Raw genomic sequence first — 144179 nt, forward strand, 5'->3', positions numbered from 1 at the left:
AGACTTAGCCCTAAGACTTATCCCCAAGACATAACTCTAAGGCTTAACCCTAAGACTTAACCTTAAGGCTCAACCTTAAGACTTAACATTAAGACTTAATCCTGAGACTTAACCATAAGACTTATCCTCAAGATTGTACTCTAAGACTTAACCCTAAGACTTAAGATGAAGACTTAACCCTAAGACTCAATCTATGAGATGTAAACTTAAGACTTAATTAACCCTAAGGCTCAATCTATGAGATGTAAACTTAAGACTTAACCTTTAGGAATTAACCCTGACACTTAACCTTAAGGCTTAACCCTAAGACTTAAGCTTAAGGTTTAAACTTAAGACTTATCCCTAAGACATAAGCCTGAGACTTAACCCTAAGACTTAACCTCAAGTTTAACTTCAAAACTTAACCCTAAGACTGAATCCTAAGACACAACCTTACCACGTAACCCTGAGACTTAACCTTGAGACTTTACCTTGAAATTTAACCCTGGGATTTAACCCTAAGTCTTAATGCTAAGACTTAACTTTAAGATGTACCATTAAGACTTAACCTTAAAGCGTAACCTTAAGATTTACACTCAATACTTAACCCTAAGACTTAACCCTATGATTTAAACTTAAGGTTAAACCTTAAGACAAAACTTGAAGACTTAATTCAAAGACTTATCCCTAAGACTCAACACTGAGACGTAAACCTAAGATTTAAGAATTAACCCCAAGACTTAAGTCTAAGACTTAAACTTATGAATTAAACTTTAGACTTAACCCTAAGACTCAAGCCATAAGACTTCACCTTAAGACTTAACTCGAAGACTTAACCTTAAAATTTAACCCTAAGACTGAACCCTAAAATATAACTTTTAAGACTTAACAATAAGACTGAACATTAAGACACAACCTTACGACTTCTACCCTGAGACCTAACCTTGAGACTTAACACTGAGATTTAACCCTAAGACTTAACTTTAAGATGTAACATTCGGACTTAACCTTAAAACTTAACCCTAAGCCTCAACCTTAAGAAGTAACTTGAAGACTTAACCCTGAGAATGAACTCTAAGACTTCAACTTAATAATTAACGCTCAGATATAACCCTCAGACTTAAACTTAAGAAATAGCCCTAAGACTTAACCTTAATATTTAACTTGAAGATGTAACCTTAAGGCTTAACCCTAAACTTAACCCTAAGAGTTAACCTTAAGTGTTGACCTTACAGATTTAACCCTAAGAGTTAACCTTAGGACTTAAACGTTAAGACTTAACCCTAAGACTTATCCCCAAGACGTAACTCTAAAGAGTTAACCCTAAGACTTCAACTTGTGATTTAAACTTTAGACTGAACGCTAAGACTTAAAATTACGATTTAACATTAAGATTTAACCATAAGACTTAACCCTAAGACTTCAGGTTAAGTTTTAACCTTAAGACTCAACCCTGAGACTTAGTCGTGAAATTTATCCATAAGACTTATCCCTAAAACTGAAAACTGAGACCTAAACCTAAGATTTAACCTGAAGACTTAACCCTAAAACGTAGCCCTGAGACTTATCCTTGAGCTTTAACCTTGATACTTAATCCTGAGACTTAGCCCTAAGACTTATCCCCAAGGCATAACTCTAAGGCTTAACCCTAAGACTTAACCTTAAGGCTCAACCTTAAGACTTAACATTAAGACTTAACCCTGAGACTTAACCATAAGACTTATCCTCAAGATTGTACTCTAAGACTTAACCCTAAGACTTAAGATGAAGACTTAACCCTAAGACTCAATCTATGAGATGTAAACTTAAGACTTAATTAACCCTAAGGCTCAATCTATGAGATGTAAACTTAAGACTTAACCTTTAGGAATTAACCCTGACACTTAACCTTAAGGCTTAACCCTAAGACTTAAGCTTAAGGTTTAAACTTAAGACTTATCCCTAAGACATAAGCCTGAGACTTAACCCTAAGACTTAACCTCAAGTTTAACTTCAAAACTTAACCCTAAGACTGAATCCTAAGACACAACCTTACCACGTAACCCTGAGACTTAACCTTGAGACTTTGCCTTGAAATTTAACCCTGGGATTTAACCCTAAGTCTTAATGCTAAGACTTAACTTTAAGATGTACCATTAAGACTTAACCTTAAAGCGTAACCTTAAGATTTACACTCAATACTTAACCCTAAGACTTAACCCTATGATTTAAACTTAAGGTTAAACCTTAAGACAAAACTTGAAGACTTAATTCAAAGACTTATCCCTAAGACTCAACACTGAGACGTAAACCTAAGATTTAAGACTTAACCCTAAGACTTAGCCCCAAGACTTAAGTCTAAGACTTAAACTTATGAATTAAACTTTAGACTTAACCCTAAGACTCAAGCCATAAGACTTCACCTTAAGACTTAACCTGAAGACTTAACCTTAAAATTTAACCCTAAGACTGAACCCTAAAATATAACTTTTAAGACTTAACAATAAGACTGAACATTAAGACACAACCTTACGACTTCTACCCTGAGACCTAACCTTGAGACTTAACACTGAGATTTAACCCTAAGACTTAACTTTAAGATGTAACATTCGGACTTAACCTTAAAACTTAACCCTAAGCCTCAACCTTAAGAAGTAACTTGAAGACTTAACCCTGAGAATGAACTCTAAGACTTCAACTTAATAATTAACGCTCAGATATAACCCTCAGACTTAAACTTAAGAAATAACCCTAAGACTTAACCTTAATATTTAACTTGAAGATGTAACCTTAAGGCTTAACCCTAAACTTAACCCTAAGAGTTAACCTTAAGTGTTGACCTTACAGATTTAACCCTAAGAGTTAACCTTAGGACTGAAACGTTAAGACTTAACCCTAAGACTTATCCCCAAGACGTAACTCTAAAGAGTTAACCCTAAGACTTCAACTTGTGATTTAAACTTTAGACTGAACGCTAAGACTTAAAATTACGATTTAACATTAAGATTTAACCATAAGACTTAACCCTAAGACTTCAGGTTAAGTTTTAACCTTAAGACTCAACCCTGAGACTTAGTCGTGAAATTTATCCATAAGACTTATCCCTAAAACTGAAAACTGAGACTTAAACCTAAGATTTAACCTGAAGACTTAACCCTAAAACGTAGCCCTGAGACTTATCCTTGAGCTTTAACCTTGATACTTAATCCTGAGACTTAGCCCTAAGACTTATCCCCAAGACATAACTCTAAGGCTTAACCCTAAGACTTAACCTTAAGGCTCAACCTTAAGACTTAACATTAAGACTTAACCCTGAGACTTAACCATAAGACTTATCCTCAAGATTGTACTCTAAGACTTAACCCTAAGACTTAAGATGAAGACTTAACCCTAAGACTCAATCTATGAGATGTAAACTTAAGACTTAATTAACCCTAAGGCTCAATCTATGAGATGTAAACTTAAGACTTAACCTTTAGGAATTAACCCTGACACTTAACCTTAAGGCTTAACCCTAAGACTTAAGCTTAAGGTTTAAACTTAAGACTTATCCCTAAGACATAAGCCTGAGACTTAACCCTAAGACTTAACCTCAAGTTTAACTTCAAAACTTAACCCTAAGACTGAATCCTAAGACACAACCTTACCACGTAACCCTGAGACTTAACCTTGAGACTTTACCTTGAAATTTAACCCTGGGATTTAACCCTAAGTCTTAATGCTAAGACTTAACTTTAAGATGTACCATTAAGACTTAACCTTAAAGCGTAACCTTAAGATTTACACTCAATACTTAACCCTAAGACTTAACCCTATGATTTAAACTTAAGGTTAAACCTTAAGACAAAACTTGAAGACTTAATTCAAAGACTTATCCCTAAGACTCAACACTGAGACGTAAACCTAAGATTTAAGACTTAACCCCAAGACTTAAGTCTAAGACTTAAACTTATGAATTAAACTTTAGACTTAACCCTAAGACTCAAGCCATAAGACTTCACCTTAAGACTTAACCTGAAGACTTAACCTTAAAATTTAACCCTAAGACTGAACCCTAAAATATAACTTTTAAGACTTAACAATAAGCCTGAACATTAAGACACAACCTTACGACTTCTACCCTGAGACCTAACCTTGAGACTTAACACTGAGATTTAACCCTAAGACTTAACTTTAAGATGTAACATTCGGACTTAACCTTAAAACTTAACCCTAAGCCTCAACCTTAAGAAGTAACTTGAAGACTTAACCCTGAGAATGAACTCTAAGACTTCAACTTAATAATTAACGCTCAGATATAACCCTCAGACTTAAACTTAAGAAATAGCCCTAAGACTTAACCTTAATATTTAACTTGAAGATGTAACCTTAAGGCTTAACCCTAAACTTAACCCTAAGAGTTAACCTTAAGTGTTGACCTTACAGATTTAACCCTAAGAGTTAACCTTAGGACTGAAACGTTAAGACTTAACCCTAAGACTTATCCCCAAGACTTAACTCTAAAGAGTTAACCCTAAGACTTCAACTTGTGATTTAAACTTTAGACTGAACGCTAAGACTTAAAATTACGATTTAACATTAAGATTTAACCATAAGACTTAACCCTAAGACTTCAGGTTAAGTTTTAACCTTAAGACTCAACCCTGAGACTTAGTCGTGAAATTTATCCATAAGACTTATCCCTAAAACTGAAAACTGAGACTTAAACCTAAGATTTAACCTGAAGACTTAACCCTAAAACGTAGCCCTGAGACTTATCCTTGAGCTTTAACCTTGATACTTAATCCTGAGACTTAGCCCTAAGACTTATCCCCAAGACATAACTCTAAGGCTTAACCCTAAGACTTAACCTTAAGGCTCAACCTTAAGACTTAACATTAAGACTTAACCCTGAGACTTAACCATAAGACTTATCCTCAAGATTGTACTCTAAGACTTAACCCTAAGACTTAAGATGAAGACTTAACCCTAAGACTCAATCTATGAGATGTAAACTTAAGACTTAATTAACCCTAAGGCTCAATCTATGAGATGTAAACTTAAGACTTAACCTTTAGGAATTAACCCTGACACTTAACCTTAAGGCTTAACCCTAAGACTTAAGCTTAAGGTTTAAACTTAAGACTTATCCCTAAGACATAAGCCTGAGACTTAACCCTAAGACTTAACCTCAAGTTTAACTTCAAAACTTAACCCTAAGACTGAATCCTAAGACACAACCTTACCACGTAACCCTGAGACTTAACCTTGAGACTTTACCTTGAAATTTAACCCTGGGATTTAACCCTAAGTCTTAATGCTAAGACTTAACTTTAAGATGTACCATTAAGACTTAACCTTAAAGCGTAACCTTAAGATTTACACTCAATACTTAACCCTAAGACTTAACCCTATGATTTAAACTTAAGGTTAAACCTTAAGACAAAACTTGAAGACTTAATTCAAAGACTTATCCCTAAGACTCAACACTGAGACGTAAACCTAAGATTTAAGACTTAACCCTAAGACTTAGCCCCAAGACTTAAGTCTAAGACTTAAACTTATGAATTAAACTTTAGACTTAACCCTAAGACTCAAGCCATAAGACTTCACCTTAAGACTTAACTCGAAGACTTAACCTTAAAATTTAACCCTAAGACTGAACCCTAAAATATAACTTTTAAGACTTAACAATAAGACTGAACATTAAGACACAACCTTACGACTTCTACCCTGAGACCTAACCTTGAGACTTAACACTGAGATTTAACCCTAAGACTTAACTTTAAGATGTAACATTCGGACTTAACCTTAAAACTTAACCCTAAGCCTCAACCTTAAGAAGTAACTTGAAGACTTAACCCTGAGAATGAACTCTAAGACTTCAACTTAATAATTAACGCTCAGATATAACCCTCAGACTTAAACTTAAGAAATAACCCTAAGACTTAACCTTAATATTTAACTTGAAGATGTAACCTTAAGGCTTAACCCTAAACTTAACCCTAAGAGTTAACCTTAAGTGTTGACCTTACAGATTTAACCCTAAGAGTTAACCTTAGGACTGAAACGTTAAGACTTAACCCTAAGACTTATCCCCAAGACGTAACTCTAAAGAGTTAACCCTAAGACTTCAACTTGTGATTTAAACTTTAGACTGAACGCTAAGACTTAAAATTACGATTTAACATTAAGATTTAACCATAAGACTTAACCCTAAGACTTCAGGTTAAGTTTTAACCTTAAGACTCAACCCTGAGACTTAGTCGTGAAATTTATCCATAAGACTTATCCCTAAAACTGAAAACTGAGACTTAAACCTAAGATTTAACCTGAAGACTTAACCCTAAAACGTAGCCCTGAGACTTATCCTTGAGCTTTAACCTTGATACTTAATCCTGAGACTTAGCCCTAAGACTTATCCCCAAGACATAACTCTAAGGCTTAACCCTAAGACTTAACCTTAAGGCTCAACCTTAAGACTTAACATTAAGACTTAACCCTGAGACTTAACCATAAGACTTATCCTCAAGATTGTACTCTAAGACTTAACCCTAAGACTTAAGATGAAGACTTAACCCTAAGACTCAATCTATGAGATGTAAACTTAAGACTTAATTAACCCTAAGGCTCAATCTATGAGATGTAAACTTAAGACTTAACCTTTAGGAATTAACCCTGACACTTAACCTTAAGGCTTAACCCTAAGACTTAAGCTTAAGGTTTAAACTTAAGACTTATCCCTAAGACATAAGCCTGAGACTTAACCCTAAGACTTAACCTCAAGTTTAACTTCAAAACTTAACCCTAAGACTGAATCCTAAGACACAACCTTACCACGTAACCCTGAGACTTAACCTTGAGACTTTACCTTGAAATTTAACCCTGGGATTTAACCCTAAGTCTTAATGCTAAGACTTAACTTTAAGATGTACCATTAAGACTTAACCTTAAAGCGTAACCTTAAGATTTACACTCAATACTTAACCCTAAGACTTAACCCTATGATTTAAACTTAAGGTTAAACCTTAAGACAAAACTTGAAGACTTAATTCAAAGACTTATCCCTAAGACTCAACACTGAGACGTAAACCTAAGATTTAAGACTTAACCCCAAGACTTAAGTCTAAGACTTAAACTTATGAATTAAACTTTAGACTTAACCCTAAGACTCAAGCCATAAGACTTCACCTGAAGACTTAACCTTAAAATTTAACCCTAAGACTGAACCCTAAAATATAACTTTTAAGACTTAACAATAAGACTGAACATTAAGACACAACCTTACGACTTCTACCCTGAGACCTAACCTTGAGACTTAACACTGAGATTTAACCCTAAGACTTAACTTTAAGATGTAACATTCGGACTTAACCTTAAAACTTAACCCTAAGCCTCAACCTTAAGAAGTAACTTGAAGACTTAACCCTGAGAATGAACTCTAAGACTTCAACTTAATAATTAACGCTCAGATATAACCCTCAGACTTAAACTTAAGAAATAACCCTAAGACTTAACCTTAATATTTAACTTGAAGATGTAACCTTAAGGCTTAACCCTAAACTTAACCCTAAGAGTTAACCTTAAGTGTTGACCTTACAGATTTAACCCTAAGAGTTAACCTTAGGACTGAAACGTTAAGACTTAACCCTAAGACTTATCCCCAAGACGTAACTCTAAAGAGTTAACCCTAAGACTTCAACTTGTGATTTAAACTTTAGACTGAACGCTAAGACTTAAAATTACGATTTAACATTAAGATTTAACCATAAGACTTAACCCTAAGACTTCAGGTTAAGTTTTAACCTTAAGACTCAACCCTGAGACTTAGTCGTGAAATTTATCCATAAGACTTATCCCTAAAACTGAAAACTGAGACTTAAACCTAAGATTTAACCTGAAGACTTAACCCTAAAACGTAGCCCTGAGACTTATCCTTGAGCTTTAACCTTGATACTTAATCCTGAGACTTAGCCCTAAGACTTATCCCCAAGACATAACTCTAAGGCTTAACCCTAAGACTTAACCTTAAGGCTCAACCTTAAGACTTAACATTAAGACTTAACCCTGAGACTTAACCATAAGACTTATCCTCAAGATTGTACTCTAAGACTTAACCCTAAGACTTAAGATGAAGACTTAACCCTAAGACTCAATCTATGAGATGTAAACTTAAGACTTAATTAACCCTAAGGCTCAATCTATGAGATGTAAACTTAAGACTTAACCTTTAGGAATTAACCCTGACACTTAACCTTAAGGCTTAACCCTAAGACTTAAGCTTAAGGTTTAAACTTAAGACTTATCCCTAAGACATAAGCCTGAGACTTAACCCTAAGACTTAACCTCAAGTTTAACTTCAAAACTTAACCCTAAGACTGAATCCTAAGACACAACCTTACCACGTAACCCTGAGACTTAACCTTGAGACTTTGCCTTGAAATTTAACCCTGGGATATAACCCTAAGTCTTAATGCTAAGACTTAACTTTAAGATGTACCATTAAGACTTAACCTTAAAGCGTAACCTTAAGATTTACACTCAATACTTAACCCTAAGACTTAACCCTATGATTTAAACTTAAGGTTAAACCTTAAGACAAAACTTGAAGACTTAATTCAAAGACTTATCCCTAAGACTCAACACTGAGACTTAAACCTAAGATTTAAGACTTAACCCTAAGACTTAGCCCCAAGACTTAAGTCTAAGACTTAAACTTATGAATTAAACTTTAGACTTAACCCTAAGACTCAAGCCATAAGACTTCACCTTAAGACTTAACTCGAAGACTTAACCTTAAAATTTAACCCTAAGACTGAACCCTAAAATATAACTTTTAAGACTTAACAATAAGCCTGAACATTAAGACACAACCTTACGACTTCTACCCTGAGACCTAACCTTGAGACTTAACACTGAGATTTAACCCTAAGACTTAACTTTAAGATGTAACATTCGGACTTAACCTTAAAACTTAACCCTAAGCCTCAACCTTAAGAAGTAACTTGAAGACTTAACCCTGAGAATGAACTCTAAGACTTCAACTTAATAATTAACGCTCAGATATAACCCTCAGACTTAAACTTAAGAAATAACCCTAAGACTTAACCTTAATATTTAACTTGAAGATGTAACCTTAAGGCTTAACCCTAAACTTAACCCTAAGAGTTAACCTTAAGTGTTGACCTTACAGATTTAACCCTAAGAGTTAACCTTAGGACTGAAACGTTAAGACTTAACCCTAAGACTTATCCCCAAGACGTAACTCTAAAGAGTTAACCCTAAGACTTCAACTTGTGATTTAAACTTTAGACTGAACGCTAAGACTTAAAATTACGATTTAACATTAAGATTTAACCATAAGACTTAACCCTAAGACTTCAGGTTAAGTTTTAACCTTAAGACTCAACCCTGAGACTTAGTCGTGAAATTTATCCATAAGACTTATCCCTAAAACTGAAAACTGAGACTTAAACCTAAGATTTAACCTGAAGACTTAACCCTAAAACGTAGCCCTGAGACTTATCCTTGAGCTTTAACCTTGATACTTAATCCTGAGACTTAGCCCTAAGACTTATCCCCAAGACATAACTCTAAGGCTTAACCCTAAGACTTAACCTTAAGGCTCAACCTTAAGACTTAACATTAAGACTTAACCCTGAGACTTAACCATAAGACTTATCCTCAAGATTGTACTCTAAGACTTAACCCTAAGACTTAAGATGAAGACTTAACCCTAAGACTCAATCTATGAGATGTAAACTTAAGACTTAATTAACCCTAAGGCTCAATCTATGAGATGTAAACTTAAGACTTAACCTTTAGGAATTAACCCTGACACTTAACCTTAAGGCTTAACCCTAAGACTTAAGCTTAAGGTTTAAACTTAAGACTTATCCCTAAGACATAATCCTGAGACTTAACCCTAAGACTTAACCTCAAGTTTAACTTCAAAACTTAACCCTAAGACTGAATCCTAAGACACAACCTTACCACGTAACCCTGAGACTTAACCTTGAGACTTTACCTTGAAATTTAACCCTGGGATTTAACCCTAAGTCTTAATGCTAAGACTTAACTTTAAGATGTACCATTAAGACTTAACCTTAAAGCGTAACCTTAAGATTTACACTCAATACTTAACCCTAAGACTTAACCCTATGATTTAAACTTAAGGTTAAACCTTAAGACAAAACTTGAAGACTTAATTCAAAGACTTATCCCTAAGACTCAACACTGAGACGTAAACCTAAGATTTAAGACTTAACCCCAAGACTTAAGTCTAAGACTTAAACTTATGAATTAAACTTTAGACTTAACCCTAAGACTCAAGCCATAAGACTTCACCTGAAGACTTAACCTTAAAATTTAACCCTAAGACTGAACCCTAAAATATAACTTTTAAGACTTAACAATAAGACTGAACATTAAGACACAACCTTACGACTTCTACCCTGAGACCTAACCTTGAGACTTAACACTGAGATTTAACCCTAAGACTTAACTTTAAGATGTAACATTCGGACTTAACCTTAAAACTTAACCCTAAGCCTCAACCTTAAGAAGTAACTTGAAGACTTAACCCTGAGAATGAACTCTAAGACTTCAACTTAATAATTAACGCTCAGATATAACCCTCAGACTTAAACTTAAGAAATAGCCCTAAGACTTAACCTTAATATTTAACTTGAAGATGTAACCTTAAGGCTTAACCCTAAACTTAACCCTAAGAGTTAACCTTAAGTGTTGACCTTACAGATTTAACCCTAAGAGTTAACCTTAGGACTTAAACGTTAAGACTTAACCCTAAGACTTATCCCCAAGACTTAACTCTAAAGAGTTAACCCTAAGACTTCAACTTGTGATTTAAACTTTAGACTGAACGCTAAGACTTAAAATTACGATTTAACATTAAGATTTAACCATAAGACTTAACCCTAAAACTTCAGGTTAAGTTTTAACCTTAAGACTCAACCCTGAGACTTAGTCGTGAAATTTATCCATAAGACTTATCCCTAAAACTGAAAACTGAGACTTAAACCTAAGATTTAACCTGAAGACTTAACCCTAAAACGTAGCCCTGAGACTTATCCTTGAGCTTTAACCTTGATACTTAATCCTGAGACTTAGCCCTAAGACTTATCCCCAAGGCATAACTCTAAGGCTTAACCCTAAGACTTAACCTTAAGGCTCAACCTTAAGACTTAACCCTGAGACTTAACCATAAAACTTATCCTCAAGATTGTACTCTAAGACTTAACCCTAAGACTTAAGATGAAGACTTAACCCTAAGACTCAATCTATGAGATGTAAACTTAAGACTTAATTAACCCTAAGGCTCAATCTATGAGATGTAAACTTAAGACTTAACCTTTAGGAATTAACCCTGACACTTAACCTTAAGGCTTAACCCTAAGACTTAAGCTTAAGGTTTAAACTTAAGACTTATCCCTAAGACATAAGCCTGAGACTTAACCCTAAGACTTAACCTCAAGTTTAACTTCAAAACTTAACCCTAAGACTGAATCCTAAGACACAACTTGACCACGTAACCCTGAGACTTAACCTTGAGACTTTACCTTGAAATTTAACCCTGGGATTTAACCCTAAGTCTTAATGCTAAGACTTAACTTTAAGATGTACCATTAAGACTTAACCTTAAAGCGTAACCTTAAGATTTACACTCAATACTTAACCCTAAGACTTAACCCTATGATTTAAACTTAAGGTTAAACCTTAAGACAAAACTTGAAGACTTAATTCAAAGACTTATCCCTAAGACTCAACACTGAGACTTAAACCTAAGATTTAAGACTTAACCCTAAGACTTAGCCCCAAGACTTAAGTCTAAGACTTAAACTTATGAATTAAACTTTAGACTTAACCCTAAGACTCAAGCCATAAGACTTCACCTTAAGACTTAACCTGAAGACTTAACCTTAAAATTTAACCCTAAGACTGAACCCTAAAATATAACTTTTAAGACTTAACAATAAGCCTGAACATTAAGACACAACCTTACGACTTCTACCCTGAGACCTAACCTTGAGACTTAACACTGAGATTTAACCCTAAGACTTAACTTTAAGATGTAACATTCGGACGTAACCTTAAAACTTAACCCTAAGCCTCAACCTTAAGAAGTAACTTGAAGACTTAACCCTGAGAATGAACTCTAAGACTTCAACTTAATAATTAACGCTCAGATATAACCCTCAGACTTAAACTTAAGAAATAGCCCTAAGACTTAACCTTAATATTTAACTTTAAGATGTAACCTTAAGGCTTAACCCTAAACTTAACCCTAAGAGTTAACCTTAAGTGTTGACCTTACAGATTTAACCCTAAGAGTTAACCTTAGGATTTAAACGTTAAGACTTAACCCTAAGACTTATCCCCAAGACGTAACTCTAAAGAGTTAACCCTAAGACTTCAACTTGTGATTTAAACTTTAGACTGAACGCTAAGACTTAAAATTACGATTTAACATTAAGATTTAACCATAAGACTTAACCCTAAGACTTCAGGTTAAGCTTTAACCTTAAGACTCAACCCTGAGACTTAGTCGTGAAATTTATCCATAAGACTTATCCCTAAAACTGAAAACTGAGACTTAAACCTAAGATTTAACCTGAAGACTTAACCCTAAAAGGTAGCCCTGAGACTTATCCTTGAGCTTTAACCTTGATACTTAATCCTGAGACTTAGCCCTAAGACTTATCCCCAAGACATAACTCTAAGGCTTAACCCTAAGACTTAACCTTAAGGCTCAACCTTAAGACTTAACATTAAGACTTAACCCTGAGACTTAACCATAAGACTTATCCTCAAGATTGTACTCTAAGACTTAACCCTAAGACTTAAGATGCAGACTTAACCCTAAGACTCAATCTATGAGATGTAAACTTAAGACTTAATTAACCCCAAGACTCAATCTATGAGATGTAAACTTAAGACTTAACCTTTAGGAATTAACCCTGACACTTAACCTTATGGCTTAACCCTAAGACTTAAGCTTAAGGTTTAAACTTAAGACTTATCCCTAAGACATAAGCCTGAGACTTAACCCTAAGACTTAACCTCAATTTAACTTCAAAACTTAACCCTAAGACTGAATCCTAAGACACAACCTTACCACGTAACCCTGAGACTTAACCTTGAGACTTTACCTTGAAATTTAACCCTGGGATTTAACCCTAAGTCTTAATGCTAAGACTTAACTTTAAGATGTACCATTAAGACTTAACCTTAAAGCGTAACCTTAAGATTTACACTCAATACTTAACCCTAAGACTTAACCCTATGACTTAAACTTAAGGTTAAACCTTAAGACAAAACTTGAAGACTTAATTCAAAGACTTATCCCTAAGACTCAACACTGAGACTTAAACCTAAGATTTAAGACTTAACCCTAAGACTTAGCCCCAAGACTTAAGTCTAAGACTTAAACTTATGAATTAAACTTTAGACTTAACCCTAAGACTCAAGCCATAAGACTTCACCTTAAGACTTAACCCTAAGACTTAACCTTAACATTTAACCCTAAGACTGAACCCTAAAATATAACTTTTAAGACTTAACAATAAGCCTGAACATTAAGACACAACCTTACGACTTCTACCCTGAGACCTAACCTTGAGACTTAACACTGAGATTTAACCCTAAGACTTAACTTTAAGATGTAACATTCGGACTTAACCTTAAAACTTAACCCTAAGCCTCAACCTTAAGAAGTAACTTGAAGACTTAACCCTGAGAATAAACTCTAAGACTTCAACTTAATAATTAACGCTCAGATATAACCCTCAGACTTAAACTTAAGAAATAGCCCTAAGACTTAACCTTAATATTTAACTTGAAGATGTAACCTTAAGGCTTAACCCTAAACTTAACCCTAAGAGTTAACCTTAAGTGTTGACCTTACAGATTTAACCCTAAGAGTTAACCTTAGGACTTAAATTTTAAGACTTAACCCTAAGACTTATCCCCAAGACTTAACTCTAAAGAGTTAACACTAAGACTTAACCTTAAGACATATCGTACAACTTAACCTTAAGTTTTAACCCTAAGACTTAAATTTAAGACTTAATCTTAAGACTTAACCCTTAGACTTAAACCTAATACTTAATCTTAGAGACTTAACCCTTAGACTTAACCTTAAGACTTAACGCTAACACTTATAATTAAGACTTGAGCTTAAGACTTAACCTTGTGACTCAACCTTAAAAACCGAACCTGAGACTTAACCCCATAGACTTAACATTAAGACATAACCTTAAGACTTAACCGTAAGAGTTAACTCTTAAGATTAACCTTTATTCTTAACCTTAAAACTTAACCCTAAGACTGAACTCTAAGACTTAAGCCTTACACTTAAACTTAAAACTTTATCTTAAGTCTTTACCCTAAGGCTTAACCCTAAGACTTCATCCTATCTTAACTTAAGACTTAACCTTAAGACTTACCCCTGAGACTTAAACTTAAGACTTAACCCTGAGACTTAAAGATTTTAACACTTAGAATTGACCCTAGGTCTTAAATTTAAGACTTCACATTAAGACTTAACCTTAAAACTTAACCCTGAGACCTAACCCTAAGACTTAACATTAAGACTTAACCTTAAGACTTAACCTAAAGATTTAACCTTAATAATCAACCCTTAGACTCAACCTTAATACTCAACATTAAGAGTTAACCCTTAAGAAGTAACCCTAGGACTTAACCCTGAAACTTAACCTTAAAACTTTAACACTAAAATTTAAGACTTAACCTTAAGACTTAACCCTGAGATTTAACCTTGTAAGATTTAACCCCAGGACTTAAATTTTAGACTTCACCCGAAGACTTAACCCTAAAAGTTAACCTTAAGACTGAACCCAAAGACACAACCCTGATACTTAATTTAAGACTTCACCTTAAAACTTACCCCTAAGACTTAACCCTGAGACTTAATCTTAAAGATTTTAACCCTAATAATTAACACTAGGTCTTAAATTTAAGACTTAACCCTAAGACTTAAACATAAGACTTAACCCTAAGACATAACCCTGAGACTTAACCCTAAGACTGAACCCTAAGACTTAACCTTTAAAGATTTTAACCCTAAGAATTAACCCTGAGATTAACCTTGAGACTTAACCTTAAGACTTATCCCCAAGACTTAAAATTAAGACTTAAACTTATGACTTAACCATAAGACCTAACCCTGAGATTAAATCTTAAGACTTTAACCCTAAGACTTAATACTTAACCGTAAGACAAAACCCTAAGACTTAACCCTAAGACATAAACCTAAGACGTAAACTTAAAGACGTAACTATAAGTCTTATCCTTAAGACTTAACCCTAAGACATAACTCTAAGACTTAATCTTAAGTCTTAACCCTAAAACTTAACCCTAAGACTTAACCCTAAGATTTAACCATAAGACTTCACCTTAAGACTTAACCCTAAGACATAACCCTGAGACTTAACATTGAAACTTAGCCTTGAAACTTAACCCTGAGACTTAACCCTAAGAATTATCCCCAAGACTTAACCCTAAGACTTAAACTACAGACTTAACCTTTAAGACCTAATCCTGACTCATATTCAACCTTAAGTCTTAACCCTGAGATTAACCTTGAGACTTAAACCTGAGATTAAGCCGTAAGACTTTAACCCTAAGTCTTAAACTTAAGACTTTAACTTAAGACTTAACCCTGAGATTTAATCTTAAAACTTTAACCCTAGGACTTAACCCTAAAACTTAACCCTGTGTTCCCCTGTAGGACAAGGCCTCAAGGACAGGAGTCCAAGTACTGATAGCCTGATGAATAGAGACTTGTTAGAACTTGCAGGGTACAAGCCCTGGGAGCCAAGGAACAAGCTAACTGCAGACCCCTGAGCCGTTACAGCTGAGGAGGCAGCCAGGCGGACAGAGAAACAAGTAGCCAGATAAGGGAACGGATGGCGCCGATATGTAACTTTGTTAATCAAGAAAGCCGCCTGGAAAGAAACCTCCTAATTTGGGAATAGAAATTGTTGCTATGTCAAGGTAAACTAATAAGTTCCTATTGTTTTAACGGTGTGCCTTAAATATCAACCAATCCGTGTTTTTTACGCTTAAGATTTAACCAATCGGTGTGTAATATGTAGAAGGTAGACATGTATACAAGTGTGAGAAAATCACTAATAAACCGACAACTTGCTTGCATCAAGCTGCGTCCTGTCTCTTCATTTGCCGCACTTCACCTTAAAATTTAAACCTAAGCCTGAACCCTAAGACTTGACCTTAAGACTTAACCTTAAAACTTTACCTTAAGACTTAACCCTAAGACATAACCTTGAGTCTTAACCCTAAGACTTAACTCTAAGACTGAACCTTAAGACTAAACCTTAAGACATATCCCTGAGGCTTAACATTGAGCCTTATACTTGAGACTTCACCCTAAGACTTAACCCTGAGATTTAATCTTAAGACTTTAACCTTAAGACATAACCCTAAGACTTAACCCTGTCTTAACCTTAAAACTTAACCCTAGGGCTTCACCCTAAAACTTAACCCTAAGACTTAAACCTTAAGATTTAACCTTAAGTCTTAACCCTAAGACATATGCCCTATAGAATAGTTTTTGTATTTGATGGGTTTTATATAAATATTGCACTGATGACATGAATGAGAGTGGTATAAAAACAGGAACGGTCCAATACACGAGGGCTGAGAAATGAAGATGCAGACAAGTGAAGTGGTTGGGGTTGGATTTATATGAAGCTTCTACAGAGGGGAAAAAATAGTTTCTTGTTGGAAGAAGGGTTCGCTGGGGTCAAGAAGATGCTCAATATGAGTTATGCATCTTGCTCAACTTTATTAGTTTCTAACACTACTTATATAGAACCGATACACATGCACATTCGTAAAGCAGAAATATAATTGGTTAGTAGTCTCTAAATGCGCGCGGTTCTCACACCCCTAATTATCATGACTAAAATAAGCATTCTATCCATGTAGCTAATTGTGTTGCTGTGCTTCAGCCTTGTAGTTTGTTACTCCCTATTTTCCCATACCGCTCCCTCTCTTTCTTGGCCCTGCACCTGCTTTCCCAGCAGCTGTAGCTTGTTACAGCCACGGCCTGTTGGCACAACATAATTACTTGGTCTCAGGATTCAAGAATAGCTCAAGGCTACCTTTCTTGTTAACTTCAGCACAGCAACTTCAGCACAGTTCTGATTACAGGCCAATTCTAATACCAGGCCTGGATTGTGCAGATCTTCAGAGATTCTAAGGCCACGCTTCTGCAGCCATTCTTCTACAGTTTCTCTTTTAGTTGCTATCTAGATTGAAGAGTATTAGTAATGTCCAGCTGTTGATTTCTGTATGTGTTTTGAGGATTCTGAGGGGCCTGCCTGTTCCTCAAAGTTCATGTCAGACAGTGACCTTAAGCTTTCCCTTCTCTTTTATGATATGTAGCCACGCTCCAGCAGTACTGTCAATCATTTTAATCTGTGACTTGCTTTGTATTCTTACTACCAAAATAACAGGCTCCTTTTGAAGATCGTGTGTGTGTGTGTGTGTATATATATATATATGAGCTATCCAGAATTTTGTAAACCTAATCTATCAGTATAAAGGCAGTTGTTATTCTAAAACGAGCTCAGTAAGAAGACTACAAGAGGATGTGATTCAACATACTCTTAAAGTGTATCTCAAAAGAGCTTTCAGATATTTGTATTCATTTAATTGTATTTGTATAGTGAAGAAACAGAACAAAGAACAATCTAATACGAAGTCCTGTCTTCAGTCACCAGAGTAATATTTGCAGTCATACTATGGCTCTTAGATCACAACAGATTTCTTTGGGTTTTGTTAGAAAAAAATACCTGATTGCAGTGTGTGCTTGTGTATTGTTCAAGGAAGAACAATACCTGAGCCTTTTTTATGTGTTAGGAAACAGAAATCCTCATGAACAGCTGCTGATAGTTGAAGGTGCTCAGCTGAGAAAGATGACAAGAGGTTCATCATCTGCGCAGATGCCTGCTGGTGGCAGGCAAAATTTCATACCTTTGGGTTCAATCTAAAGACGGGCCTAATTGTATAATAAAATAAGTTAAAGGCGTATTTCATGTTCTTAGAACTTTCTTCATGCTAATTTAACTGTTTCTTTAGGGCATGGTTGGACAACTGCAGCAGGAGCTTGCTGATGCACCTAAAAAGCAATCTATGCCAGAAGCTTCACTTGAAGTTACTACACGCTACCACAGTGACCTGGAGAGAGACAAGCTGCACTTGCAAAAGGAGTTGGAAAAAAAGTTGAAAACTAAGGTACTTAATGTCTGTAACTATATGAAGAAATCTGACTGTAGCTGCTGAAAGTAGGAGCAAATGTTGTACTTTTGCACCACGTTTTGCAGTGTTCTTACGAAAACTGAAGTATAGAGGGAACCAGAGGAGCTTTGCAGGAAAGCTGTAGGGTGATTTTGTGTGTGTGTGTGCATGTCATCTTATCCCCCAAAGTTGTAACCTCATCCTGTCACTTCTAGAGTATTCCTTCTTCCCACCAGCTCCAGCTGCTGTTCTTGGTTATGGTTCCTAAGGTGTGTTTTACACTCCACATCAACCTTGGCCATAGGTCTTGGATGGGTGGAGGAGAGCTTAGGCCTGTTTCTGTGTGAGTTACTGCATTCTCCTGCGCTCTTGTCTTTTCCGGCCACCTTGCTTTTTCTTCTGCCACTGTTGCTTTCACAGATGCAGAAGCAGAACATGCTGGCTCTGACATCCAAGGACTTGCACAGCACGTGGGAGGAGCACTTGAAGTCACGATCCCACCTTGGAAGAGCACATTGCTCATCTTGACGAGGAAAAGGCTGAACTGCTGGAACAGGTGAGCCCAGAAAATTCTCTGGGCACCGAGCCAATACCCAGGAGAACCACATGCACCTTCTGGTCAGGTTCTTACATACTCATTGTTTTCTGTTATCCCTGCCATTCAGGCTGCGAGTACCTTATCGTTTGGGGGTCACGGAGGAAGCAAATAAAAGCTAGATGGGTATCTTTGTGTAAGTTCTGGAGTGGCTCTGTTGGGAAGAGTTCCCAGTTACTCCCTCTCGGAAGAGAGGGGAGTAACGCAACCATCACTTGGAACAACTCTATGAAGTTGGCCTTGCCCAAGGTCACCCCCTGAAGCCTGTCTCAGGCTCAGGAGTTGAGCAGGAGGCAGTTGGGGGTTTGCTTTTTGGAATGGTGTCTTTGCTTCCCAGGGCACAATGCAGTGTGAGGTGATGCAGAAAAAATGAATGCAGTAACTAATTGCTTACTAGTAGCTGACTCAGTCCGTCTTTCCTGGTCTTGGAGACCCAGAAGCAGAGTTCCCAGAAGTGCTTTTGAGGTTGCTCTGGGTGATAGATTCTAGTTTTTAGTTTTGCATCCTTTCTGGCTAATAATAAACAAATAGTGCCCGTTGTGCCCGTAATACTATATCCACAGGACCCATCAGCACCCTCTTATCTTCAAAGCCTGAAACTGAATTTCAGCCCAGCCAGCTACCAAGTCCCTGCCAACTAAAACTGGGTAATCACGGGGGGGAGGGTAATACCATTCTGAAACATTTAATATTGCACAGGAACTGTAGAGTCTCCTGGTCTTGGCTGGGGAGTGACCTGTAATAAACCCAAGTTTTTGTGGCTGAGCATGCATGCACTTGAAAAAACACTGGAGAAGAAATACTTCCTCCTGGAAAGAGCAGAGATGGATTGTGTTTACTGTGTATTGCCACCTTGTAAATAAAATCCTGCCTTTCTTCTAATGTCTGGAAGAAAACAAATACACTCAATTAAAAAATGCATTTTGCTCTCCATTCCCCCATTAAATGGTCAGACTGATTACAGAGGTACTCTTCAAATGGCTGCTGCTCATAGCCATTTCCCAAAACTCATAGAATTCAGGTTTTGCAACCTGAATTTACTTGGATGTGTTTTCAGCAAAAGTCTTTTTTCAGTCTTTAAAAAAAAAAAAATATTATTATAATTATTATAGTTCTTCCTTCTAGAGATCACGTCTGCAATAACGGAATGCTGCTAATACACTGAGGATCAGCTAAGGAAAGTGACTGTACATCAGCCACTTTGGTCGGCGAGAACACTGCCAGAGCGAACAGGCTTGATAAAGCTGTGAAGGCTCATTCCAGAAAGGAAAATGAAGGTTCTAGGAGCTGTACCATTATTAGCGATGAAGAAAAAGAAGGTGTTTCAAAGGGCTGAATCTCCTCCCTAAAAAGTGGTACTAGATTCCTGTCCTGTTGTAATCAGTATTTTCAGCGCTAATCACAGTGAAGTGTGTCCCTCTCTCTGATTGAGGTTTTCTTTGCCATCTCTCCCATGTTTCACAAACTCATTGGCAAGAGGCAGTTTCTAATAGGAAGTAGTGTGCTGGCAAGGTGTTCCATGAGTCAAACCATCTAGGGTATACTGGCCTGTGACATCACCCCAAAACCATATGGTACTTATAGTAAGGTTTCACCACGCTGAACTACTTAGTGCCATCACCGCAGCAGTACAATACGGAGGATGGTTCCCAACTTATCTATACCAAAGGCACGACCTGTCTTTTGATTTCTGGACCACGTTTCCATACCCTCAGTGCGCGTTTGTGTTCTTTTGTGGCAGTGCCAGCTCAGCCACATTTACTGGAAAGTAACTTTCTGACCCTGTCCTGGCAAGGCAGGTAACTAGATGATGCCTACAGGCCCCCCCCGCCCCCCTCCCGCTATATTAACCCTTGCTGTTCGTTCCTTTGGCATCCATTTGCCCAGGGCTAACGATGGCACACAAGCAGGACTGCTCAACAAACTAGGAGGCGAATTGCTCGCAGAGCTGATTTGGCCATAACTCCCTGACGAGATGCCCTTGCCCTGAACGACAAGCGCTTTCCCAGTTTGAGCCATTTTCTTTTAAAACCAACTAGACCGAGCCCCCCAGCGTGCTCGCAGCGCGGGCCCCGCCGGGGCCAGCGGGGAGCTGCTGCTGCCCGGTACGCCGGCACCCCCCCGGGCTTCCCGACAGCGGCCCGAGTGCTCTGCGGGGGGCGCAGCGCCGCCGCCACCCGCCGGGCCTCTCGCTGCCCCCGGCCCCGCTCGGCAGCGCCGCGGCCGGGCACCGCGCGGGAGCCGCCGGGCACCGCGGGGCAGGAAGTGACGTCACTCGCGCTGGACACGCGCCGGAGCAGACCCCGCCCCCGCCAGCAGAGCCCGCGCTGAGGGAGGCGCTGTCCGCCGCTGCCGCGCTGAGGAGCAGCCTGTGCGCTCGGCTTCCCGCCCTCTGGTGGTTCGCTCTGTAGACAGCCGTACCGGGCCGCTGCCCGGGGCCCCGATCCCCCGTCCCTGCCCCGGGGGCCCCCCGATCCCCCGATGCCCAGCCCCGGGACCCCCGATCCCCCGGCCCTGCCCGGGGCCTGCCGCAGCCCGCCGCGTGCCTCCCGCCGTCTCTTCCCTGAGGCGGGACCGTGCCGCGGGATGAAGAGGTTTTTCGGGTTCGGGAGGAAGAAGAAGGGGCGGCCGGCAGCGGCCGGCAGCTCCGCCAAGCCCTTCCCCACCGGTGCCTACGAGCTCCGGCTGAAGGACCTGGGCAAGCTGCACCGTGCGGCCGCCCGCGGCGACCTGGGTCAGGTGCGGCAGAGACTGAAGAAATACGGCATCGACGAGCGGGACACGGCGGAGCGGTAAGCGGCGGGGGGCAGCAGCGCCGGGCGGTGCTGGGGCGGGGTGTGGGGGGGTTGCGGGCAGCGCCGGCACCCGCAGGTGCAGCTGCAGCCACCGGCAGCTCAAGGGCGCTGGGAGCCAACAGCAGCATCGCTGCGGGGAGCCTCAGCCTGGGCGGGGAGCCAGGGCTGTGCTGCCAGGAGCCCTTGGAGTCGGCCGAGCATCCCCCGTCTTGTCCCGGTCTTGCCCCGGCCCCCTCCGTGCCCTCGTTCCCGGGGGTGTTGCCTTGCCTGGGGGCGCAGGAGCGGCAGGGGGCCGGCAGCAGCCTGGCCAGGGCGGGTTGCAGAAGGAGCCTCAGGGCCATTCTCCAGGCAGGCTTGGAAGGCAGAGTGCATGCACCTCGGAGGCCTCAGCGTGTGGGGTTAGTAGTTGAGCTGAGCAAGCTGCACTGCATCAGCTGGGAGTAAAAGAGGGGTAAGCACTGCGTTTAGGAAAGGGTAAATGTGGTGTGTATTGGTGCTGTGTGGACGGTTGCCCGATGTGCCTCTTGTGACTGTGATGTTGCAGCCAAAGCAACATCAGTCTGATTTTAGGTGGCAGTTACTTTGCTGTTTGCTCTGTGGCCTTGGTACAGCTAATTAGTGCCTTGGATTGGAAAATCTGGGCAGTGCCATGCAGAGGAAGCTGCTGCTTCTGGCAGGTGTTAGGATGTGTGCTTTTGAGTCGAGCACAGCAAGTACTTGGCAGTTGTATCTTAGGGAGAAGCCGTGGGCTGCAGCATAGCTCCTCATGATCCACCGTAAGCCTAAGGGAATCAGCTGAAGGTTTTGGGTCTTGTATGTGTTGAGCTGTTAATGCCTTTTCTGAAAAGACTCTGAGTCAAAACATCCATGACATTCAGAGGAGATGCTGGTTTAATCAGAGTACTTCAGCATCCTGGGCTGTCTTTTCTGAAGACTGGACTTTTGCCAGCCAGCTAGCTTATTGCCCTGAAAACACCTGGAACTGTCTAGATTTGTAGGAAAAGCAATGAAGAATGCAGTCCGTCAGCACGTGGGCTGTGTGCCTGAGTGTTGCCAGCCAGTATTAGTTTATGCAGCTGGAGGGTGGGTGATGCTGGCTAAGGTGGCTCGAGTGCACTTTTGTGCATACTTAAGCTGCCAGAGTCAAGGTGCTCGATGGCATTTATGGAAATAGTTCTGAAAGTCTCTCTCTTTTTCTTCTTACTGCCTTCCCATTCACTGTGGCTGATTCAGTCATCAGTCAGTCACCAGCTCTTAGCAGACCCTGGTATGAAATTGAGCTAGTTTTTGTGTTTCAAGCTCATCTTGTCTAGAAAGCTTTGTTTCCTCTGGAAAGGTTTCCTTCTGTGTGCCAGGCTATTGTCAGTGTTATAACAGGACAAATAAAGTCACAAACGGTAAAAAAAAACAAGCCAGGGCCGGGGGGGGGGGGGGGGGGGGGGGGGAGGGGAGAAAAGGCAGTGTACTATGATGAGCACTGTGGTGGTTTTGCCATGATAATGCCCAGTGCTGAAAAGCTGCTGAAAAGCGCGGCTGAGAGCAATTCAGTGGACAGAGCCTGCCTGCTTGCTGCAGCCACTGCCCTCTGTACCAGCCATGGGGGTTGCAAGGCCACCTGTGCCCTCTTAGTGCTTGTGGGTGTGATGTGTGTTGTGAGTGACCACTGGATACAGCTGCATTTCAGGGCTTCATCGTGTTGGAAGACTTGATATCATTGGAAGTAGAGGTGAAGAATAGGAAATAATGCAAAGTAACGGCAAAAATGTGTGCATTGGTTGTATGACTATCTCAGGTTTGCTCCTCAGGATTTCCAAAAGCAAAATCTTGCACCAGGAACATGGCAAGTATCACACATACAAGTTCCTTCCATAAAGTGGGTCCTGTAGCCCATAAGACCTCCCGAAAGTGTGCTTGATGCAGCATCAGTTAGGAGCAGGCAGCTTTCAGAGGTGGTCTAGCAAAACCTTCAGCCTCACTGACAGAGACGGGCAAAAGTCAGCACAGAGTTGGAAGCACTGCAGGCACAATGCCAGCTAGTCATGGATCCTGGATCAGAGCTCATCGCTAAGGGAGATTTACCCTGTCAGCTGCCTGTCAGACTGAACTCCAGCGCTTTCATTGCTTGGCTTGTAGCTGCTGGGTTGTCGGCTCAAGGGCCATTCAAAGTGCATACTGCCAACCTGCTGTTTCCCAGTGGGGTTGCTTCGTGGCTGCTCAGCATCAGCAGTTCTCTTCTACTCTGTAGGTGATCAGCGTAGCAGCAGCAGGAGCAGGAACAGAATCTGGGCAGTGTCCCCAGGGTTGGGTGGCAAAAGAAGTTCGGTGTTACTGGAGGCCTCTTGCAGGGACAGGCAACCCTGAACACCGGTGTTCTCTGCCAGCCTGTTCCCTGAGTGGATCTTCTGTGGAGCACAGCAGGCCTTGCTCCAAGCAGAGCCGTCTCCTGTTGACAGACTGAGAGGCTTGGTTGAGGAGGACAGCAACAAGTCCACAAGTTTTCTGAAGGCTTTTCTGTTTGCAGAGCTGATAGTGACTACTTCACGTCTGTCATGCTTCCTAGTGGTTGGTAGTAGCAGCTTTCAGATGATTGTGGACTCCTTCATAACCAGTCCTGGTTAGCTTTCAGATAATCTCAGCCAGTCATTTCTTCAGAGATGAAGGATCCTGCATGTTTACATGGGAATTTCTCAAAAGTGGTGGTAGTTGCTCTTGAGCTACTCCTCTGTCAGTGCTCCAGTCTGTTCCCTGTCTGTAGCAAGACATTACAAGTGCTTTGAAGTTTTATGTATTTCTCTCATCCTCATCTTTGTTGCAGTGGAGGAGGCTTGTCAGCTGCCCTGTAACAAGTATCTGTGTTACAGATTACTGTGTTTCTGCATCACCTGCCACTGCATTTGTGTACCTCTCCCTTTCCATTCCCCCGTAGCCAGGGAGCTGTTGTGCTTCTGCCTCAGCAAGGTTGGTTGAGCTTTCCTAAATACAAGAAGGACCTACCCACAGTGATGTGGTTCAGAGCCAGTGCTGGTGTTCCCCTCAGTTCTTGAGGAACTGTGGGATTGTTACTGCATCACCTTCAAGGGAGGAAGGTCCCAGCTGTTTTCTAGCTTGTCTTCTGCTCTGTTGGGACAGGTGTCCTGCAGAGCAGCAGGTGCTTTGCCTTTGCACAGCGTGAAGCTTGTGCTGATTTGTGCCTCTGACTTAGGGGGAAACACATGCAAGGACTTTCTGGGCAATTTCTTTCAATATAAGTAGGCTGGTTAATTGACATCAGACCCAAGATGTTCTGTGGTTTGAAGGAGTCCTTTTCTTTCTGGCAAGGCTTTAACTTGAAGAAAAGAGTTTCATTTTCTTATGCTGGTCATGTATTATGGAAACACAGTATTCCCTCCCTGGAGAGGACTTCCTCTGTAGTAGGCTTATTATGACTATTGTAGTTATACATATCTGAAGGATCAGGTATTACTTTCCTGTACTCAGGATTACAGTGTTCTGTCTGGTTTGCTGCATGTTATGGGGGGCACTTTGGTGCAAGTGAGTACTTGGTTTTGTTGCAGTAGTAAGCAAGCTAGAGAAAAAGCAGAAATTCTTGAAGTGCAGGGAAACGCTAATACTCTTTATATAAAGCCCATCTACATCTCTGATACTTCTGGCACATGAATAATTACAGAACTTAGAGGGTTGCTTGCCATAGTTCTCAGATTCCCAAACTTTGGTCTTTTTTGCTGCACTACAGGTGTAGTCCTGCTGGAGGCAGTGACCAACACCTGGGCACAGGAATCTGTGCAGATTAAGTTCTAGAGTGAAGGAAATGGCACCTTACTAAGCAGATGCTGCGGAGGGGTTTTGCTGGCCAGTCTCGGGTGTTTGGTGCGCAACTGCTGTTACTGGTAACGGAATGAGAAATCATTTCTTAAGCTTGCTTTGTGCAAAGTGAAACTTGTGGTCATATCAATTTATCAGAGCCTGAAATTATTTCTCTAGTTGTCTGTTTGTGCTAATTTAATATGTTTAATTTTTAGGACACCTCTGCATCTTGCTTCTGCGAATGGCCATGTGAATGTTGTTACATATCTCGTAGAAAACAAGTGTAAACTAAATCTTACTGACAGTGATAACAGATCGCCGCTGATGAAGGTATTTGGAATATGTTATGCTCTTTCAAGTGGGGCTTGCCAACTAAATGAGAGGTGGCTGGTAGGATTCTTTACACAGCTCAGCGTAGAAGCATGCATCTGGTAATCAGCGTGGAATAGGCATATGTTAGCTCAGCTTTGTAGGTGCTCTTATTTTCCAGCATTGGGAAGCTGGGGCAATTGTAACAGAGTGCTGGCAGTTCTTCCTTTTTTGCGTGTTGTTCCCAGGCAGTACAGTGCCAGCAAGAAGAATGTGTAGCTATTCTGCTAAAGCACGGTGCCAACCCACATCTGGCAGATGCTGACGGCAACACTGCCCTTCACCTTGCTGTCCGATCTCCTAATACAGCTGTAGTGGGGCTGTTACTTGAGCATAATGCCAATATTGATGCTCGGAATAAGGTAAATTTTTGTATTTGTTGAAGAAGTTCTTTCAAAAAGTTGTACTAGTATTTCTCTTGTAGGGTTGTTTTTTTTACTTTTATTTTTAAATGTATTTATCTGTCCTTTCAGGAGGGAAACACTCCGCTTATTCTTGCTATCTCTGAACGTCATGAAGATATAGCAGAGTTTCTTCTGCAGAGAGGAGCTGATGTGCATGCTCGAGATCACTGTGAAAGGTGAGTGGTTTGTCAAAACTCTGCATGGGTCTCTTCAGTATTCTTTAGGTTGGATTAATCGGAGGCCTGAGAATGAGCTCTGAAAAAAAAAACAACCCAGGGAGCCACATAGCAGCTATTTCTGTGTGACTTGTGAAAGAACATCTGCACTTGGCTGTTGTCATACCTCGGTGGGTGCTTTCCTCATTGAGGATTACAAGAAGGCATTGTCTGTGGTGGCCCTTCTGGCAGGAAACATGCTGTTAACTCAGCAGCACTGCCTCGGTTTGAAAAGACATCTCCTGCATAGTGGCATAGTTTGTATGTGAGTGTTGTCTATGTGGAAGCTTTGTCTGAAGATTGAACGTTTGGTTGTTTTGACTCCCTCTTGCATTTTATGGTTGCTGTTAATATTTAATGAAAACTGCGTTTTCTTTTGCTCATTCAGTAATGAGGACAGTAGTTTTTGAGAGCAAATAGGAATAAAAATAATTACAGTGTCTGTGTCAAATGATCTACTTCATAACATATTTTTGGTGTTTCAGAACCCCACTTATGACTGCAGCATCTAGTGGACAGCTTAATTTAATAAAAGTTCTTCTTCGATATGGTGCTGATCTTTTCCATAAAGACACTAATGGATGGACAGCTGAGGATTATGCTGTTATTCATGGATATTCTAGGTAAATTTTTGACTTTATTGTTAGAATAGGTTGTCAGTTGTCAGTGTGGCTTTTGAATGTTTTCAGTAATAGCAGCACGGTTTAATGGTGTGTTGAAAGCTGTCCTGAAGCTGTGCTCAGTGGCGTCTTCTGATACATATCGTTCCCTGTGTCTAGTATTAATCTGGATGTTGAAGAAAATTTCCGCCCTGAATCGTCTGTAGATTTTAAGTTTTGACGCTAAGCTTGCACCTGCCCAATACAAACTCTAAAACATGTCTGTATCCTACAGTTACCCAGAGGTAGAACGTGGCAAACTGAAATGCATGTCAGTCCTCTCCTCAGACCAGCACCATTGTCCTTACTGACTTCCACTACAATGAGCAGGAACTACCAGCCTTTTGTTTCAGAGATCTAACATATCCCTTTTGTTAAAGTCTTAAGCAGTTTCACCCCTCTTATGGATAGCTTTGTACCTGTGCGTATCCCTTCTCTAAGGTGGTTATGTGTGCTTAACAGCTAAGCTGAAAATACTGTGCCGAGCGGGAGCTAATAGCTTCGTAGGTGTGGATATGCACCTCTAGAGTGAACATGACTGTAGTGAATATTGAAGTAGGTAGTAGTCGTGCAGTAAGTTCTGTGTGTATTACTCTCAGTGAATGCATACAAGTATATGAATTCATATGGCTGTGAATACGTGTAGGGTGGATAAGTGGCTGTTAACTGTTCTATTAAACTGTATAAGCAAGTATGTGGTTGTTTTTACCAAATATGTTTCTTCTCTTTCCCTATATAGTCTTTGTAAACAACTGGTGGAATACGCATTCTGGGGAGACAGAGACGAAGGTGGTGCACAAGGCGACACAGTACCTGGCATTCCTCACCGGGCCAGAGCTGCTGGCTTGACGTTGGGTGCACCTGCTGTGGACAGAGGAGGTAGGATCTTTAATCACGCAGGAGCTCACGAGGAAAATCACTGTGGCCTTTTCTTTAGGGGGTTTGTGTTGTCAGCGCTCACTGTGTTTGCCGTTGACTTTAGTGGAGGCATCAGGTGGGGTAGCGCAAGAAGCTTTGTGAATATGCTGACTTGTTGCTGGTTGGAGGTGCTTCTTGTCAGGGGTGAAGGCAGCTGCGGTTTGTGTGCTACGGGCCCACTTACCGGGCTGTTGCGTTCTGCCTGCCAGATTGCCCATCTGTATAGGTTTTCATACAGAGAGAGAAGGGGGACAGGGAAGGAACTAGGTGAGAGTGGTTTTGGTTTTGGGGTGTGTACTTGTACCTGTAGATGGCCATTCAGATTGTGAAAATGAATTGCAAAAGCAGTAGGTTCGTCCTGAGTAGTTGTTCATCTTCCTGTAGCTGGGAAGCAACAGATGAGTTAGCAGGACCGTACATGTCTTGTTGATTTCCACTGAGTTTGTGCGGTGGTGTTTTAATATTAATAGTTTCACCTGCACTAAGCTGCCTTTAGTGAGTTGTCTTATTTCTCAGCATCAGTTACGATTGTTGCTGTGTAGGTGCTGTAGAGACATACTTAGGAAAAATTGTCTTGGAAAAGTCACTTTGTTAGAAACAATAATGCAACTTCTGTGTGTACTGTATCTTCATGGACATAGTTTGATTCTAGTAAAAATAAAAACCACTTCTACTTCCAGTAATTTTATGAAATAAACATTAAAAAGTCCATATTAACTTGTGATCCAGAAAAACAATTGAATTGCCTTGTTATCAAAAAATTAGCTCCTTCAGTGAGTTCATTTTAAATTAAAAAAACCAACTCCTTAATTTTTAAGATCCAGTCTATGCTTACGAGCTCATATAGCCCTAGAGGAATCTTAGAAAACTAATCTTTTAATATAGTACAAGACAGTTTGATCTTTACCTCTCAGGCCCTACAGTGGGAAGTTCTATCCTTTCTGGTTTTTTTAAGGGTGTTACATCAGAACTTTGTGGCAAATGGGCAGCAGACAGTGTTCAAACACAGTTTATTACTCCTTTTTTAAATATGTCATGAAATATGAGCAAAACATGGGATATTTTTTCCGAATTCACTTTTCCCAGATAGGGGAGTTTAATTTAGAGCCAAACTTTGTTCCTTTGACTTGGAATAGTTGCTTTGATCTAGTCAGAGATTTGTAAAGTTTCTTGATAGATTGAAGGAAGATGTAGAGGGTTTTTTTTTTTTATTTATTTTGTTTTTGGAAAGCGCATGGTACAGGTAGTTTAATCAAGAAAATGTTGCTTTTACCCAAACAGCACTCTGTGGCTGCCTCCTGTGCACGTAGATAATTGCTGTGGTACCACATTGTGATGACTGACAGGCCTGGGTTATGTTAAAGTATGTGGCTTGAAGAATAATACTGTTGTATATTCATTTTGGAATCACACCCTCAGGGAAATATGGCTTCTTGAACCAAGTAATTTGCTCGGTTCCTTGAAAACAGTAATACTACTAGCATAAGTCAACAATGTTACGGGAAATCCTCACTTGAAGAGGCCTAGTAAGTGTGAAGAGCATATTTATGTGGGTTAAGGACTTGGGAGGAGAAAGAGTGCGCTGTGGTCTCAGACTGTTTATAGTAGGGCTTGTTTTTCTTGAGTAGTACGAATCTTTTTCTCCTTGTGCTCAGTCTCCTAGAAAATGACCCCGGCCTGTTGAGTGAGAGGGATTAGTAGCATGCAGGGAACACTTGGTGGCATTGATTCTGCAGTCTCTTGCTTGCACACACAAAGCACAGGTCCTGCATCCTGAGTCCCTTTGATAGGCTGCAGTAAAAGCTTTGAAGCCCCTGTTAGAGGAGAAGCTAGACTGATCTTGAGACAACGCAGGAATACCCACTTTGAATTCTTTGTTTTAATCTTGCTCTTCATTCCTGTTTTTCTGGGATCTTCAATGTAGTCCTTATTCCTTTTGCACTTGTTGAACATTCTTCAAAATACTCGCTTCTAGTGAGCAAGTCGGTATATTTAAGAGGTTGGCTCATGCTTATTTGAGTGTTTACTTTTTGTCAGAACATGAACCTTTTCGTTGATTACAGACAGACTTGCAAAAACCTCCAAATGAATGGCTTCCACCTCTAGCATATCGAATTTGAAGCTGGAATTTCTTTGGCAAAAAGTAATTATGCATTTTTTCTAAAAGCGAAGGTTCAGATTTCTAGTATGTCTTCAGTGGCAGCTTTTTTTAGCTGCCACACTGCATATTGGTGTATTGTTCCTTCAGCGTTTCCCTGAGTCCCTACAGAAACCATTGGTTTTTCATCATAGAGCTCTTGGAAAAGAAACAAGTGCTTCAGTGTGTTTCACATTGCTTCTTCATTTCTCGATTTTTGTAAAAAGTGATACAGGAGATATAAATCAATCTTGAGGTCCTTTTTTTAACTCTTACATGTGTATTTTCGATAGGAGTCCTCTTGCCACATCCATTCCATGTATTTGTGGTAACATCAATATAAGCAGGACTCCCTGTTGCTCTGAGGCAAATGTTATGGCCTTGTCACAAAGACATTTGGGTTGGGTAGCTGCAATAACAGAACCACACCATTCATTGACATAAAATTTTACTAAGTAGGATGGGTAGAGCAGGTGCATGGTGATTTATATTCTAAAGCTTCTGTTCCACAACATAGACACGCGTACACACACAAGCACACATGCATGACACTCACACCAGTCAGTGCACCCGTTCTGGCCCAGTTGTGGCCTGCCCTATAGCCCTGGGGGAACAGGATATTCACTCTGACTGCTTGTCATGCCTGCGTTCTGGCTGGTGGCATAGCTTCTCTATGTGAACAGTTCAGCATGGTCAAATCAATATATGCAGGGCTTTTACCTTCAGACTGAGGTAGGAGGGGGCTGTGTTTGCTTCAGGCACCATCTGACACAACTGGCTAGCATATCTCCAAAGTTTGTTGGCACCTACAGATTTTTGGGATGCTTAGAGGGATTTTAAGTGTGCCGTATGTATAAAACACTCTACAAATACGAAGGAATTGCGTTGGCAGTCAGTGCTGGGCAAGGACCAGTCAAGCTGAGAGAAATTCAAAGTTGGCAGTACAGTAAACTGCCAAGAATCTGTTTCAGTGTTTCAAAATATTGGAATATAGGTATACTACAATGGAGCAAGTAAATTAAGTTACACTGTTTGACACTGTCCCTTAAGAGTAGAGTTCTGTAGGTTGTGATAGGTTTTGCTTCTACTTCTTGTAACTGTAGAGTAGGCTGATGGTCACAGTACATTCTCCCATTGCTACAGCTTTGTTAGTGTACTGGTTAGGTTTTCCAAATTTCTGGGAATTCACATTTATTCTGGTGTCCTTGTTTGGTCTGTCCTTGACACGCCTTTCCCTAAACGGATATAGGAATGCCACAATCTCCTAGCCAGACATCAAGAACAGGAAAACCAAAGAAAGGTATTCTATACAGTAGCATTTCAACTGTGAAACATGTTATGTGATGTACAAATACTAACACACCTGTGATGTTTATTATCTTGGAGGTCTCTATTCTGATGGTTTTGGTTTTATAAATCAGGTTTGAGAGCAGGGTTTGGGCGCTTTTTGTTTGCGTGTTTTGCACGGGTCCTTTACTACTGAATTGAGTGATTGCTTTGTGTCATTAGTGATAGTAAATAATATTATTTTAAAAAAAAAAGCTCTTCTGTTACTCCAAAATTAAAATGGACTTCAATTAAAGTAGAAATAAGTGATCCCCAGATACTGCTTTTCTAGATACCATTTCTACTGTAGGGCATCAAGATCTGTCTGAAAACTATCTCATAGACTTTCTCTCTTGCTTTCCAAAGAACAATGGGAACTGTTTTTGGTCATTGCTTAAAGTTACTATACATGGAAAGCAAAAGTTCAGGTAACTTACTCAACATGATATGCCCTTTGTTTTCTTTTCCTTTTAATGATTTTGTCCAAGACCTCGGTTTGGCTGTCATCATACAAATTTATGGAAGGCCACCAATCTCCTATTTATAAGCAAGTTCGTTTTGTGATGATAGTTAACAAGAACTAATTATCGAGGAATTGAGGAATGCTGAAATGGATACGATGTGGAGGTTCTATTTGTTGTTTTTTTTCCTTTCTGTCCTGGGAATTGAAGAGGCCTTTTATTTCATCTTAGTTGTTGGTAATTGAGAGGTTTTCGCACTCTTCAGGCTGGATTCCTAGAGTTCAGATTTCTTTAGTACATCAGTGGTGTGCTAGAGTGCGCTGTCGTTGAGTTTGCAACATGTGCATCTGGGCCACGCTGCCATTCGGAGGGATCTTGACAAGCTGGGTAAATGGACTGTCAGGCCTGTCTTAACAGAATTCAACAAGGGCAGATGCGAAGTCCTGCACATGGAAAGGAACAACCGTTTGCTACAGCAGGTGCTGGAGCTGCCTGGCTGGAGAGCTGCTTTGCTGGGAATAGCCAGAGGGTCTTGGCAGAAAGTGAGCTGAGAATGAGCCAGCAGGGTGCCCTGCCGGCTGAGAAGGTTAACGGTGTCCTGGGCTGTATGAAGAGCAGCATAGCCAGGGGACTGAGGAAGGGGATTGTACGCTGCTACCTGGCAGTCCCTGGGTTGTGTCCAGCTCCCTGGGTATAATTTTGAGGCCCCAGTGCAAGAGAGAGTGGTCTTTCATCCGTGAGCGAGTTCAGTGGAGGGCCATCAAACTTTGCCAGGAGCAGGACTACTTGCCTTTTGGGAAGAGACTGGGGGAACTGGGCTTGTTCAGTGTAGAGAGGAGATGACTTTGAAGGGGACCCAGTGGCAGCTTCTAGCACGTATAAGGAGAAGACAGAGACAGGTGCCTCCCAGTGGTGGGTGACAGGAAGCAAAGGTACAAGAGGCATAAATGGAAACAAGAGGATTTCTAATGGAATGTGGGCAGCTTCACCATGGTGAGAACAGTAAAACAGAGAGGTTGTGCAGTCTCCCTCCTTGAATGGTTCAAGATCAGAGTGGAAAAAGCCCTATGCAGCCTCATCTGACCTCAGAGCTGAGTCCGCTTTGAGGAGGCGGTTGGCTGAGAGACTTGCTGAGGTCCCTTGTGACCTGATTTATCCTGTGATCCTGTGTGCAAGTTGCTTTCTTAATTGATGAAAGCTTGGAGCGTAGTATAGATTGTCCTGGTTACGCCTGTCTTGCCTGTTGACTGTCCTTTTTGGTGCAGCATAGAGAACTGCTGGGGATTTTTCTGCCTGAGGATAGGCATTAGATCTTGGTTATGCTTTTTGATGTTTTTTACCTTTTCAGGATAACCTGTAAGTGGGTAGAGCACCAGCTAGTATAGTATATAAACCAGTAAAATCTCTGTCAACAGTGTGTGCTTGTGTGTGCAGTAGGAGTACTTCAGCAGTTCATTTATTTACTGTCTTGCTAAAGCACCAGTATTTTGTTAACTGTTTATTAACGTAGCATATTCATGCTATGCTGGGCTTTTTTTAGTTTAGAGATAGTTCTTAAACTTTTAGGTATAAAAGTTCAAAGGAGATATAACTCTAGTCTTTTTTGTTTTGTCAATTCAGTGTGACTTGAAAAAGCAGTTGTTTGGAAATGCATGCATTCATTCATGCTGTCTTACATAAAGTTGACTCCCCAAAGTTTCATTCTGCTATGACATGTAGAGTTGTCCAGGTTAAATGTTTGTATGTGCTGGTTGATTTTTGGCATGCCAAATCTAATTTCAACATGTCAATTAATGTTTGAACAGCAATAGACGACTTGTCGCAAGGAGACTCAATCAGGTAAGACTTTAAACATACCCAGCACATACCTGAGGAATGATTGGAGAGACACAGTACTCATTTTGCTTTACTTTTTAAGAAGCTTGGAGAAGGAGGGGAGCGATGTCAGTTGGCATGCTTCTGAGGAAGAACTCGATTTTTCTCCCAAGGTATGGTGTACTTACAGTAAATGTCCTGTAAAAATAAGTGATCTGAAGGCAAGTTTTCTGGGGGGTTGAAAGAAACTACAGTTCTAGCCAATATTGTTTTCTCCTTAGAAGCAGTCTCTGACCTGCCAGCCTTTTTTTGTGCTGTGAGTTTTTCGTAAAAGACCTGTAGCTGTGGCAGAGCATGCAGTAGATTTGTGGTTTGAGGCAAAAGAGCCATAGGCGACGAGATAAACCACCACAGTTTTGTTTGTTCTTGGTCATTTGAGTCAGATTTTCAGTTTATAAGTTACTGATATAACCTGTTCTGTTCTTCCCCAAACACTGTTAATGTTTCCTGTAGATTTCGTGATAGAATCCTAACTGATAACGGGCACTTTTTAATGAAGATGTACTGAAAGCCTTCATCACCTCGTTCTCCTTTCCTCCTCATCAGGTTACTCAAGAGTGCTCAGCGGATGAGTTACTCAAATGGGTCATCTTTTTTTCTTCTATTGAGATAGCATTCTGTGCTTGCACGTAATCTCACACTGCATGTTTTCCCTCTTTTTTTTTTTTTTTAATGCTTAGGCAGTATTCTTTTTGTCAGCTACAAGCTCTCAGGCCTGCTTTTTTTGCTAGTGTTCTGAAGAACTATTAACTTCTGCAGTGATGTCTGGAGCATCTGTTCTGTTGCTCTGGGATTCTGCAGCGATGAGGAACCGGTGTTCTAGTTCAACCTACTCTGCAATACTGGAGATGCAAGCATGTTTAGTTTTAACATGATTTCATTTTCTTGCACTGATTTAAATTATGCATTTTTTGGCATGTTTTTGAAATGTAAGGATATTCTGGTAAGTGTACTTGCAGGGACTAATTAATGCATTAAGTCTAGGGTTCTTAACAGTTACTTCCCTTGTGCACACTTGCAAGTAAGCATCCAGAAGCTGCGATCTTAAATATAACTGAATTTAGGGAAGTACTACAAATACTAAACCCAGATTTTTTAGAACTGCTATGCATGTAACCATAGTTGTGGAAACAATTTTCAGAAGGGTGCCTGCACGGTATTTTGGGGGTGAAATACTCACTGAATTGCATATGTGAGGAGTGTTTTTGTACTTAGAAGTACGGGATGGAGCCAGCACCTGACCATTATCAAAAGGACAGCCTGATTACATTTAGCGTTCAAGATTTGATGTGAACAAAAGATTTGTTGTTGTCGTTAGTGTTTTTTTTAAAAAAAGTAATCGTTTTTGGCTTCTTTATTTACAGAAGCTGCAGAAGCCAAACTTGACATTCTTAATGAATGTTTCCCAGCAGTTCAGGAAAAACAGTAAGCTATTTGGAAAAGATTGCATAGTATACTAATATATAAATAAGATGATTTGCTAAGTAGTTTTTTTAACATTTCTTTTCCTATAGTAAATGAGAAAAGTAGCATTTTGAAAACACAGCACTTGGTCACTTCAGAAAACATAAGTCATGTTGTTAAAATGAAGCTATTAATCCCCTCCTAAGCCTTTGTCCCTGGCCAAGTCCTTCCTCCATCCTGCCCATCCTTGACTTGGTTCCTTTTCCAGACGTTCCCAGATTACTCCATTAATCTGGTAACATGCCTGTTGCCATTTCCATAACTCCTTTTGTTGTTTTGACATAACTGCCATGTCTCCAAAGACGGTGAATAATGAAGTATCTTGCAAGTCGGTACCAAAGCAAACTGTCTTTCAAAATCTAAATAATTTGCAAGATAAACAAGAAAGTTGGAACAAGAAAAGCATGATTGGGGTGAAGTTTCACAGAAATGATGACTCCCTTTTTGCAGAATCTAAGATGACAAACTGGAAAAAAGAGACACCTCAGCTTCTCTCAGATAGTTGTGGTCTTAAGGAGAAAAAGTCAAGCTTCAGTAATGGCTTTGAAAGTGATAATAGTTCTTTGTCAGCAGGAAAAAACCCAAGGCTTGAAAGTCAAAGACCAAACTTTGACTTTCTTGAACATGTGGATGATGAAGATACAGAAGAAGAGCAATATGAAGTAGATAATAAAGTCTGTGAAGCACTGAAACAAGAAGGTGAAAACTTGTGCTTGAATAGGCATGAAGAAAATGTAAGAGCAGCATTTCACTCAAGCACCAAAGTAAGTTATATAAGGATGATTCAATCACAAAGGTATTTTCTAAGGGTAATAAAGGTAAGAACCAAAAGGTAAACTGGATTTCTGTTAATACTTCACGTATATCCATCTTTTGATCTTCCTTTTTTTATATTAGAAAATGCCTTTACTCCTAGCCAAAGCAGTTTCTTAGGTATAAGAATAGTGTTGGGCAGTATTTTCAATATTTTTTTTATTGGTTGCAGTGGTTTTGCAGGAAAACAAATAGGCAGTATAATTTTTCTGAAATAAATTCATTTTTTCTCAGTTGTATGTACAGTTTTTATCTGTCAAGATTTATTGCCATTTAGTAAAATACCTGGTGTGATGGCTGAAAGTGAGGAACCAAAAAGTTTGAGTAAGATTGAGAGCCGGAAGTTAGTGATTTTCCTGGAGCAAAGTAGAGGAAGAAGAGCGTGTTCCGGTACGATGTACTGAAATGAAAGCTAGAGTTAGGCTGACATGAAGAATTGCTTCTCCGGAGCTTTGCAGAACCAGGGGTGAGACTTAGGGCTAATGTCATTGCTGTCTACTCATAGAGTCCCATGGAAAAACTGAAGGCATTGTAAAACAAAGCTCAACAAAGTTTCCCTGTTGTCTTACACAGGAAAAGCATTTTTAAAGTTGTCGATGGATGGCTAAGAAGGTGCTTGTTTCTGCTATTTCCAGCTGTTTGGTCAATATCTTTTAGGAAAAATCACCTGAACGGGAAGAAGAGGAGAAGGAGCAGGAAAAGGAAAACACTGGTGAAGAGCTACGAACTGCAGTTGTTGAGGGTGTGAAAAACTCTATTTGTAATGATAGCCATCAAATCCACAGTGCTTCCAAAGACGACACTGGTGAGAGGAGTTAGTGAATACTGATCCCAGTTCTTCCTCTATAAATATTAATGCACAGTAAATGAACTGAAACGGTGATTGACTTCTGAAACAGTAAGTTTTTCCCTTGCCTGTGAACCTTAGTGAGCATTGGCAAGGAGGAAAGTAGCTTTTGTTCCTTTTCATTCATTCCTGAAGAACAAATTGTGGCCTTGGATTCCAAACGATGCTACATGGAGCAGGTGTCATTCTTGGTTTTGTTGCTGTGTTCTCCCTGAAGCGATCAGAACAAAACGCACAGTTGAAAAAGAGGAGGATTAGAGAGTCTTGGGTGTGACAGTAGTATTCCCCTTTCTGGCCGGTACTGTCAGACTGAAAAGTTGTGATTGCTCTTGGCTGAAGCCTGGGAAAGATTTGAGTCCATCTGAGAGAAAGCTGTTCTGTTCCAGTGCCTCACCTTGTCCAGTTTTAAAACGTAGAAAGTCTCTCCAGTGCCACGCTTGAGTGTGCTCGAAAGCATTGCCCTGTCAGTCAGGGCTGAGCACTCTGGTACTCACCTCAGGTCTTGGAGCAGGAGGAGAAGGCACACTTTCCACTGTGTGTCTCCAGAGAGTAGAGTGGTGTGGTAGATGTTACCAGAGCGTGTGTAGCTGCTGATCAAATGCTACAGAGCGGGCCTGGCAGAACCTGCTGTATTCCAGGTGTTGTGCCTATACATGCTCTTCTGTCTGTGCATTTTGCCATAAGCCTGCATTTGGCACAGTGTGAGTAGTCCTAGCTGAGGCTGGAACCAGCAGTTCCCCTCTGCTAGGACGGGTGCCCTCACTGGTCTCTAGCTCCTTTCCCGGTTTTTGTGTGCATGTCTCCACAAGAGCGAATCCTGAATCAGTTTTACCTAACGGACTAGCTTAAAAGAGAGAAATGAAGATAGTTTAATCTGGCCAGGAACCTACTGAGACTGAGCCTTGCGTGTGCCTAGTAGAGAAGAGATTCGGATGTTAGCCCCCTGAGATAGAGACAAGTTGTGTGTTTGGGGTGAGATTTTGGGCGGTGAGCCTCTCCTCTTTTTCAATGGCAAAGCTTAGGTGTCTACCTTCTGGGAAGGTGCAGGGTAAAAACTGCTAGTCAAGGAAGGTCTTTTCTGGTAGTGCTACAAAAGGAGCATTGTTTCTTGGTGATTTTAGCGTGAAGATGTGTCGGGTAGTGTTTCTATGGTACTTCTTGTACAGTGGATAGTGGTAGTCAGTGGAAAATTCTGGAGCTGTGGATTGGAGAGCAGGTGACCTAGAACACTATGCCACAGGGCTGCAGCATGCTGGAGCCTCTTCCTGAGCGTGACACAACCCCGTGTTCAGTGCTGCTTGTAGCTGTGTCAGCTGTTGTGCATAGCCATCTCCTGCTGGAGAGGAGGCAAGAGAGGTGGCGATCCAAAGGAAGTACCGTGGTATGTTGTGTGCTGGGTGTGAAGAAACCCTTGAATTCAACACTCACTGCTTAGTTTGTCCTCAGCAACAGAACCGCTGTGCATCTTTTGGGCGCAGGGGTGATGGGGAAAAGCAGAGTGAAATAGAAGGGCTCAGTGTCTCACCTCTTACTGCCTTTGTAGGTGCCCTGACTGCGGTGGGAGCAGAGGAAGAGGAAGGTGCTGAATCTCCCTGGGATTCTGAGGTATTTCCCGTGAAGGACACCGGGGTTCCCAGTGGGGCGGGGGTGGGGAGCGAGATCCAGAAGCACTCGGAGCTTGGGCCCTGCCGCGGCTGAGGCTTATTTCCCCTTCTCCTGGTTCTGCTGTATGTTTGTAACTGGGGGCCCTTGAAATACTTGTGCTGTGTGCTAGCTGTTCAGCGAGGCTTGGGGTGAAGGTAGGTCGAGCTAATGATTTGGGTCTCATGGCAGCTGGCCCTTGGAGTTGGGTTTCTGGTACAGTATTGCGGCAGTGAAGTTTCTTGCTGCTTAAAATAGTCTGAGCTCCTCACGGGGGCTGGCGGGATTGTTGCTTTTTCACCACACAACTCTATTCCGCTGACGTGTTCAGTGGTTGCCCTTAGGGTCTGCAGCCTAGATGATGAGCTGCTTTGGGAAAGAGCCTTTCTACCGTTTTGGCCCTTTTTGAGAGTAGCGTTCAACAGAAATACCACACGTGCTGGCTGTGTTTGCCCTTTTAGTTCTTCCTGTCTGTGGGAATGGGTTAGAAGAAAGCGGGCAGAGTCTGTAGCTTACGCCCTCTGACTTCTCTTGTGAGGAAGAAGGAACTCTTCCCCACCCGCTTCTTAAAAATACAAGGCTAAAACGCTGCTGGGTTGTTTTGGGTTTGTTTTTTTTTTGTAGCCTTGGTTTCTGTAAGCTTTGTCTTGCTTGTCTTTGTTCAGCCCAAAAAGTCTTTGTTCAGCCCTTGCAACTGGGAGTAGCAATGTGTTCGCTCCCCACTGCAGGACGTGTGCCTGGGGAACGTCAGCACAAATTTGAGTATCGGGTACCAGTTCAGTCCGAAAGTTGGGTCCCCCCCAGACCTGCAGTTACGGGTTGGCAACCCACAACTCGAGTTACCATGTTAATTCTCCCTTGCGGCTGTGCAGTTTGCCAGCGTGACAGACTAGTTTAGATGAGTTGTGAGGTTTTTGCCTAAGATCTGAAAACACACAAGTCTGCTGTGATTTTCCAATATACTGTGTCTTGACGTGCCCTTTCCAAGGGGCTGATCAAAGGCTTTTGTGATTCTGTGCTGTGCAAGTTGGCTTAGCAGGAACATTTTGCGTAGAAATGAGTTGAGAATTTGTACCGATGCTCACGCCCGTGTTTTATGCTCTACAGACGGATTCTGAAAGTCCGGAAGAAGGATCACCTGGTGTGTTGCTTCCAGCTGCAGACAGACACGGAGCGCGCTCACGGATTGTTTCAGGGGAGCGCCACACCGGTAACTTCCTGGTGGACTAAATGTTTGTCTGTAAACACGTACAGGCTGAAGTGAGCTTTTATCGATGTCTGCCTTAGGAATGCACTTACGGTGTGGGTGCGCGCTATAGCAATGAAGTGCTTAGTATTTGTTAATTAACACCAGCTGTCACGGCGCTTGCTGGCAAGTTGTAAAGGAAGTTACCTTGTTTGCGTTACGTGTGCCCTTTGGATGTGTTTGTATCTCTTTGGGTTCGGGTTCTTGTGGCATAGTGCTGAAAGTGTATGTGGTTTAGGGCTGACCTGTCTGAACACCTGGACATTCTTGGATGATAACGTAGCAGAAGAAAGCTATGATCTGGCCAAGCACTTTTCCCCCCGTCTTAATTTTTGATACCTTACTGTTACGCTTTGCCTAGGAGCTAAAACGTGACTGAAAGTTCAGGGTTTGTTGTGAAGGGCTTCTGCCTGTAGTTTGCGACGCTGTCTCTTGAGCATCTGGAGTGTAGAATGGCAGGGAAGTTTTGCTGTTGGCGTAGAACTCTCATCTGAAGGATTTCTCCTTTACTAAACGGTCAGTCCTGCTTGTAGTGTAAGTACAATAGAATAGCTGAAGAAGCGAATCCAGTTTTAGTTTAGTAAGCTGGAAGCAAAACTTTAAAAGCTCCTGGGAGCTTGTAAATCCCCTTGCTGAGTAGTTGTCGTGCTTTGTATGATTCTACTGAGAGAAGTTTAAAATCGGTGTAAAAAGGAGGTAAAAGGTGATTACGCTAATCTTTCTAAGGTTTTTCTATACTGCTAGACCACCAAGTTTACTGAAATCAAATGCTGTTTGCTTTTTAACCGTTTTTGTAAACATGAAAATAATGCTGTGGAGCCATTCTTAGTAACATTTCATGCACTTCTTTCATGAGAGGACTCAAACTGTAAGATGACTAAAGCAGAGGACTTGAGAAATATAGGTGGGCCAGTAGATTGTGTGGGTTTGTAAATGATTTCCATGTTGGACAAAAATTTTTTAAAAATTACATATTTGGAACTGTGCTATAAATGCAGATTACAACCAATTGTAATGGGTTGTTTTTTTTCCTTTCCACACAAGCTGGACCCGAACAACCTGATAAGAACTAGTTTGCTTCTACCTCATTGAATGATGTGTATGAGGTGTCTGTGTCTGCACCCACGTTTCCTCTGTCCCATCGATGGAAAGGAAAACACTCCTCAACATTAAACACTTGTAGGATAATCGCAGTCGTAGTGCTGCTGGACTGTTTTACGGTAGTTCGTTACAGCAGACCAGCTTTGGCTTTTGAAATAATCTTTGTAGAAGGCAGGGTTCAGCTCCTCAAAAGAAGTATTTTGATCTTGTTGTGCTAACAAGCATGTCCTTACTGCTTCCTATGGCTTGTCCTAGTTCTGTGAGTATTGTTTCTTAAATCCAAGGCGCACGATGGGAAGCGTGCATTGTCCATTTCTTGTATACTGATACAAATGCTGGATGTTGAAGTAGATTGAATGTTAAGTATCGCAGTCTCGATGGAATAAAGCTTGCGAGTAATACTTAGTTGTAGAAACTGCTGATGTTGAATGGAGTGAAAGGTGCCTTCAATTAAATGAAATAACACTTTCCAAAACATTTTTTACCTCCAGGCATTTTGGAGAACCCCGACAATTCCCAGGTAAGTATTTGTTCGTGTCAGACTGACTACTTGTCCTGCTCGTTAAATATTATGTAGTTACTTCAAGTCTGAATTTTTTTTTTCTTTTTTTTTTTTTTTTTTTTTTTTTTTTGTCATTGGATTGTCTTTCATAGCTGAAGACCCCTGAATCTGTTTTGGAAATGAATGAAACCTCTCCTAAAAAAATGCAGCAGAAATCAGGTAATGTTCACGGCATGTAGTTCTGGGTTTAGCTTTGTAATCTTTCTAGATGGGAGTATTTAATAAAGCATCTGATTGATTTGTTTTGCGGATCTGTTGGAGGAATTTGGTTTAGGACACGCAGAAGATATTGAAGGTGTTCATAACAATCTCTTTGTAGTGTTCTTTTATGAACAGACCCATTGTACTTGCAATTTTCTTTCTAATACGAAATGAATGGCTCTAGCAAGGCATCCCGGGAGCAGAAGGTGTACTGAAATAATCCTCGGTGTATGTGTTTGCTCCCTCCTCTAGTCTGCTGTTCAGCACTGTCCATACCCTTCCGTGATGTACGCTTCCTACACCGTACTTGCTGTCATCTCCCCTTTTCAGGCAGTCCTGAAGTCTGCTTTTCTTTCCGTGGCTCACACACCCCCCCCCTTCCTGATTGTCTTGGTCCTTTGAGCATGTGCTGTGGCTGATTCCAGGCTAGGGATCTGTAGGCTAGGCTGTCCAGGAGCTGCCCGTGAGCCACAAAGGGTAATTCTTGGGCTCGTGCCGTAGCTGTAGTTTTCAGGAAATATTACTTGCCTGGCTTTATCTCTACCTGCCTGGCAGTTGTTTTGAAACATGTACAAACACGTTCCTCTGAGGCTTCCCTCTCTTGTTTCATGGAAAATGACCAGCAGGCTCAGAGGCAGGGGAGGGAGGTGAGGAAGAGAGACAAGATGGGAGGAAATTAGTGTCAGCGTGTTGTCAGGAATTCTTTTTTCTTTGGAAACAAGGCTAAAGTTGAGGCAGCTAGCTGGTCGGCTATGTATTGGAGAGAGGATATGTAACCTTAATGGGTTTTTTTTGTTTCTTTGTTCTGAGGTTTATTGATTTGTATAGTTGATAATTTGTGTTGTATTTTGTATTAATCACACTTGTTAATCGGATGAGAAACAATTTGCCATTCAGGTTTTAGAGTTTCTACAACTGTCTATTGACAATATAAACCAGAGAGAGGTGAACAGATATGCAGAAAAGTAAGCGGACTTGGAACTATTTGTGTTCTATACTTAGAAGTTACAAGTTCTTTGGCATCTTTGCTTTAGGCGAAGAAAAAAACCAGTATTGTTGTTCTTTTGACAATAATAGAGATGAAACTTCTCTCTAGGAGATGTATCTTCCTCCTTCTCCTCTCGCTCTTCTCCCTCTCCTGTATTTGCAATGGGTAAGCAACAGGTCCTCTCTTGCCCTTTATTTTGCAGTGACAGTGTTCTGGTAAGACACACAAATACTTGTTAGAGGTTGTTCGGTTAAAACTTGAGTTTTGGTTATGTCTGTATTCCACGGTAATGTGAAGTGTAGCCCCACAACGGACCAGTATGTTACGATATTACAAACACAGAAAGGTTGCCTTTTCGTGGCTCATTTCATGTCGGCTGTTTTTCCTGTGTGGCTTTATTCACCTGCGTCATGCTGGTTTTTAGCCATATGTTACCTTGAAGGTCGGGTGCTAAGAAGTAGGTGTAGATGTAAAAATTTCTTTCTTTCAAACAGTTTATGTTTGGATTTGGGTTTAAGGAATTTAGGTTGCTTCAGCAAAGCATCATGATTCCTGCAGCGCAAATATTTCTGACTCTAAAAGGGTTGAAATGCCATCCTTGACAACTTGATTTCATAAATCTGGAGAACAGGTACAGTATCTTTCACAATTAAATGTTCAGTGAGAGCTGGAATTTCCCATCCTATTTACTTTGTTACTGTTGCATAGTAATACATCCTTAAAATCTATTTTTGAGGCAAAGTAGTGGTGTTCTCGTGTTTTCTGCATAGAAGAGTAGCTGCTGTCCACTGCAATCTGCCAAAAGTCATTATGTAAGACAATTTATGAGGAGGGAAGTCTCAGAATAGAGTGGAGAGGTGAGGACTAATTGGAAAGAACTAAGATGACCAGAAGTCATTTTTCAATGCTAGCTAGAGAGCAGACCAGAGTAAAAGGTGGGGGATTTGCATCTTTTTGTATGCGCTGCACTGCTGGCATCCGTTAATAAAAATGCATGGTAGCAATAAATGACAGGCAAAAATACTGGAATCTGGTTTACCCTGTGAATTTTTTATATACGTTTTTTTGAATGGTGGGCTCTTCAGAAGCCTTGGAGTAGGGTTCTGCCAGTGTTTTAACTAAGACTTTCTCCCTGTGCTAAAAGTGAAGAACTCTTGACAGTGAGGAGTCCTCCTCTTTCACAGTGTTGACAGAAGCCAATAGAAGCCAGTGTTGGCAGAAAATAGACTCGTGAATTACTGCTCCAAGGAAAGAAGAAATTTTACTTGCAACAGCTAATGGGAGAAGTCCTTATCTTTTTAGTTTATGTTTTTGAGTTATTTTTCCAGTGGTTGGAAAAATAATTAACTGACTAGGGTTACCGACACGATGAGAACTGGAATTTTGCAGATAGAAGAACACTGTAGCCTTTCATCTTTCCTGCTTCTTCCTTGTTCTGTACCCATCATACAGAAATGTCAAGATTGATTAAACCCTGTGGAAAAGGATTCTTAGGGGCTCCAATGTTGTTAAAATCTTACCTAAAAAGGGAGACTTCAGGCTCAAATAGCTGCTGCTGAACACTTTCCTGTTGACCGTGACGGGCAAGGCTGAAGAGGAGTTAAGGGTTGCTTTTCATTCTAGCAGCATGGCGCCTAATTTTGAAGTGACTGCACTCTGAAACAGAATCCAGAAGACGAAGACACCTACGTACTCTGAACAGAGAATGTGACTTGCATCCTTAGAAGGCCCGTACAAAACAAAACCCTGGGTGCTCGCAGGTCTGCTTTTATCCAGCTTTCAGGCAGATACAGTTGACCAGAAAAGCTGGTCATTCAGCCTGTGCTGTGCACAGGGGAGGTGTCACAGCTCTCCTGCATCCACATCTAAGTCTTATCTTCTAAGCAAAATTGTGGTGTCCATGTTACATGATGGGAGTGATGGCGCGTATCAAATTGCATGGTAGGAAGCTGCCTGCATTTTTCTGTTTGTGACCTGAGTGAACATTGGTGAAGTGACAGAAGAAGTCTGGTAAGCGTACCTTCATGGAAGGAGAGTAGGAGCAGCCCCGTCTGTCTGACCGACTGACCACCCGCTGCTGTACGTGGGTGGAGAGGCTTCTAGGAGTAGCACGTAGACAATGAAAGTTTGTAAAAGGAGTCGCCTACAGGAGAAAATGCCAAAAGCGAGGCTGGCCCTGTGATTCATCAATAGTAGACCCTTTTGTATTTTTATGATGTTCCGGATTTTCTTCCTGTCTTGCTCGCTTTTCTTGTGCGAAGAATGTTGCGTCCCTCTCTAGCAGCAAAGCTTTGTGCATAGCCATCTCCTGCTGGAGAGGAGGCAAGAGAGGTGGCGATCCAAAGGAAGTACCGTGGTATGTTGTGTGCTGGGTGTGAAGAAACCCTTGAATTCAACACTCACTGCTTAGTTTGTCCTCAGCAACAGAACCGCTGTGCATCTTTTGGGCGCAGGGGTGATGGGGAAAAGCAGAGTGAAATAGAAGGGCTCAGTGTCTCACCTCTTACTGCCTTTGTAGGTGCCCTGACTGCGGTGGGAGCAGAGGAAGAGGAAGGTGCTGAATCTCCCTGGGATTCTGAGGTATTTCCCGTGAAGGACACCGGGGTTCCCAGTGGGGCGGGGGTGGGGAGCGAGATCCAGAAGCACTCGGAGCTTGGGCCCTGCCGCGGCTGAGGCTTATTTCCCCTTCTCCTGGTTCTGCTGTATGTTTGTAACTGGGGGCCCTTGAAATACTTGTGCTGTGTGCTAGCTGTTCAGCGAGGCTTGGGGTGAAGGTAGGTCGAGCTAATGATTTGGGTCTCATGGCAGCTGGCCCTTGGAGTTGGGTTTCTGGTACAGTATTGCGGCAGTGAAGTTTCTTGCTGCTTAAAATAGTCTGAGCTCCTCACGGGGGCTGGCGGGATTGTTGCTTTTTCACCACACAACTCTATTCCGCTGACGTGTTCAGTGGTTGCCCTTAGGGTCTGCAGCCTAGATGATGAGCTGCTTTGGGAAAGAGCCTTTCTACCGTTTTGGCCCTTTTTGAGAGTAGCGTTCAACAGAAATACCACACGTGCTGGCTGTGTTTGCCCTTTTAGTTCTTCCTGTCTGTGGGAATGGGTTAGAAGAAAGCGGGCAGAGTCTGTAGCTTACGCCCTCTGACTTCTCTTGTGAGGAAGAAGGAACTCTTCCCCACCCGCTTCTTAAAAATACAAGGCTAAAACGCTGCTGGGTTGTTTTGGGTTTGTTTTTTTTTTGTAGCCTTGGTTTCTGTAAGCTTTGTCTTGCTTGTCTTTGTTCAGCCCAAAAAGTCTTTGTTCAGCCCTTGCAACTGGGAGTAGCAATGTGTTCGCTCCCCACTGCAGGACGTGTGCCTGGGGAACGTCAGCACAAATTTGAGTATCGGGTACCAGTTCAGTCCGAAAGTTGGGTCCCCCCCAGACCTGCAGTTACGGGTTGGCAACCCACAACTCGAGTTACCATGTTAATTCTCCCTTGCGGCTGTGCAGTTTGCCAGCGTGACAGACTAGTTTAGATGAGTTGTGAGGTTTTTGCCTAAGATCTGAAAACACACAAGTCTGCTGTGATTTTCCAATATACTGTGTCTTGACGTGCCCTTTCCAAGGGGCTGATCAAAGGCTTTTGTGATTCTGTGCTGTGCAAGTTGGCTTAGCAGGAACATTTTGCGTAGAAATGAGTTGAGAATTTGTACCGATGCTCACGCCCGTGTTTTATGCTCTACAGACGGATTCTGAAAGTCCGGAAGAAGGATCACCTGGTGTGTTGCTTCCAGCTGCAGACAGACACGGAGCGCGCTCACGGATTGTTTCAGGGGAGCGCCACACCGGTAACTTCCTGGTGGACTAAATGTTTGTCTGTAAACACGTACAGGCTGAAGTGAGCTTTTATCGATGTCTGCCTTAGGAATGCACTTACGGTGTGGGTGCGCGCTATAGCAATGAAGTGCTTAGTATTTGTTAATTAACACCAGCTGTCACGGCGCTTGCTGGCAAGTTGTAAAGGAAGTTACCTTGTTTGCGTTACGTGTGCCCTTTGGATGTGTTTGTATCTCTTTGGGTTCGGGTTCTTGTGGCATAGTGCTGAAAGTGTATGTGGTTTAGGGCTGACCTGTCTGAACACCTGGACATTCTTGGATGATAACGTAGCAGAAGAAAGCTATGATCTGGCCAAGCACTTTTCCCCCCGTCTTAATTTTTGATACCTTACTGTTACGCTTTGCCTAGGAGCTAAAACGTGACTGAAAGTTCAGGGTTTGTTGTGAAGGGCTTCTGCCTGTAGTTTGCGACGCTGTCTCTTGAGCATCTGGAGTGTAGAATGGCAGGGAAGTTTTGCTGTTGGCGTAGAACTCTCATCTGAAGGATTTCTCCTTTACTAAATGGTCAGTCCTGCACGTAGTATTTTTTTTTATTTTGTGTTAAGTTTTTTGTCACAAGTAGGATGATTCAGGATGCACTCTAGGTGTAAATAAGTAATATGAAGTCTTGATGGTTATAAAAATGTGTGGTTTTTCACTGCAGGTGAGAACTCGGGATCTACCTTTCATATGTCATCATCAGCTGAAAAAGAAGACATGAAAGATGGCATTGAATATTATGGTGTGCGGGTATGTAAACCCAAATATTTTGGATTGCAGTCTGATTCAGTAGGCTGTATTATACACTAAGGTAAAGAAAACTTACCAGTCAATGAATAATGCAGAAGGGACGTCCTGTAGGTGAAGGCTGTGTTTACCGTCTGAAATAAAGTTGGATACAGTCTTCTTATGGTGGGGTTAAATCCTTGTCACTATGTCAGATGCTTGTTGTTTTCAGTTGGTTTGCTTAAATTTTGAGCGGTGTTTCTCCTCTTGTGCACTGCTGAGAAACAGTGCCACCAAATGTGGGTTTTATTGCCTGTGCAAAATGCACGTTCAAGTGAAGAGGGAGATTTGTCTATAATGTGCTGATCTGTTTGATGAAACACGCCGGTCTTCCTCTTTGTAAGACAAAGATCAAAGAGAACACCTTGAAATATCGCGACCTTTCTGATGCTTCCCCAGCCTCTGCAAAATACGCTCTTGTTTGGCCACGTGAAGTGTTTGAAAAGGGTTTTCTCAGAGGGTATCCTAGAGGGGAATAAGGCAGGCGTCCTGCTTGTGGCTGGTGTGCGGGGCAGGGCTGCACAGCAGGGTCTGGCGTCCTCTGGAACGAACACCCGAAGGGACAGCGTAGCAAATGATTTCCACCCCACAGCCGGGCGTCACGAGAGAGGGACGTGCCTAATTCCAACAGGCAAAGCGCAGGACTTAAGCCTGTTGCAAGGTGGTAGTAGTTGGCCAGTGAGCTTGGGAAGGGGGAGGGTGAGACAGGTGGTGTCTGGCTGAGGTGCTCCTTCCCTCTTGTGAGCGGAGGGGTCTTTGCCGCGGGAGAACAGGGCCTGGCTGACGAGAGGAGCGTGAGGAGTGTGACAGTCTCAGCCCGCTGGGACACCAAGGCTGCAGGCCCTCTTCAGGAGGCACCACGAGGGAAAGGGGCGTGTGGGCAGGACTGTGACACGGGGCAGAAGCCGTCGGAGCTGTTGAGAAACAGAGCGTGGGGACAGGGACTTGAGGGGGCTGGGTAGGGTTAAGGCATGGTGCGGTTTTCCTGCGAGCTTGGGTTCCTGATTTCTGGGATGAGGGCAGGAGCAGGCAGGTTCCCCTAATAAATCCTTTCCTTTGCACCTTGGAGTGGAATTCATTATTTCTGAAGCTTGGGTGAAGAAATAATCCTCCCTTAGCCAGTTCTCCGTGTGGTGAACAGTAAGAAGCTTGTCATGTTCATTCTTGTTGGGTTAGCTTAGGTGGCCGGGGACTGTACAATGCCAGACGGTAGAGCGCGATGGAGGGAGGAGGGTAGGTGAGGAAAATGTTGGCAGTTTTAATGAAAAATGGTATTAAAGCAATAAACCGTGAAAAATAAACATGCTCTGTGACAAATGCCGGCAGTTACAGCAAGCAAGCAGGCTAAAAGGTAAAAGCAACCCTAATGCCTAGGCAAACCTAACCCAAGAAACCGCTGTCTCTGAGTCCTTCTCTTGTTAAGAAGATGGTGTGCAGTGAACCTTTCATTTAGTGTCCCTTGATTTTTTTAATGAAAATGGCTTTCAAAATGCCTTATTTCTATTATAGGATGAGTTTGCAACAGAAATTGCATAGATTAACTGTAGTAATTTTTCTTGATAATCTTTCTGTCTGTACCTGTTTACTTAAGGATAAATATATTTTAGAAACTACCAACTTGATAGAAAAAAACAGCACATGAAAATCACACTGGTAAGGCAGAAGTTTTACATCAGAAATTTCACAGCAGAAAATGAGGAATTGCACAGTGCTGACAAGCAGTTAAGTCCAAGACCTTGGAAAGAAAGATATGCAAGAATGTGGGTTGAAAATGAGAAAAGGGAATTGAAAACAAATTGTAAAAATGTTACAGCAGAGCTAAAGCAGCTGCTTGGTGAAATTAATGAAACTGGGAGAACTACTTCCCTTGTGGAAGAAATGTCAGAAGATGGCTTCAGTGCTGAATTGAAGAGTTCTCATGTTGTTTCATCTCATGCAACGGAATCAAGTAACAGCTTAGAAAGTAAAGTGAATTTGGAGATATTAAACTTATGCTAGGTGGAAAAGTACCCAAAATGGAAACTGTATTCCGAGTCTTGGTGTCCTTTCTGATCAAGATAACTGAAATGCAAACATGGAAGATACCTGGAGTACAGATGAAGAAGATTGCACAAACAATATCGATGATACAAAGATGCCTCTAGCAGAAGGAGAGAGAGAGAAAGAGAGAGAAAAAAATGCCTTCTATGGAAATGGAAGAGAATGAAACTGAAAGTAGTTGAAATGCAGTGGGAAGTCCTGAATACTCCCTGAGATACAGCTTTAAAACAAGTCTTTTGGATGACATTTCTAATATTATTCCTAAAATAAGACCAGTTTCTTCATGTGATGAAAATGCACTTTTTGTAACAGAGGAAACTTGGAAAAGACTCTGGATTTAGTGATGATTTTCCCAGGGACTGCTTTATTAACAACAAAATAGGAGAAACAGAAATGGAAAGTCTTTTTGCAAATGCTCAGCAATCATACGTCGTGCTGAAAAGGAATCTTGATGAAGAACTAAAACAAGATACGGGAAGATTTAAGGGTAGGGTAGGAATGCTGCAAATAGTATTCCTGGCTTTGGAGAAAGAGAAGGTACAGCTGCTAAAAGAGGTGGTTCACCTGCTACTCTTTATTCTTTAATCTCGCTCCGGATCAACGGTCCTGTTCACTTTAGCTATTCATCATTAAAGGAGGATGCTTCCTACAAATTGGGGTTTGTTCTAATTAAATTGGTGACTGGTGAATAAAGAGAGCAGTAGAGAGTTGTCTTTTTTCCCCATTTTTGGAAAACAGAATGCATTATTGTTCCAGTTTAACAATAGGTGGCACTTGGTTCCAGTGCAAGTAGTTATCTCTTCATTGCCATAAAAAGAAATCCAGGTTCTGATTCTGAATCAAAGAATGAAAATAGCTTCTGAACAGGGTCCTGACTAATAATTCATGTGCTGTGATATCTGCGTGGTGTGTCTTCATTGCCTTTCACTAAAATTCCTCTTTCCTGTGAAACCAGTTGTGTTTGTGGGTTTGGGATCTTTTTTTCTTTCCTCCCCTTGTTCGCAGTTCCACTTGATTTTTTTCTGGTGGTGTTACAACGAACATTGTGCAGTCCTCCTAACGCTTTGTCCATCAGTACTGTTTTCACTTTTTTCTTGTTCATGTTTTAAGAGACACTATTGTTTTCTTTCTAAGGGCTGTATTTTTGTTATGTCTTGCATCATGAGTGAATTCAAAGTACTTTCAATGGCATAATACACTTTGTAGTGTAGTTTTGTGAAAATGCTTCTCTATGAATTAAAAAAAAGATCATTTTATATTATTTCATGGGTAAACCCTGAATTAATCAATCTTGGATGTGGTGTTTCTGTCTTCTAGAAATACGTGAAGCTTAACTTTATTTTTATAGGTTAAGAAGGAAAAAAGCAAACAAAGATGTTCAAAAGTGCAGGCCGTGGCAAAACAGGAATGTGTGGATAAATTAAATAACATCACTAATCGGCAAATGAAACAAAAGATTACTGTAAGGAAGAATGACTGTTTGAAAATGGAGAATGAAAACACGATAGAAGAAAAAGACAAAAAGAGTTTTTCATCTGGGGAGAGCTCAAAATTGATTAAAATGCCAATGAAAGGGTAAGCTAAGGAAATAATCTCTAGCTCTTATTTGTAGTACTATGTAAGTGTCTTAGGTTTTCTGATACTGTGGTAGTTGAAGTAGTTTCCTTAGTGGTGAAAGCCATAGTGAGTAGTCCACTGCTTCTCAAAAAATGAAGAAAAATTCTTTTTAGACAAAACGAAGCGCACGATGGAGGTTCAAATTTATTGCCTGCTCTAAAAAAAGAAAAGGGGAAAACAAAAGAAAACGCCCACCTAAATTCCTGTGATTTCCATGTCAACACTGAGGTAAAATGCATCTTCAAAACCAGAACTGAAGACTGGAAAAAGCAGTTATTTTTGTAGGAAATGGCCACCTAGAAAAGAAAAGTAGGAACTTGGGGTTTGCTACTACTCCCTTTTCTAGGTGATTTTAGTGATCTCCGTGCAGTTGGTGTTTTCCTTTTCATTAAGTTAATGTGCCCTTTGTCGGGAGAGGGAAAAAGATGATATTACCAAACCAATCTCAAAAGTCTAAAGAAGGCACACGTATTTTTATGCAGACCTAAGCAGGAGCTTTTTCTGTCTGTCCTTCAAAGGAATCTCTGCTCTAGATGCTTTCTGTAACGTGGCTGTTGGATATAGTCCAGCTTAACCTGGATCCAGCTCAGATTCCACGTGTCCCCCTCACTCTAGGGGAAGGGTTTTAAATACTTGGGCATATTCCACGATCTTTACAGTCAAGTCTGTGATTTTATCATAGCTATTTTTTGTCTCGGTTGTTTCTGGACATCATCTTAAGTATGTCTGTTTCACAGAAATATTTTTTTATAAACCTACTCACTTGGTGTTTTGTTTTTTTTTTCTTTCTTTCTGTGTAATGCAGTAAAATTGCCCTGAATGCCAAAGGTGCAAAGGAAAGTAAAAGACAGCCTTCAAAGCAGAAGGCTCATCAGCAGATGAGCTCTTCCAGTGGCAATCATGGTCAAGTACCGGATGATAGCACTTCCAGTGAAACATCTGAGGATGAAGGAAGGTATGCATATAAGGAATGTTGAAAATAAAACTCACTTAATGATAAAAATTGGCCTGAGAGCTAGAGGCAAGTTTGGGGTTTTGTTGTGTGTTTAAGGTTTTTTGTAAACCTGATGCATATGAAGATTCTTGTTCTTTCGTGTGACCACCTGATGTGCTTTCTTGTTCTTTCTTGTTCTTTCCTGTGACTACCTGATGCGCTTTGTGTTGACAAACACTTCACTTCTGTTTAGAGTGCTTTTGAACATGCTGGCCAAGTCAACAATAAGGTCACGTGCACGAATTCTGATTAATTACATGAGTGTGTGTGCACAGGCATAGAAGTATTTCATGTGTTTAAAAAGGGTGAGGTATCTCAGTTTTTTCACTGCAGGTATCTCAGGATTTTTTGCCCTGCTCCCTGCTCCACCTTTTCTCTTGCAGCTGTGTACCCTCCTGACTTCTTGCCCACCCTGAACTTACTTGTGTGGGTTGTGGCAAAGTGAGAAAGAGAAGTTGTTGACACTGTTCAGCCCTAGCTAAAAATCTGGTGTGTTATCAACACTGTTTTGGTCAGAAATCTAACACACAGCCCTGTGTGGGCTGCTGTGAAGAAAATAAACTGCGTCCCAGCCAGACCCAGGACACCAGAGAATCCAAAATTACAGTTCTTTGACCTGTAGGAGAAGGATTCTCGGTACTGAAGAGAGCTAAACCCCTGGTATTAAACAGGGAATGCACGTAAGCGTATAGCTACATGTCTGTAGCTGTAAGATTTCTGTCACTTTGCGTGAAGTTTAGGGAACAGTTATTTCAACTATTTGCTTAATATCTTGCGGAAAAATTAGCCTTCCAGTAGACGTTAATAGCACACAATAATTGTTTCAGTCTTGAACTATATCTAGCAAAGTTACTATACCAGATTTTAGTTTAATTCAGTTCTGCAATTAAGTTTTCAAAGCAACTGTAGGTATTATTCGTAATGCAAAGTAAGCATTTCAGTACTGAAATATATTTCTTGTTTTCTAGACCTGCAGCAACAACCAGGAGTGAAAGGAACGAGGTACTGTAAAACTAGTTTCTTGATAAACAGTCTCTATCAGCTTTTAATCACTTAGGTGGGAGCAGTGTTTATGTAGTGATCAACCAGATGTACAAATTGCTGCTGGTATGCAGCTTGATTGTATTTGAGACAAATCTGTGGGCTGTGAAGGAGAGAATGAATCATTCCTGCATTTGTAATGGTCTGTAATACTGGACAGTGGAATTACAGAAAGTACTGTATTTTTTGTAGGTCAGCATACCAGTGGAAGTAACTGATGACCCTGGTTTAACTCACTCATCTGACCCACCTTCAGAGGATGTCCGGTTACAAGCTTCAACCTACAAGGAGACTATGCTGCTGTTGGAAGAGCTTAGTTTGGTTCATATGGGTATGTTTTCAAGTCTCTGCCTTCAGCTGTTACAAGTTCCCCTTAAAACATGATTTCTTTGTATGCACTCCAAAGTATTTTAATTTCATATTTTGATATAGTATCTCTTTGTGACTAGAGATTCCCCTCAAAAGCTGTGAAACTGTCACCTAACCTGAGATGTTGCCTGCATTGCCAGCCGATGTGCCTTACGTTATCATTGGTTCTCTGTCTAGTCAGAGCTGGAGAAGCAGTTTCTTGCAAAGTACAGTTCAGCTCCTTCTAATGCGGTCATCAAAAGTCAGCAAGAGCTTTTTCTTCTTTATATCCCCCTGATGTGGTTTAAGCCCAGCCACACCTAAACACCTAAGCACCACACAGCCACTCACTTGTTCCACCCCAGTGGGGTGGGGGAGAGCATCGGAAAGGGAAAAGTGAGAAAACTCATGGGTCGGCATGAAAACAGTTTAATAGCAAAAGCCACGCACGCAAGCAAAGCAAAGCAAGGAATTCATCCAGCACGTCCCATGGGCAGGCGGGTGTTCAGCCATCTCCAGGACAGCAGGGCTCCGTCACGCATAACAAATACTTGGGAAGACAAAGTGCCATCGCTCTGGATGTCCCTCCCTTCCTTCGTCCTCCCCCAGCTTTATATGCTGAGCATGATGCCGTGTGGCATGGCACGTCCCTTGGGTCAGCTGGGGTCAGCTGTCCCAGCTGTGTCCCGGCCCGGCTCCTTGCGTACCCCCAGCCTGCTGGCTGGTGGGGTGGGGTGAGGAGCAGAAAAGGCCTTGGCTCTGTGTGAGCGCTGCTGGGCCATAAGGAACACATCCCCGTGCTACCAACCCTGTTTGCGGCACAGCTGTAAAACATGGCCCCGTACCAGCGACTGTGAAGAAAATTAACACTATCCCAGCCACAACCAGCACACCCCTCAACAGCTAATGAGAAAGAGTACAGCAAAATAATGGCTTTGCTTAAAAATAATAAGTACATATATATAACAAATTTCAACTGTCATAAGATGCTTGCATATATGCACAAGGCATTATATAAACATAAGCATCACTTACTAGGGCTCTTAAACTATGCTAAAATTTCATTAGGCAAGTGTTAACCTTGGCCGAAGGCCAAACTCCCCGCCCAGTGCTGCCACTGCCCCTCATTGACGAAACGGGGTGAAAAAGCTTGTGGGTCAGTGTGAAGGCAGGGCTGTCACTTCCCAGTGACTGTCACTGGCAAAACAGACTCCACCGATTAAAATACATTTGGATAGTGAGAAACAAAGACCCAAAACCTGAGAAGGACACGTCGGCACCCCCCCTGCTCAAGCTCTGCTGCGCTCCTTCCCCGCCACCTCCCCAGGCAGCACGGGGAGGCTGCGGTCTGCAGTCAGGACGTAGCAGTTTCTCTCTGCTGCTCCTTCCTCGTCCCTTTTCCCTGCTCCAGTGTGAGTCCTCCCCCAGGCTGCAGTCCTTTGGGGAAAATCTCCTCCAGCCTGGGCCCTCCATGGGTCGCAGGTCCTTCGGGAAGGATCCGCCTGCTCTGGCACGGGGTCCTGCGCAGCACTGCGCTGTGGGTATCTGCTCCAGCATGGTTCTCTCAGGGGCTGCAGGGGAATCTCTGCTCTGGCACCTGGAGCAGCACCTCTCCCTCCTCCTTCGCTGACCTGGGTGTTCGTTTGCGGGGCTGGTTTTCACATGCTTTTCCCCTTCTCTGCCCGTGTGGTGGTTTCACCCTTTCCTACGTTTGTTTTTCCTGAGGAGCTGCCAGCACGGCTGAGAGGCTCAGCTGTGCCCTGCGGTGGGTCCATCGAAACCGTCCATGTCCAGCACGGGACGACCCCTGGCTCCTTCTCACAGGGACCTTCCCGCTACCGAGACCTGCCACCTGCACCTAATGCAGCAAAGCATTGAACAGCTTATACATTGGGCAGTATTTGTGCAGCTTTGTGTCTTTTCTGTCTCAAACCAGGTTCTGCTACTTTGCTGAAAATGCAAAACATACTTCTTGAATATGAACAGAGAATAGAACGTCAGAAAAATCAGTATAAAGCGCTCTCAAGAGAAGTAAGGAAATTGGAAGATGAAAGGGAGGAGTCACAGTTCAGAGCGGAGAAGACTCAAGATTTGAAATCCGTATTGGCTCACCAAGCAGCAGAATGGAAAAGTGATACCCAAAGCCTTAAGTATGTAAATTGTGGTCTGATAATGTATTATCTTGTCAGTGGTTTTGTTCCGAAAGACACTGATGGTGCAGGCAACAGGATGAGAAGTTTCCAGTCTTTTGGGTTTGGGTTTTTTGAATCCCGTGGGCCAGTTATGCTATGAAGTAGATAATGGGAGAGGGGAAAAACGTCCGGATACCAGCTCCATGTACAGTCTTCTGGATGTTGTTCTAACTTTGTTTTCTAGCAAGAAAAGAGCAAGAGAGTGTGTATGGGGAAATCAGATTTATAAGAGAGATTTGAGAGATGGTTGGGTGGTGTTGTTTTTTTTTTCATTTTGTCCTTGCGGCTTCAGTTGGCCTATAATACTAGGGTTTCTGGTTACTCCACCCAGTGCAAGTCAAACCAGAGCTTAGAGCATTTGTTTGCTTACCTGTTTGTTTGTTGGAAAGGTCAAGTTTGGGATTGCCCCTTTCCCCACACTCCTGAGCTAGACCCGGAGGTGTGAGGTTTCTCATCGCTGTTGACATCACGTCAGACAGGGGTGGCCAGCAGGCACCGTAGGCAGTTCAGCAAGGACAACTGCAGAGCCCTGGCCTGGGAGGGGAGATCTCCTTGTGGTGATCCCCGGTGGGACGGCGTGGCTGGGGAGCGGCCCAGGCAGAGAGCGAGCTCAGCAGGAGCCACCGTGAGCTGGCAGCTGGGGCGGCCCGCAGCGGCCTGGGCTGTATGGAGGGCAGCAGTGCCAGGGCCCTGGGGGCAGTGAGTGCCCACCCCTCCGCAGGGCTTGCTGAGCTGTGTCTCGAGCCCGGGGCCCGGTGTTTGGCCGCCCAGCCCAGGAGATCTTGCCCAGTCCGTGTGAGGTCGGCAGGGAGATGCCGGGCTGGCCCGGGGGCAGGAGCACCAGCCCTGTGAGGGGAGGCTGCGGGAGCTGGGCCTGGGGGAGTTGGGCCTCCCAGCGCGGGGGAGGGGGGTACGAGGAAGAGAGGCCGGTCCCAGCTTGGCCTGGGTTTGACTTCAGCAGGTGTTCAAAATCCTCAAACATCTGTCAAGTATAAAGAAGTAGTATTTTCATTCTAAGTGAATTCTCCAAGCAGCGTTAAATTTATACTTTCAAAAGTTACACTTTTTGCGAAATTACACTAGAAATTACATGTAAAGCTTTCTCCTTGCAATATGCGCCATTCAAATACAAATGTTTCTGTCAGTCTTTCAAGTGATTTTAGTGGTGGTTGATTCTTGTTTTGCGGAATTTCTAAAGCAGGCTTTCAATTGGCAGTTCTTCCCTTAGGTTGACACTTGATTTTTTTTATTTTTTTTTTTTTTGTCCACTATTGTGAGTATATGGGAAAAAATAGTCAAAATAATGATCAAACACAAAGCTGCTTTCTTGTTTGGGTACCGTGGGCACACCATGGTCCGTTTTCTACCATGTCAGTGCTCATTGCTGATTGTTTCAGTTGGTAAAGAAGCTGACCTTCCATAAGGCTTTCCTTGTAAGTCAGCTTCAAAATGAAATTGCTGTAGTTTCTCCCAGAGGTAGATCCAACTGAGGTTTAAAACTGTTTTTAATCGTATTCAGCTTAAACCCCATGCATTTCTGAATCTGGTTTTGAACACTGACATCCTTCTTGAGTAAACAGAAGCTGCTTGTTCTGTCTGTGGTCAGCAGTTGTTTTAGACTTACAGAAGGCTGCTGAAAAATTGTCGGGTCTGCCATAGGTAAGTGGCGTGCTGATTCACCAGTATTACTTCTGGTCACTGAATCCGTAATATGTAGGCAATGCTCAGTATACTAAGAAAATGTATACTAACCATAGTAAAAGTTTACGATGCTTTGATCTGATGAGACAACAAACTCCTTTTTCAACAAAACGGCTGTAATATGAAGATGGGTTTTTTTAATTTTATTATTATAGTGTGCACACTGGTGTGTGTTTCCCTATACAAACTTACAAATAATGGATAAATCACTCAAAGTTTTTTTTCTCTATCTTGTACAACTGATACCATGCACAACGGAATGAAGTTAGAATTCTTTAAAAAGTTGAAAAGTACAGTAAAAATATGAACTCTGAAAACATTTAACATTTTTTATGGTTTGAGTTGTCTCTGCAAGTTCATCATGTGGAATATCTACTTTTATATCAGTGCTTTTGTTTCTCAAATCCTCCGTTAAATCCCAGATGTTCTTTGAAACAACAAGAAGAAAAGAGGCTCAGAGTAGAAGTGCTGTGTGAGAAAATGAGAGAAGACCTCCGAAGGAAAGAAGATCAATATTGTAAAGAGATGGAGGAGAAACAGAAACTTGAGTTACACTCTAGGAATTTAGAAATGGAGTTAAGAACACTGAGAAAGCTCTTGAAACAGGTATATTAAATAATGAATTAAAGTCTTTGTCTTATTTTCTGCTTCTTTTCAATTGTATTCCAGTATGCCTAGAGAAGGAGGCGCTTTGTTCACGGAAGAGGCGTTGGATAACAATTGTCAGATTTTGAGAACAGTAGAGTACAGTTGGTTCACAATTGGGCTGTTCCTTTTTTTTTTTTTTTTTCCTTTGCAGTTTATTATTCCTTTTTTCTTTTTTCAAAATTGAGGTTTCATTTGTGTTTCAGGCAAAGCCTTACCTTTTTTTGAATTACTACAAAACATCCTGTATTTCGCCTTCTTAAATTTTCATAAGAAAATTTAAATTTATTTATTTATAGGTGGATTATCATAACGGTGGGGAATCAAAAATGTTTTCAAGTATGCAAGGGAGAATGGGAAGATGTATTGCTAGCTCTGTTTTTTCTTCAGATGCAAGCAGTTTTATTGTATTACTGTAGGTTGAAGAGGAACGTGATGAAACACAGAGACAGCTCTCTCAGGAAAAGAGGGCCAGAGCCCTTCAAGAAGGAATTTTGAACAACCACCTTGGGAGACAAATGGAACTAGAAGAAGGGACAAGAAGATCTATAGGAAAAAAATCAGAGGTAAGCAGATTTTTTTTTCTAATAATAAATTAAATTTCACCATGTTTGTTTTAAAGTCATAATAAATCTTACATAACTTTTTCTGTTTCTTGATGGTTTATTTACTGTTTACCAGTGTAACTTATCTGGGTAAATACCTTTCTTGTTTTCTCTTATGTCTAAAAGTTCTGGAAAGCAGCATCACTCCTGTATGTACCTGAATTACTTGTGCAAGTAGGAAACTAATAGAAGACACTGTTTACACCGTTTCTTAACCTATCTGTTATTTGTCATTTCACAGACATTTCGTCATCACTTTTTAGGCTTTCTAGCAGTGAAACACCTAGCTACCTATGGCAAGGTTGACCAGGAAGAAAGTTGTTTGACAGTGTTTGTGTTTCCATTGCTTTTTTTTTTTTTTTTTAAATTAGTTATTCCCTTATTGAACTTACTTCAAGTATGCCTTTCTTTTCCACCTCCACATAACTAAAATTTTATGATCGAATATCAGCAATGAATTCAACTCTCTGTAAGAGGTAGAGTAACTGGAGGAGAAAAAGCAATCATAAACACTGTATTAAAAAAGATCTTGAAAAGAGTTTACTGAATTTCCTAAAGAATGTGCAGTGCCTGGAAGCCTTTTTGTTCTTGGCTGTGCTGCCCAGTAAATGTAGGGTGAATGTGTTTAAGTGGAAAAAAGTTATACATACAATAAAGAGGAAATATACAGGACTATTGCATTCCGGGGGTGATTGAGTTTTATAGCTAACTTCCAGTAACACAAAAGGATAAGTGTTCAGAAGACATTTGAGAAGGAAAATACCCTTTCTGGCCTTGTGTTTACCAGATCTGTAGCACACCTAATTCAACCTTAAAGGCAGTATTATAAAGGCATGCACATACAAGAAAGCGCTGTCATTTTAAAAGCTTTGGTTGCTGGTTTAAGGGGGGAAAAAAACGTAACTGTATATTTGGGATGTTCATTTAGGTTTTAAGGATATGTTGCACTTCCGTTGTGTACGTACGTTGTACATGTGCATGGGTTCACAGAGTAGCTTATTGCCTGAAACTTCATCTTTGAAGTCATGCTTTAGTACTAGAAATGTTAAAATGCAGTTTATTGCTGCAGGTTTTTTGTAGATTCATTTCCCAATTGGCTCTTTATTCATGTTCCCTGTCCTTCAGGAATCCAGCACTGACAGAGAACAGGATCTGTTGTACAAGAATCAGTTACTACAAGATGAGATTGCTATGCTAAGGCTAGAACTCACTCAAGTAAGACTTAGGCACCAGGAGGAAGAAGGAAAATATTTAAAGGAAAATGAGACCTTGAAAGAAAAAAATGAAGCTCTCAAAAAGGAACTTAAACTGAACAAGGAAGCGTTAAGACAGATGTTTTTTCAGTTCAACACGGAGCTGGACTTACTAAAGACAGAATCTGCAGTGCTGACTTCCAAACTTGAGCAGACAAACAAAAGCAAAGACAGACTAGAGACAGAAATTGAATCATTTCGTTCCTCCCTGAACGCTGCAGTTCAAGAACTTGAACTTCATTTGTCATCAAAAAGCAATGCTGAACGAAGATTTCACAGAGAACGTGATGAATGCCTTTGCTTGCAAGTCGAGCTCCATCGTGACCTCTCTGGCGTGCAAGAAACCAACAAGAGCTTGTCTCTGCAGCTGTGTAAAGCTAAAAGCAAAGCTAATAGGCTAGAAAATGAGCTTCACCAGTTGAAGCAAATGCTCAGAGAAAAAGCTTTGCTTTTAGAAATGGCAAAAAAGAATTAAGTCAAGGCCAGTGTCGGGCAAAGGAATGTGATCATGCTCGACAACTTGAGAAAGATCCAGTAAGCAAACTTGTAATAAAACAGGAGTCCTTGCAGGAGCGATTGGCCCAGCTCCAGAGTGAAAACCTTTTTACTCCATCAGCAATGGGAAGAGATGCAGAACAAGAGGATCATGAAAGAAAAAATAGTGGATTATGTGCAGCACTGTTTTAATGACATTTTCAGCAAACTTAGAGCTGATACAGAAAAGCAAGTTTATCTAATAGAAGAGCGAAACAAGGATTTAAATGCCAAGTGCACTGATTTAAGGGAACAAGTCTTTAAATATGAGACTGACGTAGTAGAAAGACAGGTAAAGTATATGCGTAGAAAGAACAATTTAAAGTTTGTCCATTCTTGAAATTAGTTTGTTCCTACAGTGTATCCGGTGTAAGTTATATGCATGGGACCAAAGAATACTGATTTGTTCTGGTTTGTTATGTTTCTCTCGGAATTGCGGAAAGTTTTGGCAACGGGGATATTAGTCCTCAGATCTAAGCAGAGAACAGAAAAAAGGTATCCAAGTCTAAGCTTTGATCAAGAAAGGTGATTCTTCTCTAGAACTTTTTTTCATCTATTTTCCTTAGTCCATGTTATGCCCTATAGAATAGTCTTAAGTATTTGATGGTGTTGATGTAAGTATTGCACTGATGACATGAATGAGAGTGGTATAAAAGGAGGAACCATCCAATACACGAGGGCTGAGAAATGAAGGTACAGAGAAGTGAAGTGGTTGGGGATAGATTTATATGAAGCTTCTATAGAGGGGAAAAAATAGGTTCTCTGTAAGCTGCTATCAAGATTGAAGAGTATTAGTAATGTCCAGCTGTTGATTTCTGTATGTGTTTTGAGGGTTCTGAGGGGCCTACCTGTTCCTCAAAGTTCATGTCAGACGGTGACCTTAAGCTTTCCCTTTTATGATGTGTAGCCACACTCCAGCAGTACTGTCAATCATTGTAAACTGTGACTTGCTTTGTATTCTTACTACCAAAATAATGGGTTCCTTTTGAAGATCATGTGAGAGAGTGTGTGTATATGGATATAGCTATATATATATATGAGCTATGCAGATTTTTGTAAACCTAATCTATCAGTACTTCTAAAACGAGCTGAGTAAGAAGACTACAAGAGGATGTGATTCAACATACCCTTAAAGTGTATCTCAAAGGAGCTTTCAGATATTTGTATTCATTTAATTGTATTTGTATAGTGAAGAAACAGAAGAAAGAACAATCTAACACAAAGTCCTGCCTTCAGTCACCAGAGTAATATTTGCAGTCAAACTGTGGCTCTTAGATCACAACAGATTTCTTTGGGTTTTGTCAGGAAAAAAATACCTGATTGCAGTGTGTTCCTGTGTATTGTTCAAGGAAGAACGATACCTGAGCCTTTTTTATGTGTTAGGAAACAGAAATCCTCGTGAACAGCTGCTGATAGTCAAAGGTTCTCAGCTGAGAAAGATGGCGAGAGGTCATCATCCATGCAGATGCCTGCTGCTGGCAGGCAAAATTTCATACTTTTGGGTTCAATCTAGACAGGTCTAATTGTATAATAAAATAAGTTAAAGGCGTATTTCATGTTCTTAGAACTTTCTTCATGCTAATTTAACTGTTTTGTTAGGGCATGTTTGGACAACTGCAGCAGGAGCTTGCTGATGCACCTAAAAAGCAATCTATGCCAGAAGCTTCACTTGAAGTTACTACACGCTACCACAGTGACCTGGAGAGAGACAAGCTGCGCTTGCAAAAGGAGTTGGAAAGAAAGTTGAAAATTAAGGTACTTAATGTATTTAACTATATGAATAAATCTGAGTGTAGCTGTTGAAAGTAGGAGCGAATGTTGTCCTTTTGCACCACCTTTTGCAGTGTTCTTACGAAAACTGAAGTATAGAGGGAACCAGAGGAGCTTTGCAGGAAAGCTGTAGGGTGATTTTGTGTGTGTGTGTGCATGTCATCTTATCCCCCAAAGTTGTAACCTCATCCTGTCGCTTCTAGAGTATTCCTTCTTCCCACCAGCTCCAGCTGCTGTTCTTGGTTATGGTTCCTAAGGTGTGTTTTACACTCCACATCAACCTTGGCCATAGGTCTTGGATGGGTGGAGGAGAGCTTAGGCCTGTTTCTGTGTGAGTTACTGCATTCTCCTGCGCTCTTGTCTTTTCCGGCCACCTTACTTTTTCTTCTGCCACTGTTGCTTTCACAGACGCAGAAGCAGAACATGCTGGCTCTGACATCCAAGGACTTGCACAGCACGTGGGAGGAGCACTTGAAGTCAAGATCCCACCTTGAAGAGCGCGTTGCTCAGCCGGACGAGGAGAAGGCTGAACTGTTGCAACAGGTGAGCCCAGAAAATTCTCCGGGCACCGAGGCAATACCCAGGAGAACCACATGCACCTTCTGGTCAGGTTCTTACATATCATTGTTTTCTGTTATCCCTGCCATTCAGGCTGCGAGTACCTTATTGTTTGGGGGTCACGGAGGAAGCAAATAAAAGCTAGATGGGTATCTTTGTGTAAGCTCTGGAGTGGCTCTGTTGGGAAGAGTTCCCAGTGTGGTTTGCTATCAGTTGAGCACATTGAGCAAGGCCACAGTTCCCAGTTCTTCCTTGGATTTTGTGTGGTCATCTTCTGACCCCTTGGTTTCTAGGCAGGTTTAAAATGCTTGATGTTTCCAGTGCGTGTATGGAGGAGCTGCTGTATGTTTTCAGCATAGCGGGAGCTTAAAAGCCTTGCAGAAAAACATACTGAAGGAATGCTGGGTAAATGAACGAGTGCTTGGGAAACAAGCAGCGCCTGCCAGTTGCCAAGGGGCGGCCTTCCCCTTTTCTCCTTTTCTGTAGAGGGAAAATGGAAGTACAAAGTCAAAACAGCTGCCAGCTCTCCTCTGGTGTGGCTGAGAAAACACCAAGAGGAGGAAAACCAGCATGTGGCTAAGTAAATGCCCACACAGAAGAGGTGGATGTAATGGCCGAGGGGAATAAAATGTTGAAGAACTCCAAAAGATCAGATTCCTCCACAAGCCCCTGCCTGCTGGTTGGTGGAAGATCCCATGAAAGCTTTGGATGGATCGATGTTCTCCCATGAAGTGCATACCTACATAATCCCTACTATGAGCAGAGGCACTGCCAAAAGTGTTCTCCAGCATCTTTTCCACCTGTTATGTCTAGAAGAGGATGGCCTTTGCTTCAGGCGAGGGCATCTGTTTCTGTAGTTACATATTGGTCTGTTTGATGTGAAACCTGAAGGGATGGATGGAATAGCCTCGGGAATTCCGTCCCATGGCATTCTGTGGAACGTGGCTAACGGATAGAGACGTCCGGCAGCTTCTCTGTGGAGAGCGCTAGATGCACAGACTGTACGTAGGTATTTTTCCTGTGCTCTGTGTGTGCGATACATCTTTCTTTTCTCTTTTGAAAGTGCGAGAGTGAAAGAAAGGAAGTGAAGAAGCTGGTAGAGTTGAAACGCCCAGTTGAACTACGTCTGGCCCAAGAAATGAAAAGAAACCTCGATCTGCAGAAAGACTGTAAGAGGTACGGCTTTTTAGCGTGGTGAAGAGGTATCCCTGCGTAGGAGTCATGTTTTATTAAACTTTAGTGTAAAAATAGGTGTACCTAACTGTGAGCAGATGCCAGCCTCGTGTTAGTTCTTGCAAGGTACTTCTGTACACCAGCCCCTGGTTTTCAATAGCTGCCAAAACAACTGCAGATGCAGGTTGCCCTGCAGTTCTCCTGGGAAAAAGGGAGTCTTTCATTCCTCTTTTCAGGTGAAATCTGGACTCTCCAAGTGTATGTGGCACAGGAATACTGTTTTTTCCTGGTAATTCCTGGTGCGTCAAGTACATTAAAGATAAAGCAAGCTGTGTCTGTGCTGTTTACATGAGAGTATGTGAAAAAGTCCAGTTTTGTTTCTTTTTGCTTCATTGTTTTCATGACTAGTTTGCTGTGCAGGTTGAAGAGGCTGCTGAGCAGAGCTACGAAGGAACTAAGGGTGTATGAGGCGAGAGGGGGACTGTCCCAGCTTAATTTGCAGGGAGAAGTGAAGAAAATGGTCAATGAAATTGGCAGATTAAGAACAAAGGTGAGCTTTATTTTGTTTGGGTTATTGTGGTGGTTTTTCTTTTGTAACCTTTATTCTTTCTTTATACTTCTTTTCTTGTTGTTGATTTTGACTACTTTTTTCTTGGCTGTATTTCTGAAATTATTTGGCTGGTTTTTGATGTTCCTTCTATGGTCACAGTAGTAGGCGACTGTAATACTGATGTAGCTCTTAGGGGTAAAGATGGAAGTGTTACGTACACAGCAGTATCTGCGAGGGCGCATCAGGGGTAGGCTGTCCTGCAGAGGAAGGGCAAAGCAAGAGCCACAGCAAGGCTGGCAGGGTCTGTGACCACACAGGCCAGGGATCAGCCCCACAGGCCCTCACCAAGAAGAGCAGAAGAGTTCTGGGGACAGTTCTGGGGACAGTAAGCAGAGTCCTCCAAGAGTGCAGATCACCAGGCCGGTCCATAGGGATGGGCAGGTCTGCAGTCCTACTGGGACGTCACGTCCATGGGTGAGGGCCAGGGCTGAGAGCAGTGAAGGCCCAGCACAGGCCTGGCTGCAGCTTGAGGCCGTGGCAGCATCGTCGGGCTCCGACGGATGCATTCCCTCTCGGAAGAGAGGGGAGTAACGCCACCATCACTCGGAACAACTCTGTGCAGTTGGCCTTGCCCAAGGTCACCCCCTGAAGCCTGTCTCGGGCACGAGTTGAGCAGGAGGCAGGTGGGGGTTTGCTTTTCGGAATGGTGTCTTTGCTTCCCAGGGCACGATGCAGTGTGAGGTGATGCGGAAAAAACCCTGTAACTTGTTGCTTACTAGTAGCTGACTCAGTCCGTCTTCCCCTTGTCATGGAGACCCACAAATGCTTTTGAGGTTGCTCTGGCTGTTCGGTAGCATGGAACCTTTTAGCTGCTTCTCCGCTCATTACTGAGATAGCTGTGTTTCAAAGTTATGCTCCTTTTTAGAAGATATTATTGTAGAACGAGTCAACTGCCTTGACAGTGGCTCACTTGTAGTTCACAGGTTAGCAGCATATTTGTGTTCCTGTTGGAAGAGCTATTTTGAATGACAGGGAATGGAATTACGTTTGGGCAATTTTAAATAAGTGTAAAGTTTCTACGTATTTTAGAGACTTTCAAGTGTTGACTCTGGTGGTTTCCCCCTCTTTTTTAAAAATAAAAGATGATGGGATATCATGTTTTATGGTTAATAGGTATAGACGATGGATGTTTCTGGAGGGGGAAAGAAGGGGATAGAAGCTGTAGTTGACCATTGGGACCTATGGGAACTCTGATATTTCCTGGAAATCTTTTGAAAACAAACTGTAGCTTTGACCTAAAGAGACTGTCTTCTGCCACCAGTGCTGTAAAAGCGGTGTTCTGAACCACTATTTCCAGATCTGTTAGCGTAATGGAAGGAAAGGGTATCCGTTTCTTGCCTTGTCAGTTCTGTGACGAAGCTTTGACCGTGTGACAGCATGTGAGAGTTCCTCTGAAGCATGATACATGGGTTTTTTTCTGATGAAACCAGAATGTGGCTGTGATGTAACTGGGTATGGGTGTGTTTGATTTCCTATGATCGTATGAACATCTCGCAGCAGAATAGCCCTAGTGCTTTTCAGCCTAGCCCTGCGGGTGTAATGCTGCTGGTTTGGTACCTCTTGGTCTGTGACCCACTGCAGAACTGAGGAAGGATGGGAACCTGAGGAATGCTGTCAGAAATTATGTGAAAGCTGTTCTTGTTTTAAAAGAAGAGCCTGGTTTCACTTTTGTTTTAACACTGAATCAGCAGATGATAAATAGTCTTGATGGCCAACTCCTTTACCAATTTTCACAGATTTGACTAATTTTAGATCCCTCTGAGTTCCCTGTTTTTTTCCCCTTTCCTGTCTACAGGTTGATGAACTTTCCCAGCAGCTGGAGATAGAGTCTAAAAAAGGCATGCAGCTAGAAGCACAAAATCATGATTTGCGAGAGGAGTTGTCCACCATGCGTGGGAGCCATGAAAAACTGGAAAAGAGCAAAAGCCAGCTGAAAGAAGAGGTGGCTAATCTCAAACACCATATGGAGACTAACATGGTGGATCGCAGCCAAATAGAACAATACAAAAGAGAGGTGGAAGAGTGAGCTGAACAAGAAATAAGACAAAAACTGCAAGAAGTCAATCTGATTTTGCAGGTAAGTTAATTTCTTATGTGTGTCTGTTACAGACTTCTGTTTTGGTTGTCATTTTATAGGGGCGGGGGGTGGTGCCTGATTCCATGTGTTACGCTGTACTTCTGTTTTTCCTGAAGGGCAGTGGGAGAAGGGAATATGGTTGGGCAAGATGCTTTCATGTGCGTGCAGTGTGCCTGCAGGCCCTGAATCAAAAACTTGCCAAGGTAGGTTTTCATTTTGCAGTTCTTGGAGGGGTATCACTGTCCACTGGTCTGTTCTCATCGTTTATCCTTGAATGGGTATTGCAACTTAGAGTTGTCACAGCCAGGCATACACATCTTCCTTAGTCATTGCACAAGGGGCAACGCTCAGAAAAGAAGTCACCAAAGCTGCAGGGTGGGGGCTGGGGGTGCGGCATCTCCATGATTTCTTTGAGGAATGCTATGCCCTGTCCTACAGAGATAGTGTTCCTTCATCAGTAGCTTTGATGAGTAATAGTGCTAAGATGGGGGTTCTTTCTGAATGAAAAGAATCATTTAGTGTGGTAGTTCCAGGGTTGTGCCCTGGTCGCTGATGGCAGTGAGGAGGCACAGTTGCCTCGCTGAATAGAGCTGGGCCCTTGAAATTGGGTGCACGCAATTGACTGGCGAGGAGAGTTCTCTTTTTCTTTGCGGTGGTTGAAGGCGTGTATCTACTTCAGATGCAGGCAGCCTCCCAGGACAGATTAGAACAAATCAGAGCCAGTCGTCATGCTTTGCTGACAAACCAGCTAGACCACAGAATTGGAGACCTCGAACGTGAATTGGACAGGATAAAAAATACCCAACGAGACAGTATTTTTCAAAAAGAATCTGTACAGGCAGAAGCGGAAAAGTACAAAGACCTGTACCTGGAGGAAGTTAAAAATGGAAGATGCCTAGGAAATAAACTAGAAGGGTAAGTCCATGCATTTTTGGGGTGATAATAAGATACTACTTCTTCCTCAAGCAGTTTTCTTCGTTAAATACCTTTTCTACATCTGGTCAGCATTATGCATAAGATAGCATATTTGTGATGAAAGTACCTTAAGGGTCTCCCCTGTTCATTGGAACTATCTTCATTTCTCTTCAGTGTTCCAGCAGTAACACCACCGATCATGGGCATTAATAGGATATTTTTGAAGTTGAGTTTGTTTTAACAGGCAGCCTTTTTGCCAGTCTCTAATCTCCTCTTCTTACTCTAAGTATGGCAGAAAAGATAATGTCATGTCCTTTACTGCTTGAATAAGGATAGGCCCTTCAGAGAACAGCATTTGGTGCTGTGAAGAAGAACAACAAAAATCTTTTGGCTTCCATTTTAGCCGCATGTCATAGGTTTCAGCTTTCTTTGGGAAAGGAAGGGTAGCCCAGAGTTCTTATGCAGGTGATGTACCTTTCAGGAAGAGCTATGTAAACACACGGTGTGCACAGACTGCTTTGAGGCCTTAATGCTGAGAAGTCCAAAGTATTGGTTAACTTGCTGCTTCTTGCAGGTAGTGTGGCTACCTAGAAATAGGCTCTTCAAAAAAACTCAGATCAAATTATGGACGTTTTTTTTGGACTCTCTTAATCCCTTCCACTTTGAGAAGTCAAATAATAGTCAAAGACCTGGAGGGTAACTTTGCGGAGGTGTTATTACCAAAGATAATTCTTTGTATGCTTCTGAATGTTTCAGAGCTAATGAGAGACGAGCAGAAGCCAATGCTAAGCTCCTTCAGGAGTGCCATAGAAGCAAACCTTTAATTGCAAGCAGCGCTGTCAGTGGTCCAGTTCTGTATTCAACTGAACTGGGACATACTAGCAACGATCTGGCACTGAATAGAAGTCTAAATCTAGGAGGAAGCTTCCTAACCCCAACCGTGAATACGTTACCATCAAGAAACAGAGTTGAAGCCTATGTGGCTAAGGTAAGTGTTTTTAAATACTGTTCTCAACTAGTGTTGAAGAGTATCTGTAAGCAAGGTTGTGCTTTTCAGTCTAAAGTCAGAATCCATTTCTAGTTCCAAACCATATGCTCTAATATGCTAAACCAAATTGCTCATCAAACCAGTATACAACTAGGTGGTAGAAATGAAGACTTCTGGTCATTAGGGTTATAAAATTTCCAGAAGCGCTCAAAGACCAAAAAATACTGAGTTCTAAATGATGAACTGCTTAACAGGTTTTTTTTGCAAGTTCTCTTTTGCAAGAGAAACTGTGATGAAGAATACTGTGGCATAGGAAGCTGCCAAAGAAGCTCTTCAGTAAAATTTAGTGCCGATGCCCCATCCCTGGCAGTGCTCAAGGCCAGGCTGGGTGGGGCTTGGAGCAACCCGGTCTAGTGGAAGGTGTCCTTGCCCATGGCAGGGGGGTTAGAACTGGATGATCTTTAAGGTCCCTTCCAACCCAAGCCATTCTGTGGATGACCTTGTTTAAAACAGCTAACTTTATGATGAGTGCAAAATCCCATCAGACATCTTTGTTTGAGACACCTTTTCCTCCTTCACTGATGTTCATGCTAGCAGTTTCTTCACTAGAACTTGTTTTAGTACAATACCAACAAAGGCATGCTTCAAAACTAGGATGGCATGAACAGGACACGTAACTTCTCACTTGAGTGTGGGACGTATGCTGTGCATAGGAGGCATTTGATTTTGTGGGTCCTGCTATGTGGTGTTATATGTAACTGCTCCTCAGGAAGTCTACAGAGCTTTCTGATTTTGTACAAAAGCTGCAACCTCTGCAATACCTCTGGTCAAAGTGTGCCCTGTAATTAGCAGTCAGCATGATAGCACATCCCTCACAGAATGGTAAACGTGATATCATGAGACTTGGAAACAGATGTCAGTCGTTGTAATCCGTTTCCCACCTAGCATAGGACTGAGGCATGGGCAAGCTTGCCTGTTCAGTCAGTGTCTGTCCCTCGCGTATTCTGTTGTTGAATGGATGTGAGAAGCATTCGCTCACTTTTAAGCCTTACCCTGGTTCACTGGTCCCACCTACACTGGGAAGAATCCATTTAAAATAACGTGTCTACATACTGCACCTGGTTTAAGAAAAAGAAAAAACCAAACCAAACAACAAAACAAAAATAGACAAAGCGGTGTGTAGGTAATGCGTAGCAGCGGCAGTTAAGAGATGAACTTTTCTGTATCATTGTGAATGTGTTTTTTGTGTCAGAGGGGCGGACAAAACACTACCTAAAGAATGTGGGAGGCAATTAGTACTGTACCACCTGCAGGGATTATTCTGCACGCAAGCAGCAGAAAGGAGGCGAAATTCAGGGATCCACTGCAAAACTGAAGTAAGGAGAAAGCCAGGACAAGGGAACAAGAGGGACAGGGAGCAGGGAGCACGTGAGGGCAGGGGAAAATGAGAGAGAGATGGGAGCGAGATGTTACAAGAAGAAAAAGGCAAAGGAGGAAACCATCCCACTTCTAGGAAAAAAGCTGTCCTAGTTTAAAAGAAAAGGATTTAACAGTTATGGTTTCTTTTTTTGAAGAAGAAACAGGAAAAAAAGAATAACCTCCCTGTTACTAAATCCAGCTGCACATCTCTTTATGATATTTCTTCCTGTAATCACCAGTTAGGGAACAACTGAGACTAATTGTAGTGGCACTGCCTGTAGCCTCAAGTCACCTGACGTTCAGTGTATTCAGGGAAGTCTTAAAACCTGATCTTCTCTGGAGTCCTTCAGAAGAAAGGAACTGAGTTCTCAGAGGTGCAGTAGTTGCTAGAGGACTAGGTGAGTATTTCACTTAGAACTGCGGGCTTAATTGTTCTCAGTCGGGTGCAGTATGTCATGTGCATAACATGCATCTGAGAAAAGAGGATTGAATTGGAACGTAAGACTTTGAAGTCAGGAAGTAACAAAAGGGAAAAACTGCATGTATCCCTCTGCATACAATAATGGGTGGCAAATCTCAATCAGTTTCCAAATGCAAAATCACCAGATGCACAGTCTGTGCTGTCATTTCTGCAGGAGTCCCGTGCCATTCAGGAGGCAAGTTGGAGCATGAGGGAAGAAATCAGAGATTATAGTTTTAGTCTGTTTTGAAATGCTTTGCTGGTTGTGCTGCCTGGTATTCTGTCTGTTCACCAGACTGTTTCAAAACAGAAGAATTTCTCTGACTCTAAGCCTTTTCTTCACTTCACTGTTTACTTCAGTTATGCCTCAGCTTTGTTTTCCCACTAACCTGGTTCCCTTCTACAGAATTTGCCTTGCCTTTAAATTCAGGATGCTGCCTTGGCTGGAGATGACAAATGCTTCTGCCACTGAAGCTCTAAATGACAGGGAGTTAAGAAGCTGAAATTGCAGTGTGCCTCAGGCAGTCCTTTGAGGCTTCTTTTTTTAGTCAAAGCTCTCTGCAGATTTGGTGTTCCTTGTAGTAGCTTCCTCAAGGTGAGAAAGGCTATTGGAAGTAGGGAACATGCCAGCCATTCTGAAGAGGAAGATGTTTGTGTAAATTTCGTTTGTGCAGAAGCTTTGAAATAGCTTCAGGGGCAAAGAGGTGAAAATAGTTCACACTGCTATTATTCAAAATGATGGTAATCGTTGGTCCTGCAGCTGTTGGAAAAAACCCTGGTAAATGATGCTGACAAGAGGAAGGAGTGCTCCACTAGCAAGTGGACACAGTTTCTTCTTTAGACTTAACTAAGGAATTTGGTGTTTAAAGGCTTGAAAGATTGCACCGTTTTCCTAAACATTAAGCATGACTATCAGTGATTACACATAGAGCCGTACATGTTGAAGATGGTCATATCACAAGTTCAGCAAAAAAATGAGCGTGTTATTCTTAAAAAAGCATAAAGAAATGTGTTCCATCACAGTATAGCCCCTTCCCCTTTATCAAATATATACGCTACAGAAATGAATAACCTTGAAGTGCAAAAGGATCTTTAAAAATACAAAAAAAGTTCATATTGGCACAAGCTTATTAACCAGTAGAATCCCAATCACATGCAATGTCTTCGGGTTTTTTTGGTGGTTTTTATTTGTATTAGAGCTTCAGTAATGTGGAATAAATTACAAGTACTTGACAAATTCTGTGCATGTAATTAGACAGTGACTGTAGCAACTAGCAATTCAGTATTTCAGACCTGCTCCCTTAGTCCATAGACTAAGGCAAGGAATGTCTCCTGCAAGTGCTGCAAGGAGGTTTTGGGACTGGAGTCCTGTTGTTAGGTTTAACAAATGTCAAGCTTAAATCCTCAGAGCTGTGCAAAGGCTGGTGAAAATGAACATGGGTGTCTTGACAGACAAGAACAGTGAACTCTGCAACCAGGGTGAATCAGTGGATAAATGAAACCAGTTTAATGTGGGAAGGGAAATGTCTGCTTCCTACTTCATCTTCCAATTTCTGTTCCATTTCTGATTTGGCTTTCTGCACTCTTGTAGCAGTCTTTGTTGTTAGCTTTTTTACTTGCTTCATTTACATGTAGGCCACGTTCTTGTTTCTCACTGAAGACCTGTGAACTTCAGGCCGTTTTTCTTTCTTCTTCAGCTCCTTCATCAAAAATCTGTCCGTCTCTCTTCTCTGCAGCCAGATACATGGCAAGGTTTGCAGCCAGCATTGTTTAATGTTGGGATGGTATTTTATACTGGAAATGTTGTTTATGCTGTTAGGTTTTGATTAAAACTTACTGATGTATTCACATTTTCCTAACACTGCACATATTTTGAACTTTAGTTTGTCCAAGTGAAAGAATGACTGCTGCAGGGGACTTCTCTGCTTTATGTATTTGTAATGCAATGGCTTCTGTGGTAGTTAACCATCTGTGAGATGTAATGCAATGGCTTCTGTGGTAGTTAACCATCTGTGAGATGATAGTCTATGGATTTAATCTGTTATAATGGAACTTTGAGCTCTAGGAGTAGGCTGGTTTACCCTCCTTGCCACTTCTGATATACAAAAAGTTCTTGGTGGTCGCAGCAGTTGTGTCTAGGAACTCAACTTCAGAACAGTACTGGTACTCCAGACTCGGAGCATCATCTCACGGAGTCTTACAGGATCCAGCTTACTCTGTGCTAAAGCAGCCTGTGTGGATAAGTAGTAAGTCAACACCACTTTCTGAAAAAGAACTGTTGAGAAGGTGCCTGCTGCAAATGAACACCTGGTGTGTTACCGCCTGAAGAGATGTGCAGTGAGGTGAGAAGTACCTGCTCAGGAGGTTTGGAACACTCAGCTGTGATGCCTTTCCCAGGGGTTTGGGGGGAAGGAGAAAAGTGGAGGCAAGTTAAGGTCCTCGGAGGTGTATTTTGCCTGGCTCTTCATTCATTCCCTTTTCAGAAATCAGTGTGTTGGCTTTATTTCCACCTATTTCTCTTCCCTCAGACATGGATGAGAATCACAAAGACATTGATGGAATGGATAAGAGGAAAACAAGACCTTTTTCTTCTCTTGATTGATTTGTACATGTTGCAGAGTAACATTTGTACATGTTACTTGGAATTATATTTTTAGGTTTTCTCTCATTATGTGTGGATTTTAAGAATGTTTTAGAAGGTTAATATTAGAAAAACGTAACTGTTAAAATATTAACTGTATTTTCTGTATAATTCTAGGTATGGCAGGAACTAGATGAAAAAATCGCTAAAGAACTTAAACAAGGTAATGTGTCACTATGTTAGGGGCATTTTTAAGGAAAAAGAGGAGTGTTCCTACTCTTGAACATAATGGCTTGAAAGCTGTGAAGTTCCTGTGCTAAGCACAGGGAGGTTTTTCTGCTAGCTTTCCAGTTTAGACTTGAATGTGAAAACTTCCAGCTTACCAAAAGATTGTGTAGAATGTTATGCAGTTGCCTGAAAAAGACAAGTGCAGAGAAAACTAACCCACTTCCTCTACACGGGTGCACTTGGCTTAAGCTGAAGTCACGTTTTTCTAGAGTGAATCCTTGAGCACAAACGTCAAACGTAAAAGAAGCCCCGAGAGAAGATGTTTATAGACTTCAGCCATCACTGCTTCTTCCATGTGCATCAGTTGCATTCCGCACTAAATCATACCGTGCACATTCTCTGCTGTTGGACCTTGGTTTTTTGCTATTTCTTATTCATTGCTTGTATTTGTAGCTTATGTTGCAGTCTTTTTTGAATAAGCAAGAAAAATATAATCAGTGATGAAAGATACCCTTTCTTTGGGAAAAAATGATTTAGTAGCACTTAGGCAAACATAAGATGAGTTGAATGCTTTTAACACATAGCATGAAACATGCTCTATAATATGAGGCCAGGTGTCCAAAGAGGAATTCCACCTGTTTCAGGGTAGTCGTTCCTCCAGAGTCACTGCTTTGCTTTGCAGTGACTGGTGCTATTTCAAAGCAGGTGGCCCCTGCGAGAATTTCCTTCTGTTCCTGCATGCTTTTGGTAATACAGAGAGTGTTCAGCTGTAGCTTCACAGCTCGTTCCGTGTGTCCGAATGGACACAAAGCCGTTGCATTTCATCCGTGTGCCTTTTGAACCTGACTGTGCATCTGCTAGGTGTCATAGAGTGCGTTTGGTTTCAGGACCTTGTCTGAAAAATGTGGCTGGAGAAGAACAGTAAAGGTGGGCTTGCTGTCATTGAGTATGTGTTTTTGTGGAGGAAAGAGGGTTTTGCCAGGGTGAGTTACAAAGACGCCCCTCAAAGAAAGTGCCAGGCTAGGAGACTTGTCCTGGCCTGACTGCACTGCAAAGGTGTTTGCGTTTTCACCGGCGGATTCTTTTTAAGTTTGTCACAGAGAAGGCAGAAGCTGGTTTTTAGGAGTAGAGTTCCAATAAATCACTGCTTTGAACATTCAAGGAAAACAGATACTGGAGGTTCGAGAGATCTGCAGGGGGGCTCAGTTTAGCACTGGTGTAAGCAGGAGTCATTTGTGGATTCCCTGAAGACGTTCGCTGTGTAGCCTATAGAATTTCTTTCACTGGCTTTAGAAATACTGTTGACTGGTAAGCAAATGTGGAAAAAGATTGTTTCTTCCTTTGTGCGTAGCCCTTTGATTGTTACAATCCCTTGGAAGTTTTTAAATCTCTTTCTGGATTATAGTCTCTCCAGTTATCCATGATGTTTTCATAGTGACTGATTTGGCCCTGTCTAGTGTAAAAGCAACACCGGAATCTTGTTTCTCTTCTCCCTAGCCACTGCTGAACTTGAAGCTGGATCTGCTGGAGCTTCTCCCATGGTATTTTCTGATGGATCTTCAAAAAGTATCCACGTTGACCAGGATCCCCTTTGCAGGGCAGTACAGGAGTACCGCGATGTTTTAACCAAAAATTACCTGATTTGAACAAAATGCTAGGAAAAAAGCTCCGGAAAGGATTTTGTTTACATAGCGCGTCTATAGTTTCTCATCCCACAGTTCAGATGTGCATATGTGTTTATTGCAGTCCAAATGTGAATTCTATTAAATGGATGTCAAGCACATTGCACTTGCCTGTTGGTTTATTGATGCATAGGTGTTTTATTTTGCACTCACCATAAGAAGCACACCTGTTTTTTTCTGACTAGCAGAATGACTCACCTTGATTCTTGAGCGTGACAGAATTGTCAGAATGTTTCTTATTAAGGTAGAAGCATTATTTTTTCTCCACTGATGTTCTGTGTTTTAACGAAAGCATTCCCTTTGTTCTGCTTAATCCTTTCACCCTATGTGTTTTTAATGTTTCCAGTGTTACTTTAATGCTTAGGACATTGTTTGATGTGATTTGAGCCTGCTGCTTCAGTCCAGATGCCGTGATTGTTTCTGCCGATAAAGTGAAATCTTTACCAGTGGTCATGCTGGAGGACAGGGCACTTTACGTTGCTGTCACCTTATGCGCCTTAGGTTTACCATTACTGTGAGTGTGTAGCAGTGCCAAGAGAGTTATGTGGTGGGTTTGGTATGTTTGTTTTGGATCACAGAACCACAGAACGGGTGAGGTTGGAAGGGACCTCTGGAGGTCATCCGTTCTAGCTCCCCTGCTCAGGGAAGACCACCCAGAGCTGGTTGCCCAGGACCGTGCTGGCTTTTGAGCATCTCCCAGGATGGAGCCTCCATGGGCAGCCTGTGCCAGTGCCCAGTCACCCTGATCGGAAAGAAGCATTTCCTGATGTTCAGCCCCGACCCTCTGTGTTTCAGTTTGTGCCCATGGCCCCTCATGGTATTCATCTTGGGGTTCGTATTAAAGGTCGCTGCAGCTGTAGACATTCCCAGTTACTACATCAGCAGCTGCGCTGTACCTGAAACACTTCATGTGCGGGAAAAATGAATGTTAAAATATTAACTTCCAGTCTCCTCAGTACTTTCCAAACCTTGTATGATAGGACAGCCAATCTTTTTGTTGCTGCTAGCAGCTGATGATGTGGTGGCTGTAGCCCAGATGGTAGCCAGTGTTCTGGGACATTCGTGTCAATAAAAGAAGCAGGTTTTCTTATTTCAGGGAGTTACCTGTTACTGAAGATCTACATTGTCATTTCCTGTCCACAGAAGTCAGTAGTGATCAGAAGATGACAGAACAAAGTCCCAGTTCTGGGAAAGGAAGAATGGTTGTCCCGAGATCAATTAAGACTGGAAAAATTTGGGGGTTTTACCCACTAATTCAAGGACTTGAGTTAACAGGCAGTGAGGAAAGCAATGAATGTTGCTGTGACGCTGTTCCTTTTTATATGAATACATATTTGTGAAGTTAATATACCGTATTTAATTCCAGATATTCTGTTTCAGCTTGAAATTTAATAAACTTTGTCATCTAATATATGTCTTTGTTTTATCGTTCCCCTTCTTGACATCGCTTTCTACCCCTTTCCCTAACCGTACAGCTCTCCAGAGCGCTCTGCTCCTTTCAGCTCTGTTCACCGCTGCACCTTCAGCCTGTCCTGGAGGCCAGGCAAAAGACCAGCATGTGTGTATGTCCTTTTCCACAATTGTGTTAAGACCGCAGGCTGGTGTTGCGGTACTCATGATCAGTTCCCAGACTTTCCCTGTATTTTAGAGCAATCCTCCTTGTGGTTTGGGCAGAAGGTAGCAGGTGAGCTTCTGGTGGCCGTGAAACGCTGGGAAATCCCACAGGTTTTGATCCCCTGCAAAGGAAAAAGGTGTAACGAAATTTCTCCAGCCTGCACTAGAGTGGTCAAAGAGAAGTTCAGCTTTTGCTACCTTCTAGTGTCTCTGCACAGAGGAAGCAGGGACAGAACATCTTGACATTCACGTTGTGTTGTCAGTCACGGTGATAAACTCAGACGTGACCTGTGCTCAAGTTTCCTCACCGCTCTCTGCCGCCAGCTCTTAGTGAGAGGGGAGAGCTCTTGGCTGGTGGAGCAGCAGAACAGAAATTCGGTGTTGGCATCTGCCATAACCGGCATTGATAGCAGTTATGATGAGGTGTGAGGGGGTACAGAGAAGTCCAGGCAATTCCTGCGCTCGAAAGTCCATCCCCAGTGTCACTGTGGGGACACTCCTGATGAAGCAGGAGAGGGCATGGCACTTGGGGGAGGCTCTGAGGCCTGGAAGACAGGGAATGTCTGTCCCATCTTCAAGAAGGGCAAGACCGAGGAGCTGGGAACTGCAGCCTCACCGTGCTGCCTGGGAAGGTGGCGGAGCACGTACTCTGGGAGCCGTTTCCAAAGATGCTGGGGACAAGAAGTTGGTAGGGAGGAGTCAGCATGGGTTTGCAAAGGGTGAAATCATGCCGCACTGACCTGGTACCTTTCTAGCGATGTGTGAGTAACTGAGTGGACAGAGGAAGAGCAGTGCGTGTTGCTTACCTTGACTTTAGCAAGGCTTTCTCTGGCTTGTGCCCGAACAGTCAAGTTCAGGTTCAGGAACTTCCTGATCTCTTTCCAAAGAAGAAAGCAAGCGTGTTTCTTGATTTCTTTGCTCAGGTACATTAGAAACCCTTTGGGGTCAGTAGCTACAAGCAGGTTGCAGATCTTTGCAATCAGTTGTATGGAATAAACAACTCTGTTTCAGAAAATCTTATTATGCCAGTTGCTTTTTCCTCATGAGCAAATGTGTCAGGAGTTTCCCAGGTTTTGCTGTCTTCAAAATACCATGTTGAATTGTTGCTACAAAACATTAGTTTTTCAGTTACTCATTGGCAGAGTAGTGGTTGAGTAGTGCTGCTGCAGCACTAGTATGTCTTCCCAGTGAGTCCTGACCTCTGAAACATCCAGGCTTTTGCTTATAATTCATTGCTGATCGCTGCGACTCCGCTCCACTGATGCTCTGCAGAGGGAACATAACTCTGGTACCCTATAAGCACGCTGACCGCCTGTGTCCTGTTTTCATCCTGCCTTTACCTCAGAGGTACCCCTCGCCACACTTCCCTGGGTATAGAGATAAAGCACTTGTGACTAAAAACAAAGCAGCTGCACGTTCTGTGTGCCTAGAAAAGCCAGTGGTAAATGCTGCTTTACTGCTGGCTCCCAGCGAGAAGCGGAGGTTACTGGCTGCTGGGCAAACCAGCGTTAACATCGAGCACAGCAGCGAGGGAAAGCCCGGTCCAGTCATTCACTGCAGCGATGACGTGTCTGTTTTCTGGTTGCCAGTGAGAAACCTGCTCTCAAATGTGGGTGGCTGCTCCTTGCTGCTTGTTGGAAACAGCCCCCGCTACCCTGCAAGTGGTGCGGTGTCGTGGTTTAACCCCGGCTGGTAACCCAGTGCCACGCAGCCGCTCGCTCGCTCCCCCCTCAGCCAGAGGGATGGGGAGAGCTGGAAAGGAACGCAAAACTCAAAGGCTGAGGTAAGAACGATTTAATAATTGAAACAGAATAAAAATGGAAGAATAGCAACAACAGTGACAATAATAGTTATAATGAAAAGGGAGAGGGAAAGGAAGAAAGGAGCACGTGGTGCACAACGCAGCTGCTGGCCGCCCACCGGCTGATGGCCAGCCAGTCCCCAGGCAACAAGCCCCCTGCCCAGCCAGCCCCCAGGTACACAGAGAGCAGGCGTGCCGTCCCATGGCATGGAACACCTCTGCGGTTGGTTCGGGTCAGCGGACCTGGCAGTCTCCCCTCCCCAGCCCTTGCGCCCCTCCAGCCTTTTTGCTAGCGAGGCCTGAGGAACTGCAGTGCCTCACACCAAAGCCAAAAGACAGCACTGCGCTAGCCCCTAAGAAGGTAATTAACGCCATCCCAGCTGAAACCAGGACGTGCTGCTAACACATCTGGCAATACCCGAGCTCACTATGCTGAAGCAGAGCTGTATCCTGTTCCATAAAACAGGGAACTGATCTTCTGTGCAGGTGTCTATCTTCCATAATTTCTGTCTAAGCGTCTGGACCAGTTACCTAGCGTCGTAGTACCTGACCACGCGCTATTCGCACACAGCGAGGGCATGCTGAGGGTTGGTTGTTTTGGGTTTTTTTTCATTTTGTCTGTACAATGCAAACAGTGCAGGCAAATCGCATGTGACCAAGGGAATTTCAGCTTCTTCCTGCACCCCACTGCCAGTGTTCCTTGCACTCCAGAGCAAGGAGTTCAGACAAAGGATGCCTTTCTTAAGCAAGGCAGAAATGTATGAGACTTTGAACAACCAGCATGCCAAGAGATGTTTCCCACTACCAAACCACATCTCTTCAACTATGCCTATTAGTGGAGCTTTTTCTCTAACGTGAGCTTTGGTTTCTTTCCTATCCATCACACTGGTTACATATTGCCAGTAGCAGATGGTGTTGGCTCTTTGCACCTGCAAATGAAGTTGATTTTATAATTATCTTTCTTGACACAGTCAACCTTGAATTTGCAAATTGCTTTTCATTGGTAGTACCGCCTCTCCCTAAGCATAAGCGCTACTTTAACTGAGGTTACTGTGATAGCTGATCATTGTACTACCTATTAACTATGATGAATTAATAATGATTAGTTATTACTATTAATCACTGCTATAAGCACAGCAAGGACAGTGACTGTTAGGAAGACAAGCAGCACAGTCCATGTTTTATTCAGGATAATCTGGACCACACACTAGTTGGGCCTTTTGAGCACAGCTGTGTATCACAAACAACAAGGACAATATTCACTTTTTATCTTCCTTGCAAATTCTGTTCTATTTGTAGAAACTGAGTACAAGTTCTGCTCCCACCTCACAGGCCCACCCCCAGATGTCTACAGCAATACCTTCATGTAGAATGGAGCTCCAGGCACCTTTACAAACAAACAAACAAGCAAGCTTCCTTCACATCTATAAACACGCGTGGCATCTACACGAATACTACTGCCAGTCACCTTCTTGCTGGTGAAGTGCCAATTGGCCATAGCCTTAGAGAAAGTTCCCTTTTAACCTCCGGCTGTATTATCAAAATCCTGTGCATAAAACTGCGTTCCCTGTTGCAGGAATGAATAGACAGTTATTACCCAGCTCAAATGCTCCTCTTTAATGGCTCTTCATGAAACAGCATCATGCTTACCTATTTCTGGAGCATCCAGGCAAAAATAACCCTGTACAAAGCTAACAGTCCTCTCACAGCAACTAGGTAGCCACAGTAGAAATTATTTACCAAGGAATCCTAAATCGCACAGGCCCATTCCAGCTCCCTTTTCCACATAATTCTTCAGAGCAATCTCATCAACAATGTGTCTTTGTATTTACTGTTCATAAACTCTGTTTTGTGCTGCCCTCTAATTTTCAGGAGTTGCAGGGCTGCTTCTCAGAAATACATCAATATCTCAGAGAAGCTGGGATTTAAAACCTGGTTTGGTTCTTGGCATCCACAATGGCGCTGAGCTTTCTCCCATCAAGAAAAGGACATACGTGGGGGATTTTTTGGCTCATCTATTTGGGGGCAAGGAAAAAATTGCTTTGAACATGGGCTGAATTTAATCTTCGCCTTATAAATGACTGGCTGTTTTACATTCCAGCTTCATCCCTGCAACAAAATCCTGCACCTGTATTTTGCCATCTGTCCTATGAGGGGCCCGAGCCACTGTGAGAAAGACCAGCTTTCATTTTGCACATGGAAGACAAGATGTGTCGATGTTACGGGCATACAGACAGGAGCAAACAAGAGAAAAGTATGTACCAGAAGTGCAGGGGGAAAACGATGGATCACTGGCCTTTGCAATTTACCTAAACGTCCTTATGTCTAGATTATCTTCACTGATTAAGCCTTTCTTGGTGCTGTAGTAGAACCTTTGTCATTCTAGAAGTTTTTCACTTTAATAAGTTACTATGGCTCAGATGGTACATGGAAGAGTGCAGGGAAACTTCAGTGCTTTCATAAATAACGCTCAGCTGCTCAAAGGCCCAGGGTGATGAAGGGCATTGCCCTGGGTACATCTGTGTGTTGAAGCATGGCATTAGCAGTAGGGTAGCCTGGCAATTCCCTTTCAGCTATGAGCAATTCTGCTGGCACGTGCACTTTGCAGAAAAGCAAAACTGCTGACATACACAATGTGATTGTAGAGCATCATACACATCTTACCAAAAAAAAAAAGTAAGGGCTCCCAGGTTGAAGTTTGTCTTTCTTACTGCTTTCTACACTGACCGGACTTCTAAAAAATGGTGGAATCAGAAGTTAGATAACACTCAAAATTACTGAATGGATACTACAAACTACGCCAGATGTTAACCTCTAGATAAAAAGGAAGCTGTCCCCTTCACCCATATAACAATCATCACTTACATTATAACAATAGCTAACTCTACCAAATATTTGAATTCTGTTCCATTTCTCATCAGAGACACTTTCCACTCAGATCCTGGCAATTTTAATTGAATGCGAGCTGATGACTTTTCGGGGAAGCGACCTTGAAAATCAGAAGCACAATTCTTCACAATGCTTCCCCAGTATAGTTACACAGAAGAATCTTAAGCCTTTTCAAAGGCCTCTTTGCACTTGTTAGACGTAAGCTGCCCTTACGCCTGACTCTTGTATCCAGGTTGAATTAGAACAAGCAGGAGAAGAAACATGGCAAAAAGCAAGGCCGTTTCCGCTCAGCGTTGATGAGCACGCACTTCCATGCATTTTGCACTTGCAGTTTAATCATGGAAATCATTCTGCACACTCCTACTGCTAATGACCTGATTGTTAGGAGAAAGGTGGGCCCCAGTCCTATTGACTGTTTACATCTTAATGTGCCCTGGTTTTGAAATCTATGTCCAGACTAGCTGAGGTTCTAGGGTGTTACATTTCCTCTGCAGCATCACACACTTTCAATCAGCATCGGCTCTTTAGCCATAATCGCTTCCTGCCCTGGCTTCTGCTCGGCACTGCAACTTGCTGCAGAACAGAACCCCCCCAAACCTGGTCTGTGTGCATGAAATGGTATAGATGAAGTGGTATTTAAGTGGCACTTGGCAAGAACCGGTTATATTCATTGGAAATGCTGTGAATGGGTTTGAAATGGTTGTAAATAGGTTTTCACTGTTGCATGTTTTTTACTGGTCTTCTGCATGCATGTTGTTTTAAATGCAATTTTGACAATCTGTCCCCTGTATCTGAGGGCACTACGTCACCTGCATGTTCCATCAGTGCAAATACTGCAGATTCTTGCCATATGCCACCTGCAACTCTGGCCGCTTCACAGAAACGTCACAGCATTCATCTGCACACAGGTAGGTTTCTGTCGCGACGGAGGGAAGACACAGTCACTCAATATGAGTGATCAGCAGACTTCGTTTATTGTCCCTTACAGTCACCTTTTATGCCTTCCTATAATTAGCTCATACATATTACAAAAGTTAAGCTCATTATTGGTTAGTTGCCTAAATACCAAGCCCGCCCCTAGTTTCTCTTCTGTAGTTATCTGTTCCCACCTGCAACATTCTTTTCCCACCGCGATCTTCCTGATATTGTGTAACAAGAACAGCCAAGGATAGTGTATTTTTGCTTTACTTCAGATAAGCTGAGGGCGATGTGCATTTTTGTTCAGCCAGCTGGACTATGTCTATGTGACCCTTTTCAGCTAGCCAGTTATCCACAGGTTTCCATCTGCATCATAAGCAGAGCTGAAGTCTGAAATTATACAAGTGAGAGTTCTGAAAGACTTAAGCGCAAAAATCCAAAGCAAGAACCAACATTTTAAAATAACATTTTATGATAGAAAGCTTCCATATGAAATTCTAGTGCCCTAAAATATTTCTTGGTAGGGAATGTTTTCTCACAATTACTCAGTATTTCTTGTAATATGAATGGCATGCACAATAATTGTATCTGTGTTAGAGAAAACTTCCCTATAATGGGCACTGCTCTAAAACCTGACTTTGTCCACATTCAACAGGTTTGTGTTCTGCTTGCTTCTGCTTTTTGTGGATTTCACTACTTCAAATCCAGCTTCTTTCATTTCTCCACCTGTATAATCTCCGCTTGTTTCTATGCAGAGCACTGTAATCACTGCTGAGAAAATTGGCACTAAAGATAAAACTAAAGTACAAAACAAAAAGATGATGGTGGGACAACCAGTAAAGCTGTTTTGGTGGACAAAACCAGCGTATGCACATGCCCTTGTGCTCCCTTGAGTAATGAACACCTTTTATCAAAAAGTGCAAGTAGCAGACAAGGAGTTCAGCACTGAGTGAAATTTCTCGGCGTTCAGCAGCACCGTGCCTGATGTAAAGCTGAACGGCAGCAGCACGTTGTTCCACTCAAGTTCCAGAGTTTCTGGAACGTTCTGCAAGGCTCCAGGAAGGGAGGTATTACCGCCTGGGTGAGGTCAGGCCCTTAGTGCTAGCAAGTAATTCTTGGCAAAAGTCTGAATGCTATTGTGTTTTCAGCTTTGATTTCCACCTTTGTCAGTGAAGCTTTTATTTTCTTCAGGGACAACATTGCTACCGGAAGAAATGTCAGCATTTCTGCCATAACTAAACACTACTACAAAAAAAAAGGCCCCAGAAAAGGTCCCCAAGACAGAATATAGCACACTGGAAGAGGCTGTTAGAACAGGACTTCCAGGACAAACGCCCGGCTCTTTGCTCTCTTCTGTCATATGTTTTTAACCTAAGCCTGGTACAAGTTTTCCCTCCCTCCCTCAAGGCTTGGCCCACACAGATAGCACCTTCTGGCACATCTAGGTTTTGCGGTTTGTCTGTGCACACCCGATATATGAAGTATGTCTTATTATTTAAGCAACAGGGAAGCAAAGACTGATTTACGTGACACAGCTTTACTGGATCTTTACCGTGACTGAAGAACTCTCTTCCACTTAAAATAAGAACAATCCACAGATTTACTTTTGCGATTCTAATCAAGGAACTGCCGTTTCCCCAGAAAGCAGAAATAAGGACACAATTAGTAAAAATTAGTGGAGTTGCATGCACAGGTGCCAAAATGCACCACAGACCAAATATAACTGGCAAGCACAAACCGTCCTGACATTTCACTGGCGCGACTCACATTCGTAGTTTCCAAGTCTCTTCAATCAAGGCTTCTACCTTCTTCAGAAGTGCCTTCATCGTTGTTGTCATTTAATTCCTGAAGGAACAACAGCTCATGGCTTGGTATTTGTCATATTAACTGTGGAATTAATTAAATTCTTTCTTAACAATGCACAGAGAACTCAACCCTGGCATTTAGGATCATTTCTGTGTGAATCTGCAGAATAAAATTCTTAGCAGAGCGCAGATTCCTGCAGGAGAGACTGAGAGGTGGAATTATGTTACCACATTTGCTATGAAAGTAGTACAGCAGTGGCCATGAGAAATCATACGAACCACCTGTACTGTACCTTCAGCTCTAGCACAGTGTGTTTAATGTGTCTCTCAGCTGCTTTACTTATAAAACGGATTGAAGAATAAATGCTCCAGGAACTAAGGATGACGGGCTATAGTTGATAGCAAAGGCTGAGTCATACAGAAATTCTCCACTGTTGGAGTAAGTCCTCAGAACAGAATCCATGTTCTTTCAATCCAATAGACCATGCAGTATTTGAAGAACTTTGGTTGCAAATACGTGGACATGGAGGCACTTCACATGGACTGCAACTAGGGACGTTGCCCTTGGACCACAGAAGATGGCTCCTGCATTGCTTCATGCACAACAAATGAATGTAACTCATCTTTTTATAAGACAAGTCAGTCATTTCGCTGGAGGCATCCTTTTCCAGTACTCATCAAGACTTGTCCTTTCACTCCATGATCTCTATTAAACAAACAAAAGGAGGAAGTGACCAACCTAGGGCAATGCAGGAAATTTAATGGAATATGACAATTACCTCCAATTCAGCATTACCTCTTCTTGTCCTTAGCATCACCTTTCTCTGCCCTACTCATTTTGGGAAAATTGGTTTATGACTCTGCAAGGACTCACTGGGTTTTAGGGAACATCGCCTGTTATTTATTGAATCTTTAATCTAGGCTTTTTGCAGGAAAAGACAGTTTCCAAGAGCACTATGGACTATGATGACCCTTTTCCTATCTCAGCAGGGCTCTTCACGTGCTGCAAGGAACCAGCTCAGCCATCCAGCCACAGTGGGCAGAACCACTGTAAATGCCTTCAAGACTGAAAAGGGAGTTACTTTTTTTTTTGTTGAGGGTACTTTTCCATCAGAAAGAGTAAAGCACAGGCTTTTTGTAGACAATACTACTCCTCATCTCCCAGGAGACATTTGCTTTGCTACGTCTCTACAACCAGTGGGAATCGGCAGAGATCCTTTGCCCCAGCCAGCTGACACCCACTGACTGGCATTCCCCCACTCCGCACACAACGGTAATCTGTGGTGCTCTTTTTCCATTCCAGTCCTCTTTCGTACCTCCTCAGCATCAGAAATAACTTCTCCTCCCCAAAATTCAGCTCTACTTCATTTCCTCTATGTTTTACCTTTTCACCACTTTCAACACTTTTGCTACGCTGGCTGCAGTGTGGGTTCACCTGGAGTCAAGATACATCCGCAGCCTTCACACCTGCTGAGCTTCCACCCTAGGCTCTTCCTCCTCTGGGAACTGACATCTTCTAGCTTTCTGTTTTAGTATCACTAATACAAGGCCATCACTGTATGTCCACATTCTGGTTTCAATCCCATTTATTTTTCCTGCTTTATTGAAATGAATCAAAGTAAATTAATGACATAAAAAATATTAACTTTCAGGGATGACCTATTTTTTAGCTGGACTGCACTACAGGTTTGATTCAATGAAAATAGTTTCAGGGTGGTTATAATTCAATAACGCATCAACTACTTTTCCTGAGTGCTTTCTTTCCACCACATACATACAGGGATCCAGCTATCCACTATGGATTAAAAGTTACTGTAAATTCACAAGACTATAATTTAATGTCATAATTTTTAAAAGCATATTGGGCCCTAGATTAAATTTCAAGATACCCCTTCTGACTGGGTGTAAGAGACTGTGCTGCTGAGACCCACCATCGCCACAGCAGATGTGTTGTCTCAGCATTGCTGTGGCAGGAAACTCATGCCATCCCCACGGGGAACGATCTGTACATTGTTAAGGCAGGAAGATAACACCACCGGCACAGAAGGGATTTAAGGCAGGAGGGTAACACCGCTGCCACCGCAGAGATCGGTCTATACATTGTTAAAGGAGGAAACCGACGGACGCCATGGAGCAACGGGGGAGGCTGATCCTGCACAACCCAACCAAACCCCTGTGCACGTGCCCAGACGTGGGGTCAGGGGGTCAGGGTGCCCAGAGGCCCCTGAGGAGTGTTGGGCACGTACACCATTGCAGGGTGGAAGGTGTGGTGTAGCAGAACAGCTTGTAGCAACTCCATAAAAAATGGAACCAACTAACATGGGACAGAACGTTCCCCCACCGGACTGGGAAACGAATCAGACCATTGAGACGCTGCACTCCGGGGTGGTGGCTATTGCCTTGAACTCTTTCTTTTTCTTCCCTTATTTCTTTCCTTCCTTTCTCTCACTTTAGCTCTCGCGCTCTCTCCCTTTGCATTTGCAGATTTATTGTTAGGCAAATAAAGTTCCTTGGCTCTTGACTCTGTGTCTGTCTGTGTGTGTGTGTGTGTGTGTCTGTGTCTCTGTGTGTCTGTGTGTATCTGTGTGTGTGTGTCTGTGTGTGTGTGTCTGTGTGTGTGCCTGTGTATCTCTGTGTGTGTCTGTGTGTGTGTGTGTGCGTGCGCACGCGTGTGTGTCTCTGTGTCTCTGTGTGTCTGTGTGTATCTGTGTGTGTGTGTGTCTGTGTGTGTCTGTGTCTGTGTATCTCTGTGTGTGTCTGTGTGTGTGTGTGTGCGTGCGCACGCGTGTGTGTGTCTGTGTGTCTGTGTGTCTGTGTGCGTGTGTGCCTGTGTATCTGTGTGTGTCTGTGTCTGTGTCTGTGTATCTCTGTGTGTGTCTGTGTCTGTGTATCTCTGTGTGTGTCTTGTGTGTGTGTGCGCCTGAGACGTGCCTTGGTGCGAAGTGAGTGCGGAGTCTGGATCCGCGGTTCTGTTTGTCCGTGAGGAAAACAGCCGAAGGACAAAGCGATCGAATTGAACAAGAGATGAGTCTCTACAGAAGTTTACAAGTGTGACCTCCTGAGAGTGAAGGGCGGCGGCAGGGGTGGGAAGTGGTAAGAGAATTTACAGTGAGGCCCTCTCAGGATGAAATAACCCCTCTTTGGTGAAGCGTGTGCCCACACTCCTACAGATGTTCATGATGTTTCCCCCACTGAAGTATGGGGCGAAGATTTCTATAAACTGGATGACTTTTGGGCACCTATCATGCTCGCCCAGCTGCCTGAGGGCGAGAATGGGCAAAAAATCAGTGGTTCCAACCGCAGAGCATAGTGGATAGGATCACAATATTGCAGAAGGAAGCTAAAGTTAGGCCTGGCAAGGGAAAAATCCATAATTTGTGCAGTTTTAGGGGCAAGTTTGCAGCAGCCATAGAAGATAGGAGCCAAAGATTGTGTCAAGATGATGGCATGGTAGATTCCTTGAAAAAGGGATGACTCCTCTAATTCGAGGACTTCCTGATTCTTTAAAACCCACTGGGATCCAGCTACAGGGGAAAATACAAAATACCCCCATATCAGGCAGAGTTATGTGAGGGGAAATTGCTCAACAGCTAATTAACTCTGGGACAAAATACGGTCCCGTTGGTAGGTCCTGGCAAAGACCTGAAACGAGAGCCGCAGAACTGCGGGAAAAGCTGAGGGACGCTTAGCACAGGCTCAGGGAAGTCAGAATTCTAAATTGGTCCGATGTACTGATCCTGGGGGAGGGAGACCCCTAAGCCGGCAGGACTGGTGGCAGCTGGGGCTCCAGAGAGGTATTCACTGGGATCTAATGGATGGGCTCCCGACCCAGAAACTGGAGAAATCTGTACAGACATGGTCAGGGCACAAAGTTAGTTTCAAGCCACCCCCTAGTGCCCCACCATCAATAGGCATCGGGGAAAAAGCTGATGAAGTAAAGAAACTATCCTCCATCCCCCGAAGGTGGGGGGAGAAGGGAGGGTGAATGTTTATTAGGCAACTCACCTTAAATTTGAGAGGAGATTTAATGATTACAGTGGCCGTTGGAACACAGAAAAAACCAGTACTGACACAGGAGCACAAATCACTGCACTGACGCAGAGTGAGGCAGAGCAATGTGGAATTCTGACTTTGCCTAAAACCCCAATTGTCCTAAATGCTTTAGGGAAAACTCAGTCGGTCCCTGTGGCCTTGGTAACATTATGGATGCCTGGGGAGGCAGACCCAGGTAACACCCAGGCTGCAAAAGGCCCTTTCCCGACAAATCTTTTGGGCATAGATGTGCTGAAGGGCAGGCAGTGGTATGATACCCAGGGGAATGCATGGTCCTTTGGCACTCCTCAGATCAGAGAATTAGCTGAAACGTCCTGGGCAGAAGTGCGCCTGTTGCAAGCAGCACCTACGCTCCCCCCTTCCAGGATGACTGATGTGACAGCCTGTCCCTTGCCGTTAGGGGCCCGGAGGGGATAGCTCCTGTGACTGAGGATCTTAAACACCAGGGCATTTTAACATTCACCCACTCCCCATACAATTCCCCAGTGTGGCCAGTTGGTAAATCAAATGGGAAGTGGAGACTGACTGTAGATGATCATCGACTTAATGCAGACACTGTTCCCTTGGCAGCAGCGGTGCCTAACGGAGCTGAGCGCATCTCACTCGTTCAGGAGCAGGCTCATGCGGTGATGGCCACAGCTGATGCGAAAGAGATGTTTGTCATGGGTCCCCAGCAAGAGGAGGACCGTGATCGTTTTGCTTTACACATGGGAGGGACAGCAGTACAGCTTCACTCGCCTCCCTCAGGGATATAAACATTCTCCCACCTTAGCACGTCATGCTTCGGCACAAGGATGAGCCCAAATTCTCCCAGAACAGGGAGTTAGAGTTTATCAATACATCGATGATGTTTTGATAGGAGGGGATGAAATTATTCCAGTACAGGTGACACAAGGAAAGATTGTACAGCACTTAGAGTCTCTGGGACTCCAGGTACCAGAGGGAAAGATACAAACTGCTGCAAATGAAGTGAAATTTTGAGGGATATGGTGGAGAGGAGGTTCAGCCTGTATTCCTCAGGACACCCTCTCAACACTAGAGCAGGTAAAAATTCCAGAAAATAAAAAGGAGCTGCAGCATGCCTCACGCTTATTGTTCTTTTGGAGAAGACACATCCCAGACTTTGCAATAATTGCACGACTCTTATATGACCTGCTGCGAAAAGGAGCAGCTTGGGAATGGGCTCCGGCCCACGATGAAGCGTTACAGCTTTTGGTGTCTGAAGCAAACACCCACCGGGCTTTGGGTCCTGTTCACCCCACTGACCTGTCCAGATTGAGTGGGGGTTTGCACACTCAGGATTGTCCGTTCATCTTTGGCAAAAAGGACCAGAAGGTCCTGCCCGCCCGATCAGATTTTACTCCAGGAGCTTTAGGGATGCTGAGAAACGGTACTCTAATTGGGAAAAAGGGTTGTTTGTAGTGAGTGTTGCTCTCAGAGAAGCGGAGCGAACCATACGCCAACAGCCTCTAATTTTAAGGGGACCTTTTAAGGTAATTAAACCTGTGTTAGCAGGAACTGCACCCTGCACCCCCCACCCCCTCCACCCGGGGTTAGGGTTAGGTTTTTGATTCAGACTATTAAGTACAAGACCAGGTGTTGTCCATGATCAAGTAGTCTAAAAATAGTAAAGCAGTAGCACTGGAGTCTACCCCAAAACAAACCCACTTGTTTAAAAAAGGTTTGATGAAGGAGCATGGCATTATACAGGAAGATGTAGCATTTCAAAGACAGTAATAATATCGGTGAGTTATGGATTTACGCTGATGTATTTATTCAAACAGTATAGTACAAAGTACAAGTAATTAAGCTAATGTTCCAGGAGGTGACACTGCTCTGGTCATTTTCAGCTGTTCACATTATAGAATTCTGATCATTATCATCAGTGATTATTTCTTTTACTTGAATGCCTTTTGTATTGTTGACTTCCATTTATTATGAATTTTCTAGTCTACCAGTGACTGAAAAAGTGTTAATTAGATTATGCTTTCTTTCAAGGAAAAATGAATTATTTGAGAAGAGGCCGATGCTTGTTCATAGTTTTAGCATTTTTGTTTTTATTTAAGACTTTATAACAAATTACTAGATATGGCTGACTATATTCGGGTTGTGATTTGATACACATGAGCAGAATATACTTTCATTTTATATTAAGTATTATATATTAGACTTCTCTTTTCCTGGGATGGTAGATTGAAATTGTCATGGATAGAGATGAAGAAGAACTTGAGGAATTGCAATCCAAGTGGTGGTGTCAGCTTTTTGTAAATGCTAAGGTTTTTTTCAGACTAAGCAAAGGTATTTGGGAGGTTATATATCTATTTTCAGCATCCAGTGCTTAAAGGGAGTGGGGGACATAACCTTAAATTTAAACCTCCTCTTGCCAGTTCAATAGCATTACAGGTGAAATGGTTCTAATTTCACCTTTTTATACTACCCAATTGAATGAATACCAAGGTGGGGGAAGTATATCAAATTATTTCAGGTGAAAAGTGATACATGCACTTACTCATTTGGTTCTCTCCAGATCTGGAATTTAAAACTTTACCACTTATTACATGATTCATAAATCTTTGTTGAAGGGAAATGCAACTGTTTCATACTCTTATGATTCTGATGCTTTTGATAATTTGAAAATGACTATTATAGAAATATTTAAAACTCCGTTTCCAAATCTGGCTAGTTTCTGTTACCATCGACTTGTTCCTCTGTTATGTAATTAGTTCTGTGACTAAAGAAATAGCCTGAAATTTACTGTCCAGTGAAACGGGTAAGTTCTGGATACCTATTAATCGCAGAACTTGAAGGGTAGTTATTTAGTTATTGGACTTGCCAGCGCTGGCGAGAAGAGCCGGCCACGCAGCCTCTTGCTGCTCAGCTGCTCAGTACGAACCGCATCTGACCGTGCAGTTTGTCTAACCCAGTCAAAAGGTCAATTGTCCCAAACAGACCCTACTCAGCTGTGCAGCACTTGGAGTACACCAGGGTGCTCAGTGGCTCCAGGGACTCTGCCAGCGATGAAACCTGCTACTGCTGAGGCGGGGGAGCCCCCAGGCTTGGTGGAGGAGCGAGGAAGAATGGCACTGAGAAAAGAAAGGACAGGCAGCTGGGAATTCTTGCTTCTTCCTTCTGCTCCCCCGGTTGCTCTCAGCCTAAGGGTGGCCGCACAGATGCGTCCCCTGAAGGCCATCTTCTTCAGTCCTGTTGGCCATCAGTGTTTCTGGAGCTGTCGAGCAAGAGTGTTAGACTCTCTAGACACAGAATTCTAGAAAGCTCTCAAGAAACAAGCTCTGTTGTGCTTCCAAACTAAGATGCACAACATTTTGTGGAATTCTGATACTGGTTTTTGTTTAAATTAGCATGTTACCAGTTTCCTCTTTTTCCCCCCCTGTGATAACTGGAACCCATATTCTTTCCTGAAAGTTGGAATTTTAAGAGGTATCTTTTTAAGGTAATATGGATGATGTTGAAGTATTATATTAGTCACTGTTTGTCCACCAGGAAAAATGCTATCAGAAGAAATTATTCTTATTTAAATGAAGTTTTTTTCATCCTGTCACAGCTCTATTTTCTGTATCAGCTGCCTTCATGTATAATAGTAAAAATAATACAGGCTTATAAGTGATGATACTGTTAAAGCAGAATACCAGATTTTGATACACACTGTACATACCCAGCAACACTTCTGCAGGGTTGTACTGTGTAATATTAATAAGACTCATATGCTTATTTTTAATCAGTTTGCATGGAATAGGAAGCTAGTGTAGGGAGCTTTGGTGAAAATGGCATAAATGCTGGAAGAGTTTAATGGGAATTTTTAAATAATCCTAGGTCCAAAGCCTAGTCTTTTTTTTTTTTTTTTTTTTCAGTCTCGGGGTTGATGGAGATTGGGTTATAGAAATACAGAATTTTTTTAGAATAGGATTTTTTTAATACCAGCCTGTTTTATTTTCTGTTGTGCATTTTTTTAAAACAATTTTGCAGTATAGAGAAATACTAAAGTAATCATGACAACGAAAGTACCGTATTTCTTTAAACGACTTTTTTTTAATAGTCAGTGCTTCTCAGGGTAGGAATTGTGCATGTCTGCATTGCTGAATAGCATCTAGCATGGTAAGGCCTTAACTGGGGTCTGTGGTTACTCTTGCAGTCTAAATAAAAACTGTGTAAAAAGCTCCAATGTAAAAACGGTTATACTGATGGGTTGGTTAGAAGGCATTCCAAAAGGGAGGTTTATTAGTATTACTCAACTAACAGGCACTTGGCTTTGTTTATTTACATTGCATGGCTTCTTTATTCAAGCAAGATTTATTCCTTAAGGTTGGATTAAATCTACACTTAGGCTCATTTTTATATTTAAAGAATTATTGGCCTTATCATCAAGCGTTAGGAGAAGGCAAATCATACGGGTTTTCTGAGCTTGTTTATGGCGCCGCTTGTTACTTGTCTTTCTACTCCACACCAATGCTCACATTATAGGTAGATTTTTTTTACCTCTTAATTTTATACCCTAATGCAGACATTTCCAACAAAACCTGTAGCTGTACAGTAGTTCTAATTGTCTGTTATTCATCTTTTCCTTCTTGTGAAGGAGTTGATACTGACTATCAGTAACACGCTCCAGGAGTAAGTGGATAGCAGTTTTACAACAGCGTATCTGTTTCTCTGACTAGTCACCTAAAGTTCTGTCCCTTTCTGTGCCATTCTTAGCCTGCCCTTCCCTGCCTCAGGAACGCTGCAGGTTAAATGTTCTAGTATGAAAGTTACCTGATCTGGTTTTAGAAGTTAAAATTAAAAGCATGTGCTGCTATGTTGTATCTAGAAATTAACAGCAAGATTTAGGTTTTAAAGCCGAGAAATACTGTGCTTAGTTCTCAGAAATATCGACAAACTTGCTTCTGTATTTTTCATTAAGTATATTCAAACGTGATATGAAGTGATCTGTCTTTTTATGGCCTGCCCCAAAATTGTTTGAGGATCTTCAAAAGCTATTTAAAGTAGAAGAGGGGTGGTAGAAAGTGCTTTTAAAGTATAAAGCTCCTGAAGTATTGTGGGTAGGAAGGTTAAAGTAAGTTAGGTACAGAACAAATGTATCTTTGTGGTTCTTCCTGAATAATGGTTTTCCATGACAATTTGCAAGTGACACATTCGCTGAAAAGCACCTTGAACATGTGCCACTCATAATAAAGGGGCAACATTAATGTCCAAGGTGTAAAGTATGAGAGTGTTCCTGTTTACTCCTGTCTCTGCTTCGAACAGTTTTGTACTTAGTCTTCCTTTGTATTTTAAGTTTCTTTCTATCCAATGTCTTCAGAATGCTTCTAGCATTTAAACACATTTAAAATGTAAATACATTTAAGTTCCTTGTTACACTTCACAGGATTGTCTTGTGTTTGCTGCTAATAAAAAAGTGTTAAAACAAAAGAAACAAAACAAAAAACCTTCTGAGGAAATTTTTTCGTGGATTAAGGTTTTGTATAATGACTTTACATGTAGAACTAAATCATTTAAGCATGAATGTGATGTCTGCTTTTTTGTTGTTTGTATGTAACCTGAAGATGTGTTGCAGTATGCTGAACAAGTGTTGCAATTCAAACTCGGATATAAAATTTGCAAGTGAAATTTTTCTACAGTAAAGAAAGAAAAATTGTACTGCAGTGACTCAGATTTTTACAGGGGACTAACCTTTTTCAAGATTGCAAGTAATATATTTGAATTAAACTTTTGTTCCTCCTTCAGATTGCTTTGTGGAGGTGAAGAGGGATATTTTAAACGCATGCTGTGTGGGACTGCTGATTTATATGTGTACGTACAATTGTGTTTTGGAATGTCTTCAGTAAAGCAATTTTTACAAATGGAAGTAAGTCAGTTTTATCTGGAACAATTCTATATTAAAATTTTTGAAACAGCACTCATAGATTCGATGTTATCTTTAGGAAATACACAGGCATAAAGTCATCAAACAATATGTTCTTGTGTCCTGATCTTTTTCCATATGATAATACTGAAACATGTCAGCTTCATTTGTTGCAGGAAACAGAGGGCTTGAAGGAACAGAGCACCAAAAGCCAAATCCCATCCCATAACTCTTCAAACTTACTTTTCCCTCTCTCATCCCCACCCCGCAATCATATTTCCTGGAGTTCCCATCCATATTTGCATTCTTCTGGTCTCTCTGTTCTTTTTTTCTGAATCATACTTCTGGGTTTTTTTTGTAGAGGAAAAGAACTGCTGAGAGAATGCCAAATAAGCACAACTACTGTTTGTTGCCCTTGCAGTTCCTTCAACAGCCTTCAAAGTACTGAAGGTTTCTTGGTTAAGAAGTGTTACACTACAAGGTTTATCAGCTGTGCAGTGTTCCCTGGCCAAGCTGGGAAAGGGTTTGTCAGAGGACTACATACTCTGCCTTATTTTATCTTAAAAGAAAAGTAGCTCTTCCTTGGTACCGTATTCAAACTGCCCAAACTGGTTTGGGAATGGTAGACTAGTGTGATGCTTAACTCTCCTCAAATGCTGCACAGCCTGGCTTCTGTTCCCATTTGATGTCTGCAGCTGGACGCTGAGTGTAGTCTTTCAGCTTCCAATGCTACTCATTTCCTTACTCCTTCCATATGTAAATAGCAGTTGTATGGGTTCTATTCTCTTGCTTTCCCTTTTCAGTTTGATGATTGTAGAACCCTTTTAAGGGGATGTTGAAGGAAAAGAGTCTCTTATGGAGCCATCCAGCAACATGACTTGGTTATTTGGTACCATCAGAGACAACTGAAATATGACTGAAACACATTTTGCAAGTTAAAAGTGACGCTGTGGTCAATGGAGGAATTTTGAAGAACAGTGTCCAAAATCTGTCTCCTCTGGAGGTTACAAGTCCACAACTAGTTACTTACACTATGAACAAAACATATTCTTGGATTAATTTATCTGATCTAGTGACATATGTAAGATCATATCTAGTTGACTGGGGAGAGTTGTGTTAGGTCATAGCGATCCTCTCATTCCTACTTCATCGCTTCTCAGCTTAACTGTGGCAGTTCAGTGTACGTGGCATGAAGTTACCAGCATTAAAGAAACGTCGGTTCTGTCATAGGTGTCCTGCTGTAGCACACTGGGTATCTATACAGAAATGATGATCTATCTCCATCTATGTGGAGTCTAGAGAACATCTCTTCCAGAAACCACTTGAGAATTCTTCAGCGCCTGGTCCAACACTCCCAGTCTGTTGACCTTTATTTCTTAAAGAGATAAACATACAGCAGAGTGTATGCGTGAGATTATACACACGTGTAAACACACATTAGGTTATTTTTTTTAAAGAAAGGAAACCTGGTGGTGTGTGATCAATGTACTTGGATGCATATGCTTCTTTTGAGGGTGAAAGGTATTAGGTGTGCTTTTTAATGATGATTAGTTCAAGAGCTTGTATTAACTAGAATTCCTGGAACTCTTCAGCCATTATACAGAGACTGGCATGTACTCAGTCTCTGTCAGGTGTAAATTCAGCATATGCAAGTGATGCAGCTGCTAACCTCCAGCACGCCTGCAATAGAGATTTTTCACTTACTGATGTTTGCCTAGAGTCTAAAAATCTGTATGACTAAAAATGTATGTTTTCAAATATGCTAGCCTGTGATGTAACCTAGAAGTCACCATTATCACCTAAATCATACCTGATTTCATCTGCTCATTAGCTGCGTTTTCTTGCTCAGAATCTCTCACTGTCTTCATTTCCATCAAAACAGGCAGTTGAGTGGGAAACTTGGGGACTCCTCTGTCTGCTTATTTTTACCAAAGGAACTTCTGTCATTTCATAAAAACTCTCATTTTTTGATTCAAGTACAGTTTTATTTCTTTTACTTATAACACTTATGTGTGTTTCTAAAACAGTGTATGTAGATTTGGAGAACAGGAGGAGAAGGGACGAGAAGAGGTCACCTGCTCTATACACCAGCCTAAGGACAGGCTTATCTCTCTACATGGGTGCCAATATTTTCTGTTAAAACCTCTATGATTAAGGTTTTAAAACAGCCCCGGTCAACACCACTTGCAATGCTTTACTGTCCTTACTACTAAAAAGGATTTCATAAGGATGAGTATCTTCTTTTGATACCTTTAGTAGCTAATACAAATTTCCCTTAAGCTTATTAGTTGTCCTATCCACTGTGGACAGGAAAATTGCTCTCGCTTTATGCAGCAACCTTTTGCACATGTGGTACACATTTGCACATCACATCTCTCTCCAATTTTTTCCTTTCTTCAGATAAACTGGTTAAAGTCAATTTATTTATTATATTTTCCTAAAGCTAGAAACCGTGATCACCACTCCTGGTATTTCCCCTACCTCCATTTTGCTCAGAACTTTCTTGAAGGAGAGAGCCCAAACTATATGCAGTACTGCTGGGCTTCTTTTCTAAAGTTGCTTTATAATATTGTTTACACAGATATCACGGTCAACTTGTCTAATAATTCCTCTAGAGCCTGTGAGACTCTATGCCTCTGCTGAACTTTGTTCCAGTCTCAAAGCAAGCTGTGCAGTGACACCATCTGGTTTGGTTTTGCCTATAGATTTCTTCTGCATTTAAATTGCTGTTTCAACCTAATTCAGTTTAAGCTGCTTTATAAAAACTCTCTCCTTTCCTTGTAATAGCTTTGTGTCCTCATTCGGTGCTGCCTACACAAGACTTCTCCTGTTTTCAGGAATAGAGCTGGCGTTTCTCCCACACGAAACGTTTGTGGGGAGGGGGCTCAAAGGCTGTTGTCTTACGCAAGCAGCTTCTTTCTTACAGACTTCCATGAAACTCCATTTTATCTTTTTTTCTTTGTCAGTAATCCAGATTAAAAGGTTAACAGGAACTGTAGAGTTACATATAGCTTTACAAGCAAGAACTTAAATAGTTAGGCACACTGACTTCAAGGGGGAAGTCAGGATTAAAAAAAATGTAAACCAAATAATACTGTGGCTAAGAGATGAAAAACATATTACTGTTACTGCATTTGTGAAAATGGTAGCAATTTTTATGGTAAGTAATATTTTTTTCTCAAAGTACTACAGTTGAATGTGATTTACAGAAATGAGCTGTGGTGTTTTGTTGGGTTTTTCCCCCTTTTCCCTGTTAGTGGGCAGGAAAGAATCAAACGGCAGGGAGTTTTTTATTGCTGCATTTGAGTATGGTCTTTTTGAACAACCTGCCTGCCAAGTTTGTTAGGAATCTTACTTAGATGGCACTGTTTGTTACACTTGTTAATAAAATATTGCCAAAGAGTAGCTTGAAATGTGTAGGTGAAGTTGCACTGATAGCTGAGCTGATTTAACAGCTCAACAGTGCCAAACAAAAATCTTCCTCTTTTCTGCCGGTGTGCCTTCCACCTCCCCTTGTATAAGCTTCATTCCGAATGCTCTAAGATGCTGCAGCTCGCTAAACTATTAGACAAAAGAAAAGTTCTTTGCCAGACTGTGGAGCTGGATCAGCTTAGCACAAGGGCTAAAGAGCACCAAAAATGGCTTAATGCGGAATTAGAAGTTGGTGCATGGGGAGGAAGGAGGGGTTTAGGTTTTGAAGAGGAGCTGATTCTTCATCCTTTAGTGGACCTGAGCTATTAAGGTGGCTCCAAGCTATGCAATGCTACCCTTTGAGAAGCTGAATTGTACAACATGTTTTTCAGGAAAAAATGTTGTTCCCAGAAGTTGTGGTAAATTCTCCTGAGTCCCTATCATGTGTCCACCTGCCCCCCCCGTCAAAACTAAATGCATGATTTGAGTCGATCTGCCCTCTTTAAGACTATACGTATTTTCTTCTGATCTGTTTCTGTTATTTTTTAGAAAGTCTTGCCTTTTGTTGTTGTTGTTGTTGTTTGAATTGCTGATGCAGTAGCTACCAGAAGGCGGAAGATGACCTCACCAAAAGCCAAGAAAGGCACAGCATCCAGAAGGGGAGTCCAGAAGTAAATTATAGATGGAACAACAAATTAAGCTGCTCTTTGGCTTACCTCTGGGTTGTCTTTTTTTTTCGGTTACCGTAGCACTGGAATCTATTTCTTTCCTTTTAAAGTGATGAATCCTGAAAACATTAATGTTGTTTGTACCTGTTTTGAAGAATAGATGTTTTATTAAAATAGATGTTTATTAATTAGCTTTTTTATTAAAATATTTGCATAATTTATGAATACTTCAATACGAATGCAAAGTTTTGCCAACTTTGAAGTGAGGATGTGTTTTCTTTATACACACAAATCCATATCTTACAGGCAAACTGAAGTGCTTTTTTCTGCTTTCTAATGTAGAAATAAAGCTTTATTTACTTTTGTTGTGGGTACTTTATAAAGAACAGTGGTGTTGCATCTGATTTCTTCTAATTTTGAGAAAGTCCTATTGAGGGACACTTAGATGTACACCAAGAGGAAGTCTGAAATGGTAGAGACACCTTTTAAATATTTTTGAAGTGTTTGAATTAAAAAAAGAGAACGTAAGACAAAAATCACGTCCTTGCATTCCAGTTTGTTACAAAATAAGTTTAAACAATTATTTGGAGAACAGGTAGTGAATGTTAGTTATTTTTTTCATAGTGACGTGCGGAATTAGACTCTATAACTCGAAAGTTATAAAGTAGGTATGTTTATTGCGCGCAGATGCACGGGGGATCGCTCCTCCACAAGCGTGCATGCCCGAAGTGACGAACCATCCCACATTTATACAATGAAACAAATGAATATTCAATTAACGCCTATACATATTCGTTACCTAAACCCCGCTTTGTATGTTAATTAGCTTATCAGTCCGTTTCCTGGAATGTGGTGGTCCTGCAGGTTTGTAGGTGATTCATGTTCTTGTGACCATCTGATCTTCTTCAGCAAGGAAAGGTGATTCATGTCCTTGTGACCATCCAATCTTCTTAGCACTCCCTCCCTCTAGATAGCATTGGAATGTCTCTCATCTTCTCTCATTCTCTTTTAAATAGCCCCTTTTGTTAGAGAAAGAAGGGCAGGCGTCTCCCCGTCTCCCCTTTGTTAGAGGAAGAGGGGCAGGCGTCTCCTCAAAAACTGTAGTTGTGTAGTTGTCTCCTCAGAGCTGTGTGCCTATGTGACCAGACACCGCACCCATGACTAGTCACCATACCCACATTTCTGAGTAGACATATACAATCACAGTCGGTGTTAAGCGTCCCCATTTCACACTATTTCTCCATATCAATCCCCCCTTTTTATTAAATTAAGTAAATTCTTTTACTTAAGCAGTCTTCCCGAATGATATAAAGCATCATACATAAGTGTTACCCTTGTAAACATTCTCCAAACCCACAAATAGAACATAATGGTTAGTGTATTAAGGAAATTCCTAAACTGATCAATAAGATCACAATGGGGTGTACCATAGTGTTAAGAATTCCTGTTGCAGAAGGTGACCAGCCAAAGAGAGTATTCCACCAATTACATCCTGTTCTACCTTTTTTTTTAAAAAACTTTCTTGATCCCCTCTATATCATGATGGATCATAAGAATAGTTTCGTGTCCCTTTTCTTTGGTTTCTTCCAGTATACGTTGTAAAATCTGCATGTTTTAATAGTTCTTTTATACTGCTTATATTTAGTCCTATGGGGGTAGGAATTATCATCTGTGATAGGGTAAAGTTAGATGTAAAATTACAGATACAGTAATTTGAATATTGTGCAGTCTCCTTTACCTCCCCATCTACAGTTATTATGTTACACTTAGTTCTCAAACACGCACATCCCTTCCCTGCATATATAATTACTGTTTTCAAGTTTGCATTTGGTTGGGCCTCGAAATGACATATTTTCTGATCTGTATCTAAACAAGTATCCTGAGCCATTATAGTATTGCTTTCACAGAGGAAGCCCTGCTGCTCTCGCATAATACAAGATTCTAAATCTACTGTTTGCCACTTGTTGCCTGTCTTTCTGGCCCATGTTCTATGTTCAAAAGGATATTTTCCTAGGCATATTATAAAGATGGGCTCGGTTAAGGTAAAATTGTGCCAGCATTCCCGTGAATTAAAGCACATGGTTGTATTTAGAAGGGTAAATGCCTTATCTACCTTTCTGACATTAATCAGGGTGTCTCCTGAAATCTTGGTGTTATCTTTTTCATTATACGTTTGACACCCTACTTTTATCCTATCTCCTAATTTTCCCCATAATCGGTCGACTTTGTGTACATCCTCCCGATCCCATTGATTCCTTTGGTACACCTCATTTTCAGAAAAAAACACCATAGCTAGTTTCGTCTTTGAGTCCACCTTTCCCATTATTCCAGTGTGTTTTTTCCGGGCATGATTCCAAGGCCAGTTATCAGGCTCTTGGTTGTAGGCAAGAGAGAGGGTACAAAAAAACACAAGTGGTTTAAACCCACTATTGATCATTTTAAGAATCTAAACGTTCCTCACATATACATATAAAATCTGTTTTGATCAAAATATCTTTGTTTGAGTTGGGGCTTACTGATAACAAGTTGGGCAAGACTGGCCACTGGCTCAGTCCCAGACTCTATTGTTCTATATTGTTTGTTGTGGTGCCCTTCCCATATGGAGGATCCACAACCGCTCAGGTTCACTTACTTGCCACCCACATTGTTCCCATTTGTCCGAGTAAATTTAAGTTTCAGTTCTTTTTTATCTGGGGTTACTTTCCACGAAGTTGCAGGGGCTTTCTTGATCCGGGTATGGTGAATCCAAGAATTCTGTCCCTCAACCTTGATTGCAGTGTAGGTGGTGAGTAGGACTTGAAAAGGTCCTGTCCACTGTGGTTCCAGGGTTTTATCTGCAAAACACTTAACGTATACATAGTCCCCTGGTCGTATATCGTGAACAGGTCCATCCAGACCCCTACTGCGTGTTCCCATCACATGCTTCTCAATTCTCATTAATTGTTTGTTTAGTGCCACCATATAGGAAGTCATTGTTTCTTCACCAATCTGTGAAGACGTCCCCTTTTGTACCCCATAGGGTCGTCCATATAAAATTTCAAATGGGCTAAGCCCCTCTTTTGCTCTTGGTCTAGTTCGAATTCGTGTAAGAGCTAATGGCAAATATTGGGGCCAAGTTAGATTTGTTTCTTGACCTAGCTTGACAATCTGTTGTTTGATTAGATGATTCATCTTTTCCACCTGGCCACTCGATTGTGGTCGGTATGGGATATGTAATTGCCAATCTATTCCTAGATGGTGGCTGATCTGTTGCACTATTCTGGACACAAAATGTGGTCCTCTATCCGAGGACATTACTGCTGGGACTCCAAACCTAGGTATTATCTCTTGGAGCAGTATTTTGGTCACTTCCCGGGCTTTAGCAGTTCTGCACGGGAAGGCTTCTGGCCAACCTGAAAAGGTATCTGTTAGTACCAATAAATATCGATACCCCCCTTTTTTTAGGAAGTTCCGAGAAATCAATCTGCCAATGTTGCCCTGGAACATTTCCTTTCCCAATTTTCCCAACTTTGGCCCCTTGGTAATCTTAGGATTAGTCTGGAGACAAAGATCACATTGTTGGGTTACTTGTCTAATAGTAGTATACGAATTTTGTGCTATTATGTTTTTAGTGAGATCCTTACATAGAGCTTCTGCCCCCCAGTGCCTTTTTCTATGTTCTTCCCGAACTACTGACCATACCATGTAGGGAGGAATCACTATTCTCCCATGTGAGATTACAGCCCACCCTTCCTCATTATATGATCCCTCTAGGTCAGAAATCAGTTTGCGATCTTCTTTAGTATAGTCTGGTTTACCTTCTAGAGATATTTGTCCATCGGGTATTAGCGCACCCTCTACCTTGATTGCTTTTCTGGCTGCCTGTTTTGCTTCCCTGTCCGCCAGTTCATTTCCTCTTTCCAATTCTGTGCTCACTTTCTGGTGTGCCTTGGTGTGCATAATTGCCACCCTTTCAGGAAGCTGGACCGCATTTAGGAGTTTCAAAATTTCTTCTGCATGTTTGATGATTTTCCCTTGGGAGTTTAATAGTCCCCTTTCTTTCCATATTGCTCCATGAGCATGTACCACTCCAAAGGCATATTTAGAATCAGTCCAAATATTTATAGGTTTTCCCTGAGCTCTCTCCAGAGCTCGAGTAAGGGCTATGATTTCAGCCTTCTGTGCCGAAGTGTCAGCTGGTAGCGGTCCCGATTCTATCGCTTCTTCAGAGGTTGTAACAGCATATCCGGAATGTCGCTTTCCATTCAGCATATAGCTGCTCCCATCCGTGAACCAATGTTCAGCTCCATTAATAGGAACATCCTTGAGATCTGTCCTACTAGAATAAGTGGCTTCGATTGTTTCTAGACAGTCATGATCGACTGATTTGCCAACATTCCCATTAAGAAATGAGGCCAGATTGACGATGTTTGTAGTCACGATCTCAACATCATTATGGCCTGGTATTTTAGGAATCTCTGTGGGGAGAGCCAATGCCCCCCTTTTGTTTCAAGGACTGCAGACACTGTGTGGGATACTAAGACAGTCATTTTCTGGCCCAAGGTAAACTTCCGGGCCTCCTGGATGTTTAGGATGACAGCTGCTACTGCTCTCAGGCAACCAGGCCACCCTTTTGCAGTGGCATCCACCTGTTTAGAGAAGTATGCCACTGCCCGTCTGTATGGTCCCAAATCTTGTGCCAGTATTCCTAATGCCATTCCCTGTTTCTCATGGGAAAATAGGAAAAATGGCTTACTCACATCAGGAAGTCCTAGTGCTGGTGCCGACATCAAGGCTTTCTTCAGTTCATGGAAAGCTCTGTCTGATTCAGCATCCCACTGAAGATCCTTCTGATTAGCTGCTATCAGGGAATATAATGGTTTAACAAGCAAGCCATAATTACATATCCAAAGCCTGCACCATCCTGTCATTCTCAGAAATGTCTGCAGTTCCTTTACAGTTCGTGGTCGGGGGGCTTGGCATATGGCTTCTTTTCGGGCCTTCCCTAGGACCCGTTGTCTGGCACTGATCTCGTACCCTAGGTATGTGACTTGTTGTAACACCACCTGTGCCTTCTTCTTAGAAACCCAATATCCTTGTAGTCCCAGAAAGTTCAGCAGGCTCACAGTCCAAATAAAACAAGATTCTTCGGTTCTGGTTGCAATAAGAAGATTGTCTTCATATTGTAACACTTTCCCTTCTCCTGACGGTGGTTCCCATATCTCCAAATCCTTTGCTAATTGGTTTCCAGAAATTGTGGGGCTATTTTTAAACCCCTGTGGCAACACCGTCCATGTGAGCTGGGTCTTTCGACCGCTTCTGGGATTTTCCCATTCAAAAGCAAAAATTCTTTGGCTGGCTTCATGGAGAGGGAGGCAAAAGAAGGCATCTTTTAAGTCTAAAACTGTGAACCAAGCTAGGTCAGGTGTCAGAGTGGTTAGTAAGGTATAGGGGTTAGCTACTACAGGATACAGATCCTCTGTTATTTTGTTAATGGCCCTTAGATCTTGAACTATCCTATAAGACCCATCAGGTTTTTTTAACTGGGAGGATAGGTGTGAAATTCTGACTCACATTCTTTTAGTAGTTTTAATTCTATGAATCGCTCTATGTTTGGACGAATTCCTTCCCTATCTTCCCTTTTCAGTGGGTATTGTTTAATTCTTATCGCACCCTGTCCTTCCTTTAATTTTACTATAACAGGTGATGCATTCTTGGCACGTCCCGGTATGTCAATTGCCCATACTCCGGGATATACCTGATCAATAATTCTGGTATCAATTTCCCTTTTTATAGGAGTACTGGCCAAAGATAGGCTCATAACCTGTATGTATTGGTGATCATTTACCTCCAGAGTAACTTCCCCTTTTTAAAATTTGATTGTTGCCTCCAATTGTTCTAATAAGTCCCTACCAAGAAGGGCCTTTGGGGATTTGGCATTCTTGTTTGTTTTCTTAGTTTGTACTTTAAAGGTTTCAGGATGTTTTCCTGGTGGCCAGCAGCTCCCACAACTGTAACAAATTATTATTTTTTTACTGAAGTTCAACAAATAAGTTGGTTTCGTATTCACTAAAATTCCACCTCATACCCATTCCCTGCCCTAGAGGGGCCGTTACCGGTCCTGTTGTGCTGCAAATGCTGCAGCAATTGGGGTGACATTGTCAGGTCCTTCTGCTCAATCGTCAGCAACAGCAATCCCCTCCCCCCCACCATCAGGAGGGTTCAGGGCAGGAGATGCTGTTCCTGCACTGCAGGTTACACAGGCCTGCCTCTGCAGCAGCACTTCTGTTTTAACTCTTTCTTACCCTGAATGCAAATCTGCTACTTGTTGCTTTAAGTCTGTGTTATTACATATCAGCCTTCGCAGGCAAATAGCAAACACCCTGCCGTGCATCCAGCATGACTCAGCCGCACCTTCGAGGGGGTACGGGGGTTTGTACAAACTCACCCCAATACTTTAACACTTTCACAAGGTCTTTGATTCTCCACACACACACACACCTGCCTCAGGTTTTACATACATCAGTACAAGTTTTTATCTTACAACGTGTTTCATTCTGGTTGCTCCACAGAAGGAACCGCAACCTGAGCTTTTAACACAAAAATTTCAACAAGAACGTCTTTCTAGTTTAGGTCTTAGGGTTTTTTCCTATCCTTTTCTAGAGCCATAATCAAAGATCAGGTGATGTTAATCCCGCACTCTTTCTAGTGCTAGTACCATAGGATCCCGAGGGGGTACTAATCCACAGTCCTTTTGCCACTCAGGTTTGTCCTGGAGGACGAAGAACATGTCTGTAAACGATACTTCATCCCATTTTCCCTCTCTTCTGAGAAACAACATTAATCGCAGGAGAGTGTTACAATCTAACGTTCCTCCCTCCTGAGGCCATTTCGCATCACTTCAATTTATACAAAGGCCACCACTGATTACAATATTTAATCAATTTCCTTCTATTTTCAGTACCACCATGTCCTACGATATCACTCCAATGTTTTAATATACAACACAAGGGCGATTTTTCACAGGGCTTACTCCTTCCATTTCCCATTTTGCAATTTTAATTACTTTTTCTCCGGCCGCCTTAGCCACCCAAGGTCGGAAACACAGATAGAGCTCCTTACTTGTTTTGCACTCAAACGCGCGTCTCAAGCACTCTTGCACTCACACTCAGTCAAAATAATTAAGCTATACACGGAAAATCAAAATGTGCATCTCAATCACACCATTCACACTCTCCGGGCAGCCCACAGTCACACAAGCAGTATGTTATACGGTACCGTGCACTTATGTACAACTTTGAGGAACACTAACAGTTCACAAAGTATGCGTTTCAATGAACAATTGCCAAAAAACAAACAACAAACAAAAAACCAAATTTTTCCTGGTCTTAAGCAGAGTGTTAAGTTTTCCGCTATTTGCCACGAATTACCAGAATATTAATATTTTTCAACATACATTTCATAACACCAAGTTTTGACCATATAACAAGACAACACACAGAACAAACAAGACACAGAGCGCTATTTCAGTTGTTACATTCTAGGAATTCCCCAATTCTTAAGACAACTTAAAGGAAGTTTTTAGCTTCCTTTTTTCCTATGCAAAAGTTTCCCTTTTACTTTTGCTAAGAGGTCCCTCTTGTTCCTGTGAGATTCCGCCTTATTCCGTCCCGCCCCCCGCTTTCCGTCACGAGGCCTCCGGGCTTTTAGGAATGGCAGTAACCTCGGGTTTGCTCGATCTGCCCTCAAGATCGCTAGCGGCCACCCCTTGGTCAGCAAACCCCCTCCCAAGGTACCTTTCCTCCTGGGGACTGCGCTGCGCGCCGGACGTCTCCATGCGTCTCACCAGCCGCCCCGTTACTAAACATACCGTTTTATCCGCGGATCCAGGGGTTTCTCTTCTGCTCCCGGGTGAACAGCTGAGAAGAGGAGGCTCCTCCGAGGAAATCTCCCGGGGCGCGCTTAGGAGCGTCCGCTCCGCAGCTGGTCCCTCAGCCAAGCAGAAATCCTCCTGCCTGGCTCGCCAAAACTGACGTGCGGAATTAGACTCTATAACTCGAAAGTTATAAAGTAGGTATGTTTATTGCGCGCAGATGCACGGGGGATCGCTCCTCCACAAGCGTGCATACCCGAAGTGAGGAACCATCCTACATTTATACAACGAAACAAATGAATATTCAATTAACGCCTATACATATTCGTTACCTAAACCCCGCTTTGTATGTTAATTAGCTTATCAGTCCGTTTCCTGGAATGTGGTGGTCCTGCAGGTTTGTAGGTGATTCATGCTCTTGTGACCATCCAATCTTCTCCAGCAAGGAGACTTAGCACTCCCTCCTTCTAGATAGCATTTGAATGTCTCTCATCTTTTCTCATTCTCTTTTGAATAGCCCCTTTGTTAGAGAAAGAAGGGCAGGCGTCTCCCCGTCTCCCCTTTGTTAGAGGAAGAGGGGCAGGCGTCTCCTCAAAAACTGTAGTTGTGTAGTTGTCTCCTCAGAGCTGTGTGCCTATGTGACCAGACACCGCACCCATGACTAGTCACCATACCCACATTCCTGAGCAGACATATACAATCACAGTCGGTGTTAAGCGTCCCCATTTCACACTATTTCTCCATATCACTGGGAACCAAGGAACAAGCTAACTGCAGACCCCTGAGCCGTTACAGCTGAGGAGGCAGCCAGACAGACAGAGAAACAAATAGCCAGATAAGGGAACGGATGGCGCCGATATGTAATCAAGAAAGCCGTGCAGAAAGAAACTCCCTAACTTTGGAATAGAAATTATTGCTATGTCAAGATAAACTAATAAGTTCCTATTGTTCTAACGGTGTGCCTTAAATGTCAACCAATCCGTGTTTTTTACGCTTAAGATGTAACCAATCAGTGTGTAATATGTAGAAGGTAGAAACGTATAATTGTAAGAAAATCACTAATAAATGGACATTTGCTTGCATCAAGCTGCATCCCGTCTCTTCATTCGCCGCAGGAGGCTGGTGGCTGAGCACAGTTTCCTGTGGTCCCTTGTGTCTCAGGAACTCACCATCCAGTGGGAAGGCAACGGCTGTGGAGGGAGCAGGGAGGTCATTCCTGCCTGCGGAGGGGACAGGCCAGGAGCAGGAATGTGGCTGGGAAAGGGACTGTGAGGTCACCTCTGAAAGAGCAGAGAGGTGAGCCCCTGCCTCATGGCTGGGACACGTACTGTTAAGCTCCATCTGCCAGTATCTTGGGCAGGCCAGCAGAAGGCCCCTGGGTGGCACATGGGCTGTGAGATCCCCTCTGCCTAAGGACCTGGGCTCCCTCCAGGAAGGGGCTTATTTCTTGCTTGTCACATCTCTGCTGCCTGAGTACGTTAGGCACAGCAGCAGGCACACAGGTTGGTCGTGTCTAGGCAAGAAGCTGAAAGGCTAGCAGCCTTGGAAGAGCGTGGTGAGGCCATGGCGTGGTCAGGTGAAAGGCCACAAGGAGGGTGCTGGGTCGGGATGCCTGCCTGAAGGGTGGTTTCCCAGGTGGTGGAGCTTTCCTTGGAGCTAGGAAAGAGCAGGGGAGAGAAGCACAGCCACACAGTGCATCTCGGACAGTGGAGAGTGGAGATCAGAAGGAGGAAATGTCACTCAAGGGCTAATGCTGTGGTAAGAGAAGTCCTCCACAAGGAGTAGAAGATCTGTGCATGTCTTTGTGTTTCAAGGAACAGAGTGTGAGGCTGGACAGACACCAGTGCATGTGTGGAAACGCCAGGGTGAGAGCAAGGTGGGGAAGCCAGGCGGGTGTCTGCAGCCTGCAGGGAAAAAGCAGCAGCTGTGGGACAGCGTAGGACACCCTGTGATGGACATGGCAAAGGGCACTGGCAAGGCTGGGAGTCACCAAGAGAAGCAAAGTCTTTGTCCTTGTGGTTACAGCCATTGTCTCTGCCACCGAGGCCTACGAAGAGGTAAATTGTTCTTAGCCCCTGGGGCCTCATGGCCTCCTTGCAGCCACTTGCAGGACACTCTTCTCCCCTTGAGCAATACTGCCCGGTGAAAGTTCCCAGCATTGGCCACAGCCTGCCACCCTGATTCCTGGCACCTGCACTCTGCTGCTCTCCTGACTCACCACCCCCCCCCCCCCCAGGAGATGAGACTCCACCATTTCTTTGCTACGAGAGCCAAGGTGGACACGGATGATGCAGGGTTTCAGATTCAGCTGAGCATCACAGTTGTTGGCCCATCTGTCAGCTGTGCTAGAATGCCGATGCAAAGAACCTGCAGACACCTAAAGGAGCACTGTCACTGTGCTGTCCTGTGACTGTCGCGGGGGGGAAGGGGGGGATGGCCTGACCACTGGCATGTAGGATCCCTCCAAGACTCTCTCTTCCTGCCCTCCCTCCTTCTTCACTTACTTTGGTGTCTGTAGGGTTGTTTCTCTCACACATTTCTCACTCCTCTCCCTTACAGATGCTGCACACTGTGTTTTATCCTCTCTTCCACAGGTTATCAGAGAGGTGCCACTGGTATTGCTTATTGGCTCAGCTTTGGGCGGTGACTGGTCTGTTTCAGAGCCAAATGAAAGTGTCTTTTATGGACATGGAGTCAGCTGTTGATCCCTTGTCAACTTTGCCAGCCCTACAAACTCTCTGAGTACTCCTAAACCCTTGCCATTTAAACCCACTGGATCTTTAAAGTCCCCAATAAGATGTGAGGTTTTTCATCCTAAGGCTTCCTCACGCTGGTTAAATAAGAATTTTTTCCTCTTCCTCTCCTTGATTTAGGGTCTTTATGTCAGAGAAGAGATGCATTGGACCTCAGCTGTAGCACCAGGGCCAAGATCAGATGTGTAACAATAAATGGGGGTAACAAGTGCCCAGGGTCCCATGAAAGCAAAAGTTTGCTGCAGAGCATGCTGGGGTTGTTGGCAGGTGGCATTGTAAAGGTGAAATGAGATGTCCCGCAGGAAGGCAAGCCATGCTGTCCTTGGGACCAGAGAGATGCAGGGCTGGACTGTGCAGTGGTGGCAGGAGAGGGCATTGCTGCAAGTGATATCTCTGCAGCCCCAGAGGACCTGTGGTTCAGGTGAAGCTGATGTCCAGGTAGGACCAAGTGCTTTTGAAAGTGTCCTTGTCTATGGACAACCCATGATCCAAGATCAATGTGAAAACAATTGGTCTGCTCCTCATCTGCATCACCACAGGGATGACTATCTACAGTGCTGGCTAAGTGGGGAGGTCCTAGGAGACTGAAGGTTATTCAGAGTGGTGCCCAACTACAAGAAGGGTAGGAAGGAGGATGCGGATAACTACAGGTGGATCAACCTCGTCTTAGTGCCAGGGAAGGCTGTGAGCAAATCATCCTGAGCACCATCAATCAGCAGGTGGAGGAAAACCAGGAGATCAGGACTAGCCAGCATGGGTTTATGAAAGGCAGGTCTTACATGATGAATCTGATCTCCTTCTGTGACAAGGTGATCTGCCTAGTGGGTGAGGGAAAGGCTGTGCATGCTGCCTACCTGGACCTTAGGAAAGGCTTTTGACTTCATCTCCCACAGCATTCTTGTGCAGAAACCGCCTGCTTATGGCTTGGCTGCATGCTCTCTATGCTGGGTTAAAGCTGGCTGGACAGCCAAGCCCCAGGAGTGGTAGTAAATGGAGTGACATCCAGGTGACGGCCCATAAGGAGTGGTGTTCCCCAGGGCTCAGTGTTGGGGTCAGTCCTGCTCCAGAACTTTATCAATGATCCGGCCAGGGGGATTGCGTGCACCCTCAGTGAGTTTGCATACAACAACAAGTTGGGTGGGAGGGCTGATGTTCTTGAGGGCAGGAAGGTTCTGCAGAGGGATCTGCACGGGTTGGACAATTTCAATGAGTCAAGTTGTATGAAGTTCAACCAGGAGAAGTGCCAGTTCTGCACTTGGGTCACAACAAGCCCACACAACGCTACAGGCGTGGGGCAGAGTGGCTGGCAGGCTGCCTGGTGGGAAAGTACCCTGAGGGTGATGATTGATGGATGGTTGAGCATGAGCCAGCAGTGTGCCCAGGTGGCCAATATCATCCTGGCTGGTATCAGAAACAGTGTGGCCAGCAGGACCAGGGCAGTGATCGACCCCCTGTAGTCAGAATTGCTTCCCTGTAGTCGGCACTCCTGAAGCCACACCTTGAACACCGTGTTTCTGTCTTGGACTCCTTACTTCAAGAGAAACCTTGACGTGCTGGAGTATGTCCAGAGATGAGCAGCAAAGCTGGTGAAGGGTCTGGAGCCCTGGTATGTTGAGGAGCAGCTGAGAGGACTTGGGTTCTTTACTGTGGAGAAGAGGAGTCTCAGGGGGGTTCTTACTGCTCTCTAGAAGTACCTGAAAGGATGTTGTAGATGGGTGGGGGTAGGTCTCTTCTCCCGCATAACAAGAGAAAAGGGAAAAAAGGAAACGGCCTCAATTTGCACCAGGAGAGGTTTACCTTCGGCATGAGGCAAAACATCTTCACTACAAGGGTGGTCAAGCATTGGAACAGGCTGCCCAGGGCGGCGGTGGAATCACCAGCCCTGGAGGTGTTTCAGAAATACATAGACGCAGTGCTTGGGGACATGATTTAGTGATGGAATTGACTATCCTGTGGTAATGGTTGGATTTGATGATCTTGATGGTCTTTTCCATCCTAAATCATTCTGTTTCCATGATTCTATGACACTGCAAGCCTACCTAGACCAGATGCTGAGAAAGCTGGTCCAGCTTAGCCTGCCTCAGTATGGGGGTTGGACTAGATGATCTCCAGAGGTCAGTCCAACCTGAAAAAAACCATAGAGCTAAAAGAACATATATAAATTGTGTCAGCACCAATACAGGACTTCATGTGAAGAATGTTTCTCCATTCAAATTACTTTTCTGAAATGTATTTGACCAATCCGGGAGAAGCAAGCCTCTTTTCTATGGTCAGGTGGTGGGCCAGGAGGAGGGTGATGGGGAGGTATGGTATTAGGAGGGCAATCGTGTCTCAGGAACCCCTAACGCAGGAGGAAGTTCATGGCTTTGAAGGGGCCTGTGAGGCCAGTTCTGTCTCTGGAGGTGACAGGCCAGCGACAGGAACATGTGGCTGGGGAAGTCCCTCTGCCAAGGTACAGCATAGGACCTCTCCAGGAAAAGGGCTGGGATACAGGTTGTCATGTCCATTTTGCCTGTGGACACGACAGGACAGCAGCAGGCATGTGGCTTGGTCATGTCCCTGGAGAAGCTGAAAGGCCAGCAGGAGTCACGTGGTGTAGAAGACCATGTGCAGGTGACTTCACTTTGTTGAGGGGAAAGATCACGAGAAAAAGCAAACATTGTTGGTTCCCTGCATAAAGGGGGGTTCCTGCGACCATAAAGCTTTCCTGGGTAGTGGGAAAAAGCAGGAGAGAGGAAAATATTTCACAAAGCATAATGTTGAAAATTGAGAGTGGCTTTCAAGAGGAAGAACTGTCACTCCGAGGGTCCTGCTGTGGTGCAAGAGCTCAGCCAGAGGGAGTCTGGGTCAGGCCATGGCTTTGTGTTTCAAGGAACAGCAAGTGAGAGTGGAGGTACATCAGTGAACGCATGGAACTCTTGGGGTGAGAGCAAGGTAGGGCAGCGAGATGGTGCCTACAGCCTGCACGGAAACAGGGGCAGGTGTACAACCATGTAGAACAGCCTGTGGTGGAGATGGAAAAGGGTTTTAGCAAGGCTAGAAAGCATGAAGAGAACCCAGCTCTTTGTCCCCTTGGCTATGGCAGTTGTCTCTGACACTGAGGCCTGTGAGAAGACATGTTGTCCTCATGGCACTGGGTCATCGTTGCCTCCTTGCAGCCCCATGGGGAAGCTGGAAGTTGTTGTGCCATTGTTGTCCTTAACATTGCATTGGATCCCCCACCTTCCATGGTCCCCAGGAAGAGCCCTGAGCCCTGTGTGAGGGACAGCACCGACCTTCCCACAGGCTGAAGGTCACGGCTTGGCCTTTCTGCTTCATCAAGCAAGCCAAGGCTTTGCTCAGCAGCAGAGCTGCCTGCACAGCGCCTTTGCCTTCCTGCACTCACAGCCTCCAAGGGTGGGCTCTAACAAGGCCATGAGGACACTTTCTCGGTCATGGCCCTCAGTGGGGCCTGTTAATGCTTCCAGGGACATTGGGGTTTGCTTCTGACTTGGTGTTCTTGAGAGGTTTCTTCAGTCTCCTCTGAAGACCTCAAGTTCACAGCACCAAAGACACCCTGGGCTCATTACGAATCAGAAAGCCCTGAGAAGCCATGTCTCTCCCATCAGGGACATCTGGTCTTCAAGTCTTGCTTGCACAGGTAATGAGATAAGTTTCAGAAGTACAGTGATAGAGGAAAGCAGGTAATGACCACTCTGGAGAAGTGATAGAAGGCTTTTCCAATTGCTCTTGATGCAGAGTGTCTCCTTAATAGGCGTGGCCAGGTGGGAAATCAGTCCCTGGAGCTAAACACTGTTTGGACAGCCTTGCTCCTCAACTCTCCAGCCCTACTATTTCTTTCCTCAGCCCCATGGGACTTACATCACTTTACATGAGACTTCTTCAGCCAACTCGGCAGATGAATATAGCAAGTGCTTGGCAGTAATTATTGCCTACTTTCCTTAGAGAAAGTGGTATAAACAGAAATAAAAGTGGGATTGCTTGTCAAGGAGTGTGTGGGGGAGAGGATTAGAAATTACTAAATAAAAAATACATTTCTCAGATACTCAAGCAGATCCCCATGAGGTCTATTGCCACAACTGAAGAGTTGCCCATAGGGAATATTTCAGACACTACTGAAAGACAGTCCAACTTTTCCTCTCTGAACCTTAAAGGAGAAGCTGCATAGGTAAAATGGATTGGCGTGATCACAGAGGAAGAGGAGAAAGGCATCTGGAGATGGACTTCTTAACCCAGAGCTGTAAATCAGGAAACCAGGATGTCAGCGTATTCCAAATGTCTTGAATTCCATAGAAGGTGTGAACTTTTGGGAACTCATGAAAAATACGAGGATGTTTACAAATCTTTTTTATATCTGTAGAAATTCCCCCACTTTGAACTACATATACACAATGAACGGTATTGACAACAGTACAGAGTCTGCCTTGAGACGCCAGCTTCATATCTAGTGCCATTCCATTTTGCGCAGCTATAGGGGCTATTCCTCAAACTCCTTCCTGCAAAGCCTTCATGGAACCTGCAGGGTCCTTGCCCATCTCTTCCATTGCTGCGCATCTCTTTATCACTGCCTTCTCCCATTCAGGAGCCGCTAACCAAGGAGTAACCAAGGCCACAAGAAGGCTGATGATCTGGGCTGTCATTGACATCCATTACACCTGAGAAGCTCATAGGCCACTAGGAGGCACATGGTCATGAAAGCAAGTTTGAGGTCCCTGGAGTCTCCAGCTTCCTTGGGGGATTGGCCATCAGCAGCCCAGCTGGTTATGGCTGCAGTAAGAAAGGCACTTGGACTCTGAGACAAAGTGTCATTTCAAATGGCCTTGGTTAGAGCAAACTCTCCTCACATGGAGACAATCGTGTCAGCTGTATGCCGTCCCTTCTGAGGCTGGAAACACAGAGTGTACAGTGTTGGGAGGGTGGTGCAGCAAGTGGTGCAGATCCTGCCTGCAGAAGGGTTATCCCACACTGCTCCTGTCAGCTCTTGAAGTGCTTTCTGCCAGGGAAACCCATTCTAGTCATCACTTCTCGTGTTCTAAGAGGAGATGTTCACTTGGGAGTCGGTAACTGCAGTCCCAGGCAAAGGTAGGGGCGTGGGGTTGGCCATTCACCAGCAGCTTCCTGCAGATTTCTTCTTCCAATATGGCTTGTTCTGCAACCCAGGGACACACTCAGCACAGCACAGCCTGAAGGCCAAGAGGTACGTGGAGCACAGCACAGGCCTGCTCAGGTTTCCTGTGACACTCATCACTAACTCCTTCATGTACAAAGGTCTTCTGCTCACATTCTCTGAACCTCCTGATGAAGGTTAGAAGGAGAACATCTCCTTTAGACTGCTAGAGAAAGAGACCTTTACTTGAAGGCCTTGGTTGAAGAGAAAGTGGAAGATGATCCCTCACCAATATGGTGCAAATGCTCTCATGGACTTGTTTTGAACAAAAGGACAATGTAGGAGTGGTGAAAATTCTGGATGACAACTTTGAGTCAAGTATGGGTGGAAGTGGAAGGGTAGAAAGCAAGGGAAGTCAGCAAGACAAATTGTAGCAGGGCTGAGTAGAGAGGAAAGATCACCTCCACCAACCCCTGGGCAGAGCTCTTCCTAATGCAGCCCAGGATGCCATTGGCCTTATTTGAAAGGTGCAAAGCCAGGAGAAGAAGAGGTTTTGGGGACACCTGATAACAGCTTTCCCATGTGTTCTTGGGTCATATCAGCAAGAAAAGGCAAACAGGTTTATGCCTCTTGTGCATGATGGGAGGATGAAGGCAATGGGCATCAGCTGAAGCAAGGGAAGACAATCTTTCTCCCCATAACAGCAAGGAAGATGTGTATGACTGGGAGTGAGGTCAGTGAAGAGTCACTGAGATGCTCAGGGGCTGGAACACTTTCCTGGGAGGGGAAACTCTCTATGCTGGGTTAGAGCTGGCTGGACAGCCAAGCCCCAGGAGTGGTAGTAAATGGAGTGACATCCAGGTGACGGCCCATAAGGAGTGGTGTTCCCCAGGGCTCAGTGTTGGGGCCGGTCCTGCTTCAGAACTTTATCAATGATGCAGCCAGGGGGATTGAGTGCACCCTCAGTGAGTTTGCATACAACAACAAGTTGGGTGGGAGGGCTGATGTTCTTGAGGGCAGGAAGGTTCTGCAGAGGGATCTGCACGGGTTGGACAATTTCAATGAGTCAAGTTGTATGAAGTTCAACCAGGAGAAGTGCCCGTTCTGCACTTGGGTCACAACAAGCCCACACAACGCTACAGGCGTGGGGCAGAGTGGCTGGCAGGCTGCCTGGTGGGAAAGTATCCAGAGGGTGCAGGTTGACAGATGGTTGAGCATGAGCCAGCAGTGTGCCCAGGTGGCCAATATCATCCTGGCTTGTATCAGAACAAAGGCATATCAGAAACAGTGTGGCCAGCAGGACCAAGGCAGTGTTCGACCCCTTGTAAATGGCTGAAGCCAAACCTAAGACACTGTGTTGTCATTTTGGGCCCCTCACTTCAAAAGAAACGTTGAGGTGCAGGGGAAGGCTCCTTGCAGCTCTCACTCACCGCTGGTGGACCCCTTGCACTGGCAGACCCTGCAGGGAAGGGTGCTTGCCCACTACCCCATGATGCTTCTCCACAGCCACGACAGACCCCCAGTACAGCCCCACCAGCGTTCCCCGGGAAGGGGCATGTGAACGCCACACAGCTTTGCTACCCTGACAGCAAGACCAAGATTGACCTCTGGCCCAGACCAGAGAGTGGAGAGGACAAAAACAACCCAAAAGTACCCCAAGGTCCCCTCCCAACTCCACCCTCAAGGAAGGCTGGCCAGCACACAGATGTTGGCATTGCAGGGTTGGTGGTGCTGGCCCCGTGTCTTCCCCTTTCACATGAAATTCAACTCCCAAAACAAAACACAGCTGAAATAGGAAACTACGGTGGGAATGGGAAATCTGCACTGAGCACAGGAAAGCATCAGCAGGATGGGAAACCGTTGAGATGGGAAGTTGTTCCAGAATTAAAAGTCAAACCATCACAACGCTGGCTGAAGCAGGTGCTGGTAGAATGATCACCATGGGGACAGAACACTGTTTGCCCCAACAAATGCCAACTGGCCAGCCGCCACGGCACATATTGCAGCAAACTCCTCGTGGTGCTCCTGCCCTCCGGGTAACCCCCAACCAGCTCTGCCGGCCAGAATCTCACCCCATCACCCCCCTTTGCTTCCCCCAAGAGAGATGTTCCCCCTCCAGCTGCCGATGGTGTCAGAGGTGCTCGGCATGAGCTTCAACACTCCGACCATGCCACCACCAGTCACTGCTGGCATGCTGCCCTCTGCCAAAACCACAACAAAGCCCCAAGGTGAGGTCTGGGAGTGGAAGAGCCCGCAGATGGGTGGCCGTGCCAAGGAAAGCTTGCATTGCCCTGGAGGTGGCTTGGATTTGTTGTCATTTTTGAGAAGTGGGGACCACCCCAGCAAGCCCAGAGAAGCCCCTGGACCTGCCCGAGCTGTGGCCAGATGCCTTCAATGAGGGCTCTCCTGAGCTGGCAGAGGACAGCCTGCAGTTTCAGGATGAGCATTTGTCCACCATGGACAGCAGTGACCCGCTCACGTGGCTTGACAGCATCCTGGAGCTCCCTGAAGTTCTCAACAGCTGCTGTTTGACAACCTTTCTCAACAAGCTCCCAGAGCTCTCAGAAAACGTGGCAAATGGTGGCTGCTCCATAGAGCAGACAGTGACTGCAGGGCTAGGGGACAGCAAAGACACCGACAGTGGTGTCCCTGATGTCCCTGTCTTGACCACCACCCTCACCTGACCTCTTGGAGTACATGATGGAGGGCGAATGTCCAAAAGAAAAAATTGGCGGCCACGACGCAGGACGACACCAATTCCTCCTGGTGGAAGGTGGCAACATCCCCCTGCCGCATGCTGGTCTGAGCATTGTTCTGTTTGTCTTCTCAGGAACAGAATTAAGACTCAAAACAGAGTCAAGAGCCAAGGAACTTTATTTGCCCAACAATCAGTCTGCCAATGCAAAGGGAGAGAGAGCGAGAGAGAAAGACAGAAAGAAAGGAAAGAAAGAAGGAAAAATAGAGAGTTCAGAGCAATAGCTACCACCCGGAGCTGCAGCATCCCGACAGTCCGATTCGTTTCCAAGTCCAGTGGCAGAACGTTCCGTCCAATGTTAGGTGGTTCCATTTTTTATAGAGCTGTTACAAGCTGTTCTGCTACACCACACCTTCCACCCAGCAATGGTGTACATGCCCAACATTCCTCAGGGGCCTCTGGGCACCTTTATCCCCCCGACCCCCGGTCTGGGCACAAGCACAGGGGTTTGGTTAAGTTTTGCAGGATCAGCCTCCCCTGTTGCTCCATGGCGTCAGTCAGCTTCCTCCTTAAACCTCTGCAGTGGCAGTGGTGTGATCTTCCTGCCTTAAATCTCTTCTGTAGCAGTGATATCTTCCTGCCTTAACAACGTACAGATCATTCACTGCGGTGATGGCATGAGCTTCCTGCCATAGCAATGTTGAGAAAACACATCTGCTATGGCGATGGTGGGTCTCACCGGTGCAGTTTCTCACACCCCCTTCCTGGACCCCAAGGGGAAGCAGGGTGGGCTGGCAGCGCTCCTCCCCACCTGCCTGCCAGGGAGTCCCATGGAGCTCTTTCAGGTGGGTACGATGGACACTTCAGAGGAGAGCTGAAGTGTCCAGAAAACCAGAAGGGTCCAAAAGACCAGAAGACCAGAGGGTCCCCAGAATGGTCCCCCAGACAGTCTCCTGCAGATCCTGCTTCAGAGTCCCCTGGCCAGACCCATGGCTGCCGTTCAGCATCATCTGCCCCACATGGCCCAATTGGTGGAGGAGGCACTGCAGAGGCAGCCCCGGGTCATTTTGACCCACTTGCAGTCACCACTGGGTGTCCCCTCCAGACGGGTGGTGCCCAGATCGAGCAAGGCTTCTGGCAAAAAAGCCAAGCACCCTGCACTGGCTGGTACCCCCAGGATGCTAAAGACCTCCCTACGAGACAGCATGACACTCAGGAAGTGCAAGAAGATGGTGGTCTGCTAGGTGGCAAAAAGCTCCAAAACCCTCTGGGAGGGGAACCTGGACAGGGACGGCACAACTGTGGGCTGTAGTGGGCAGCAGGTGGGCGGCAGCAAGCAGAGGGCATCCAACAGCGACTCCGTGCTCACCAAGTGAGCCAGAACCCTGAGGGACTCCAGGAGACAAAGTGCCCCACACCGCCCTGACCGCTGTTGATATATTGATAGAGAAGGTGTGGAGCACAGATCCCTCTGACGTGTGACCTGCACCCGCCCACTACAGCCCCAGCCCTCTCCCATATCTCTCCTTCTTAATTCATTAAAGGCTTGATGTTCCGTGCACAGTGCCTCTGCCTGCGGTCATTCACGCAGTGGGAGACAGGGATTAATGCAGCCCCTGCCGCATGCAGAGAACTGACCTTCCACACACCCCTGTCTAGGTGACACCTCCACCGACATGATCCACACTCTAAAGCAGTTTCAAATGAAGGGACTTCCCATCAAGGGAGGCAGCCTTGGCAGGGGTGAGAAACAAAGACCAGGTCGTGAAAAGAACACCATTAGCTAAGTTACGCAGGAAGAAGCCTTCCAATGAGGAAAGTTCTGGCTGCAAGAGAACACAAGCTGGTAAGGTCTTGGGATCCACTGACACCAACAGAAAATGAGTTAAAAATAGGACAAAGATAATTGCGGCAGTGGGAGATGGCGACCTCCAACTCAAATAGTTCCACCCGAAAGAGGCCAAGACCCTGCTCGGAGAACATGTGTCGTTTGGTAAAACACGTCAGTAGTGCTATTGAGGATGCATACGTATTTGCATTAGAAGTGAAAAACCAGTAACCAAACCGTGTATGACACATGACTATGCAATATATGGCACTCTGAGAAAGGCCTCGAAACCCTTCTCAGTATTCCAATTGGATCAAAAAAATTTCTGTGTGCTTTTTAATTGATGGAGCTGTCCAAATGTCAGTAGTCACTGCTGACCCGGCCAAGGCATTACATACACAACCTGGCTGCCCCAAAGTAAGGTATACCGGAATAGAGGGAGTAAGTAAGGAAAGCTAAGTGGCCAAAATTAATTTATGGCTACCCCGCCCAGGAAAAACAAATGGCAGATGCAGAAGTGCTCGCTGGAGAAGCTGAGAGTAACATTTTGGGATCTGACCTGCCATATGGTCGGTGCTGGAAAACGCCCGGCTGGTCTGTATGGTCTTTTGCTTCTTTGGTGACAGCAGATGAGGAAGACAATAGGGAGACCCACATAATTACTGGGTGGATGTGGGAGAAAAATGGAACAGGGAAATTAATTTGTCTGTTACAACCATCCACACCTCTTCCTCGCTCTCCAGTTACCAGTTAAAACAATGCCCCTTGCCAGCAGCAGCAAACTCCGCTATGGATGGGGTGGTGGCACATTTAGAAAAGAGAGGTATCAGCACTAGAGCCCACTCTCCATACAGTTTTCTGCTCTGACCAGTCAGAAAGCCTTACGGGCAATGGCACCTAACTCTCGATAGCCGCAAGTTAAATGCTAACTCCCTTTTAGTGTGGCAGTGCCCAACAAGACCCAGCTGGTGACACAAATACAGGGAGCCTCCCTGATTTGGAAGGCTTCTTTTGATATGGGAGATAAGTTCCTCTAGATTCCGCTCCACATCCAAGATAAAGCCCAGTGTGCCTTTACCTGGAAAGGGACTCAGTACGTTCTCAATAGGCCTCTGTAAGGATATAAACACTGCCCTGCTATTGCTCACAATGCTCTGGCTGTAGTCTTAGCACAGATCTATTCCACCTGGCATCACAGTGTATCGGTACATTGATGGAATCCTCAGCGGGTGAGAAGGGACAGAAAGCATTAGAGAGACAATGAAAACCATTTGGGAAACACTGATCAAGTTGGACTCAAAGTCCCAGAATCAAAGTGCCAAGGGCCAGCACAAGAAGGTAGATTCCAAGGAGTCTGGGTGGGTTAGAGGAGCTGCCTCTGTTGCACCAGAGACACTGGAACAGAAAGCATCTGGGCACAATCCACCTAGTATGCTGGAACTACAAGTTTGCATTCTGGTGTAACCGTATTCTTGCCTTTTCTGTCATTGCTCAGCCCTGGTATAGTTTGTAAAAAAAGGGAAAATCATGGCAGTGGACATCTGATCAGCTCTGTGGTACCGTCATGTTCCCATTCCTATTCAAATACAGGAACTTATGAGTAAGCATGGGCTAATTCCTGGCACACCATGATTCGCACAGTAGCCCACAAATCCCTCAACTAGATTTGTTCTGCCTGTATTGATGACAGTTGCATGGCTCTACATTATGAGGGAAAGCAGATTACACAGCTTGCTCGTTTGATGTGCAGGGCTGTGTTTCAAAGGACTATGACAAGCCCAGAAGAGCACAGCATAGTACGGCTTACGAATCAAGTAAATATCACATTACAAACCATACTGCATGTGGCTTCACGAGAAACTGGGGTTTATGTAGGTGCATGGGAAGCAGGTCTGTTGCTCAAAACACAGCAAATACTGTTTAAAAGTATTCATATACTGAAACAATAAGATGACATACTTTTTCATTTGTCTCTAAATCCCCATGTAGATGTAATTCCTGAAATCGTACAGCTTGAGGCACTTTTCATGTAAAGCCAAGAAAGCTCAACTCAGAAGGCAAAGAACCTTATTAACAGAACAGATCATCTGCGACTACAAGACACCTTCCCTCTCATTGAAACAGAACAGCATAGTTAAAAGCAGGTTTTAAATTCCACGTGGAGATATTCAGAGCTTGAAAACTACAGGACATACTCTTTTCAGCAAAAAATATTCCATTCCTTTCCACTTCTCTGTCAGCCTTACCCTAGTGTTTCTTATTTTTCATGCTGCAGCACAGAAAGCCAGTCCCCACAGCTGCACAAAGGCTTCCACTGCCAGTGTGCAAAGCATTGAGGAGTCTGGGCTCCGTCTTGGCTGTACAGGAATGACCCACCTCAAATGAACTACACAGCTTGCACCTGGGGGTATCACAGAGTGATACTTAATCACTGCTTTTCCTCCCAGTAATAACAAAACAAAACAAAAGGAAACAAAACAAAAAACCCAAACCAAAACAAAGCATAAAAAAAAAAAAAGGGGAAAAAAAAAAAAACCCTCCTTGCTTCCACAGGTCTTCTTCCCAGGCGAGAGGTTTATGGAAGTGACGACTGATTTCACCCAACATACAAGCCACCTTCTGAACAATTTTCAGAGCTGTCCAAAAAAAACCCAGATCTTACACATCAATCAGTCCAAAGACAGAGGTCTCTGCACTACTAGGACACAGGCAGGAACACTTGGATTTACTAGACACCTTTGTAAAAGCAAAAGGCATTACACAACCGTACCAGATCCTTGACCAAAAGACTTTTCAAACCACCTGTTTGTTGACACAGTCCCTGCACTTCAACTCTTCCACCCATGACAATATTCTCTCAGGGATCAGACTTGCCTGCTCTGATCAGAGAATCAGTCAGCACAGTTCACTTTGAACCAAGCTAAAAACAAGGCCCAACCTCTACATTCACACTTGGGATACACGGCTCCTAGCGCAGGGCTCACACTGCGGTCCCACCTGAGGTACTGTCCCGATCGGATATCGGAAGTCGATATTGGGGACGGTTCTTAAACAATCCCAAGAATTAGATTAAGGCACAAACGAGGCCGGATGCCATACAAGCTTACAAGTTTTATTCTCTACAACAACTGATACTTGCGATAGGACAGAGAGGAAAAGAGAAAGTCAGAATCCCTAAGCAAGAGAACGGGAGAGGCGCATCTATTCATCACCACCAATATAGGACTCCAGTGATGTATTGTCTCGGCGCGGTTGTCCAAGTCCCAGACTCTGTGGAGGTGAGCGAGCGGGTGGAGCAGGTGGAGTTGGTGAAGTCCGTGGAGACCTCTGAGTCGCCGAGCACAAGAGTGAGCGGAGCCCCAGCAGTTATAGGTTTCAGTCCACACCATTTCCCCGAAAAACCGCCCAGTTCTCTGAAATAGTTTAGTTCGCACCATTTTTGCCCGCGCACCCAGGTGTTACTGTGCTGGCTCCCCAGCCCCAGTTCCGACGGGCAGCGTGTCTCCGGCGGCAGCCATCCCGACTGAGGCTTTTTCTCGCCAACAACAGGATGCTGTGGTCACAAAGTAGGTAAACAAAGTCCCTTCTGCTCGGCAACAGGAAAATGGCGGTCGTGAAACAGTGATGTTGAGACAATTTTATTTTCTGTCCTTACATACCAGGGCATGCTGGGAGCTGTAGGCCCGGGGCTGCCCCATGGCCATGTTGTTCCCAGGGCATGCTGGGAGCTGTAGGCCCGGGGCCATCCCACGGCCAGGTTGTTCCCAGGGCATGCTGGGAGCTGTAGGCCCGGGGCTGCCCCATGGCCAGGTTGTTCCCAGGGCATGCTGGGAGCTGTAGGCCCGGGGCTGCCCCATGGCCAGGTTGTTCCCAGGGCATGCTGGGAGCTGTAGGCCCGGGGCTGCCCCATGGCCATGCTGTTCCCAGGGCATGCTGGGAGCTGTAGGCCCAGGGCTGCCCCATGGCCAGGTTGTTCCCAGGGCATGCTGGGAGCTGTAGGCCCAGGGCTGCCCCATGGCCAGGTTGTTCCCAGGGCATGCTGGGAGCTGTAGGCCCGGGGCTGCCCCATGGCCAGGTTGTTCCCAGGGCATGCTGGGAGCTGTAGGCCCGGGGCTGCCCCATGGCCAGGTTGTTCGCAGGGCATGCTGGGAGCTGTAGGCCCAGGGCTGCCCCATGGCCATGCTGTTCCCAGGGCATGCTGGGAGCTGTAGGCCCGGGGCTGCCCCATGGCCAGGTTGTTCCCAGGGCATGCTGGGAGCTGTAGGCCCGGGGCTGCCCCATGGCCAGGTTGTTCCCAGGCTGTGCTGGCAGCTGTAATTGCCCACCCTCCGCCTCCTGGTAGCCACGTTGGGCTGGGGGGTCGCAGCCTGTGTTGAGTCTGCGGCCAGGCTGAGTGGGGGCTAGGGCCGGCCATGGGGCGAGGGAGGCCCTTGGGCCGGCGCAGGGGTGTCTCCTGCCTGCTGGCTGCTCGAGGGTGTGTGTGTGTGGGAGCTCCCACCCCCCAGCGTGCCGGGCCCCCGGGCAGCTGGAGTCAGGCTGGGCTGGGGCAGCCCTGGGGGAAGCCCAGTCCCCTTGAGGGACTGGGAATATGCAGCTGCCTGGGAGAATTACCAGCCAGAGTATGCGTGTTCAGGCCTTGCTTCCCTTGCTGGAAAATAGTTCATTTTTATATACAGCCTCTCACCACCGAGATCCAGGCAGTAGGGATTGTGCCCTGTGGGGAGCAGCCTGGTGACTGGAGCCTGCTGCCCTTCAGTGGCAGAGCTGGATGCTTCTCGCTGACAGGATGAAGTTGTAAAGAGTCATCAGGAGAGGCTGCAGCTAAAGCAGTGATTAACTAGACCTATTGAGTAAACTCAGCAAAGGGTGGCAAGCCTTCTGAGGCACCTGGGCTATAACAATAGCCAAGGGAAGTGGGGTAACAGAGCACTGCTGTCAAAACCATATAGCACCGAGAATAAATGAGGTTCTATAATACAAGCAGAGTGCATGTGCCCCAAGAAAGTTCAGCAACTTGTTGACCACCAGTAGTCTCAAAAGACCCCAAGAAAGCCCCACAGGAGCAAAGTGACATACACAAGTGCCTTATGCATATGTAAATAATTTCAAGGAACTATTTAGTGTGAAGTAAAACTTGCCATCTGAACATGCCCAGAAAGGACCCTGAGGGGCTGGATATTGAACGGTGGAGCATGTTGATAGGTCACAGGTCTTTTCTTTTCCTTCCCTCACAAAATTCCACTTTGTTTTGATAGTAAGTGAAACCACATATATTTCAATGTGTTTTCTCGATTGGTAGTTTTTGCCCAACATATGGGATCTCCAGGTTTAAACCCTGGTGCAAGAAACCCCCAACAAGGTCACATGTCTGGAATAAAGGTTTGCAAGTCTGGGGTATACCATGGTTCTATTCCACGACTCACAACTAATTGTTCACAAACAATTCCTGAGGAGAGTATTCTCCTGGGGTAAGGGATTTATTTCCCGTGTTTCAACTCTATTATCTGTATTGGACAAAAAGTGTTTAAGGGACCAAGCCCCTACCCCATTTGTTAAGCATTTGAATACGCCAACCCGGGAACAACAGGACTTTTGTGGTGTATGGATTAACTGTGGCGTCTCAATACATACTGGATCCCCCCTTTGCAAGAGGTCCAAGTCCCCTGCCCAGTAGGCATCTCGTTGAGGGGCCCACCAGGACCTCCTCTGCCAAGCTGCTTTCCAGCAAGGTGACCCCTGACTGTGCCGGGGCCTGGGCTTGTTCCTCCACAGGCACCAGACTCGGCACTTGTTGGACTTGATGAGGTTTCTTCTGGCCCCTTTCTCCAGCCCAGCCCGGTCCCCACACGCCACCCACTGTGGTACCAGACACCCCCACCCCCTGTTTTGTGGGTGCAAGCCGTGCCCAATGCCTGCTTGGCCCCACTGGGTTCAGGCACTCAGAGTGACACAGCCCCAGCTGCAGGACGGATGGATGAGCCCCAGCACCAGGATAGAAAAAAGACTGAACATTTCAGATGGGGGGCAGCCCAGGGGGTTCCCAGCCCTGCACCCTGCCAGCCGCTCACTCGCAGGGAAACCCATTGCTCTTCTGGGAGCAGCGCTGCCACCACGGGGGCTTGCAGAAGCGGATGCAGTGGGGCCAGCAGTCGCATCTCCACCAAAGCTTTGAGCAGCCCCACAGCCAGGAGCAGCCCTCCTGCAGGCACAGTCCTGCCCAGCACAGTCCTGAGGCCGCCTGCCCATGTGCCCTGCCCACGGGCACCCGGTGCTGGGGCCTGGGCTCTGCTGGGGTGCTGCTGCCTGGCCCCACATGGATGGTGCTGCCCAGGCCCATGGAGCTGATTCTGTCTGGCGCCAAGGGGCTCCTCTTCGTCACCCCCACCAGGCTCCTTCTGCCCATCCGCATAGGGCTGCTTCTGCTTGGCACCGTGTCCTGCCCTTGGTCTTTGTCCCCATCTGCTGTCTTCCCTGAGTCTACATCTGCCCCCAGCAGCTCCACTCGAAGGCCCTGGGGCCACCCTCTGGGCTGCAGCAGGCCTGGTTAGAGCTGCTCCTCTTTCCTGGCGGGGGGGAGGAGGGCACTGCGGGGGGGGGGGGGGTCCTACCACAGGCTTCCTTTCGCAACTTGGCCATCATCACTTGGAAAAACTTTTTGTACTGCTTGGTCACGATGAGGGTATCCTGGACGATGCAGATGAGCTCCTTGGTGAGGTTCTGTGTAACCACAGCTATGGCTGAGGGGCTGCCGGGGGTGGCTTCACATGGATGGGGCTCTGTGCTGTTTCACTGACATCCATGAGGAACTCCTGCTGGGTCCTGGCCAGGGGCAATTCCCAGCTTCCCCACTGGCACCGAGTGGCCCTGAGGGACTGGGAATGTGCTATGCAGGTTAGTGCCACTAGCTGTGCCATCACAGCAGGCCAGTGGTCTGGGATACGGTAGAGGGAGCCCAGGGTAGAGGAGCCACTGCATGACAGGGAGGGCAGCAGGGCCCGTGGGGACTGGTGCTCCCTCCGCAGAACATCTGCACTTGCCCTGCCGTGGAGGACGGGGAAGAGAGAGAAGGCTGTTGCCCTGCAGTGCTCATGCACATCTGCAAGCCCACGTGTGGAGTTCCAATTTCTGCTAGTGAGGACTGGCAGGTTTCTTGGACAGGGAGACTGGGAGGGCAGTCAGACGTTGGGTTGCCTGAGGATCCTGACATCTTCTTCCTCAGCCAAAGTGCCACGAGTTCCAGAATCACACAGTGGTCGTTGTTGGAGGGAACCTCCGGAGATTATCTAGTCCACCCCCCTGTAAAAGCAGTCTGTGCTAGAGCAGATTGCACAAAATTCTGTGCAGGTGGCATTGGAACGTCTCCAGAGGCCTTTCTGGGCAGCTTGTGCCAGTGATGTTAGTTGGAGCGCTGTGCAAGGGTCCCTGCGCTGGTGGGGGGCAGTGCCTGTACCAGCTGCAACATCAAGGCACTGCAAAGGGGCAGGGAGATGATGAGCACAACAAGCCCATGCCACGCTCCCTCCCCCCACGCATCACAATGCCTCTTGCCAGGTCCCTGATGGCTGTGGAGGCCACCTGGCCCTGGGCACCCTCTGCCCCAGGGTGCGCTGGAGCTGTCTTTGCCCTGGAGCTGTCTCAGGCTCGCGCTAGTCCACCCAGATCCTGAGCCCTTCCTTGCACCCCAGACCCCTCTGCAGGGACTCTAGCACCAAAAGAAAGCCCACTGGACTCGGGGCCTGGCCCCCTAAATTCGGCCATTCCCCTTGAGTCTCCACGGCACCCCTCCATAGGTGTCTGTAATGCCCCAGAGCCTTGTGTTGCTCTCTAGCCAGATCATGGGAGCCCTCCCGAGGCAGTCATGGTGACCCAGGCACTCTGTTTGTCCCACAGTCCCTCAAGGAGCCCTGCAGGGTCCCTCTGGCCCCCTTAGCGCCTCTGTACTCTGCCTGGAAAAATTGCTGAGTGCGTCATGTGGCAGGGACATGGCAGAGCAGTCAAAGGAGCTGCTGTGCTTTCACTGGGTACCTGGAGACCCATGGGACAAAGTTACAATGGACTCTCCTCTAACTTCTCCCCTCCTTTGTTCAGTCTTTAGGCTTCATGGTACATTTCATATTCGTTGTTATACACAGGCTTGGCTTGTGTATGCTGAAGGAGGTCTGAACTAGATGAGGTCCCAGTCAGCCCCTTTCTCCAGCCTGCCCAGGTCCCTTGGGATGGCACCACGATGCCCTGGCCTAAGTGCTGCTCCTCCTGCTTTGGTGTCATTTACCAAAGTGAGGGTGCCTTCTGCCCCATCATGGAGACCATTAATTAAGGAAGGTGTCAAAGAGGTTTGCAGCCAGTACTGACCCCTGGGTGCCACCGCTAGTTCCTGGCCTCACACCAGACTTGGTGCCACCGAGCAGCACCCGCTGGGCCCGGCTGTTCAGTCCTTTTCAGTCCCGCTCGCTGTCAGCTCACCCAGCCCTTTTCCATTTGAGTGACTTGAACTCCATGTTTAAAAGGAAGAGATGTCAAGAGGGGCCCATGCAAGCACACAGCTTTCAAAACCCCATGGCATAAACTTCCCACACTGGGTATTTCCACCAACTCCCCCAAAACCTAGAGAAGTACATGCCCCCTCAGTGACTTGTGCAAGGCCAGCAACTGCTTTTAATTCTGGCTTTGGCTTCTCTGCCGGTGGGTTCCAAATGAGTGTTGTTTTTGCAAGGTGATCCCCAAAGCAGAAGAGAGATTAAAGCTCTTCCTCAATGGTCCTGTGGGCAGGTGGGCCAGCTGGCGGAGCTGTCCCAGTCTCTGGAAGCTCCCTCTGAGCTCTTGGTGACCACAGGCAGCACTGGGAGGAGGGACAGGGTGGGCTGCTGGTGTTTTTTGTGCAGCTTGTTCAAAGTTGGAGTCACTTGCGGTGCTTCCTGGATCTTCCTCCTCCTCCTCCTCCTCTCTGATTTTCCATGATACAGATGCTGTGCTCCACGCTCATCCAGGCTTGCAAACCGCCCGTGTCTCCACCACAGCACCCTGAGTATTTCTCTCAGCTGCATCTGTAGTGCACTGAAATGCTCCTCCTCCTCCTTGCTGAGTGGTGGTACTCTGTGTACTCCACAAACCAGCTGTGGAGATCATAGCCACGCTGTGGAGATCTGCTCCGCTCTCTCTGCCTCAGCAGGGTTTGCTCCTGAGCAGTCCTGGGTGCAAGAGGTGACTCGGAAAAACTGTTGGAAAGCCCTTGAGTTGTGTCAATCCTGGGAGCATGACGATGCCTTGGAGGACTCGTTCTCCTCCTCTTTGATGACTGGTGGTACTCTCTGTGCTCCCCTAATTGGCTGCAGAGATCATAGCTGCACCGTGGGGATCTGATCTCTCTCTGCCTCAGCAGGGTTTGCTCCCAAGTAGCACTGGGTGCAGGATTTTGGGAGCTGCTGTTAGAGGTCCCTGGAGTTGCGTTATCACTGGGAGCATGGTCATAACTTGGAGGACTTGTTGTTCTCCTCCGCCTTGCTGAGGGGGCGTACTCTTTGTACTCCACAAACCGGCTGCGGAGACTGTAGCCACGCCGTGGAGATCTGCTCTGCTCTCTCTTCCTCACCAGAGTTTGCTCCCGAGCATCCCTGGGTGCAGGAGAATACTGGGAGCTGCCACTGGAGCACCCTGGAACTGGGTTATCATTGGGAGCGTGGTCACGACTTGGGAGACTTGTTCTCCTTGTCCTCCTTGCTGAGTGGTCATACTCCATGGTGTGCACGAACCAGCTGCGGAGATTGTTTCCCCACTGTAGGGACCTGCTCCGGGTCCTCTCCCTGGCACTGTTCCTCTGGCAGCGGGAAGAAGCGCTGAATCCGTGCTCCTCTTTGTCATCCTGTTCTCGTACACTGTGAAGTGCACAGTGTCTTGGTTGACACCAGTCTGGGCATGCAGCTTTTTGTCTAGCCAGCAGCCTTCCACAGCCGCAGAAGAAGTGATGCAAGCGTGAGCCCATGTAGGAGGCGATGCTGAGCCCGCCTGCCCAGAGGGGCCACAGCCAGCCTGCAGCTGCCTCCCATGGACCTGTTGCAGTTAGCTGGTTGGTGCTGGCTCCTGTGAAGGAGCTGCTGTCCTCTGGAGTGTCCTCCATGCTCGTCGCCATGTCCTGCCAAGAGAGCTGTGAAAAGGTCCTGTCCTTTCCTCCTGAAAGGACCAGAGCAGTGGGGAACCCCCAGAGCTCTCTGAGGGGACAGCTAAAGACCTCCCAAAGGCCCTCCTGGACGTCTTGCAAAGGCACATATGTAGGATGGATCTAGGTGGGATGCTTTGAGCGGGAGCAGTGTTGCAGCCGTGAAGAGAGCTGCAGTGTGTGGGGGCAAGGAGAGCAATGCCAATACCCCAGCAAGAAATCCACATTGCATCTGGTGCCCTGACCCACCTCCCCGGGGTTACCTTAGTCCAACGAGGCTGATCCTGTGGTCCCACAGGACCCATCTGCTGGCTGCTCGTCCCCCACTGACTGAGGAAGGAGCGGGCATATGATCCTCTTGGTGAGGATGAAATCCGCTGACTGATTTGCAAATCAGAGCATGTGCAGGAGAAAAAGAACAAACAAGGATCAATGTTTGTTTAGAGCTGTTTTGCAGCCCCCTCTGGGCTTCACTCATTTACTTGGAGTGGTTTCTATGACAGAGAGAAGACATGTCAAGACAAGAATATGGGAAATTCAGTTGGGGTCTTCCCACTAGGTCTGCCCCTGTCACAGCAATACCTCGCCTTCATACCCCCTACGGCCTCCATTTCATAGAATCATAGCATCACAGGATGGTTTGGCTTGGAAGGGACCTTAACGGTCATCTAGATCCAATCACCTGACATGGGCAGGGGCACCTTCCAACAGACCAGGTTGCTCAAAGCCCTGTCCAGCCTGGCCTTGAACACTTCCAGGGATGGGGCATCCACAGCTTCTCTGGGCAACCTCTGCCAGTGTCTCTCCACACTCACCGTAAACAAGTTCTTCCTAAGATTGACTCTAAATCTACCCTCTTGAAGTTTAAAACTGCTGCCCCTCACCCAATCACTACACATCCTGATCAGGAGCCCCCCAAATCTTCCCTGTAGGCCCCTTTAGGGACTCTTCTCTGTATCAAACAGCTACAGAGAGCAGACAAGTAGCAGTTTACATCGGGGCAGCAGCCTAAAGCCCAGCAAGGGAAGGGAAAGACTGACAGGGGGCAGTTCACGTTGGACAGCACTGAATGATGCGGGTAGTAACTGTCTGCTAGGACAGAAAGACTCAGGAGGGTCGGAAGGAAAATAGCCAAACTGGGAAAGGGAAATGCATTCTCGACACATTTTAGTAGTGGCTATTACCTGACATAGAAAAGTAAATAGGCTTGCTGCGCGAGAACTGTGTTTATGTCGCAATGATCCACCAACGTATCGTCCATCTGGTACCACAGTCCATCGCTGGCCTGTAAATAAAGGCAATGATATCTGGAGATGAACTGCATGGTTTCTCCAGAAAAACACAGGCAGCAAACTACAGAAGCAAGAGTCCACCAGTGCAAATCCCATCCAGCCAGTCAGGAGACCTTCTCCCCCAAAAGCTTGGCTACCAGAAAAGTTTGCCTTCCCCAGCACACATTCTTCCCCGTGACAAAGGAAGTGGCTCTTTACCTTTGTGTAGCAGAAATAGTGTCCTGCCTGAGAGCTGCCACCGCTGTGCACCAGGACAGCATATAAGGTGTAGAGGAGTGGTTCTGCAGCTCCCTGAGACATGTATGGCCAGAGATCCAAGTACTGGGGATACTGCACAAACTGCAGAGAGACCAAGAGGGCTCATAAGTGATCCTGGCATACAACGTGAAACAGCCTGCCAAGACCAGGACCCAGCCATGTTAAAATACATCTCTGGGGCTCATCAACACTTCTTGTCCCTGAAGCAGCAGGTAACGCCTTGGGTGGCAGGAAACTGTTCTCGGCCAGAGCAGCTCTGTCGCAGCAGAGCATGTGCTTGCCTTGCCACAGGAGCTCTCCTCTCCCCAGAAGGGAAACACCAAAAGCTCCACCTGAACAGCTTGTGACAGAGCATCCTGCTTTGGGAAATCTCCTGCTCCAGGAAGAGAAAGAGAGTTGCCCTCCAATTGCGTACACACCTTGCTGATCTTCTTGCCAGAGAAATCAAAGCATTTCAGGCACAGCGTCAGCACCCTGGGCGCGCGATCGATTGTAAACCTCTTGAGGGCAGTAACCATCTCATCACACCTTGAAAGCAAGCAGAGAGCCAAGCACTGAAATGCACCCTAGCTTGCCCCAAGGCAGCCAGACAACCGTAGCCATCTCACACGTCCTCAAGCCACTTCAAGACTCTTCAGAACCATTAGGCCGTAAGAAAGAAAAGCTGTGCCTCCTGATTGTGCATCGAACCTCCTGAGGCTCGATGACATGCAGCATCTCCACACAGGCACAAGTCTTAATCTGGTGTTAGACATCCTCTTACCTGTTACATTGAAAGCTGTTTTCACCAGCCAGCCGCTCAGGTTTGACAAAGTCCTCCAGAGCTGCAGTGACAGATGAGGCTGCCTGGAGGGGTGAGAAACGAGAGCTCTGAGCTGGGGGAAATGCCCTCGCCCAAGCACTCAGGAGGAGTTGCCCACAAGACCCAGGTGAATGACGCTGAGGAGACCCACCATGACCCTGCAAAGAGTGGCCAAAAGGAGGAGGAAAGAGGGTATGATGCCGTATGAAAACCCATCACAGCAGCTAAGGTCTGCAGGGTTGGAAAGCTGACCTTCCAACACAAGGGGCAGAAATACGGGAGGCAATCTTTCTCCCATCAAATAACAGTTCCTCCACAACTCTTTTACTGTTTGGGATATCCCTGAGAAAATGCAAAACCTCAATTTTGGCTTGTTGCAGCATTCACAATGATGGAGAAAAAGCTGTCAGGATTCACTTGTCAGCAGCGTAGGCAGTTGTGGAACTTGAGGTCCATTTGAAAATGCTTCAGTTATTTGCATGTAGTAGACCTAGATGCAAGGGCATTAAAATCTGGCATGAAAGCCTATATGAGCAGGATATGCTCTAGTCTGAAAGAAGACAGGTTTGGTGCCATGAATGAAGAGACGGGACGCAGCTTGATGCAAGCAAATGTCAATTTATTGTACAGAAGCACGAGTTTTTATACACTTTCAGAAGCTGCGCGTTTTTAAACAGATTGGTTCTTGAAGCTAAGCCTTGCATACTAGGCAATCCCTGATTGGTGGTTAACTGCCATCAATTAACAGCAAGGTGTTACCTTTCCTTGGAGCCATCCTTGGCGCCACCTGTCTCCCACTCCCCTGTGCTCTGCAAACATGCCTCATCATGTTAATTGTTGTCTAGACAAGCTCAAGCACATTCCCCTCAGCTAACTGATTGCCACGCATGGGCCTAGTTTGCAGACCGCTCCTGCAGTTTGGATTGAGATAAAATGAAACACAGACAACTAGAAAGAAGTACAAGTGCAATACTGCTGGTTGACTTCATGTTTAAAAACATGGCACATCAGTGCAGAGAAAAACTAGTCTGTAGCATCCAATTAGAGCTGCTGCATTTTTCTAAGCTGTCCGGCTTACTCTGCATCCAGGCAAAACAGTTCACAGAAATAGTATATTCCCTTTTTTACGTATCACTTCAGGAGAAAAGGAAAGAAAAAACAACAGGCAAGACGACACACAAACCCCCAAAACTGTTGCTATAGAGGTATCATCTACAGAGATAAAGAAGGCCTAAAATGAAGGAAGAATCACCTTTCTAAATCTTCAGCTGCTCAGTCTTGAAAATATGGAGGAAGAAAACTGAAATGCACGTGAGTTAGCATGCGGTTGCATAAAGCTATCCATGAGATCAACTAGGACTCTAGGAATTTCCAAAGAAGTTGATCCCACCACATCTGCTTTCTCCCTACCTGTGAGAAAGGACATCGTGAAAATCAACCTTCAGACAGATAAGATTCCTTCTCCCTTTGAGTACTGCATTATCACAGAGAGCCCAGCACCCCCAAAACAGCAAGAGAGATGAAGGAACCGGCACTTACTGCCACAAAGCACTTCCAATTGGTTTGATACTGCAGGTCAGCTACAAGCAACAGGATCCAACTCATGTTCAAAGAGCTCCAGCTCTACGTCTTATTGAACAATGGAAGTGGTGCACTCTGGAAACTCTAATTTAGATGTCCCACTATATATGCTGGTAAAAGCATATATATATATATATACACACATACATATATATATATATACACACATACATATATATATACACACACACACTGATTATTAAGACTTAATCTGGGGTTTGCCTCACACCTCCTGCAATGAAGCTACTGATACTTACCTATCGCAAACCATCCTTGAAACAACTCATCAGCAACTAGTAGACTCTGTATTAAAACTGTAGCAATATTAATATTTGATGTCTTCACAACAGTAAAGATTTATTTATTTTTTAAAAAGCAGAAAAGTCTGAGAAAGCCATTATTTGTCACGGGATGATCCAAAGGCTGTTAATCTCCTGTCTACACCTTAAAGAAAGAAAAGAGGAGAAAAATCTAATTTAAACAAGTGTTATTAGGGATAAAAAATTCAGACTGATGTTACATTAAGTTGTTTGGGAGGCTGAGGTATCAAGCCATGGTCTTCAGTATAAAAGAAAATTATAGGGTTATCAACCAGAGAAGCGGTGCTCTGAGCCTATATGCTGGCATGCTTACAGTTTTTTTCATGTCTGGCAGGTTGTTTTACAAACTAAACTCAGCAAGATGACAATTCCACTAGAAGGTGCTTCAGATGGTTTTGCTAATAATTTTGATCAGCTGAAATGGAGAAAAACATAACTTCATTTATTTGGCTTTTCCAGAACCTGTCAAGTCTGAGCAGAACTATTAATTTCCCCCTTCTGCATCTCCCCCACCTTCTTCCAGAAAAGTCGCACTTCAATTTTATTTTTTTTCTACGAGTATTCTGCATAATCAGCCTTTGTTCCCAAAACAAATTTTGGTCATTCTTTGTTCACTTCCTTTGCTAGAAGGAAGTGCCATTTGTTGAGAATATTCATTGGAGGCTGGTACTGCTACCGCTGCAAACATGGAAGTGCTAACCACATCTATTGGCTTTTGTTTTAAGAGCTTTTTAACCAACTTTGTTAATGGACTGAATGCAATTTAGATATGGAACTTGGCTAAAATGTAGCTTCAATTGGCTATTAAAATTTAAGAGCCAACTAAGACAGCTAATTACAAAAAAGCTCCAGTGATAATGCTAAGCAGAACTAGTAATAGCAAATGACAGTCTGTCTAGTCTTATTCCCAAAGGGAAAGAAACTCTTAACTAAGAAGTCAACCACACAATGTGCAGAAAACCTAATTGCATTACTGTTATTATGGTATCCCAAATCTGGCAGCTCACTAGGATAAAACAGTGAGTAAAGTCTGTCAAACTACTCAGGAAAGCAACTGACCCTCTTCTTAATGTTAGCTGTAACAGACATCGGGAATTACGTTATCATTTTATATTAACTTATTGGCAAATATTCCTATAAAAATTAGCAAAGCAGCACCATCTAAAAAATATCTTATACCCATCCTGAATTTGATTCTTTCGCCAGATATTTTAGGTTAAGGGAAAAAAAATAGAAACAATCTGTCTGCAAAGTGTTCAAGCACTAAAAGAAGCATTCTGTGCTTCATTATCAATAGCCTCATTACACCATCAGCTGAAGTGCCGACTAGTTCTCCTGTGAAGATTTATCATGTATAGTGGCCACTTTGAAACATAGGTAGCGGAGACTTTAACATTCCCTACTCAAGAGTCTCCCTGCTGTGCTGTAAATGCCAGTCCGTTTTTTTCACAGCTGTGCGCACAGATTGGAAAGAGCAGGAGAGCTTGGGAGTATGACTGCAATACCAGTAAGGACACTTGTCTTCACGGCACTGCTCAAGTGGCTCTGGGAATGCAGGACCCTGCTGTTCTCTAATATTTACACACACCTGCAGTCACCAAGAGCCGTAAATACAGTCTAAAGGCAGCTTGCTTCTTTTGTGTTGGGGGCTTTACTTTCAAACAGGGATGGCAACAAAATCCTACCGTTTCCCTATCCCTGTTTTGCAAAACAGCACACACGTGTGCAAGCACATACAGTATGCGGTATGTACAGTAGTACTGCAGGGATTGTCACAGCCTTCCACTTCGCTTATCCTGACCATCCCACGCTTTAAAACATTATTGCAGTTCACAGTGAGCCAAAGACATTCTTGCTTGCCAAGACTGTAGTTTTGCAGTCTCTTGTGAGCAAAGGCAAGCCCTGAAACAACATTCACCTAGGATGGAAAGCACCCTTTTTCTTCGCAGAACACTTGTCAGTACAAACTTTTTCCAGGACTTTTTTGGGGTGGGAAGAGGCAGGGGTGGCTTACGAAATCTGCACCTCAGAACATTCTTTTCAAATATATGGAAATATCTGTGTTTCCTGCATTTGGCTTTGGCAGTCTCAAAAGAAAACACACTGCTTTTAAACTTCAAAATAAAGAGAGAAAGTTTACTGGTAAATAAGTTTCTAAAACAATTAAAATGTCAAACAACTAAAGTACAAAAGAATGACATTAACTTTGAGTATGCAAGACAGCAAGAGAATACAATATGCTTTCCTGACAACAGTTCTTCGGAATAGTATAACATACTTTTTGAACAAAATGATTAAATGAAGTCATTAAAATGATAGTTTGGTTTGAGGAGCTTTAAATATGAGAAAGGCTTTAGCAGTCCTATTTTTGCATCTGAAATGAAAAGAATGCTATGCTTAAAGTCACCAGCCACACTTGGCTGATTGAGTCTGTATAGCAGTCAGAGTAGAAACGAACTTTTAAATATGTTATTCCAGTTTTATTTCAAAAAAATGGATTCCCTTGTTTTCAAAACATAACCTCGGCATTCATTCAACATTTTATGCTACAACATATTTATTTCAGTAGCGATTCGGACATAAAATCAAGCTAGCAGAGCACTGGACATCCACACAAATACACCACCCACTGGCTCACATGCATTCGTTTTGGTTTGCCGAACTTCATAAAGCAGTCTCCCTGATAAGAATAATGTTCATGCCCTAACATTTTTTTTCTTTTTTGCAGTATCTAAATGTAGAGTAGTGGCATTTCACACCAAAATTAAACACTGCATTTTTTTTACTTACAACTCTGAAAACAAGACTCAAAGCCAGGCAAGGAAGTACTTTTAAGAAAGGTTTTGGAAGGTTACATGCTTCTCAACTATGCAAAAAAGGTAAACCATTATTTTGTTATGAGAAGCACATGTGAGTCAAGCTTTCACTGGAACTAGACACTTTACAAAATTATCAATAATTACAGCTTTTCACTAACATAAAAAGAAAACCTGAGGGGGCAGTTGAGAATGGACCTTGGGTTTTGGTTTGTCCTTTTCTTTGCCCTGGGCCCTATGTCTGAAATTCTGGTCTCCTCCTTTCCAGAGAAAATCTGAATAATTAGAAAAGTGACACAAACACAAATACTATGAAAAAAATAACTAACATTCACTACCTGTTCTCCAAATAATTGTTTAAACATATTGTGTAACAAACTGGAATGCAAGGATGTGATTTTTGTCTTACATTCTCTTTTTTCAATTCAAACACTTCAAAAATATTTAAAAGGTGTCTCTACCATTTCAGACTTCCTCTTGGTGTACATCTAAGTGTCCTTCAATAGGACTTTCTCAAAATTAGAAGAAATCAGATGCAACACCACTGTTCTTTATAAAGTACCCACAACAAAAGTAAATAAAGCTTTATTTCTACATTGTAAAGCAGAAAAAAGCACTTTAGTTTGCCTTTAAGATATGGATTTGTGTATATAAAGAAAACACATCCTCACTTCAAAGTTGGCAAAACTTCGCATTCGTATTGAAGTATTCATAAATTATGCAAATATTTTAATAAAAAAGCTAATTAATAAACATCTATTTTAATAAAACATCTGTTCTTCAAAACAGGTACAAACAACATTAATGTTTTCAGGATTCATCACTTTAAAAGGAAAGAGATAGATTCCAGTGCTACGGTAACCAAAAAAAAAAAAGACAACCCAGAGGTAAGCCAAAGAGCAACTTAATCTGTTGTTCCATCTATAATTTACTTCTGGACTCCGCTTCTGGATGCTGTGCCTTTCTTGGCTTTGGTGAGGTCATCTTCCGCCTTCTGGTAGCTACTGCATCAGCAATTCAAACAACAACAACAACAAAAAAAAGACAAGACTTTCTAAAAAATAACAGAAACATATCAGAAGAAAATATGTATAGTCTTAAAGAGGGCAGATCGACTCAAATCATGCATTTAGTTTTGACGGGGGGGGGGGGGGCAGGCGGACACATGATAGGGACTCAGAAGAATTTACCACAACTTCTGGGAACAACATTTTTTCCTGAAAAACATGTTGTACAATTCAGCTTCTCAAAGGGTAGCATTACATACCTTGGAGCCAACTTAATAGCTCAGGTCCACTAAAGGATGAAGAATCAGCTCCTCTTCAAAACCTAAACCCCTCCTTCCTCCCCATGCACCAACTTTTAGTTCCATGATTCCTCCCAGCATTAAGCCATTTTTGGTGCTTTTTAGCCCTTCTGCTAAGCTGATCCAGCTCCACAATCTGGCAAAGAACTTTTCTTTGGTCTAATAGTCTAGTGAGCTGCAGCATTTTACGAGCATTCTGAATGAAGCTTATACAAGGGGAGGTGGAAGGCACACCGGCAGAAAAGAGGAAGATTTTTATTTGGCACTGTTGAGCTGTTAAATCAGCTCAGCTATCAGTGCAACTTCACCTACAAATTTCAAGCTATTATTTGGCAATATTTTATTAGCAAGTGTAGCAAACAGTGCCATCTAAGTAAGATTCCTAACAAACTTGGCAGGCAGGTTGTTCAAAAAGACCATACTCAAATGCAGCAATAAAAACCTCCCTGCACTTTCTTTCCTGCCCACTAACAGGGAAAAGGGGGAAAAAACCCCAACAAAACACCACAGCTCATTTCTGTAAATCACATTCAACTGTAGTACTTTGAGAAAAAAATATTACTTACCATAAAAATTGCTGCCATTTTCACAAATGCAGTAACAGTAATATGTTTTTCATCTCTTAGCCACAGTATTATTTGGTTTACATTTTTTTTTATCCTGACTTCCCCCTTGAAGTCAGTATGCCTAACTATTTAAGTTCTTGCTTGTAAATCTATATGTAACTCTACAGTTCCTGTTAACCTTTTAATCTGGATTACTGACAAAGAAAAAAAGATAAAATGGAGTTTCATGGACGTCTGTAAGAAAGAAGCTGCTTGCGTAAGACAACAGCCTTTGAGCCCCCTCCCCACAAACGTTTCGTGTGGGAGAAACGCCAGCTCTATTCCTGAAAACAGGAGAAGTCTTGTGTGGGCAGCACCGAATGAGGACACAAAGCTATTACAAGGAAAGGAGAGAGTTTTTATAAAGCAGCTTAAACTGAATTAGGTTGAAACAGCAATTTAAATGCGGAAGAAATCTATAGGCAAAAACAAACCAGATGGTGTCACTGCACAGCTTGCTTTGAGACTGGAACAAAGTTCAGCAGAGGAATAGAGTCTCACAGGCTCTAGAGGAATTATTAGGCGAGTTGACTGTTATATCTGTGTAAACAATATTATAAAGCAACTTTAGAAAAGAAGCCCAGCAGTACTGCATATAGTTTGGGCTCTCTCCTTCAAGAAAGTTCTGAGCAAAATGGAGGTAGGGGAAATACCAGGAGTGGTGATCACGGTTTCTAGCTTTAGGAAAATATAATAAATAAATTGACTTTAACCAGTTTATCTGAAGAAAGGAAAAAATTAGAGAGAGATGTGATGTGCAAATGTGTACCACATGTGCAAAAGGTTGCTGCATAAAATGAGAGCAATTTTAATGTCCAGAGTGGATAGGACAACTAATAATCTTAAGGGAAATTTGTATTAGGTACTAAAGATATCAAAAGAAGATACTCAGCCTTATGAAATCCTTTCTAGTAGTAAGGACAGTAAAGTATTAAAAGTGGTGTTGACCGGGGCTCTTTTAAAACCTTAATCATAGAGGTTTTAACAGAAAATATTGGCACCCATGTAGAGAGATAAGCCTGTCCTTATCTACTGCGTTCAATACTCCACTGGGAAAGGTGCCAGAAAGGTGTTCTCTTGGTAGTTCTTACACTGCCCCGGAAGCCAGCTGAAAGACACCACAAAAGTGGTTCTACATGATTTCTGGGCTGAGATGGGGAATCGCTGACTATTGGGGTCGGCTGGTGACAAAATGTTCCAAACACACCCCATGCACAACTCCCCCGGGGAAGGTGCCAGAAAGGAGTTCTGTTGGTAATTCTTACACTGCCCCGGAAGCCAGATGAAAGACACCACAAAAGTGGTTCTACCTGTTTTCTGGGCTGAGATGTGGAATCGCTGACTTTTGGAGTCGGCTGGTGACAAAGTGTTCCAAACACACCCCATGCACAACTCCCACGGGGAAGGTGCAAGAAAGGAGTTCTGTTGGTAGTTCTTACACTGCCCCGGTAGCCAGCTGAAAGACACCACAAAAGTTGTTCTACCTGCTTTCTGGGCTGAGATGGGGAATCGCTCACTTTTGGAGTCGGCTGGTGACAAAATGTTCCAAAGACACCCCATGCACAACTCCACCGGGGAAGGTGCCAGAAAGGAGTTCTGTTGGTAGTTCTTACACTGCCCCGGAAGCCAGATGAAAGACACCACAAAAGTGGTTCTACCTGCTTTCTGGGCTGAGATGGGGAATCGCTGACTTTTGGAGTCGGCTGGTGACAAAGTGTTCCAAACACACCCCATGCACAACTCCCACGGGGAAGGTGCAAGAAAGGAGTTCTGTTGGTAGTTCTTACACTGCCCCTGTAGCCAGCTGAAAGACACCACAAAAGTTGTTCTCCCTGCTTTCTGGGCTGAGATGGGAAATGGCTGACCTTTGTAGTAGATTGTTGAGAAAGTGTTCCAAACACACCCCATGCAGAACTTTACCGGTGAAGGTGCCAGAAAGGAGTTCAGTTGGTAGTTCTTACACTGCCCCGGTAGCCGGATGAAAGACACCACAAAAGTTGTTCTCCCTACTTTCTGGGCTGAGATGGGGAATAGCTGAGTTTTGGAGTCGGCTGGTGACAAAATGTTCGAAACACACCCCATGCACAACTCCCCCGGGGAAGGTGCCAGAAAGGAGTTCTGTTGCTTGTTCTTACACTGCCCCGGTAGCCAGCTGAAAGACACCACAAAAGTGGTTCTACCAGCTTTCTGGGCTGAGATGGGGAATCGCTGACTTTAAAAGTCGGCTGGTGACAAAATGTTGCAAACACAGCCCATGCACAACTCTACCGGGGAAGGTGCCAGAAAGGAGTTCTCTTGCTTGTTCTTACACTGCCCCGGTAGCCAGCTGAAAGACACCACAAAAGTGGTTCTACCTGCTTTCTGGGCTGAGATGGGGAATCGCTGACTTTTGGACTCGGCTGGTGACAAAATGTTCCAAAGACACCCCATGCACAACTCCCCCGGGGAAGGTGCCAGAAAGGAGTTCTGTTGGTAGTTCTTACACTGCCCCGGTAGCCAGATGAAAGACACCACAAAAGTGGTTCTCCCTGCTTTCTGGGCTGAGATGGGGAATCGCTGACTTTTAGAGTCGGCTGGTTAGAAATTGTTGCAAACACACCCCATGCACAACTCCCCGGGGAAGGTGCCAGAAAGGAGTTCTGTTGGTAGTTCTGACACTGCCCCGGTAGCCAGCTGAAAGACACCACAATAGTTGTTCTCCCTGCTTTCTGGGCTGAGATGGGAAATGGCTGACCTTTGTAGTAGATTGTTGAGAAAGTGTTCCAAACACACCCCATGCAGAACTCTACCGGGGAAGGTGCCAGAAAGGAGTTCTGTTGCTCGTTCTGACACTGCCCCGCTTGCCAGATGAAAGACACCACAAAAGTGGTTCTCCCTGCTTTCTGGGCTGAGATGGGGAATCGCTGACTTTTGGACTCGGCTGGTTAGAAATTGTTCCAAACACACCCCATGCACAACTCCACCGGGGAAGGTGCCAGAAAGGAGTTCTGTTCGTAGTTCTTACACTGCCCCGGTAGCCAGCTAAAAGCCACCACAAAAGTGGTTCTACCTGCTTTCTGGGCTGAGATGGGGAATCGCTGACTTTTGGACTCGGCTGGTGAAAAAATGTTGCAAACACACCCCATGCACAACTCCCCCGGGGAAGGTGCCAGAAAGGAGTTCTTTTGTTAGTTCCTACACTGCCCCGGAAGCCAGCTGAAAGACACCACAAAAGTTGTTCTACTTGCTTTCTGGGCTGAATTGGGAATCACTGACTTTTGGACTCGGCAGGTTAGAAATTGTTCCAAACACAGCCCATGCACAACTCCACCGGGGAAGGTGCCAGAAAGGAGTTCTGTTCGTAGATCTTACACTGCCCCGGTAGCCAGCTAAAAGCCACCACAAAAGTGGTTCTCCCTGCTTGCTGGGCTGAGATGGGAAATGGCTGACCTTTGTAGTAGATTGTTGTGAAAGTGTTCCAAAGACACCCCATGCAGAACTCTATTGGTGAAGGTGCCAGAAAGGAGTTCTGTTGGTAGTTCTTACACTGCCCGGTAGCCAGATGAAAGACACCACAGAAGTGGTTCTACATGCTTGCTGGGCTGAGATGGGGAATCGCTGACTTTTGGACTCGGCTGGTGACAAAATGTTCCAAACACACCCCATGCACAACTCCCCCGGGGAAGGTGCCAGAAAGGAGTTCTGTTGGTAGTTCTTACACTGCCCCGGTAGCCAGATGAAAGACACCACAAAAGTTGTTCTACCTGCTTTCTGGGCTGAGATGGGGAATCGCTGACTTTTGGACTCGGCTGGTTAGAAATTGTTCCAAACACACCCCATGCACAACTCCACCGGGGAAGGTGCAAGAAAGGAGTTCTGTTCGTAGATCTTACACTGCCCCGGTAGCCAGCTAAAAGCCACCACAAAAGTGGTTCTCCCTGCTTTCTGGGCTGAGATGGGGAATCGCTGACTTTTGGAGTCGGCTGGTGACAAAATGTTCCAAACACACCCCATGCACAACTCCACCGGGGAAGGTGCCAGAAAGGAGTTCTGTTGCTTGTTTTTACACTGCCCCGGTAGCCAGCTGAAATACACAACAAAAGTTGTTCTACCTGCTTTCTGGGCTGAGATGGGGAATCACTGACTTTTGGACTCGGCTGGTTAGAAATTGTTCCAAACACACCCCATGCACAACTCCACCGGAAAAGGTGCAAGAAAGGAGTTCTGTTGGTAGTTCTTACACTGCCCTGGTAGCCAGATGAAAGACACCACAAAAGTGGTTCTACCTGCTTTCTGGGCTGAGATGGGGAATCGCTGACTTTTGGACTCGGCTGGTGACAAAATGTTCCAAACACACCCCATGCACAACTCCCCCGGGGAAGGTGCCAGAAAGGAGTTCTGTTGCTTGTTCTGACACTGCCCCTGAAGACAGCTGAAATACACAACAAAAGTTGTTCTACCTGCTTTCTGGGCTGAGATGGGAAATGGCTGACTTTTGTAGTAGACTGGTGAGAACGTGTTGCAAACACACCCCATGCACAGCTCCACCGGGGAAGGTGCCAGAAAGGAGTTCTGTTGGTAGTTCTTACACTGCCCCGGAAGCCAGCTTAAAGACACCACAAAAGTTGTTCTCCCTGCTTGATGGGCTGAGATGGGAAATCGCTAACCTTCGGAGTAGATTGGTGAGAAAGTGTTCCAAACACACCCGATGCAGAACTCTATTGGTGAAGGTGCCAGAAAGGAGTTCTCTTGCTTGTTCTGACACTGCCCCGGTAGCCAGCTGAAAGACACCACAAAAGTTGTTCTACCTGCTTTCTGGGCTGAGATGGGGAATCGCTGACTTTTGGAGTCGGCTGGTGACAAAATGTTCCAAAGACACCCCATGCACAACTCCCCCGGGGAAGGTGCCAGAAAGGAGTTCTGTTGGTAGTTCTTACACTGCCCCGGAAGCCAGATGAAAGACACCACAAAAGTGGTTCTACCTGTTTTCTGGGCTGAGATGTGGAATCGCTGACTTTTGGAGGCTGGTGACAAAGTGTTCCAAACACACCCCATGCACAACTCCCCCGGGGAAGGTGCCAGAAAGGAGTTCTGTTGGTAGTTCTTACACTGCCCCAGTAGCCAGCTGAAAGACACCACAAAAGTTGTTCTCCCTGCTTTCTGGGCTGAGATGGGAAATCGCTAACCTTCGTAGTAGACTGGTGAGAAAGTGTTCCAAACATACCCCATGCAGAACTCTACCAGTAAATGTGCCAGAAAGGAGTTCTGTTGGTAGTTCTTACACTGCCCCGGTAGCCAGCTGAAAGACACCACAAAAGTGGTTCTACCTGCTTTCTGGGCTAAGATGGGGAATCGCTGACTTTTGGACTCGGCTGGTGACAAAATGTTCGAAACACGCCCCATGCACAACTCCCCCGGGGAAGGTGCCAGAAAGGAGTTCTGTTGGTAGTTCTTACACTGCCCCGGTAGCCAGCTGAAAGATACCACAAAAGTTGTTCTCCCTGCTTTCTGGGCTGAGATGGGAAATCGCTAACCTTCGTAGTAGACTGGTGAGAAAGTGTCCCAAACATACCCCATGCAGAACTATACCAGTGAAGGTGCCAGAAAGGAGTTCTGTTGGTAGTTCTTCCACTGCCCCGGTAGCCAGATGAAAGACACCACAAAAGTGGTTCTACCTGCTTTCTGGGCTGAGATGGGGAATAGCTGAGTTTTGGACTCGGCTGGTGACAAAATGTTCCAAACACACCCCATGCACAACTCCCCCGGGGAAGGTGCCAGAAAGGAGTTCCTTTGGTAGATCTTACACTGCCCCGGTAGCCAGATGAAAGACACCACAAAAGTGGTTCTCCCTGCTTTCTGGGCTGAGATGGGGAATCGCTGACTTTTGGAGTCGGCTGGTGACAAAATGTTCCAAAAACACCCCATGCACAACTCCCCCGGGGAAGGTGCCAGCAAGGAGTTCTGTTGTTTGTTCTTACATTGCCCCGGAAGCCAGCTGAAAGACACCACAAAATTGGTTCTACTGCTTTCTGGGCTGAGATGGGGAATCGCTGACTTTTGGAGTCGGCTGGTGACAAAGTGTTCCAAAAACACCCCATGCACAACTCCCCCGGGAAAGGTGCCAGAAAGGAGTTCTGTTGCTTGTTCTGACACTGCCCCGGAAGCGAGCTGAAATACACAACAAACGTGGTTCTACCTGCTTTCTGGGCTGAGATGGGGAATCGCTGACTTTTGTAGTAGACTGGTGAGAAAGTGTTGCAAACACACCCCATGCACAGCTCCACCGGGGAAGGTGCCAGAAAGGAGTTCTGTTGGTAGTTCTTCCACTGCCCCGGTAGCCAGCTGAAATACACCACAAAAGTTGTTCTCCCTGCTTGCTGGGCTGAGATGGGAAATCGCTAACCTTCGTAGTAGATTGGTGGGAAAGTGTTCCAAACACACCCCATGCAGAACTCTATTGGTGAAGGTGCCAGAAAGGAGTTCTGTTGCTTGTTCTTACACTGCCCCGGTAGCCAGCTGAAAGACACCACAAAAGTGGTTCTACCTGCTTTCTGGGCTAAGATGGGGAATCGCTGACTTTTGGACTCGGCTGGTGACAAAATGTTCCAAACACACCCCATGCACAACTCCCCCGGGGAAGGTGCCAGAAAGGAGTTCTGTTGTTTGTTCTTACACTGCCCCGGTAGCCAGATGAAAGACACCACAAAAGTGGTTCTCTCTGCTTGCTGGGCTGAGATGGGAAATCGCTAACCTTCCTAGTAGACTGGAGAGAAAGTGTTCCAAACATACCCCATGCAGAACTCTACCAGTGAAGGTGCCAGAAAGGAGTTCTGTTGGTAGTTCTGAGACTGCCCCGGTAGCCAGCTGAAAGACACCACAAAAGTTGTTCTACCTGCTTTCTGGGCTGAGATGGGGAATCGCTGACTTTTGGAGTCGGCTGGTGAAAAAAATTGCAAACACACCCCATGCACAACTCCCCCGGGGAAGGTGCCAGAAAGGAGTTCTGTTGGTAGTTCTGACACTGCCCCGGTAGCCAGCTGAAAGACACCACAATAGTTGTTCTCCCTGCTTTCTGGGCTGAGATG

The 144179-nt window shown here is 44.0% G+C and overlaps 2 protein-coding genes across 2 annotated transcripts; both read left to right on the top strand.

Annotated features, from left to right (window-relative positions):
- The first annotated feature begins 18037 nt into the window (after window positions 1-18037).
- On the top strand, window positions 18038-25762 carry LOC308057754 (ankyrin repeat domain-containing protein 7-like). The gene is made up of 4 exons (XM_080411806.1): window positions 18038-18237; window positions 18661-18796; window positions 19948-21627; window positions 25364-25762. The coding sequence occupies exons 3-4, from the start codon at window positions 21317-21319 to the stop codon at window positions 25419-25421; spliced, it is 369 nt and encodes a 122-aa protein (XP_080267932.1). The 5' UTR covers window positions 18038-18237; window positions 18661-18796; window positions 19948-21316; the 3' UTR covers window positions 25422-25762.
- Window positions 25763-27259: 1497 nt separating this feature from the next.
- On the top strand, window positions 27260-67923 carry LOC308057752 (uncharacterized protein). The gene is given in 29 exon segments (XM_080411804.1): window positions 27260-27960; window positions 33729-33762; window positions 33842-33911; window positions 35163-35223; window positions 35836-36094; window positions 37058-37190; window positions 39671-39773; window positions 41402-41430; window positions 46385-46487; window positions 47179-47264; window positions 48754-48927; window positions 48929-48979; window positions 48981-49266; window positions 49269-49319; window positions 49322-49362; window positions 49366-49455; window positions 49457-49519; window positions 49523-49647; window positions 49649-49919; window positions 57567-57836; window positions 59573-60194; window positions 60197-60339; window positions 60341-60598; window positions 61876-62025; window positions 63668-63793; window positions 64163-64321; window positions 66177-66404; window positions 66408-66458; window positions 67138-67923. Coding segments are annotated over 29 exon segments (4530 nt in total). The 5' UTR covers window positions 27260-27707; the 3' UTR covers window positions 67378-67923.
- Window positions 67924-144179: the final 76256 nt, after the last annotated feature.

Source organism: Falco punctatus (genome assembly GCF_963210335.1).
Source record: "Falco punctatus genome assembly, contig: scaffold_35, whole genome shotgun sequence".
NCBI lineage: Eukaryota > Metazoa > Chordata > Aves > Falconiformes > Falconidae > Falco > Falco punctatus.

Excerpts from the sequence above, each read along its gene's own strand:
- LOC308057754 (XM_080411806.1), top strand. The coding sequence starts at position 21,317 with ATGCCCAGCCCCGGGACCCCCGATCCCCCGGCCCTGCCCGGGGCCTGC. Across the intron at positions 21,628-25,363 it reads GAGCGGGACACGGCGGAGCG|GTGTAGTCCTGCTGGAGGCA; the intron begins GTAAGCGGCGGG and ends GCTGCACTACAG.